This window comes from Cynocephalus volans, chromosome X, assembly GCF_027409185.1.
Source record: "Cynocephalus volans isolate mCynVol1 chromosome X, mCynVol1.pri, whole genome shotgun sequence".
NCBI lineage: Eukaryota > Metazoa > Chordata > Mammalia > Dermoptera > Cynocephalidae > Cynocephalus > Cynocephalus volans.
This window is the reverse complement of record NC_084478.1, coordinates 17,454,656-17,598,834: the sequence shown is the minus strand read 5'-3', so window position 1 is coordinate 17,598,834 and position 144,179 is coordinate 17,454,656. Positions and strand designations below refer to the sequence as shown.

At 41.0% G+C, this 144,179-nt stretch overlaps 2 protein-coding genes, 1 non-coding gene and 1 pseudogene across 6 annotated transcripts; 2 read left to right on the top strand and 2 right to left on the bottom strand.

Moving 5' to 3' along the window:
• Positions 1-9,164: 9,164 nt before the first annotated feature.
• On the bottom strand, positions 9,165-18,415 carry TCEANC (transcription elongation factor A N-terminal and central domain containing). 4 transcript variants are annotated; one of them, XM_063083808.1, is made up of 3 exons: positions 18,384-18,415; positions 16,427-16,552; positions 9,165-11,656 (listed from the first exon to the last, which is right to left on the bottom strand). In XM_063083808.1, the coding sequence occupies exon 3, from the start codon at positions 11,646-11,648 to the stop codon at positions 10,590-10,592; it is 1,059 nt and encodes a 352-aa protein (XP_062939878.1). In that variant the 5' UTR covers positions 11,649-11,656; positions 16,427-16,552; positions 18,384-18,415; the 3' UTR covers positions 9,165-10,589. The 4 variants fall into 4 exon arrangements, with proteins under 4 accessions (XP_062939878.1, XP_062939876.1, XP_062939879.1 ...); XM_063083806.1 differs by having other exon boundaries at positions 18,339-18,411; XM_063083809.1 differs by lacking the exon at positions 18,384-18,415 and adding an exon at positions 18,330-18,370.
• A 19,817-nt stretch (positions 18,416-38,232) lies between these two features.
• On the bottom strand, positions 38,233-100,315 carry EGFL6 (EGF like domain multiple 6). The gene is made up of 13 exons (XM_063084487.1): positions 100,242-100,315; positions 81,068-81,180; positions 75,897-75,989; positions 71,135-71,254; positions 68,223-68,342; positions 65,635-65,769; positions 63,566-63,688; positions 59,513-59,839; positions 58,483-58,563; positions 52,834-52,836; positions 46,359-46,460; positions 43,027-43,292; positions 38,233-38,343 (listed from the first exon to the last, which is right to left on the bottom strand). The coding sequence occupies exons 1-13, from the start codon at positions 100,313-100,315 to the stop codon at positions 38,233-38,235; spliced, it is 1,668 nt and encodes a 555-aa protein (XP_062940557.1).
• TRNAI-UAU (transfer RNA isoleucine (anticodon UAU)) lies at positions 86,161-86,234 on the top strand. Its single transcript has one exon. It is a non-coding gene; the product is annotated as a tRNA-Ile (tRNA).
• Positions 100,316-120,795: 20,480 nt separating the features above from the next.
• LOC134367253 (eukaryotic initiation factor 4A-I-like) lies at positions 120,796-121,859 on the top strand (annotated as a pseudogene).
• The last annotated feature ends 22,320 nt before the right edge of the window (positions 121,860-144,179 follow it).

The window sequence follows — 144,179 nt, the reverse complement described above, 5'->3', positions numbered from 1 at the left end:
GCACACTATTACTAAATCTTCACAACTGATGGAAAAGTGGAAATTGTAATAGTTTCTCCAGCCCATAATTAGATCTAACATATTCTCTTAAAAATAATATATGCATATTGAATAGTCCCGCTCTTTCTCTGCCACACTCTAAACATAGCTTAACTCTGTTAAGTTAATTAAAAATGGCAGAAGGGACAGGCATTAAAATTCAGGATTGAAGCGAGGAATTTGATCTCTTTGCTGATTTGCTGATGAATGTGAGTCTGAACTTAACTTTTAAAGGCAATAGAAGAAAAATCGCATATACATCATAGTTACGATTATGTAAAAAGTACATTTGTGTATGTGTGTTTGTGCATATAAAGTTTCTAAACAAAAGAACGGAAAGGAACAAAGAAAAATCAAAACAGTTGAATTATTATAGCAATAGGATTCTGGGTAATTTATAAATTTTGAATCACATGTTATAATGGTCTTTCGAGCAATAAGTGGAAATTTTTTAATGAAGCAATTTTAAGCAACTTTTAAAAGTACTGTACCTTCGGTAATGGGCCACAATAATCAACCACATTGTCTATTGACAAAATAAAATAAAATTTAAAAAATAAAAAATAAAAGTATTGTACTCATGGAATGGGCTAAGTGTGAAATTCCCTAGCCTAGAGACATAATGGAATTGTATGAGAAATGGACAACTTTTCAATAAGCCATACAATTCAAATAATTTTATGACATATATTTTATCCAATAATTTTATACCACAGGATATATGTGTTTGGGAGGAGATGTACAGGGGAGGAAAAACTGATCTAACTTGCTAAGAATTCCTAACTTTAGTCCCTAGTAAACGCAATGGTTCTAGTGATGAAATTTGATTGAACTCTTCTTTGCCAAATAAATTAAGAAACTAGGGGAAACATCCTTACTTCCCTTTTCTTAAAGAAAAAAAAAAATTCTGTGACCTTTATCTTGTAGATGAGAGGGTATTTTGCTTCTTGAGTTTAAAAAAACAACTCATGTTAAAGAAACCAGACACAAAAGACCACCTATTGCATAATTCTATTTCTATGAAATGTCCAGGATAGGCAAATCCATAGAGACAGAAAGTAGATTAGTGGTTGCTGGGGACTGGGAGGAGGGGGGAATAGGGAGTGACTGCTAATTGGTACCAGATTTCTTCTTGGGGTAATGAAAAGATTCTGGAATTAGATAATGGTGATGGTTGCACAACTTTGTGAATACACTAAAAACAACTGAATTGTAACAAAAAATAAGTAAATGCACATAAACTTAAAAAAAAAACCTCGTTAAGTTGCAAATAGTGTTTATATATATGACTTGAGGAAAATTATTTTCAAAAAGCCACTCCTGGAATTACTGACATATAGCCAAGTATAGTCTGTAATGCATTCTACTGGATAACTAAGTCAACAACAATAAAATCACCAAACGCTTTAGTAACCTCTTTCAACCATATTCCTTAGCAAATACTTGCAGGATCTTCTGGCAAGTAAAACAATGAGCAAATAGAACTTTATTTTTTATATCCTTTTCTTTATTTATCGCTGTGACAATGCTATTGAACACCAAAATGGAGAATAACACGCAAGCAAGGGAAAGATTAAAAGACAATTGGAGAATTAGCTTCATAGGAGTATTGGAGTTTGAGCGTACATGGCCTAAGACTACAGTATATGTGATGCTTCCTCAAAGATGGAGAAGAAAAGCTCCAAAATATTCCGGGAAAAAAATATTCGCTTTTCCTATTCTCCATCCTTTCCACTCAAATTGTTTTGCCTATCATAAACTATAATTACTCCCTCTAAACTTGTTTTTAATCCTTTACATAACTGTATGTATGTATTGATATGTCCTATTCCTGGCTCTTCCGGTTTTCTTAAGTGCATTCATTCAACAAATATTTGTGGAGGGTTTTCTGTGTACCAGGAATGACTCTAGGAGCTGGGAATAAACTGAGAAACAGAAAGACAAAATTCCCAGGCCCCGTGAGTTTACAATTTAGTGAAAGGAGACAGATGACAAACAATATAAATAAGCAAGACACTGCATTTAAATGGTAAATAAGCTCTATGGAAAAAAAAAAAAAATGTAGGAAATGGCCAGGGCAAACCTCGCTGCCTAAGATGCCATTTGAGCTAGGGATTGAGGGAGGTAAGGTAAGTCATTAGGAATTGGGGAAAGAGCATTCCAGGCAGAGGCAACTGCCAGTCAAAGGCTCTGTGGCAGGAGTGTGCCTGGCACAAAGAGCAATAAGGCGGCCAGTGTGACTGACAGCAGTCCATAGCAAGGGGGGAGGGAGCATGGGAGGAGCTCGGAAAGGTAACAGGGGGCCAGATTAGTGAGGCTTTGAAGGCCATTGTAAGAATGCCTCCTTTTTCTTGGAGAAAGGAGCCAGCAGGGAATTTTGAGCAGAGGGGCGACATGATCTGATTGGCATATTTCCCAGGATCACACTGGCTGTTGTGCTGGAAATATACTTAGGGGACAAGAGAGGAAGTCAGTCATCCACTTGGCAGGTTGTATGTGTTTGACAATTAGTTATCCAGGTGACAATCCGCCATTCAGGTGAGGATGAGGCTGGCTTAGAATCAGGACAGTGGCGGAGAACATAACATGTGGTCAGATTCTGGGTATTTTGTTAACAGTGTTAATGAGGTATAATTTACATACAATAAAATTCACTAGTTTTAAGTGCACAATTCAGTGATTTTTAAACAAATAACAGAGTTGTCCATCCATTATAATAATCCAATTCTAGAGCATTTCTATCACCCCATTAGGATCCCATGTGTCCATCTGTAGTAACTCCCCTTTCCCACTACTAGCCCCAGGTAACCATAAATCTACTTTGTCTCTATGGATTTTCCAATTCTGGACATTTCATATAAATGGAGTCATATAATATGTGATCTTTTGTGACTGGCTTCTTTTAATTAGCAAGAGTTTCCAAAGTTCATCTATGCTATAGCATGTATCAGAACTTTGTTCCTTTTTATTACTGAATAATATTTATTTGAATTGATATACCATGTTTTGTTTATCCATTCACCAGTTAATGGACATCTGGGTTTTTTCCACTTTTTGGCTAAATAATCCTGCTATGAATGCTCACATATGAGTAGTCTTTGTGTGATGTAAGTTTTCATTTCTCTTGTATACATATCAAGGTGTGGAATTGCAGGATTTTATGGTAAATTTATGCTTAACTTCTTAAGAAACTGCCAAACAGTTTTCCAAAGTGGCTGCACCATTTTACATTCCCACAAGCAGTGTACAAAGATTCTAATTTCTCCACATCCTGAGCAACACTTGTTATTTTCCATTGTTTTTATTTTTTATTTTTTATTATAGTCACCCTTGTGGGTGTGAAGTGTTATCTCATGGTGGTTTTGATTTGCATTTCCTTAAGGGCTAATGGTGTTGAGCATTTTCCCATGTGCTTATTGACCACTCCTGGATCTTCTTTGGTGAAGTGTCTATTCAAATCTTTTGCCCATTTTTAAGTTGGATTTCTGGATATCTATTTGAAATAGAGCCAGTAGGATTAGCTGGTTGATTGGAAGTGTGATGTGAGAGAAAGAGAGGAGTCAATGATGGATCCAAGGTTTTCAGCTCAAGTTACCCGAGTACAGAGTTGCCATTAAGTGGAGAAGCAGATGTTGGAGATGACCGGAAGCTTAATTTTAAACATGGTAAGATTGAGATGCTTATTAGACATCCAAGTAGAGTTGTCAAGTTGGCTGTTAATGTACAAGTCTGGAATTCAGAGGAGAGATGCGAGCCTGAAGACAAACAGGAAGTCATCAGCATATAGATGGTATAGAAAACCAGGGACCTAGAGATCACCACAGGAACACGTGTACATACAGGAGGGGTCCAAGGACTACATTCTGGGACTCTCCAAAGTTAAAAGGTCAGGAGAGTAAAGAGGAACCAGCAAATAATACTGAGACACGGTAGCCAGTGAGAGGGAAAACCAGGGAGAGTGTAACCTACTGCAAGCCACACGAAAAAGTGTTCTTAATGAAGAGGGAAGCGAGTACGTCAAATGCTGCTGATAGGTTTCAGGGCTGAGAATTGTCCCCTGAATATAGCAACCTGGAGGGTGGAGGTCTTGGTGACACGGACAAGTGGAAAGATCAGTGTCAGCATTTCATCCAAAGGTACAAGCAGGAAGGCAGAATTCATAGGCCCAATCGCTGTGGACAGGACAGCATTTCACCAACGTTAATATGCACAGGAGGTAGATGTGGTGCTGATAACACCAAGGTCAAGGGTTCGGATCCCTGTATTGGCCAGCTGCCTAAAAAACAGCTCAGGAATCATCACTGAGGACTTTGTAAAAATGGGAAAACGGAGATTGGGATTTGATAAGTCTGGGATGAGGCCCGTGTTTCTGTATCTGCTTCTGTATTTCTGATGCTGATGCCGCTGACCTGAGGGCCTCACTATGAGGCGTGAGGGTGGAGGGCTGATTTCATTGTCCTGCAGTTATGACAAGTTTCTTTTCCGAGCACAGATCCAATGGGGAATGTAAACATCAACTGCTCGGGGTTGATTCCAGAGGATTTTCTATTTACCAGGGGCTTAATATCATCGATAGTTTAGCTCCCCTCTGTGGCTTGAGAAGCAGGGAAGCAACATAAGGAGTGATGATTTGGGATCCTGCTTAGCCCTGTGAGCTGCGCGAAAGTAGGAGGGGTGTTCCATGCAGAAACCAAATGCCAGGGCCCAGCAAACTGCCCGACAATTCCAATGCCTTGGGAGGAGACTCACTCTTTATCTGCCTGTGATCTGGCTGAGGCACCTCCTGAAAGCCCCTTTGAGGAAGACTGCCATCATTTCTCCATTACATGTATGAGTAAATTGGAACACTAAAGGTTCAGAATGACTCACTGAGATAAATATCCAATAGAGACCTTGTCTCCAATTCCCTCCCTCGGTTCATCTGATTTTTTTGTGAGAGCTTTGTTGAGATATAATTCACACACCATACAATTCGCCCACTTAAAGTATACAATTCAGTGTTGTTTAGCATATTCATAGATTTGTGCATCTATCACCACAATCGATTTTAGAACATCTTTATCACTCCCAAAAAGAATCCCCCGTGTTTTTTAGCCATCATCTTGTTTTTAAATGATTATAGAAATCCACTAAATTGTCTGGATGTTTTCTGCTCAGCAATTTGTGAGATTTCACAAAGCTGGGGGGCAAAAATCCATCTGTTGTACGAAAACAAAACTGCAGAAATGGAAATCCTCAGTCTGAAAAGACACTAAAGACAAGAAAAGGTAAGATGGCCTGGTGGACTCATCAATACCAAAGCGGTCCACTTAAACCTTCCAGACCTTTTCTATTAGACATGGGTGAACATTGACTTCAGCTTTTCCCATCGGAGGTGCACGGTAATCATAGACCTTGAGGAAGAGCCACGTGGGACTGGACAAGTGCCTGGCTCTGCTGTGGCTGCAGAAGGAAAACTGAAACAGGTTTTGCCGGCCCATGTCTTCAGTCGTTCACGGATAGGCACATTAGGTAGAATCCAGATGCCTCAGGGCCCCAATGGCACCCTTGGAAATTTCATAAATTTTTTGTTTCAGTACACAAAGGTGAATTTAGTGAATTATGATACCATTCTGATGATTTAAAAGCAGCTGCTGGGGAGCTATCTATGGCCATGTTTATATACATTTCAAACGTGAATATATTCCAGAAATAAAAAGTAAAGAAGTTTTTGAATGGGTGGTATTTTAGCTGGCTTATTGATTAGATCTGTAAATTTTCCATGACTGTTTTGGATTTTTAAAAAATATTTGTCATCATTTGAAAAAGATTAATGACTAACTGGAACCTACTCCTATTTGTATCTCATTTACATTTTATAACAAAGCAAGAATATGTCCAACAAATTTATTTTAACTCTATTTTTTTGACTGTCCATCCTGTAGGGCACTTATAATAATTTAACAAAAGATGCAAAATAGCGTGGCTATTTTTTCATAATTGATTGTTATTTCCCTAGGTCTTACAGACAGAAAATGAAGATAGAAAGGCCCTATATTTTATTTATAAATAAAAATACTTAATTTATGGTATTTACATAAATACAAATATTTATATAAATATAACTATTTATATAAATGTTTTATTTATTCATGGTATTTCATATACCATTTAGGCAATGGTATTTGAAAGTGCATTTATATACTTATAGTCTTCAAATTCATTAAAAAAAATGTAAATGTCCCTTAAAAAGCTATGTTTTTATATTTTAAAAGTTAACTATTTTAATCATCACTCACTTTTCAGTCAACCAGATAAACCACATGGATGCCACAAGAAGCTTTGTGAAGGTTCCCCTGTGTCAGGGGAGCCAGCAACCCATGCCAGGTGGTCCCACCCAATCTCCCCATCATTGGGAAGAGTACATAGCACTGGGCCAGAGTAGAGTCCATGGACTACATACTCCTGTCATTGAAAGAAAAAAAAAATTAAAAAATAGCTGTACCTTGCCTGGAATTAATGGGAAGCCTGATGTTATTTCTGGAAGCAAACTGATATGACAAGCAAACCAACCAACCAACTCCCCCCCAAAACAAACCCACCTGCTTTATTATAAGATAGTCCTGGCTTTGTCTCTGTGTAAGTGAATTAATCTCTCTCAGCCTCAGTTGGGCAAGTGAATTAATCTCTCTCAGCCTCAGTTACCTTGCCTCTAAAATGCTGTGTGACAGGACAGTTTTGAAGATTAAATGAGATGCTGTAGATAAAGTGCCAGGAATCTAGCAAATAATGTGCTGGAACATACTTCCCCCTTCCTCTGCCTGGCCATCTTCCTTTCGAGATTTACCCTAAGGATCATGGCTTCTATGAAGCCCTCCCTGATCCTTCCATACTGGGCTACTCGATCCCCCAGGGTCCTCTGCACCCCTGCCTCTCTAAGTTGGTGTCTCTCATAGTTCTTAAAATGTAAAATGGTTGCTGGCTACATCACATCCTGCTTCCCCTACATTTTGTGGGTCTTGAGGGTTGGGACAAAGTCTTAATCATCTCTTTGCCCCCAGCGCCTGGCAAAGGGTAAAGCAATGTGCAATTGTTACTGCAGAGCGTTTCTGACAATGCACGCATGGCAACATCTCTGGAAACTGAACTTTAAATAATAATGCAAATGGGATTATATGAGTTTGTCGTCAGTTCTCCCTTGCCATTGTGGGGCTCTTCTGAAAGCAAGAAGGCGCCTTTTAGAATCTAGGTACTTACAGTAAGTACCTCTGACAGATATAAATATACCCATTTTGGTAAAATATTTTGCATTTACTGGGAAGTTGTAAATAACAAGGCAATCTGACCTAGAAGATGAAGGCCTAGCCCTTGCAAAGGCAGTGGGGCACTGCCAGCTGTCAGCTTCCCGACTGGCATTTAGAAATGGTAATAGGGAATAAAAGGAGCCTCTCAGCACAGGAAGTGTTCAGGGCAGAGACAGAGCTGCAATTGTGTCCAACTTTTTATCTAAAAAAAGTAACACAGACAAAGGGAGAGTGATATGGGAAAACCTATCAAGACAGCCCACCTACATTCAGGTATAACAACTGTTCATGCCCTATGCAGTGACTCCTGGTAACCACTGCAACCAGGGTATAGGGTACACTTCTGCTGAATTCCTGCACTGTTTGTTATTTTTTATTACAGGCCACAGGTAGAGAATTTTGGGTTGAGTGTATTTTATGAAACATCCATTTGCAAAATTGTCAAGAACTTGGTCAACTGTAAAGATGCATAGTCTCTGAGTACTTTTGTTTGAAGCCAGTATGTGACATTTGGCCCAATGCAATGGACACCTAGCTCAAGTCCCTCCATCCATCCTTGCTTCCCTCCCCATCTATATCAACAGACTGCCAGAGAGATCTTTCCAGGGCATTCAAATCTCCAGTACAAACTCCCTAGCTTCAGTGGCTTCCTATCGTGCTTAAAAATAAAAAGAATAAAAAAACCCAAGTCCTTATCACGACTGACAAGGTCCCTCATGAACCCAGTGGCCTCTTGAACTTCATCCCTCACCCTCTTGCCCTCACTGTCTGCACCTCAGCTGCAGCAGACTGCTGCTGTACCTTGACAATACCAGGAACCCTCCCGCCTTGGGGCCTCTGTGCTTGCTATTTCTGTAAAAGGGATTTCAAATTTGTATCTTTACCTCACAAGCAATTTAAAAAAAAAATCCCCCTTTTTTTTTTAGGGAATAAGACATAGAATGTGAAAGAACTTTTATCTATACTTAGAAAATGTAATGCTGTCTTATCAACCAAAAGAAAAAACCCAGATTACTGTTTTACTAACTCTAGCTGCAAAACTCACTGACAAAAGTTGATACAAAATGAGGAAGACCACACAGATTTCTATATCTTGGAGGGAAAGGGTATTTCCATTTCAAGTGCTTTTATTTGCCTGCAAGTTTAGTTTGCAAAATTCCAGAATTAAGTAAAAACTACACACACACACAAAAGCTCCAAAATGCAAACACAAACACAGACTTGAACTAGTCAAACTTGGTTTTCATGTGCTGGGCTCTTTCATAATCACTGAATAGTTTTTAAAACCATACTGAGTCATATGAAACCACATTTTGTGAAACTAGGTTTTAGATGACTTTGCAAGTTACTCTTTAAAGAATTAACATGTTGTGTCACAATAAAGCAGCCCTGGGAAGCCGCAGGGAGAAAAGATATTAAAACAGAATTCACACTGATGGCCTCAAGCCAGTTTCTTCAAACTCATTTGAAAACACGAATGTGTTTTAGTTTTAGGCACCTGTTGGGGAACTTGTGTTATGAGGTGGAAAAAATATACACATTGTTAGGCCTTCAGGGCTCCAACAAAGGAAGTTAGCAGAAAAGTGCTGGTGAAAAAGTACAAATATAGGTTTGTAGATAACTCAGAAGCTTTTTAAAACTATAAAAATAACAAACATTCTATGACTTTTTTAAAGAAAAAAATCAGCTGTATCCACATAGAAGGCTTGTTGTGTTTTTTTAAAAAAATTTTTATTGAATCATAATTGATTATACATATTTTTGGGGTTCAACGTTGACATATGTTGATCAAATCAATATTACTAGCATATATATTGTTACAAATCATACTTATTTTTTATGCCCCTTGTTCAGTCTCTCCCTATCCCCCTCTCCCCCCCCCCGATAACCCTAGATTTCTTCTCTCCTTCTGAAAGAATAATGGTTACTCTGTTGATTTGTTGCCTAAATGATCTGTCCAATGCTGAGAGGTGTATTCAGGTCCCCCAATATTATCATAGAGCAGATAGATGCTTCTTCTGTCACTCTGAAATGGGCTTTATGGAGAAAGACATCCTCTTCTTTTCTTTGGTCTCTGCTGGTGACTCTCCTTGTGTCAATGCATTCCAGTGGCTGGACTGAATTTGAACTTCAGATCTAACACACATGCCCTTGAGAATATGAAGACTCCTAACATCAGAAACTAGAAGTCATCGTTAAAGAGTTTATATATCCTGAAGAACTCATGCAAAGATAAAAAAATATATACACGACTCCTTCAACTAAGCAAGAGGACTATAAAAATTTTAACTGTGGGATGAGCTATAGGGTAACTTTCATGGTTTAAGGGAGATCTGTAAGGTAAGAAAAAGGAGGAGAAAATAATGAAGTTCTAGTCATCTTACATTAGTGCCTAAAGACACTATTAATTTAGTCCTTTATCTCCAGGAATACATTTCTCAATATTGAGCCAGTCTCAGACTGTGAATTGGGGAAGAAAATCTGGGATCAGTTTGAGTCGGGCTTGGGCACAGTCAGGCACCTCTGTGGATCAGTTTCCTCATCTGTAAAGTGCACAGAATAACACTTTTCTTAGAGCTATAAAATGATCAAATGACAGTCTATTTATGAGTAGTTCTCAACTCTGACTGCATCTTAAAATAACTTCAGGAATGAAAAAAGAAATGTTGAGGACTGGCCAGGTAGCTCAGTTGGTTAGAGCATGGTGTTGTAACACCAAGGTCAAATGTTCAGATCCCAGTACTGGCCAGCTGCCAAGAAAAGAAAGAAAGAAAAAAAGAAATGTTGAGGCCTAGCAGGTTCAGACTGAATTGTTCTAGGGTGGGCCCTCAGCACCAGTAGAGTTTCAAAGCTCCCCAGTGACTCTAATATGCAGCTACTGCTGAGAACCACAGGCCTATTGCTGAAGCAGCGCTTCTCAAATTATCCTGGAGCATCACCTGGGGATCCTAACAAAATGCAGATTCAGAAGCATGGGGACCGAGTCTGCTTTTCTAACAGGCTCCCAGGTTAGGCTGAGCTGCTGTCAACCACATTCTGCACATAGCAAGGTGCTAAACAGCCACAAAGCACAATGCAAATAGTCATCCACTCTCTCCCCAAACTATAACTTTTAGTGATGGTGGCATGAGCTTCAGCAAATGACTTTCTTTCCTTCTTCTTAGGACTGTTTTAAGAATAGTGTGTCTAAGGTTTTAAAAACAAACACAAAAGAGATGTAGAAACAAAAGGTATCACTTGGGTTATCTGTTAAGAGAACACTTACAATTACAAGCACACCCATTTGTTATGGTACCACTGCTCCCCACACTCATTACAAATCACATAGGTCATCATTTGTTCATCTGGGTTTGAATTCCGCACCCAGCTTGGAAGGAAAAGTGTTCCTCTGGCAATTACAGTGACCTTGCAATTGTATTTGTCACAGCGTCTGCATTTTATTTTATTTGTCTGTGTGCCATCAATCTCTTGGGGAAGGTAATGTTCCTGGATACAAGATTCTGTGTAGGAAGCTCTCAACTGCTTCAGATCCTTGTTTGCCATCTCCATGACAGTCATTTGGGCAAATTCTCTTGGAGACATAGTTCCAGAAAGCAAGTTTTGTCGTAAGTGAGAATTTCTGGGGTTCTTCAAATTGGCAACTTTGCTTCTGATACATGTTTTATATTTTTTGATGTTCTTTGAATAAAGGGTAAAAACGTGCTCTTCTATTTCTCTTGCAAAGTTTTGCCATGAATCGGCTTTTGGCTGATCTGTGGAAGAACTAGTTAAAGCTGTGTAAAGAAGCTCTGTGCATTTGGTTCTCACAGGCATTGTGGGATCCAGCAACTCACTTGATCTCTTGCCAGTGGATTTAGGGTCATCACCCTTGAAATGCTCTTCCTTAGGATCCACTTGAATAGTGCTATTTTCGGGCACAGTCAGTTTGGTGGGTTTGGCAACATCTTGGGGTGATAGCAGAGAATTAGAACTGCAGACGCCCACTATCTCTTCCTGACTTGGATCATGAGAAAGTCCTGAATTTTCTTCTTTATTATCACCCATAGGCAATAATTTAGAGCTGTCCCTTGCTTTGAAGTGAGTATCCTTATAAAGAGCTTTCCACTTTGAGAGCAAACACTTGGCTTTCTTTTTCAAAGCCACTGAGGGGCAGTTTTTGAGGACACTGTACACGGCTCTGACCACATCTGTCTCCTGGAGATGCTCCTTAGTCACATAAATCATTTCTAGTTCAGTAAGGTGGTTGCCAAGATCCTCAAAATTCCTTTGAGACATTAGTTGCTTAATAAGGGAAGTTCTGGCAGCTATCTGGTTCTTGTCAGACATCCTTACAGCTGCAAAGATAAAGAGGTTTCAGTTTCTCGAGCTTGCCTTTGTTAGCTACAGTTTCCAGATAGTAAAACAGCACTTCCTGCCAATGTCTTCTCAAGGAGTTATGTAATATAAATGGGTTGGACACGTTAGAAAATGGAATCTGCAACGTGGCATGGTTTAGTTTCAAGAGTTTTATTTTCAGCAGTTTTAAAAAAGTGGCATTGCAAAGAGTTTCTGCATAACATCTGCTTAAAAGAGGCTTGCTGGAGAATCTGCTCTAACTTTCTCTACCCCCTATTTTACAAATCAATGATCTTTCTAGATCCAGATGACTCAATTCATTTGGGTGGAATTTGGTGATGATGTCAGCATTAACATGGTAATGTTGAGCAATGCTGAACTAATTTTTCCCCACACTCAGCTACACAACTTGCTGATTTTATAATCTGTAAAGTGGTACTTTTCTGAAAAATAAAAAAACAAGAAACAGGACAAAAAGGGAATGCTAATGTCTCAAGCAATCTACAGAAACTGAGACAGCACAGGTTGGAAAGTAGTCGGATCTAGGCCTGGAGGGCCCCAAAAGTCAACAGGTCACACTGTGCTGACATCTGAGTCTTCTGAACAACAGGGTGAAGGTGCAGACTCAACGATGAAGACGATTTACGATTCTGAACTAACTGGTCCCTACAGAGTTTGGTTTCATTAACTTTTTTTTTTAAGTGTAAAAAATTGCTTGATGATTTTGTCTGTGTGGATCTCATTCCGGGAAGACAAATGTTTACTTTATCTAACCAGTCTATTTTTCTCTCCACATAATGTACACAACCTTGCCTACATAATACCCTTGGATCTATATTTGTCTGTCTGGTCTAACTGTGAATATAGGTGTCTTGACGGCAGGGATCCTGTCTTTTCAAAAATCCATGGACTCCATTTTATAGCACTTGATATTAAATAATCATCACTGAACATACACATGCTAACAAAACTGAAGCAATTACAGACAGAATACAATCTTCCTAGAAACCATCTGACAAGTGCCATAAAATGTAATGTCCTTTTTGTCAGTAATTCTACTTCTATAAATTTACTTTAAGGAAATAAGAGATGTGGAAGCTGTATCTTTAAGAATTTTCTTCAAAGTTAGAAGAAACCAGAAGGCCTCCAAACAGGAGAATGGCTAAAACAAAACAAAACAAAACATGGCACACTCCTAGGATGATACAATAATATAACCATTTAAAATCATGTTTTTAGAAAATATTTAATGACATGGGAAAATAGTCAAAAAATGGTAGGTGAAAAAAATCAGGATGTAAAACTATACTATTCATAATAGCCAAAGGAAGAAATAGCCCAAATGTCCATCAACTCATGAATGGAAAAATAAAATGCTGTAGTATATCCATACAATACAATATTATTCAGCCATAAAAAGGAATGAAGTACTGACACCTGCTGCAATGTGGCTAAACCTTGAGGACATTATGCTAAGTAAAGAAGCCAGAAACAAAAAACCACATATTGTAAGATTTCATTTCTATGAAATGTCTGGAATAGGACAAACTATAGAGACAGCAAATAGATTAGTGGTTGGCTAGGCAGGGCTGGGGGAGAAGGGCAATGGGGGTGAAGAGAAAGGGGGAGTGGCTGATAATGGGTGCAGGGTTTTTCTTGGGGGGTGGTGGCAAAAACCTACAGTTGATTGTGGAGAGAGGTCGCACAACTGTGAATATACTAAAAGTCACTGAATTGTGTATTTTAAATAGGTAAATTGTACGGTATGTGAATTACATTTGAATAAAGCTATTATTTAAAATGTAGAGTCTGATCCAAATTTTATTTAGAGATTACATGTGAAAAGGCTGAAGAGAGATACACAAAATTGTAAAGAGTAGTATTTCCGAGTGGCAAGATTTTAGGTGATTTTTACTTGTTCTTTCACTTTTTTCTGTATTTTCTGTGATGAGCATGTATTGTTTTCATAATCAGAAAAGTTATTAGTCTAATATAATTTCATGATAAACTATATACATTTAAGATATAAACCTACTGAAAAATGGTAGGGGAAATGGATCAATCAACTTCTCCCTACCCTCTGGAATGAGAATATTGTCACTTAAAGGTGGCTACATCAACCTGTCACAGTTTCCTCAGAAGTCGATCGCTGACTCTCACACAGTTGCATTTCCCCTCGAACTCTATCCCGAAATACAAACAGTTAAGTGCCCTTGGCCACTGGTGTTTTCCTGCTGGGACAGCTCAAAGACAAAGATTCCGAGTCTTGCATTTTTACCACCAGAGGGAGTTAGAACACAGAAAACCTGGGCAGTCATTTTCAGTTTTGTTTTTAGTCCGTCTAACAGTCACTCAGTGGGCCATCAATTCAGGATCTTAATTCAGGATCTTACGGTAATTTTCCTAATTATTGAGAGCCAGTATTTAAAGATAATTCTTTGTCCTTTTAAAATCCACTTTTAAAGACTGAAAACAGTAAAAGAGGTCTTCCTAAGAATCAAAGCCTCAATAAACAAAGAACAGGCAAGATAGCACAGAAGAATAAAAAATATACACCCTTGATTGCTGAACATTTCTCTCAGAATTGTCTGTTTCAGATCTTGTGGAAGTGAAGTGGTCATGTCACAATGTTAAGTTATCAAGTAGCTCAACACCCCTGAGCCCTCCCCAAGAGCTGGAAAGTTTCCTAACAAAGAAACACTCATTCTGCTTGCATTCCACTTGTGTATGCATTCCTAACTGAAAAAAATCAGGACTGAGGTTTGCCAGATGTTCAGAAAGGTGGTTAATAAGAGATAGGCCTAGCGTGCCCATGAGGAGGTAAAGCAATGTTTGACTCAGGTCAGAATTTCTCAACTGCGGCCCAGAGTTTCAAGGCGATTCTGAAGGAGAATTCTATAGCTGCAGGGTGAAAGCAGCAGCTTGTCTTAGCAGCAAATCTTTTTCTTCACTCCTGTAAATCTATAGAAGTGAATGCGTTCATGTGTAAAAAACCAAAAAGTACTTGCTCTTCATTTCATATGTTCTTTTATGTACCTCGCCTTCATATTGATTTTTAAATTCTTAATCATGGGAAAATATACAAAACATAAAATGTACCATTTTAACCATTTTTAAGTGTAGAGTTCTGTAGTGTTAAGTATATTCACATTGTCACGCATCCATCTCCAGAACTCTTTTCGTCTTACAAAACTGAAACCTTGTACCCACTAAACAATAACTCCCCATTCCCCGCCCTGGCACCCACCATTCTTCTTTCCACCTTTATGGATAGGACTATTCTAGGGACCGCATATAAGTGGAATCATACAGTATCTGTCCTTTTGTGACTGGCTTATTTCACTTAGCTTAATGTCCTCAAGATTCATTCATGTTGCAGCATGTGACAGAATTTCCTTCCTTCTTAAGGCTGAATAATATTCCATTGTATGGACATAGCACATTTTGTTTATCCATTCACCTCTTGATGGATACTTGGGTCGCTTCTACCTTTCGGCTACTGTGAATAATGCTGCTATGAATATGGGTGTACATATATCTCTTTGAGACCCTGCTTTCAATTCTTTTGAGTATACACCCAGAAGTGGAATTGCTGGATCATATGGTAATTTTAATTTTTTGAAGAATCACCACACTGTTTTCCTCTCTCCTCCATATTTTTAACAGCATTGAAATCCTGCCGAACTTTCTATTACTGCTGTGGGACAATCGAGTGGCTATGAAGCATTTATTGCCCTAGGAGGGTACAATGTGGAAGCCACTAGGATACAAAATTTTGAGAATTGCAATAAAAAGACAAAGCAAGTTGTGAGCTCAGTTTAGAGTCTACACGGTTCATTCAACAAACATTTATTATGTATCTAGCTCATCCTAGATGCTGAGTCTAAAGAGAGAGTCTCTGCCTTGAAGGAGCTGGTGGCCTAGTGGAAGGAATACTGACAAAACTGGACAACTATAACACACTTGGTGTCTCCACAAGGCTAGACAGTGGCTGCTAGGGGAAACACACAGGACGGTACCAAACTCTATCTGGGCTCTCCATCATCTGGCCAGCTGCGACTGCTTCTCCACTGCCTTCATTGGATTCACAGCACTTCGTTAGAGATCATCCTCTAGTACAGATCTCAGTAAGATATTCCCTCCTTTTCCTGTTTAAAGACCTTCAGAAGTTTCCCTCTGCTCTCAGGATGGAGCCCAAGCTCCTTGGCCTGGTGATGAAAAGTGTCCCCTCCATGCCTCCACTTAGACTACTCTCAACCACAGATGGGCACTGCCCATTTCACAGCTCTGTGACTTTGCTCCAGCAGCTCTGGGGGCCTGGCCTATCTTTCACCACTGGGGGTTTTCAACCCTCTCTGCATATTAGAATCATCTGGGAGAAATTTAATAAAAACCAAAAATAAACAATGCCAAGACCTCACCCCAGATAAAATGAATTAGAATCTCTGAAGGTAGAGCCTGGGTATTTGTTCAGCTCTCCAGACGATTCTGAGTGTACCACACACAGGCACAACCCTCACCCCCCGCAGAAGGACCTCCCAGTTAGGCTGCCATCATCCCCAAAGACAGCTCTGTCCTGCTCCTGGACTTAATGCACAGAACCTCTCTGGCTTTGGATTTTGCTAGAGAGTCCCATTACATCAGAAAATATTAAAAACATCTGCTGTGTACAACTCACTCAATACCCTGCTCTACAAATTACAACTGGTGACTGTAATGTTTTAAGTGTCATGACGCACACAATTTCCGATACTCAGCTCCTCACTTACCTCTCAAAAGTGGAGGGCAAGGTACATTGAGCAACTCTACGTGCCCTGCACACTCATGTCATTTCAGTCCTCACAAGATCCCCGGGATGCCGGTAAGGCTTATCTCCCTCCTACAGGTGAGGAAACCTGTTAAAAACATCAAATAATTTGCACATTGTGTTTTTTCATGGTGTTCATCACATTTTAAAACACTTTTTATTGTCTGCCTTTCCCACAAGACCATAAGAACAATGTCTATTTTATTCACTTATACTCACCTGGCCAACACCTGGCCAGTGCTTACTATTGCTCAACAAGTTTTGTTGTTGTTGTTGTTAAATGAGTGAAAAGCATCCACAATGCTCTCTCTCCTCTCTGCTTGTGAGCTTCATTTCTTTTCACTGCTGCAGACCAGCTTGCTTGATTCATCCCACCTAAGCCCAGTGCCCCTTGGCTTCTTCTCTGGGAAACCGAGCCCATCTCAATTTTAGTTCAAAAAAACATTTGGAACATTCTACTTCCAAAAAACAAAACAAAACAAAAACACATGGTGCCCACTGTGGGTCTGAGGAGTCAATCCATTTAAATAAGGAGGTCAAGAATTTACAGTTCCCAGAAATGAGGGGTGTTGAGCAAGCTGCGTAAGTTTCTTGACCATTTTGTGCCTCAATTTCCTCATCTACAAAATGGGAGAAATTCAACCTCCTAGGATTAATATGAGAATCAGATGAGATAGTCTTTACAAAAGTGCCTAACTATGCCTGTGACACAGTAAGCCTGACTGACCATTATGTGTGTCTACAATAAAAAGGTCTAAAACTATCTACCATCTAGGCATTGTTGTAGAGCAGGGGGTCTGCAAACCTTTTCTGTAAAAGATCAGACAGTAAATATTTGAGGCTTTGCAACCATACAATTTCTGTATGGACTTCTCAACTCTGCTGCTCTTATAGCAGGAACAGCAGCAGACATAGAAAATACAGAAATGAATGGGTGTGACTTTGTTCCAATACAGCTTGTTTACAAAAACAGGCAGGCTGGATTTGGTTGCAGGCCATAGCTTGTTGACCTCTTTCTAGAGCATTGCTGTCCAATGGAAATATAATGTAACCCATAAATACAACTTAAAATTTTCTAGTAGCCACGCTAAAAAATGAAAATAGGTGAAATTAATTACAATACATTTTATTTTACCCATTGTATCCAAAATACTGTCATTTCAACATGCAATTGATACAAACAGATTGAGATATTTTACACTCTCTTTTTTTGTGAAAATTCTCCAAAATTCAGTTTTACACGTACAGCACATCTCAGTTCGGACTAGCCACATTTTAAGTGCTCAAGCCTTCTGTAACCAGTGGCTGCCATATTGGACAGCACGGAAATAATGCTTAGATACACACACATATATACTCTAGCTTCTGAATACATATAAAAAATAGTTCAGAGAGTGCCAGCAAGAGTAGGCTCTGAACATTTGCTGACCGAATGCACACGAAAGCTTGGAAACAGTAATATTACAGTACGGGCAAGGTGCACCCATCTGCACTAAAATTGCCTAAATCGTGAGAAGCACAAGGAAAGATCACAGTGAAAATTTCCAGAAGCTGGCAACAAGTCAGCAGCAGTAACCTAGATCTGTTTAGATCTTTAGATCTCTTTAAAATCGAAAGTGAAATTTTTACTTTCTAGCGCTAAGCCCCCCACACCCCTCCAGCTTCACAGGGGGTGAAGCGATGGCGAATGAACAGCCACTCAAGACTGCGCTACGGCCCTTTCCCATAACGCTGATCCCTAGTAAAGGTGCAGCGAGGGGAAGGGGCCAGCTCAGCCCAGCCGAGCTCGGGTTCGGGTTCCAAGGGGTGGGGTCGAGCAACGAGCAAAGCACACAAGCAGCAGCAGCCCCGAGGGTTCTGCCCACCCCTGCAACCTCGGCTGGAGGAGAGGAGGGGGCCGGGGCACTTCAGAGGCCTACCCGGCCCCAGGCGCAGCGGACAGCCTCGGCAGGCGGGGCTTGGCTTCCACCGGAAACAGGGGCTCGCCCTTCCGCTGGCCGGAGGCCTGGGAGAATCTTGAACGGCGCAGGCGCAGCCTCGGAACCCCGCGGGGCCTGCGCGTCCGGAGAAAACTTCTGGTCCCCACGCAGGACGACGAAAGTTCAACCAATCCGAGTCCACGGACTAGAGAAGACCGGCCTGGGAACCAGCGCATGCGTGCTAGGGAAATGGCGCCTGCGCAGAGCCATCTGCAGCCGGGGCGGGAGGGGGGGGCCGCCTCTGCGCAGCTCCGTGGAGGAGGCGCTCCGTCCCTGCCTGGGCCTGGATTGAAACGAACGCTACTCATGTTTTTTTCTTTTTTCTTTTTTTTTAAGCGAAGTTAGTTGAACTACTTACTACAACTTACCCTTTCAGCTTACAGTCAAGACAGTGCTCAGCTAGAGGTTGATATAACCGAGGACATAAATGTGAACCATCTGTTTAAGTAATGAGCTCAACAAGCAGTAATTACACCCTAGCATGCATCAGTTGATATGAGAGTAGTAAACATTCATTAAATGAGCAAAGAGTGACTCATGTCAAATCCAGTTTTAGCAAAGAGACCTGCTCAGTGAGTTTAGCAAGAACTCCCCACCCTCAATATCTGATCACTTTCCAAGTCTCACTGGGCTCCTCATCCTCCACCATCCCCCGGGGTGATGTCTAATAGCCCTGGCCTGCTTTCAGCAAGAATCCTGCTAGTTCAGTTTAGCCAGAGTCCCCCTTTCCCCTGATATTTCCTCTTAGTAATTTTCCATCCACTGGCCTCAACTTGCTCCTTGGTTATAAATTCCCACTTATCCATGTGGTATTTGGAGTTGAGCCCAATCCCTCTCCCTCACTGCCAGACCCTGTTGCAGTGGTCTCTATATTTATTGCAGTGATCCTGAATAACAAGTCATCTTTGCTGTGTTTTAATATGTCAGTAAGTAATTTTTTAATAAGATATAATCCTTAAGAAATATCACATTATGGTTTATAAGAACAAACATTTTAGCCCTGTAATAGTTTAAAGGCTAGAGAGAAAGAGAAAAGCAACCCCTGCCAGCTCTGAGCTGGCTGGGCACTCACAACTGGTCCTTGGTGTTCTCCTATGGAACATAAATAATTTCCCAGAACATCAACATCAGGTAAGGCCACTCTGGCTGTGATGGATCAAGATAAAAACAAGACTTTTTTGTAATCATGTTGGAATACTGACAAAAACATAAACATTGTCTAAACCACAAAAGTGACCAAATATCCCCTACCCTGGCCAATATGAGTCACTGGTCTTGTCTTCCCTCCTTCTAGGTAGAATTTATTACATTACTCAATCATAGAACCACTCTGCTTTCTGATATCATCCAATCTGGTGTATTGGATTGGATACTATGCTTCCTTGACCTTTCCCCAAATTACCTTAGAGTAGGGGATCAGCAGAGCTGGCTACATTCTCTAGTTCAACCATCGCTGTGGTTTTATTGGACCCTTGCAAGCAAAGAATGTGCACAAATGAGAAGTCCAGAAATAGGTTAATTGGTTACAGCTCCATCTTTGCCTTATTTAGATATGGTCTGATGAGTTGGCAACCTGTGATTGGCTGAGACTCAGCTGTTTATTATACTCCTAAGTTAAGTTTATAAATTGTTTACATACTAAGTTAGGTTGCAGTTCATTAGGTAGAAACTCAAAAGTACAGAGACAGCCTAAGACTGATGGCCTCCTGCTTATTTAATTTAACATGCGTTAATGATATTTCTCTTCTTTTCCTGTTGTTACTTTTTTTGTTCATTTTCTCCCTTCTAGGTACTAACCAGGCCCAACCCTGCTTAGCTTTCGAGATTAGATGAAATTAGGCGCATTCAGGGTGGTGTGGTCATAGGTTTTTGTTCATTTTGTGAATACTCTTGGCCGCCTTTGGAAACACCTATTTAAAAATATGGAGCACTACAGTCCTCCAGAACAACAATCTCTAGTTTTAAGCAGTTATCTAGGAAGGAATATTTCCTTTGTGATTAGGTTTGTAACATTCAATTCTTAAAATATTTGATATTTGTCAGATATTTTAAGTACAATGTTTAAGTACAATTGTACTTAAACTATGGAAAACTCAACCTGAAGCAGATAGCTTAGAAACTAGAAATTACTTCAAAACTCTGTTAGTATGGCCTTGAGGGATATTATAACCAATTTCTCATAAACTCTGTTCCGAAGAAAAAAATAGAAATTAGTGAAAAGTCTAAAAAGACAAAAACAAAGAACCCCCTAGGCTTTCCTCTGGTGCAAAGGATAAAAAACATTATTTCATCTAAGAGGCAAGCTATAATTACTGTGTTGTCCATCCTTGTTTGCTACAGTAGCCACATACGGCTATTTACATTTAGATAAAAAATTTAAAATTAAGTTCTTCAGTTGCACTAGCCAAATGTCAAGTTCTCAATAGCCAACTGTGGCTAGTGGGTACCATACTGGATAGCACAGATACAGAACCTGTCTATTGCTGCAGAAAGTTCTGTTGAGCAGCACTGGCTGAGTTCATCTGGCATGAATCTACAATAGGGCTGGCAATTTGATACTAAAAAGGCTGCTGAGAAGTCGGGCAATTTTTAACCAGAATATCTATAAAGGTACTCACTTCTATGAGAATGTATCATACATAGTTTTGAGGACTTTGTTCTAAAGTTATCTTTTAGCTGCTTTGATTCTCTGGAATACTCTTTGATAAATTTCCTTTAATGAGCGGAAACCCCTTTTCAATCCTTATTAAGTCTCAGAGTTGCAACATAGATATTCTGGGCTCACACAGACAACCTTTTCCTGCAAATTCCCAAGGAACAGAGGCAAAATCTTTTATGGGTCCTCTCCAGAGGCTAATGTTACACAGCTCAGGAAACAGTTACAGATGTTTTTCATGGAATGTGGTCAGAGAAACTGCATTTTTCTGAGTTCTAAGGTGCTGACTGATGTTCATTTCCTGATAAAGCACCAGGACCAGACACTGGGCTTAACTGGGAATGTTCTTATAAGCCACAGAACATAACGCATTGGATAAAAACAATAAATAGTTCCCTTCAAATTTCAGGAGTTACAAAATGTCAGGAAGTATAACAAAAAGGTATAGATTATAGAAACAGAAACCTTATGTTTAAGTTCTGCAATGTATACCTCAGACTCATGCAGGTTAAATGACAGAAAAGTTCATGAAAAAATAGAATTAAAAGATAATATGAATCTTTCCACAAACTTTTTGAGGACCGTTGTAATATCTCAGTTGAAAATTCCCAGAGGGCCACAGAAGAGTTAGTTCCTGCATGGGTCAGGCAGTGGCTCGCTGGTGCATTATAGATTGACTAAGCGAGTGGTTCTCAGCCAGGGGTGGGGGAAATGTATTGGAAGTTCCTGGGGGAGCTTCTGTCAAACACATCAGCCAGCCTTTCTCCAAGCTGGACAGGAGGGAGGTAGGGTGGGGAGGGAGACTGTACTTATGGTTTAAAAACATTTTTCCCCCTAAGTTAAAGATTCTTCACTTTTTAAAACTTCATAAGAACTTCCTTCATTGGTATAATATTTAATTGCCATGGATAGATGCTTGAATTGTGTTTTTATTTCTTTTTTATTGAGGAAAAACTTGCATACAGTAAAGTACACAAATCTTAAGGTTACAGCTTGATAAAATTATATATATATGATCATTACCTAGATCAAGATATAAAACACTTCCCTTAGTGGGCTCTCTTCTGCCCCTCCCACCACCACAGACAACTTCTCTCTGACCTCTATCTCTATAGATTAGTTTTATCTATTTGAACTTCATGAAAATGGACTCATATGTACTTATTTGTATCTAGCTTCTTTCACTCAATATTATGTCTATGGATTTCACCCCTGTTGTGGTTTTTCATTGTGTGTAGTATTGGATTGTATGCAGCCAACACAATCTATCCATCATACTGTTGATAGACATTTGGGTTATTTTCATATTTGAACTATTACAAATAAATTTTTATCCTGTCTTTGGGTGGACATAAGCTCTCATTTCTCTTGATTATATACCCAGGAGTGGAATTGTTGGGCCATAGGGTAGGTGTATGTTAGTTTTAGTCAACACCACCAAACAATTTTCCAAAGTGGTTGTTCCAATTGCCCCTCCCATCAGCAATGTATGAGAGTTCTAGTTGCTTCACATCCTCACCGACACTTGGGTTGTCAGTCAGTCCTTTTAATTTTAGCTATTCTGGGGAAACGTACCTAGGTCAGTGGTTCTCAGCCTTTGCTACGTATTAGAACTACAGTGAACTTTTAAACCTCCCAGTGGCTAGGCTGTACCTCAGGCCAATTAAATCAGAATCTCTTGGGTTAGGACCCAGGCATCAGTAGACTTTAAAGCTCCTCAGGTGTTCCAAATGGTCATCCAAGAGTGAAAACCACTGCCTTAAGTTATTCTGACACTGACCTTATCTTTGCCTCAGTATTATTTCCTTTTCTTTTGCTTATAACAGAATACCAGAAATTGGGTAATGTGTAAAGAAATAAAATTTATTTCTTACAGTTTTGGAGGCTGGGAAGTCCATGGTCCAGGGGAATCATCTGTTCAGCACCTTCTTCTTGGTGGGGGCTCTGTACAGAGTCCCATGGCAACACAGGGTATCACATGGTGAGAATGGCAAGAGTACTTTCATGTGCTCTCCTTATAAAGCCAGCAGTCCTGCCCATGACAGCCTATTAAACCATCAACCCATTTCTTCATGAATGGATTAATCCATTCACAAGAACAAATTCCTCGAGATCCAATCACCTCTTAAAGACTCCACCTTCCACCACCATATTAGGGATTAAGTTCCAACATGAGCTTGGGGGAACATTCAAACCATAGCAACTCCCAAATTTTTCTCCCAAAACCACTGATTTAAAATATCCTTAATAGTGTAAACGAAATGCATTAATCCTTTAGAGAACTTAAATGAAACACATATTCTTATATGTGAATTCCATTTTTCTTTCTTGATACGTGAGGCAGGATAAACTCAGAGTCCCTCCCCTCCTTTGGATACTTAGCAAGAAAGCAAGAAGCTACTTTAGCAGGTCTAAATGAGCCCAATAGAAAAACTCACTAATATCAGCCTTGGTATGCTACTTACCCTTGCTGAGCTCTGGAAGCTTCCCCTGTCTAATATAAAGCCTCTTTCTCAACCAGAAGCTCCTGTCCCAACTTGTGTAAATACTGTATATATGAACTGAAACAGGGGTATGTGTCCTCAGCTGGAGAACTTTCCATGAGTCCAGCTGCACGTGATTTGAATTAGCGTGCTTCTCTATGGGATAATGATGACAGATCTGAGGACTGGGTGTGAGATCTTGGTTCCCAACCTACAAGTTTCCTAACAAACTTCAACTAAACTGCCTTGTTGTTAGTGGTGTGTGTGGCCCTCTCACATTATGTCACATTACAATTTACAATCAGAAACTAAGGCAACATCTGACAAAGGATTAATATCCAGAATATACAAGGAACTCAAACAACTGTACAACAACAAAAAAACAAGTAACCCAATTAAAAAATGGGCAAAGGAGCTAAATAGGCATTTCTCAAAGGAAGATATACGAACGGCCAACAGACACATGAAAAAATGCTCAACATCACTCAGCATCCAGTAAATGCAAATCAAAACCACACTGAGATACCATCTCACCCCAGTTAGGATGGCTAATATCCAAAAGTCTGTGAATGATAAATGCTGGCAAGGTTGAGGAGAAAAAGGAACTCTCATACACTGTTGGTGGGACTGCAAAATGTGCAGCCTCTATGGAAAATGGTATGGAGGTTCCTCAAACAATTGCAGATAGATCTACCATACGACCCAGCTATCCCACTGTTGGGAATATACCCAGAGGAATGGAAATCATCAAGTCGAAGGTATACCTGTTCCCCAATGTTCATCGCAGCACTCTTTACAATAGCCAAGAGTTGGAACCAGCCCAAATGTCCATCATCGGATGAGTGGATACGGAAAATGTGGTACATCTACACAATGGAATACTACTCTGCTATAAAAAATAATGAAATACTGCCATTTGCAACAACATGGATAGACCTAGAGAGAATTACATTAAGTGAAACAAGTCAGGCTCAGAAAGAGAAATATCACATGTTCTCACTTATTCATGGGAGCTAAAAATAAATAAATAAATACACAAATAAACTGGGGGGGAGGGAAGAAGACACAATCACAATTCCTTGAAGTCGATGCAACAAGCAAACAGAAAGGAGGTTGTTGGGAGGGAGCGGGGAGAGGAAGGAGGGAGGGAGGTTTCAGTAATGGGCCACAATAATCAACCCCATTGTATAGTGACAAAATTAAATTAAATTAAAAAAAAAAGAAACTAAGGCAAAGAGAAACTAAGTAGCCAGCATTTGATCCTAGACAATCTATTTCCCAATAACACTACAGACTGTACAGTGGTTGTTGTTTTATGGATTACTTAATTTTTTCATCATGTGGCCTCTGCATTTTGCCAAATTTTATCAACAAACATTTTACTTTTATAAGCAAATTTTGAAAGATTTTTAATGATGTAAAAAATGAGAGTCATTGGTATAATTGGAATTATGCTACTATATTCTTAAAAAAAACTTGATAGCTTTGATTTGTTACAAGCAGAAAATAGTTTGCAATGTTTTACTTATTCGTTGATCATATAAATTTTGAAAATCTGACTTGGAGTTTCATCCACTGCATTTCCCTGCATTTTCTCTCACGTTTTCATCATCGTTGCATTTCCCTGATGACTAATGATGTTGAGCATCTTTTCATGTACCTATTGGTCATTTGTATATGTTCTTTGGAGAAATGTCTATTCAGAGCCTTTGGTATTAGAGCCCTCTGTGTGCTGATGTCCAAATGATGCCTCTTTTGTTCTTTTTGTGGGCTCACTTTTGGGATTTTTTTTGGAGAACCTTCCCTTTGCCGGGGGCCCCTACTCACCCATTCTCTGGTTCAGCATGGTGGTTGACCAACAGGTCCTGCTTTTGGTGGCACGTCCCACACAGCCTTTTTTGGTTGGGTCACCTCACCTGCAGGCAGTCCTCTTGGGCAAGGTCCTTCCAAGACAATCTAAGCCCTGCTACTTGCTTGATATGCACTTACCTCACAGGAAAAACCCAGCTGCTCTGCCCGCACCGAGCCCCAGAAGCAGAGGCTGCTCCCTCTGCAGTTGCCATCCTAGGGGGTTTAGGCAGCTCTAGCTTGCTTCTTGCCTATTGAGATTTTTGGGAGAGTCAGGCACCATTCTGAAGGGAAACATGTGCCCCTTCAGGACAGGGACAGCTGTCAGTCTCTAAGAGTGGTTCTCTCAAAGTCCCCCTCCACTTGCCTTCAGGGAGAGGGCAGGTAGGAAACTTACAGAACTGTAACAACCCTCTTCCACTCTTGCCTTCTGTAATAAGCTGAAGAGGGGTGAGGGGGCACAGGTGGCAGAAGTAGTTTTGGGCTCACCACGTGGTAAGCCCTAAGTAGATGGTCTAGCATCTCTCCTTAGAACCCGTGGACACTTAACATTGTGCTCAGCCTCGGGGCTTTGGACGAATCAGGAAAAGTCTCATTGAACGTCCTCTTGCACCCAGAGTAATCTTTAGGTCATCTCCATATCTCTTGTTCTCCTTTTCTACACCATTTGTCCGTTTGGGTCATTTCTCTAGAATATGAGCTATTCTAGCATAGATTCACGGCCACAGATTTAGCAGAGGAATGAGGAAGGACCAGCAAGTCTGGCTTCCATCACCTCTTGGTGCATATAAGTGAAAATTCAGAGGCAGTGCAACATCATTTTAACTATTTTGTTACTAGGGATTCTTCAAATTTCCATTTAATCAGAAAAATACAGCAAAAATAGAAAAATAAATGGGACAAGGGGATGTCAACTCTACTCCAAGACCGCCTCCTGCCTCCTCAGCTGCCTTTTCCACTACTGTTAAGAAATCCCAGCAGAGGCCCAGCACCGGGGGCTTTGTCGTGTCAGAGTGGCTCGTGACCAGGAAGAGTACAGTCTGCCAGTGGTCCTGATATGTGGACTGCCCCAGGAAATGCCTCACTTCATTTTGGTTCTTGGATTTTTATAATAATTAGGGAGGTCGTTTTGTAACAGCAGTTCATCAGAATGGCAAGACATGGCACTGAACTACAAAGCACTGGTCTGTGCTGCTTTCTTATCTTTTGTTCTTGCACTGGGTTAGCCTCATGGCTCATTCTCACAGACTGACACTGTACACACCACCTGCAGTCCTCCTTCCATGATATGACCTGGGCGTGCTGCCAGGAGGGCCCATTCATCAAAAATGACATTATAAAGGATAGCCATGTTCTCTTCTGGGTCTTCAGTGGGAGACGCATTTGGCCAAAAGGTAGTGTTCTGATTTATGCTGCCCAAGAGAAGCATTTTTCCATTTTAGCCTCATTTTTTCCCCTAACAGCTGAACACACTATAGTTGCTACATCAACTGGTGCATATAATGGTGTTTATATTAACTGTTCTTCATTTCAAACCTGACCCAAATCCCACCGAGGTTTCTGGTTACTAAAGAGAATGAAGGTGTCAATTCCTTTGTCGTGACAAGAGTAAATCATTTAGACTGGTACATTGGCTGGGATAATTCTGTGAATTCAAGCCCAGCTTTTGCATAAGGGGGTTCCCATGGTGGGCTTGGGAGGGGGGATTTGGACTACCCAGCTTTCAACCCATCTTCCAGTCAATCAGATGCTGTTTTTCGCTAGCCAGAGACAGCTACCTGATCCAACCTGGGCTGATTGCATACTCTTCCCTGGAATGTGAATTTTGAGTAGAGGAACATGGAGACTAAACATGGCAAGAGATCATTTGGTGATGCTAGTGTCCTTATCAAGCCATTCCTGCAGCGGCTCCCTCTCTATATTTCTGCTTCTAGCTCTGCAGCCCATTCCCAGGGCTGGCTGGGATTTCCATCCACCTGCACACTCCTGCTATCCTTACTGTAACTTCCCTTTGCTGTAAGTTAGCCAGGGTCTGTTTCTCTTTCTTGCTACCAGCAAATGCTAACTACAAAACCCGTCCTAACGAGGCTGTGTGATTTAAGTGACATCAGAAGAGAATTCCCAACCTTACCGTGGTGCTGGAATTCCCGTCTTACTAGTTCCTTTGTATTAAGGCATTGGGAGCCGCTATTGTAAAAGAGCAGGTATTACTTAGGAAAGGTTACACTCAAAGCCCTGTGCCTGAGTTATCTCATAAGGGTAGTTTCCCTTCATTTGTCAGAGACTGGAGGAATGGGACATTGGACAAGTAAACATTGATAAGGGTGAAATGGGAGGGAATGAAAAATCTGTAAGACTGGATTCTTCAAGCTGTCAAGGGTGACTGAATTGGAAGGTTCTGGGTACTCAGAGAGAAGCATGAGTCCACAAGACACCAGGGAGGGGAAGAAATGAAGCGAAGAGGTTGCAGGAGAGGCCGAAGAAGACAGCTCTGTGCTGTTTGCCTGGCAACAGCCACACACATGCACACAAGGGGGCACTGCTGGAACTCTGAGAGTGGATTTAAGAAAATGAACGATGTAGTGGGAAGTGTTTCAAGTTCAGCAGGAGCTGCGTGACTGTAGCTTGGACTCATCTTAGGAGGAAAAAGACTTCTAAAAGGAGCAATGCGGATAGAAAAGTGGGACGTAGAAATTTTTATCACTGTCCAGAAAGACCAATAGATGTGGGGCAGGTGAAGGTTCCAGATTCCTGAACAGCAGGAATATTTCCTTGTGCCTCAGCCCCTGGGCCTGTCGAACTACCTCTCAAGATTCCAGTACCTTTCACCTCCAGCATCCTGCTGATGTCCAGGGTCCATTGATAGCTGGATGGCAGGCCAGGGGACATCCCTAACATAAGAGTTATTGGTGGCTGGATTATATGGGAGTCTGGATTATACACAACCTACCTGGCATTGAGAGGTGAATTCACTCTAGGTGTCCCAAGTCATTTGTACAATGTCATATGGGTGAGGTTCATCTTAAAGGAGGACAATACTTTTACTTTTGAAATCAATTCTTATTGAAGTATAACATATATAGAAAAGTCAGTGCACAAATAATTGCACTGTTCAATAATTTTCACAAAGCAAACATGCCCATTCATTAAGCATCAAGAAACAGAGTTACTAGCCCCACAGGAGTTTCTCCCTTGTGTTTGCTTCCAGCACCCCGCTGTCCCGCAAGGGTAAATACAGCCTCAACTTCTCCACCATAGATTAGTTTTGCCTGATTTTGAAACTTACATAAATGAAAGCATACAGTATGCACTTTCTGGCTTCTTTTGATCAATGATGTATTTTTGAAATTCATGTGTGTTGTTGTGAGTAGCATTAGGTTGCTCATTCTCATTTCTTTATAGTGCTCCATTGAATAAATACACAATTTATTTATCCATTCTACTCACAATGGACACTATGGATATTTGGCTTGTTCCACTGGGATTATTACAAATAGCGCTACTATGCATTTCTATAAGTACTATACCTACCAGTAGAATTCTGGGCTGGTATACTGTTTTTGGTCATAAATGACACATAACCATAAATTGACAATACCAAGTCTCTTGGGTGATTTTTTGTACCTGAAAAAGGCAATTCCAAGTGAGTTTTGAGCAGCATTGTCAGTGAAATAAATATACAGGCTCTCAAAGAAATTACTGAGAAGAAAAGGATAATTAGCTCTTGCCTAATTACATTTAATCCAGCACTCTGCATGCTGTGGAAAGTGGCAGAGAGGGAAAACCATAACAAATAAGCAAACAGAACAACAACGTAGAAAAGAAAAGCAATTTATATGAAGCTCCCAAATTGATTAAAGGCAAACACAGGATAATTTTTTTTTTTGTCAAAAATATGCATATGTAACCTATCTTCAGCCCACTTAGGGAAAGTCCTTCCTGGCCCCAGACCAGATTCTCCCCACCACACTGTACTACTGCTTTCTAAGACACAAGTCTATTTATAAATCATCTTACAGAATTTTTTTCACATGTGTATTAATGCTAAAACTTTAATGAAGTGTAGATATGATGTTTTAAAACATAAGAATTTCCAAAAGCTCATAAATAAGTACTGCAATCTACAACCCCATTCTCTACATAAAAAAAGAACTCTTATTTGTTCACACGTACAAATATCCTGAGGTCTATGATATTTTCTCATTCTCTGACCAGGCAGAATGAAGCTGCACCCACACAACACCAGGACCACAAAACACCAGGATGACACTTTGAGAGCGCCAAATCCTAACCACTAGACCACCAGGGATAGGATGACACTTTGAATGGAAACAGAACATGGTTATTTGGCATTTGCAGTCACAGTCTGACTGAGTTAAAGAAAAGAAAGGCTGAATTCATTTACACTGGTGCATTAGTCCGTTTTGTGTTGCTATAACAGTAATACCTGAGACTGGGTAATTTATAAGGAAAAGAGGTTTATTTGGCTTACGATTCTGGGACAGCTGTATCTGGCACGGGCCTCAGGCTGCTTCTACTCATGGCGGAAAGTGGCAGGCAGCCAGCGGGTACAAGCAGATCACATGGCGACAGGAAGCAAGAGAGAGAGAGGAGGTGCCAGGGTCTTTTAAACCACCAGCTCTCATGGGAACTAATAGAGCAAGAACTCACTCATTAATTCCCCCACCTAGGGAGAACATTAATCCATTCATGAGGGATCCACCCCCATGACTCAATCAGTTCCCAACACTGCCACATTGGAGATCAAATTTCCACATGAGTTTTGGAGGGGACACCACATCCAAACTCCATCAATTGGCTTTTTAGATGTTGATCTAGTCTAAGTCTTCTTGACATTTTTGGAGGATCTCAGACTTGTCAAAGGAGTTTTTAAAAATCTCACTTAAGGGCCGGCCCCATGGCTCACTTGGGAGAGTGCGGCGCTCATAGCACCGAGGCTGCGGGTTGGAATCCTATATAGGGATGGCTGGTGCACTCACTGGCTGAGCGTGGTGCAGACAACACCATGCCGAGGGTTGCGATCCCCTTATCAGTCAAAGTAAATCAATCAATCAATCAATCAATCAATTAATTAAATAAATAAAACTCACTTAAAACCAATGTACTGAGCTAAATTCACCGACATTCAACAAAAGCCAGTTTTTAAAATAGAACCATGTGCCTATCCATTACCCCTGCCCTGTTGATTCTTGGGGAGAAACTATTGGTGCTTTGGACTGTCAGTCAATAGCTTTCTACCTTCCACAAGAACTGCATTTACTCAAAATGATACTAAATAGTCATTATCCAATTCACCCTGCTGGATTTCCAAAACACTTTAAATGTTCTGAAAGGCAAGACTATTTCACTAACAACAACAACAAAAATGACCACTTTTCTAGGAGAGTATTGAATTATAACAAATTCTAAAACTTTGATAGTTCTCCTTCAAAGTATGGAATGATTTCACTCCATGCTTGTTTATTTGCAGAAAGTAAATCACCTAACTGAAGTCTTGTGGTCTGCTTGGAACAGGATTTAAATAGAAGTCCTGAAAAAGTAAGTTCCAGAAAGCAGTAGGTCCCTTCACTCAGAGAAGGTGAGCTGGGCCTGTATCAAGGGTTATTTCTAATGTCATGGACTTGTAAGGAGCCAACATTCCTACCCAGTCTTTCTAATTGTCATCCCCTCCTCTAATTGATTCCAGAAAGCTAAGAGTCTGATGTTGGGAGGTGATTCTCCATGGGTCTCTTGTGTTTCTGTCCATCTTCTGCACAAAGGCATTGACAATTTTTGTTCTGTACTGTCTTTACAAAGATGAATGTATAGTGAACATCCTGGGAAAATAAGAAAGTGTCTTTCTTCTGGAGTGCAGATTTGGTTCCTGACCAAGATAATAAAGGTATTGTTTTCTTTCAGGGAAAAGTTTGGGAAGGTTTGCTATCAGCCCTCTTTTAAGATTGGGGGTGTCCTAAATCAGGGTTCTGCAGCTGTGGAACAAACTCACTGTGTGCACTGCATCCACTGGACCCACCTCTCCATTGCCCCAGCCTCTGTGAAACTGGAGGGTGGGGATGAGGGGAACTGGTGTGAGCAGGAACCCCCTGTTGCCTGGTGTCCTGTGAGTAATAAAGTCCTTTGTCTTTTACTTAGGACTCTTGTGTTTTCTACCAATATCTATGAAACTGTGACAGGCCAACTTGTTAGCTTGTAATTCAAGTAAAATATTAGACCTTTCACACTCTCAACATCTGAAGACATCTCCAGATAAAAATATGCCATAGTCATCTCACAAGTGTTCTGTCCCTCCAAGAAAAGAGAAGAGTATGAAAACTGCAAGATCCTTCAGGCCAGGCTGGGGGTCAGTGCAGTCTTAGGGAGGCATCAAGTGCCCGAGCAGAAGGGGTCTAGGGGTTGCCCAAGTCCCAACTACCATCTAACAAGAGAGGTATGGGATACACCCTCCACGTGGGTTTTGAAGTCTCCTGAGGTCTGTAAGGGAGGCACAGGAGAGCCTAGAGCTGATGGTGGGCATCCAAAGGGCCCCACATGCTGAGCAGAGGCTCTACAGGTTGGGTCAGGAAGACAGAGGTGCATGCAGAAGAGCCAAGGCTGGGCTTCAGAACACTGGTGGTGACACAAGGATAAAAAGCCATTAGTCACAGAAGCTGAAATACAAATAGCCAATGGGCATGGCAAGATGCTCAATCCCATCGGTAGCCAGAGGGGAGCACGGGAAAACAACGAGGAGACAGCACTTTCCCCAATTAGATGGTCTAAATGGTTTGCCAATATGACGTGTTGGCAGGAGGTGAGAAAATATGCACTCTCAGAAAGGCCGAAGAATTAGTGTAGGAGGAGTAAGAAGAGGAGAAAGCCAGACAGACCAGAGTGGGATGTCGGAGTTTAAGAGTTCAGAGGTGATGATCAAGTCCAAGGGGTGGCCATGGCCCAGTGACTGAGGAGGAGGTGATGGGAAGTGGAATAGAGGAGGTCAAAGAACTGCAAGGTGAGGGGGTTCTGAGTCTGCAGGCCTGCACCAGGGACGGAGGGCTTGCAATTCTGATGCGTTTCCAGGAGACGCTGTTGCTGCTTGTCAGAGACCACGTTTGGGGAACCATGGCCCGAAAGAAAAGTCATTTTTCCCCAAGGGAAATTTGGACACAGAGACATGCACACAGGGAGAACACCATGTGGAGATGATGGCAGACATTGGGGTGGGGCTTCTGCAGGCCAAGGGACGCCAAAGATCGCCAGCAAACCGCTGGAAACTAGGGGAAGAGCATGGGACGGATCTTCCTCACGGCTTTCAGAAGGAACTAGCACCTCGATCTTGGATTTCTGACCTCCAGAACGGCCAGAGGCCTGAAGTAAATGAGGACATGCCGTTTTAAAGCTTGGAGCTCAGCACAAAGCAGTGAGGTTTAGTTAGGAGGACTGGCTGGAATTCAAAGGCTATCGGAAAGTATCGCAAGTAGGACTGAAGATTTTAGAATGTGGTGTGAGGAAAATGTGTCACAGTGATTACAAATAATTGTATTTTCCCCTTTGGTCTGGAGAGGAGATAGCACGAGAGAGCCATATGCGTCAGGGATGCCTCTCAGCACACAGCCTCGTCAATTCGACCTTCTCTGGCCATTGAAAACAGAATCCCAAACTATACCAAATTGTACCGCCCCTGCAGAAATTGCAAGCTCTTCGTGAAACATACACTTTCTATTGTGTTCTCACTTGCTTCTGAGACTCTAAAGAGCAAAATTATTGGCATTCTTCAGGACTAGCTGGGACTTAAATTGTTGAGTTGGAGGCTTCTTCAGTGGTTGTCTGTAGGATTTCATGATGAAACTTACAAAGCTCCTGGGCGCTGTAAGGCTTGAGGATTGATTTCCCAGGGCTGCTGTACCAAAGTACCACAAACTTGGTGGCTTAAAACAATAGGAACGTATTCTGTCACAGACGGAGGCTGGAGGTCTGAAATGAAGGTGTTGGCAGGGTTGGCTCTGAGGGAGATTCTGTTCCTGGCCTTTCTTTTAGCATCTGGACCCAGGTGTTCCTGGGCTTGTGGCAGCTTAACTCTGATCTCTGCCTCCCTCTTCACGTGCTTTTTCATATGGCCTTCTCCCGTGTCTGTGTGTGACAAATCCCCCTCTCCTTTCTCTTAAAGGGACACAAGTGACTGGATTTAGGACTCACTCTAAATCCAAGATGATCTCTTCTGGAGATCCTTAATCATAGCTGCAAATGCCCTATTTCCAAATAAGGTTATATTCACAGGTACCAGGGTGAGGACTTGAATGTGTCTTTTTTGGGGGGACACTATTCAACCCACTACAAGTACCCTGCAAGGAAGAGGCAGTAAGCCATGGGACACGAAACACGGATTGGGAATTAGAGCCACTAATTTGAATCCCAGCTCTGCAGATGATTTAACTTTCCAAGCTGCATCTTTTTCCATCTGGGCCACGAAGATAATGATGCTGCGCCCCCAGGTTTTTGTATGATTAAGGAGAGGAGGTGAGGCATATACCTAGTACGGTGCCAGAGACATAACAGGGGCCCCAAAACTGGTAGCTAGCCTAACTGCTTTTAAGCCAAAGTGTGGGGCAGCCAGGGTGTGGTCTTCTCCCTGGTCCTCACGCGGAGCTACTGTATTCTGACTTGACACGGCTGCTATGTGGGCATTTCCAGTGGGTTTTGCGACGCTACACCTTGGTGTTACCTGGATTAAGGGTTGGGACTCCTTCCCATTCTCATGCTGCCCTTCCCCTTGTGCCTCAGGGATGGAGCTGACCTCTCTCCTGCCCTGTCCCCAGCCACAGAGACTAAACCTGGTGCTGATCTAGACTCAAGTCTGGAGATGGTCACGTGATAAATGAACATGTGCTCCAAACACTGGTAAAAAGATACAGGTCAGTGTCAGTGTGCTAAAGCTCAAATCCTCAGTTTTGGACTACTTTCTATTCTTTCAGGATAGTATTTTATCTATCCTGATATTTTATTTTAGCCTGATAGATAAAATACTAAAGGATCCAGTCAACAGTTTAACCTATGTAGTTATATCTCAGGGTGGATGGAAAGAGTGAGGGATTTGTGGCTAATATACTGAGAGGATCGTCAATGGGATTTTGCCAGCATTATCAGCTCTGTGGCCCTGGACACATGACTTAAGCTTTCTGTGCTTCGGTTTCTCCACCCATGTACAGGAATAATTTATAGGACCTTCCCCATCTGTTATGTGGCTTACATGGTTGATGAAGGCAAAAAGCACTCAGGCCAAGGCCTAGCACATAGCGAGGGCTCGCCGTGTGCTGGTGGATGCTGCTGTTAATATGGCTGTTACAATTATTATCCCCCAGGGTGTCAAGACCGTAGTTCTACATCTTTGGAGAGAGTGTTTGCTCACTTTGGCTTTGAAAAGTCAGACCAAAAGAAAATCCAGGTTTGGTGTTTTCTCAAATGCCTTTCTCATGATTCATTATTTTCAGGCTGAGCATCTTCAGAATTGGTAACTGGGCTTTCTAGATTAGCTTTCAGGTAGAGGTGATTGGCTATGGTAAATACGATAATTTGTGGAATCTGGGGCTGAAGTGACTAGGGAAGTAGAAATTATAATCAGTAGATATTTTCTTTGTTCTAGGATGGTAAAAGAGCAGCATGTACTTTTTAAAACTTGGCTTTTGTTTGGGCTTTAGAATGCTTAAACTTCAACTATTATTCCTTTCAATAGAAATAAGAACACAGAAAACAACAAAACAGTCACTAACATCAAAAGTAACCATTATCAAATTAGCTTCAGATCCCATTAAAAAGCAATAAAGAAAGGACATGCGACAAATGTGGCTGAAGTTCAGTCCCTCATCCATCCCTTCTCATGTGGTCAACACGTTATGTAAATGTCAGGGTTTTTTAGAGTTAATATGTCACTATTATTATTAAGGACCTCCAGACCTCACTTCTACTTCTCAGACTTGATGTATATAATTCTTTTATGTTTTTAACCATGTGTGTATGTATCCATAAGCAATAAATGTTCATGTGCTTTAAAAACAAAACAAAACAAAACTGTGAGGTGAGGATATTGGATGGGCATTTGCATAGATACCACCACACTGGTTGATGACAATGGCTAGGAAGGACAAAGGGCTGTGGAGAGATTTAACTGCACCTCCAAGGAACAGTGGCTTTTACAGTGAAGTAGAGAAATAAGAGATTGTGAACAAGAGTGGAGCAAGGGTGAATGCCTCCAGTCTAGACCTTGCTATGTGTGGAGTGTGGAAAGATGAGCAGCTTTCATTTGATAAGGCTGCAGGGGGAGAGAGCCCAGTTTTGGCCAAGCTTGAGAGATGGAGGAAGAGATCTTTGGCATGAATTAAGATGGAAGGGGGTTGTTTACCAGGCAATGAAGTCTGTGTGATGGGGGCTAGTGTCAGGACCAGGGAGCCCATAAGAGGGTGGGGAGGAGAGAGGGGGAGAAGATGGGTGACAAGAGGGGTTCACATGTTGGGTGGTGGCCAGGAACAGTAGCTCTGGGAGTCATGGCTGAATTATCTGACCTTAGGTTCCACAAAGGAATCCAAGTATGGTTTAGAACTGGTGCAGGGTAGAGCTCCATGACAATATAGGCTGTTGATTGGAATTCCAAACAATATGTTGGTACTTAAGGGTCCAAGAAGTTGTCCCCAAGACTATGGTCTTGTGGTGGAAATGGTGAAGGCAGTTCCCAGGAGTCAGGAAGAGTGATAAACTGGGTTTGGATTGTGCTTTGTTTGAAATCCTAGATAGGCCAAGAGAGGGCTTATTTTTCTCTCACTTAATAAACCGTCCAGCAGTGACGAGTCTGGGACAGGGGTAGAGACTTCCCAACATCATCAGGGACCCAGGCTTCCTCCAGCTACGCACTTCTCCATAGGGTGTGGGCCTTGCCCTCATGACCCCAAGGTGGCTCGTGGAGCATCTGCCTTTACAATCGCACTGCAGGTGGGAGGAAGGGGGAAGAGGAATGGCAAAAGGGGGCTTCCAGCCGTAAGCTCCCTTTAACGAGCCTTTCTGGAAGCCCCACCAATGACTTCAGCTTATACTCAGTGGCCTCCCCATCTGTAAGAGGCTGAGAAATGCACGTTGCCCATCCCCCTTAAAAATATATTTATATGGGGTTATACTAGTAAGAAAAAAGGTGAGAATGGATATTGGGTAAGCAACTGGAAGTCTCTGCTGCAGATTTTAGATAAACGTGAAATATGACTATTCAATACAACTTAACTCAGTTTTGTGCATTGATTTTCTATCATTACATAGTGTGATGCTCAGGCCTCCTTATTTCACTTCTGGTTCAACATTTCTTCCTTTAACCTGAATCACTGGGGCACTGTCCTTCTTTGTAAGTTCCCCCTCCATCTGCCTTGATTCTAAGCCACAATTATGCTCTCAAATGTCCTTGGTCACTGAAGAGACAGGGTTCTTCTCCAAGTTCTACCACAGTATTAGAGATCACCTGTATCATTTAGCTTCTGTTGTGTAAAAAAACACCCCAGAATTTAGTGGCTCGAAACAACCATTTTATCATCTCTTAGGATTCTGTGGGCTGATTTGCCTTAGCTGGGCAGTTCTTTACAGGGTGTCACCAGAAACACCATTTTGGGGGTGTCTATAACTAGCAGTTATCTTAACAGTACAGTTACAGTCTTGTGTGGATTTTGCATGCCGGAATTCCCTCACACTAAAGAAAACAATGTGTCCCCCCCAATGTTGAGGAAGGATTTCTATGCGTCTCAGTATAAAGAAACCTTCAAGAGTGAGGTTATAAATTTTAAAGATTAGTAAGTGGATCACTTTCCCTTGTTCCTTCCTCTCCCATGGCTCAATGTTTAATTGCTTGAGGTGACAGCATGGAATCTTCTGTTTGGGGAGCTGTCTTGGACCTGTTTCTGACCCAGAATCTTAAACAGAATATAATGTTGTCCTCAAGGAACACACCCGGGATTTGTTACCACACAATGCTCTTCTTGAATTTGTAAGGAAAGAGAAACAGAAAAGAAGGCATCAGTCTTTTTTTGAGTCCTGTTACCTGCTAATTTAGTTTTAGGTAGTTTTCTGAGGCCTTGAGTTCAACAATATAAGCTAATTTGTATTGCAGTTATGAGGGCTAATAAAGCAGTCATCCTTTCTCGTAATAGAAAATAATTTTTTAAAGAATATAAAATATTTTCATAGAGAAAAGAATAAAACTACGTTTTTCAGAAAAGCCAATAATCATATACATAAGTAAATGGAGAATCAACAACATATATTCTTAGAAAAATTTAAATCATGACACATGGTGATTATTTGGATGTTATTATTACACAGAATTTATGTATATAAGCTTGGCTATGAAAGATCAGGCTAAGCCACTTAGGCAAAAGTCTATCTGTTTTGTCACAGTCTCCAAAAAGTGCCATAAAAGTCAGTTAAACATTTCTCTGTGCTTTTTTTTTGGGGGGGGGGGGTATTCTAGAAACGTTATATAGAGAAGTTCATAAACTCATGTAGACAAATCAGATATATTGGGGAAGGGAGAAGAACCAGCATGTCCACATTTTATAATATAATGTGAAAAAAATCAGAAACGAATGAGAAGACACAGAGGTACTATATTTAAAGCAAATACTGGCATGTCTTATACAAGAAAGGCATCTTACAATTTCTGTTGGTACATTATAATTTTTCAGCGTGTATTTCTAAAACGGGGCGAGGGTCCTATGATGTAATATCAAAAAACAGAACACTGACATAAAAAGCCAAATACCAAGGTATAAAAGACAATTCAACCATCTGCAGATAAAAGACCATCTGGACATAAGCCTGAAACAAGCAAGACGCTGTCCACTGCAATTTCACCAGCTTTGCCCTTGCCACGTTCTGCTTCAAAAATGACCTAGTAATGCAAAGGAAAAAAAAATTACTTCACAATATTCAAAACAATGACATAATCAAACTGTTGAATAACTGTTAACGAGGACTAAACTCATATGTCACTACTGCACAGAAACAGGCTTTGACATTGAATATATACTAATACCCAGATGCCAGGTGTCTACACTGAGACAGTTCTGTTCAGAGAAAACAGGGTCACAACAACATCTACAGGATTCTGAAAAGCCCTGTAAAGCTGAGAAGTGTAAGGTTTAAAAGGAAATTTTGGAATTCCCACTTAAAGAAAAGAAAAGCAAAACCACACACACACACACAAAAATGGTTTTCCTTATTAAAAACCAGGTTAGAAGAAATTTAATATTCTCCATGAAAAATCTAATGCAAAACTATATAGTTGAAGAGAATTAGTTTGATATATTCAGATTTTGGTAGTTTCTAAAAGAATAGTTATTTTTCTTAAAATATTGGTTTATGTATTTGGAAATTATATGGGATGTCATTGTTTTCGCGCATTGAAAATGTTTTATAATATGCTCTAATCATTTTTATCTAAGAAATTTATTAATAATCAAAAGGGAAATCAGCTTCTTTATATTTTCACAATTTCCTATGTATAGAGAACAGAGGATGAGTTCTAAAATAATTATCTTCAAATTGGATGCAAAATGACAGAGGACCCATTTAATAAAATTAAGGATATACAGTGACTATTTTATACTCATCCAAACATATTTTTAAATAAATATGATTAAAATGAATGCTTGCTAAATGAATGTTTATATGCTTTTTTCAATATTAAAACAAAGAGTTCGTGTTAATTTTATAATCAGAAAAAAACACCAAAAGTATTTTAAAAATTCAATAGTTATGAAAATAATAATAGCTACAATTTATGGAGCACCTATTCAATACCATTCACTGTAAGGAGAAGTATGTTCCTCAAAACTCCCACAAGTCTCCCATAAAGAGGTGATTAGGCCTAATATGTTCTATAATTCTCAATATCAGAAACAAGCAGATTTAGAGGACAGTAAAATGATTCTGATTCAAAGATGATTAAGGTTGCCCTGGAACAAACATTTAGGAGAGGAAAGAATATGAGTATTTAATTTGAACTGTGTTATTTTTCTTTAAAATGACTCACAAATATATTCTATCAAAGTGGGATTCAACAATAGCCTATGCATACTGTGGTTATTTAAAATACGTATTCTGTGGAAATTAAAATGCAAAATATGAATGTACTCATGTTACTGTGGTGTGATTACAATAAAGTAATTTCCCTTTGTCTTTTCTAAACTTTTTAAAAATAAATTCAAACTTATAGCAACTTGGCATTTTAAAGAAATACCTTTTAAGAACCATGTTCATAACAGTGTCACCATGAAACTATTTCCCATCCCCAACAGCATCTCTTTTTTTGCTTTATAAATAATCACAGAATAGTTTTAAAGGCTACAGAGGATGAAGTGACTTTAGGCTTGCTGTCATCACTGTATCCAGCTTTCCCTGGCTCTCCAAAGAGGAGAGAGGAAACAAGAGCCTGTGACTGCCCACTGCCTGGGATGCTCTCTTTTGCTCTCTAGCTGGGTACATTTTCTTGAGAACTGTTGGAGACAAGGTTTTACTAAGCAGCAAGTGATAGCACAACTGGGTATAGAAGTCTCTCCATCCTCTAGTCTCTTCTCAGCAGGGAACTGCTTTCAGGAAGTTGTTCCTTTTGGATAATTTTTAAAAAGTGGAGGTGAGGCCAAATGCCGACCCCTCCCAGCAGCTGCACTGGGTGGGACAATGAGGGTCGGTATATTTACATGTTGAGATATGGTAGCTTTTCCATCACTGAAATCCCTGAATAATACCCCCTGGATAACTAAAAATAAATGTCAGCATAATTAATTGACATACTAATTTGTATTTGTTTTTAACTGTATTTTCACCTACCCTGGTCCAAAAAATTAGGCAGGCTTTTAATATTCTCTTTTATCAAGGAGATTTGCGATATAACAATCAGAAGCAGACTTTTCTGGAAGACAATCCCCTTCCTGATGTTTGTTCCCCACAAGCTTAACCTCCCTGAGAAGATCATGCTAGAAGGTGAATGGCTAAGAGGAAAAGCAGTGAGGGGGAAAAGTGAGATTCTCCAGGACTAGCTAGCTGCACTACTGCCTGTCCGAAGCAGAGCCCTGGGCAGGAAATAGTTGCCTGACGTTCCTATTGAGGCTGGATTCTCAACACGACTCTGGCCTTAGTAAAGTTTTCTGTGTCCTGGCCTGGCATGGAAGTTGAAGAGACAAATGACTTTAAGGGCCACATAGGTGCAGAAAATGTGGGTACCCATGGCCTCCATGAGGTGAAGATGTGCTGTTCCCCCCTTAATGTCTGTGCAACTTTGAGCCTTTCAGAAGCTCAGGCTTCTCTAAGGAGGGGGCCCCTCTCCCAACCCTGTGTGAGCAAATAGCTGAGACTGAATTTCTCCCCAGCTTGATGGGATGGGGCTTTGGATTCAGATATAATTTGATTTAAAGAAATCAATGGGACTTATGTTGTATGCCCAAGTTTATGAAGAGTCACATCTGCTACAAATATCCACAGCCAATATGACATTGCTAAACTGGAATACATGCTTTAGTCTGAATTATTCAGCCTCTCCATCCTCCAATATCCACCATCAAGGTTTCTCCTAGAACTGAAAAATTCAGGACATAGGCACCTGGGTCTGAGTATCCCTTGTAACATAGCATTGTTGTGTTATAACGTGATTACCAGCCAGGTTCTTTGGGGACATGTTTTCAAAAATGTGCATTTTTAAAAAATCACTGATTTTATGGTATACCCTCTCCCCAAGTTACCATGTTATATAAAAAATACTCCCCAACATACAAACTCAGCATGGAAGTAATTATAAATGCTGAGCAGAGGCATATTTCAATTCTCTAACAGAGGATGTCATCCGTATATAGCATGGCTCAGTGCCACAGTCCCCAAACCATGCTGCAAACACAGCAATGTAAACATGTGGATTGGATTTGTATTGATTCAAATGTGCTGCAATGAGAATAAACTCAAATTAATTTGTACGTCAGTCCGAAACAAGCACTGGCTGCTTTTACCACAGAGGGGAAGAGTAGTTAGGACATTCATTAACTAGGGCCCCAAATATACTTTTATTTATTGTCATGTCTTATGATATATTTTAAATAAGATGTTATTTTTTAATTAAAGCATAACAAATGAAAAGATGCTAAATTTAGTGTCTGATACTAAGGACTAGGCTTTCTAGTCTGACAACTGCTAGCTACCAAGAAATAAGATTTTACTCACATTAATCATCATCTTTCACAAGCAAAGTATAAGTGGAATTCCACTTCATCGATCTACTAACTGTTCTTCCTTTTATCATCTGTTCATGTGGCTCCTTCTAGCTTTCACCCTATCTTTTTCCTTCCCACCTTGACCAAACTTTTCCCAAAGGTCCACAGTGGCAGCCTTCAGGCTCTAATTCCTTCCCTCCTCATCTCTCTATAGTTTGGCCTTTGGCTCTTTCTCTCCAAAGAAACAACTCCTGCAAAGATCTCTAGCCACCTCCTGATGGTCAAACTCAATAGACTCTTTGTAATTTTTATCTTATTTGTTTTTTCTCAGTGTTTCATCCCATTGACCAACTTCCTCTTCAAACTCTGTTTTATTTTCCTTTGTTAAACCTACTGTGCAGTAAAGGATTAACTCAGCAAGCCTGGATTGTCCAAACCCTGCATATTCCAAAAAAAAAAAAAAACGTTTGGCCCTTGACTGGTTCCTGGGAGATAACCCCTAAGCCCTTGGAATAACCTACCTGATTAAGAATGTCTTTGTTTACCTGAGGCCTTAGGTCATGTCAGATAGTTTATGCTAACAATGTGATTTATGGTAGAGGCCTTGGGTCACACAGTATCATCTTGACCTTTGTAGAGACTAGAATCTGGATAGTTAAGGTCAGCCTTGCATGCAGTCACATGAGCAGGCTGACACCCAACAAAAACCTGGGATACCAAGGCTTGGTTGAACTTCCCTGATGGGCAATACTTATGAGTGTTGTTACACATGGTTGCTGGGAGAATTAAGAGCTGCCCAAAAGACTACCGGGAGAGGAAAACTGCAAGCTTGTGTCTGGTCTCTCCTGGATTCTACCCTATGTGCATTTTCTCTTTGCTGATTTTAATCTATATAAACTGTAATTGTGACTATAACAGCTTTTCTGAGTTTTGCGAGCCTTTCTAGGGAATCACTGAACGTGACTGTGATCTTGGGGACCCCTGACAACAGCCACTGTCTCAGTTCAGTTAAAAAAAATCACATTTTAGCTGCCATTCATTGTGCTAGGTTCTGGGTGTAGAACGAGTGAGCAAGACATTCTTTTACATATTAAGTAATGTATAGCCTGGTTTGGGAGGAAGTTGGTGAGAGAAGCCGGACACACAAACAGGTCATTTCCACAGAACATGATATGCATGAGCCTGACAAGTATTGTCATTAGTTGTGCTGATTAATCACCTTCCCCATGTTGCCAGAATGAAAGCTTGTTAAAGTGTAGGGAAAAAGTCTTATTCATGCTTGTATCCCCAGTGCCTAGGTACTTCAGTGTTTTGTTCATTATATCATTGAAAAAGAATGTAAATCTCTAGTTTAATCATTTCTTCCCACTTACACTTTTGGTAGTATCAGTCCCTTGATACAACTGAATTTTCCCAGTCTTCCACCTTTCATCTTCACTTCTGGTCTCCTCCCATGCCAGGGCATTGTTACTGTTTTTCACAAACACTCGAAGTTTCCCTACTTTGTCTCCAGCCAGCCGGTAATCAAAGAGCAAACAGAAGTTGCTCTGGGGCTGCAGGTTGGGGAGATGAAGTTTCAATCGGCCAGTGTCCTTCTTGTGGCCTGCCAAGGCCGGAACTGCCATATAATAGCCAACAGCTTGAAGAGAAGAAAAAAAATGTACAGTTAATGAGGCCACTGTAAAGGATTTGGCTATAACGTATAGAACGGCTATTAGAAAATGAACAATAGTTTCCTATAGGGAAAGCTGAAGTCCTTTTCATTTCAAACAGAAGAACAAAATTTTCATGGCAAAATAGATTTTAGGGATTACACAGTTGAAATCCTTTGTTATATAGAGAAAGAAATTGAGGGTCAGAGAAACTGAGGAAGTTGTCCACATTCAAAAAGCTTGAATTAAAACCATTTATCTAATTTTTAATTTATTTTCTTTTATTTTATTAATATTATTTTTTTACATTCTAGGATGCTGTTGCAGAGCAGTTGGGAGGGAGGGGGAGAGCGGAAAGGGGAAGGAAATGGGATGGAAGAAGGAGGAAGGAGGAGGAGTGGGATTGAGGCCTGTGGCACCCCCCACATTTTAATTTTCTAATTTTTTAATTTTTTAATTTTTCTAATTTTTCAATTATAAAAAATTTTAGCTAAAATATTTTAGCACTGCAGATAACTTGCAACCAATGGAGAACTTGTGTTCCAGAACTTCATTTCCACCTTGGTTATTTGAACCTTGGAATGCATTTCCCCACAGAGTCAATGCCCAGCACCTTCGGTGGGTCCACAGTGTGGTGTTTATTCCACAACCCACCTAATAGCATTTGTCCTAATAGCTTAGGAGAGCTCATATATCTCTCCAAGTTATGATTTAGGATGACAGAACACATCTTCTTCTACTCCTGTGAATCTCTAACTATCTTTTAACTTGTAGTAATGGACTTTTGCTCATCTTCAATCTTCTGGCTGTGGCTTTGATGGACTTGGGCAAAAACTTTAACCAGCTGGGGTCTGAAGAACTCGATAAGGAGGAGGAATTCCTATAGAAGCCAGGAGAAAGACACCGAGGATAAGGTGGAGTCTTCTGCTACTGAAATTCCCAGGGACACTTGCAGGACTCAGGCTGACACTGCTTTAGTTTACACTGGGCCCAGAGACTGTCCAGTCTTCTTCCCCAGCTAGTAGGGTCTCCAGATCCAGCAAATAAAAATATAGGATGCCCAATGGAGTTTTAATTTCAGATAAACAACATGTCTGAGCCATTAAAAAAGCATTCATTGCTTACCTGAAATTTAGGCACCTGTTCTGGAGGACACACCTGGGATCCTGCTGCCCTGTGCTGCCTCAGAAAGTTGCTCTCTACAACTGGGCCACTCTGGCTGGAGCAGCTCTGCCTCAAGTGGCCCCAAGTGTGGTTCCTGCTGCAGCTCTGGAGAGCACAAGCCGGAAACTTTGGCAGTGTCCGTGTGCCGTTAAGTCTGCAGGCTGGTAAAATGAAAGAGCAGTGGAGACGTGGCATTCTCCACTCAGATTTCAGAGGTTGCATGGAAAAGCCTGGGGGCCCAGGCAGAGACTTGATGCAGGGGCGGAGCCACCATAGAGGCCATCTACTAGAGCAATGCTGAGCAGAAATGTGGGGTTGGAGGCCCCACAGAGTGCCCCCACCAGAGCAATGTCTAGTAGAGTCATGGGAGTGGGGCTGCTGCCAGGATGCCAGAACTGCAGGGCCACTGTCTGTTCCACCATTGTATCTTGGAAGTAGATAAACTTGTTTTTGATTTTTTACAGGTTCACAGCTGGAAATACCCCAGTGTTGGGGGCTGTTTGGGTCACAGGGGGTGGATCCCTCACAAATAAATTAATGCCCTCCCTGGGAGGTGGGGTTAGTGAGTGAGTTCTCGCTCTATTAGTTCTCACAAGAGCTGGTTGTTTAACGGACTCTGGCACCTTCCCTCCCTCTCTTGTTTCCTCTCTCCATGTGATCTGCTTGTACCTGCCAACTGCCTGCCATTTTCTGCCATGAGTAGAAGCAGCTTGAGGCCCACACCAGATGCTGCTGTCTCAGAATCGTGAGCCAAACAAACCTCTTTTTTTTTTTTTATAAATTACCCAGTCTTAGGTATTCTGTTATAACAACACAAAAACAAACTAATATAGAACCCTATACTTTATCTGGTAACCCTACAAGCTATGCTCTCTCTTCTGTGACCCACTGAGGCAGGTTTCCCCTTCTCTCCCAGCTAAAGCCCCCTTTGAGCTGTCCTTGCACTTTTATCCCTTTAATAATGCTGAGTCATCCCATGTTTCTCTTTGATATTTAACTCTGTAGGGAAAGACAAGCCCACCTAGAGATACGGTGGAGGCACAGGAAGGAATTAGTTTAGAGGAAGGATCTTTTAACTGAAGTCTGAGCCTGTACATCCCTATATAAATAATTTGATTGGTAAGGAACTGGAGTCCTTGAAGGTGTAACAGTTGTCCCTAGTTATATAGTGAGACTTCAGGAGACAGAGATTCAATATGTGCTCCAAATGGGATATGCAAGCCAAATACTCTACTCAAGGGGAAAGCTAGGGCCCATCAATAGTAGGCAGTGGAAAAGACAGGAAATCTGCAGCTCAGCTGAAGTTTAGAAAAATCCAAGTCCAGGTGGCCAGAAAGAAATCCTCAAGCAACAGACAGGAAAGCTCAGTCTAGGAGTTCAGGTCATTGACTTGATGCTCTTTATGGTTTTCATGCTTTGAAGGTTGACTCTACTAAAGAGTTTAGGTTTAGGTGAAGATAATATCTCCTTCCAAGACTTATTCCCCCCACAAAAACCCAACAAAACAGAACAAAACAAAACAAACATTATAGAGCACCATAGCTGGTAAGCTGGAAAAAAGGAACAATTTCTTTCTGCCTTTTCCCCACCACTCCCAAACTTTATATGAATCCCAACATCTCTCTCTCTCAGCAGCAGGAGAGTGAACACAGAAGAGGTTTGCTGGAGCATCCTTTGTGGCGGAAGATATGTGGGAGAAGGATTAACAAGGAGAATGTATGCTGGACCGAGTTAGTCATCCATCAGGGAGACTCTCCCATCAGGGGAGACCTTGGAAGGTCTAGAGATTTCCAAAGATGACAAACAAGCCTGACCCAATAACCCTCCATTATTGGTGAGCTTCTTTTCCTTTACCATACTGTAGAATATAAAATAGTCAAATCTAATACCATTATCTCGATCAGCAGGATTCCAGTCAAAATCATCTTCTTTATCTTGTTTCCAGTCACAGACCCCATAGTCAAAGCTGCAGTCAACTGAGATATTTAAATCTGCCAAAAAACAAAATAAAAAAAGAGTGCATTTCATAACCATTAAGAGCATTAGAAATGTGTCTATCATTTGGAGCTCTGGTAAGCAATGCCACGTTTTCAGTTGCATAGAGTACAGGTTATGGCAACTAAAATGCCCTTAGGTATCCCTAAGATACCCTGTTTCAAGTTAAATCTGTGAAGTCATTCTGGATAAATTCTGTTGTGATCTTAAACACCAAAAACAAAAAAACCCTATTTTTAAAAAGATAAGTAATGGGCAAGATACCCGTGAGCAAAGTGAAACAGAGAATACTACATAAGCAATTGTTCAGAAAATTCAGACCAGAAAATAAAATCTCCTCTACCCAAACAAACTAGTGAAGATCTTGCCTGAACTTTCTAGATGATTTGTGGAATTTTATGTTTCATGTAGTCCATGGCTTACCAACATTCATTTTTCACATAAGTGTATTAATCATGTTTTTTATTTGCTGTATTTTATGTTTTAACATCTCAGGGGGCCTTACAGACCCAGAGAGAGATGGCCCCTTCCAGGACCAGCTAATTCCTAAAGATAGTAAACAACTTACTTGGAAACATACCTTTCCAGATAACCACCTCCTTTATCTAACTCTCATAAATCAAGCCAATATTTTTCCTGCCCTAAATCAACACAGAGCCAGGCACCAGGCAGCTAGGAACAGCCTCTATATCCCAAAGCCCAGTTGAATTTTTCAAAATATCCAATTCTAAGCAGTTTCTCCTGCCCCAATAAAAGATCTTTCCCAGGGTTTTCCCTAACTCCTGCTTCTGCCTCCTGACCCAAACCTGATGCTTGGCCTGTAGCCCTGAGTGGCATGGCATAGTTCCTTCTCTCGGGAAATGTAAGTAATAAATCCTTCTTTCAATGGCATTGACCTTTCCGTGTCAGCACTCAGTCACCTCCATAAATTAAAATGTTGTGAGTACAAATGAGACTGTAAGTGATAAACCTTTCTTTTCTCTACTTCACGATTCCAACATTCCAGTTAGAAATTTGCCACCAGTATGTAGGATCAAATAAGCTGGCACACTGCCAGTTTCTAGATTGTTTCTGGGTTCATTATGGTAGAATGACTTCCTTGTTTAGATGTGTCAGAGAAATAGAACAGTTGAGTCAGCTAATCTAAGTTTTGAACCAGTGCCTCTGGTTACTTTTATATAGATAGGGGCCAGCAAACGAACATCCTGGCCCAGTGTCTGTCTTTGTAAAGTTTTATTGAAGCATACCACATCCATTCCTTTACATATTGTTTTTGGCTGCCTTTGAGCTACGATGGCAGGGCTGAGTAGTTGCAACAGAGACTGTATGGCTCACGAAGCCTAAAATATTTACTAGATCCTTTACAGAAAATAGTTTGCCGATCCCAACAAATACCACTGGGAAAGAGAGAGAACACTGAGGTACTTTTGATTTGTAACTAAGGCTCTGATTTGGGGGGTTCATCCATTTATGCTGAGGAGTAAAGACATGGCAGAGACAGGGAATAAGCTAAAAACAGAAGTGGCAGTCACTGATTTTTGATTTATTTCACTTTGCCAAATATTTTCACATACATTATGCCATTTGATTTGATTGTCAAAGAAAGTCTATCATCAGACCCATTTTTAAGAAAGTAAAACTGAGGCTCATAAGTGATTTGTCCAAGTTCCGCAGGCACTGAGTACTGGAATTGGGCCAGAATCCCAGCTAAGGCTGAGATCCAGGCTGTCCGTCCTGCACACATCCTAAGCAGCACAGACACACTGCCCCTTTCCTCACTTTCCTTCCTTCTTACCCCCTATTTTTCCCTATGCCAGCAAAGATATTTTATTTCTAGTCCCAGTTTTAAAACTGAAAGATGCCAAGTAATATTTGCTTCCAGTCTTCAATATTCTTTAATGAGTGCTATTACTAGTTTGAGAAGTTGGTGTTACCATCCCACAAATAGTGGAACATTAACTTTTCAGTTGGTTCATAATTGTGGTGGCACGTTTGTCCCAAACTCACCCCTCTTCCTCAACATTTGGGAGACAGAGCATGTAAACTGGGACAAGGGAAGAGTCTATAGCAAACTACTCCATAAAAAGATAAAACTCAAGGCTTTCCTCTCATGAGCACACTATTTCATTTGTATAGTGCTTTGTGGTTTGCAAAGTGCTTTCAAATACATTCTCTGATTTAATCCACACCAGCCTTGTAGCTGATGCTGATGGTACCCCACCAATACCTGTCAGACTTACATTCCCTTGCAGGCAAACAGCTTTCTACTGCAACCCCCAACAATTCTCTGTATGTGGGTGTTCTCTGGCTGAGGCATTCTTGGCCCAAGCCAGGAAGGCTAGAATGCTGGGGAGTTATTTAATCAGGGAGAGCCCTCAACCACTGTTGGACAGGAGCTGGTGGACAGATACTGCTGTTTCCTTGCCTTTGGGTAGGACCATTAAGTGCTGGAATTGAACATGGACTGAAGTCAGACTGGAATCCAGGTTCTCTCCAGTCTTGCAGAGAGTCCAAGTGGGATGGAGGTCCAGTTGCCACAGTGGTGCCTTCCCTGCTTTCATGACAGGCTAGGAATGCCAGGGAATTAGCAACCTCCTGGGAGCAGCCTTCAATCAACGTCAGATGGGAGATGGTGTAAATATACTCCTGCTCCCTTGCCCCTCCAGTAAGATAATTCTGAGCTATGCGTTCTACACTGGCTCTCAGAGTTCCCCAATGGGGTTGAGCTGCAGTTGCCCACAATGGAAACTTACTTGATAATGCATTTTTTTTTTTTTTTTTGTCTTTTTCGTGACCGGCACTCAGCCAGTGAGCACACCAGCCATTCCTATATAGGATCCGAACCCGTGGCGGGAGCGTCACTGCGCTCCCAGCTCCGCACTCTCCCGAGTGAGCCACGGGCTCGACCCGATAATGCATTTTTATTGCTGTCTCCTCTCCCCTGTCTCACTTCCCCACTCCCCAACAACTGTTTCCTGGGATCGCCTCCCACACAAACCACTTGCGTGCAAATTCCTGTCTCAGAGTCTGTTTCTAGGGAACCCAGCCTAAGACAGCACCTAAGAGGACAGTATTGCTCTTATCCCAATTATATGCATGAAAGCAAAGAGGCAGTGCAAGTCTAAGTGACTTGCCCAAGTCAAACAGCAAGTGGAAGAGGTGGGGTGCACACCTGAATCTTCTGATTGGGATCCAGCTCTCCAGGACACCTTACTCAAGGACCATTGGAATCACAGGGTCATGTGCTTATGTGCAAAATTTTAAACTTTCTGTATTTCATTAAGCATCTTGGAAGAAAAAGCAAAATAAGAAATGTGGCAGTTTGGTGATCCAAAGAGAACTCAAATAATTCATTAATGTTACTTAGCACATGTAAAGCAGAGATGGGGAGGAACTTGTGAGCACCTGGAGCATGTAATTTATCCCCTGTGCTATGAAACATTCTCTTCCTAGCCAGGAAAATAGGCAATAAGATGTTTAATGCAGAGAAATAAAAAAAAAAAACACTTAAGAGAAATGTGAAGGAAAACAAGATGCCTAGAGGAGCTGGGTCATGTGTTACTAGCCTTTGAAGAGTTTTTAGCAGAAGCTTCTCAGGTCAAATTTGGAGGATTGAACTAGAGGGACACTTTCTTCATAGTGGAGATTGTCCTACAAACCAAAGGGATAGAACTGGTGAATGTGATCACAAAAGGGAATCAAATTAGCACAAGTCTGGTACATGTATAGTGGTAAGTAAAGGAAAGTTTGAAAAGGCAAGAGAAGATCAAAGGCAGTCATACCTACACCAAGTGAAAGGTAAGTAGGGGAGGTTTTCAAGATGGCGGTGGCTGCGGAGGCTGGCGCGGAGTAGCTGAGGTGGAAAAGGTGGCCACTGGGCCTCAGGCAGCCGGGAAACTTGTGGACCTTCCTCTGGCCATCTCTTAAGGGAGGGCTGCTGCTGCTGGCCGGTCGTGGGGGGGGACTGCCACTTTGCCCCCGGCAGGAGAGGCTGCCTCATTTACAGGCAACAGCTTTGAAGTGTGGAGCAGGAAAAGAACTGTTTCTTAGCTGCAAAAGCGAGTCTCGAAACAGGGAACACGGCGCCAGGGCTGCTGTGGATGCAGACAGGACCCCGGAGGCCGGGGCCGCGCTGAAGGCGGCCAGCTGCCCTATTCAGGATTCGAGGTTTCAGGCTGGCATTAAAGAAGATTCCTGGGAGCGCCCGAGCTGCACCACGACTGAACAGCCCGAGGCGGCAGCGGCCGAGAACTGGGAAAGGCGGCAAACCAGAGACAGAGCGAGCGCCCGACCTGGCACAGCACTGTGAGTGACCCCTGGCACAGCTCTGTTCGGGGGGTGGATACCCACGCGGCTCCCGCCTGCACCACCAGGCCACTCACCGCCCCGGTGCTGCCTCCATTTTCCCAGGAGCGGGCAGCTCCGCCCTGCTCGGCCATCACTGAGCCCTCCCACTTGCTTGGACTGGCTCGGGGCTTTCCGGAGCCTGCAGACCGGCCTCCGCTCCCACTCCCTCCGCGGTTCTCTGGCAGGGCTGGTGGCAGGGGGCGTCCCCGGCCAGTGTCGGGAGGGCAAGGAAGTACGGGCGGGCCGACTGTCACTCCACCACACCCTGGACTCCAGCCCCAGGTAAACTCCCTGTTACTGGGAGGCAGATACCATCTCTGCGGCCACCAGTTTGGAAAAAAGCCTAATGAATTTCTGGTTGGGAATAGTGTGGTAGGAGAGTTCCCAGGTCCGATTGAACCTAACGGAGACCAGGCTGCAGGTGGGCGCTTGACTCGGTTTATACTGGGGGGATACAAAGGTGAACAAGACCCGAGAAAGATCTACATAGTGCTACAAAGGCACCCAGAGAGACCGGTCGTCTGTGCCTAGCAGAAACCTGGTAGACTTCCTGGGCGAGGCGGTGCCGAGCAGGGTCTTGAAGGCCCAGCTGATAGACAAGGGGTGCAGAAGACACGCCCCAGCCCAGCACAGTGCGCACAGAGTGGGGAGACGTGCGGCCAGGGAGGCGGAGACTCGACAGAAACCACACACCTGGTGGGGTCGCCACTGCACGATCTAACAGCCTGGGCCAGAGCACACGGAACAGGGAGAAGTCCTGCACAGGAAGTGAAAGCTCAACAGAGATCACACACCCTGTGGTACGTGATCCACCAGCCCAGCAGAGTCCAAGCTGACTAGAAAGGTGGCTCCCCGGAGAAGCCCAAGACCCGAGGCAACCACACACACAAGGCACTAGAGGCCAACTGAGCAGTCACGGAGGGAGCCATACGAAATTGGCAACCACAGCAACATCCTAGTTAGTCATTAGTCTCAAACCGGTGGACTGTGAAACCCCCTGCCACAATGAATAAACACCAAAAAAAAGATACCAGAAATACAAAAAATCAAGAAAGTACACCACCAAAAGTTAATAAATCTCAAACTCTAGATCCTATAGAACAAGAAGCCCTTGAAATAACTGATAAGGAATTTCGAGTGATAATTCTAAGGAAACTGAATGAGATACAAGAAAACTCAGCTAGACATCATGATGAAATGAGGAAAAGTATACAGGATCTGAAAGAGGAAATGTACAAGGAAATCAATGTCCTGAAAAAAAATGTAGCAGAACTTGCTGAACTGAAGAAGTTATTCAACGAAATAAAAAACACAACGGAGAGTTTAACCAGCAGGCTTGTCGAAGTTGAAGAGAGAACCTCTGAACTTGAAGATGGGCTGTTTGAAATAACACAAGCAGACAAAAAGAAAGAAAAAAGAATCAAGGACATTGAAGAAAATCTGAGAGAGATATCAGACAACCATAAGCGATCAAATATCCGAGTCATGGGTATTCCAGAAGGGGAGGAAAATGGAGATTCCATTGAAAACATATTCAATAAAATAGTGGCAGAAAACTTCCCAGGTATAGGAAAAATCACAGATCTTCAGATCCAGGAAGCTCAACGATCTCCAAATGTATTCAACCCAAAAAGGTCTTCTCCAAGACATGTCATAGTCAAATTGGCAAAACTCAGAGACAAAGAGAGAATCTTAAAAGCTGCAAGAGAGAAGCGTCAAATCACCTATAAGGGAGCCCCAATCAGGTTAACATCAGACTTTTCATCACAAACCCTAAAAGCTAGAAAGGAATGGGATGATATTTTCAAAATACTAAAAGACAAAGATTGCCAGCCAAGAATACTCTACCCTGCAAGGCTATCCTTCCGAAATGAGGGGCAAATAGTATATTTCTCAGACAAACAAAAACTGCGGGAGTTCACTACCACACGACCACCCTTACAAGAAATCCTCAAGGGAGTACTGGGTTTGGTTCCTGAAAAATAACTACCACTGCCATAAAAACCCAAGAAAAATCTAAACCCGCTAGTATAATAAAAATGGCATTCATGAAGAGAAAACAAGCTAACAAAAACACTATCTACAACCTAAGGAACCAACAAACACAGAAAACAAACAGTAAATCAGAAAGCAAGGAACAAAAGACACCTAAGACAACCAAACAACCAATAAAATGCTAGGAATAAATCAACACCTTTCAATAACAACTCTTAATGTAAAAGGCTTAAATTCCCCAATTAAAAGACACAGACTGGCTGACTGGATCAAAAAGCAGGACCCAACTATATGCTGCCTACAAGAGACCCACCTCACCCATAAAGATTCACACAGACTAAGAGTGAAAGGATGGAAAAAGATTTACCATGCAAACAGAAAAGAAAAACGAGCTGGAGTAGCTATTCTTATATCTGACAAAATAGACTTTAAACTAAAAACCATAAAAAGAGACAATGAGGGACACTACTTAATGATAAAAGGACTGATCCATCAAGAAGACATAACAATCATAAATATGTATGCACCCAATGTTGGAGCAGCCAGATTTATAAAACAAACTCTATTAGACCTAAAGAAGGAAATAGACACTAATACCATAATAGCAGGGGACCTGAACACCCCACTGTCAATATTAGACAGATCATCTAGGCAAAGAATCAGTAGAGAAACACAAGATCTAAACAAGACTCTAGTCCATTTGGAATTGGCAGATATCTACAGAACATTCCACCCAACAACCTCAGAATATTCATTTTTCTCATCAGCACATGGATCATTCTCCAGAATAGATCACATATTAGGTCACAAATCAAGTCTCAATAAATTCAAAAAAATTGGAATTATCCCATGTATCTTCTCAGACCACAATGGATTAAAACTAGAAATTAATAACAAACGAAACTCTGGAAAGTATACAAACACATGGAAATTAAACAGCATTCTACTTAATGACATATGGGTCCAAGAAGAAATCAAGCAGGAAATCAAAAAATTTATTGAAACTAATGAAAACAATGATACATCATACCAAAACCTGTGGGATACTGCAAAAGCAGTATTGAGGGGAAAATTTATTGCATTAAACGCTCACTTCAGAAGAATAGAAAGATGGCAAGTGAACAACCTAACACTTCACCTTAAAGAACTAGAAAAACAAGAACAATCCAAACCTAAAGTTAGCAGACGGAAAGAAATCATTAAGATCAGAGCAGAACTGAATGAAATTGAAAACCAAAAAACAATTCAAAAGATCAACGAATCAAAAAGTTGGTTTTTTGAAAAGATAAATAAAATTGACAAACCACTAGCATGGCTAACAAAAAAAAGAAGAGAGAAGACTCAAATAACAAAAATTAGAAATGAAAAAGGTGATATTACAACTGATTCATCTGAAATACAAGGAATCATTCGAGACTACTATAAACAACTATACGCCAACAAATTTGAAAATCTGGAGGAAATGGATAAATTTCTGGACACACACAAGCTCCCAAAACTGAACCGTGAAGACGTAGAAAATTTGAACAGACCAATAACAATAAAGGAGATTGAAGCTGTTATCAGAAGGCTCCCAACAAAGAAAAGCCCAGGACCAGATGGATTCACAGCAGAATTTTACCAAACATTCAAACAGGAATTGACACCGATTCTTTACAAACTATTCCAAAAGATTGAAACGGACGCAAATCTCCCAAACTCATTCTATGAAGCAAACATCATCCTGATACCAAAACCAGGTAAAGATATAACCAAAAAAGAAAACTACAGGCCAATATCCTTGATGAATATAGATGCAAAAATCCTCACTAAAATACTAGCAAACAGAATACAGCAACACATACGTAAAATTATTCATCACGATCAAGTGGGATTCATCCCAGGGATGCAAGGTTGGTTCAACATACGCAAATCAATAAATGTGATACACCATACTAATAAACTCAAACACAAGGACCATATGATCATATCTATAGATGCTGAAAAAGCATTTGATAAAGTTCAGCACTCATTCATGACAAAGACCCTCTATAAGTTAGGTATAGAGGGAAAGTATCTCAACATAATTAAAGCCATATATGACAAACCCACAGCCAATATCATCCTGAATGGGGAAAAGTTGAAAGCTTTTCCTTTAAGAACAGGAACTAGACAAGGATGCCCACTCTCACCACTTCTATTCAACATAGTGTTGGAAGTACTAGCCAGAGCCATCAGAGAAGAGAAGGAAATAAAGGGCATCCAGATTGGAAAAGAAGAAGTCAAACTGTCACTGTTTGCAGATGACATGATCCTATATATCGAACAGCCTAAAACCTCTACAAAAAAACTGTTGGAATTGATAAATGATTTCAGCACAGTAGCAGGATACAAAATCAACACACAAAAATCAGTAACATTTCTTTTCTCCAATAGTGAACATGCAGAAAGAGAAATCAAGAAAGCCTGCCCATTTACAATAGCCACCAAAAAAATAAAATACTTAGGAATTGAGTTAACCAAGGAGGTGAAAAATCTCTATAATGAGAACTACAAACCACTGCTGAGAGAAATTAGAGAGGATACAAGAAGATGGAAAGATATCCCATGCTCTTGGATTGGAAGAATCAACATAGTGAAAATGTCCATACTACCCAAAGTGATATACAAATTCAATGCAATCCCCATCAAAATTCCAAAGACATTTTTCTCAGAAATGGAAAAAACTATCCAGACATTTATATGGAACAATAAAAGACCACGCATAGCCAAAGGAATGCTGAGCAAAAAAAATAAAGCTGGAGGCATAACACTACCTGACTTTAAGCTATACTACAAAGCTATAATAACCAAAACAGTATGGTACTGGCATAAAAACAGACACACTGACCAATGGAATAGAATAGAGAATCCAGAAATCAACCCACACACTTACTGTCAGCTGATCTTCGACAAAGGCACCAAGCCTATCCACTGGCGAAGGGACTGCCTATTCAGCAAATGGTGCTGGGATAACTGGATATACATATGCAGGAGAATGAAACTAGATCCATACCTCTCGCCGTATACTAAAATCAACTCAAAATGGATTAAGGATTTAAATATACACCCTGAAACAATAAAACTTCTTAAAGAAAACATAGGAGAAACACTTCAGGAAATAGGACTGGGCACAGACTTCATGAATACGACCCCAAAAGCACGGGCAACCAAAGGAAAAATAAACAAATGGGATTATATCAAACTAAAAAGCTTCTGCACAGCAAAAGAAACAATTAAAAGAGTTAAAAGACAACCAACAGAGTGGGAGAAAATATTTGCAAAATATATATCTGACAAAGGATTAATATCCAGAATATATAAGGAACTCAAACAACTGTACAAGAAGAAAACAAGCAACCCAATTAAAAAATGGGCAAAAGAGCTAAATAGGCATTTCTCTAAGGAAGATATCCAAATGGCCAACAGACATATGAAAAAATGCTCAACATCACTCAGCATCCGGGAAATGCAAATCAAAACCACATTGAGATACCATCTAACTCCAGTTAGGATGGCTAAAATCCAAAAGACTGTGAACGATAAATGCTGGTGAGGCTGCGGAGAAAAAGGAACTCTCATACATTGTTGGTGGGACTGCAAAATGGTGCAGCCTCTATGGAAAATGGTATGGAGGTTCCTCAAACAATTGCAGATAGATCTACCATACGACCCAGCTATCCCACTGTTGGGAATATACCCAGAGGAATGGAAATCATCAAGTCGAAGGTATACCTGTTTCCCAATGTTTATCGCAGCACTCTTTACAATAGCCAAGAGTTGGAACCAGCCCAAATGCCCATCATCAGATGAGTGGATACGGAAAATGTGGTACATCTACACAATGGAATACTACTCAGCTATAAAAACGAATGAAATACTGCCATTTGCAACAACATGGATGGACCTTGAGAGAATTATATTAAGTGAAACAAGTCAGGCACAGAAAGAGAAATACCACATGTTCTCACTTATTGGTGGGAGCTAAAAATTAATATATAAATTCACACACACACACACACACACACACACACACACACACACACAAACCGGGGGGGGGGGAAGAAGATATAACAACCACAATTATTTGAAGTTGATACGACAAGCAAACAGAAAGGACATTGTTGGGGGGGAGGGGGGGAGGGAGAAGGGAGGGAGGTTTTGGTGATGGGGAGCAATAATCAGCCACAATGTATATTGACAAAATAAAATTAAAAAAAAAAAAAAAAAAGAAAGGTAAGTAGGCTTTTCCCTGAGGTCTGTTTAGAAAAGCCACATATAATTTGTAATTATAATTAGGGATCATGTCCAAGAAAGTCCAGATTATGAGGGTTTGATAGATTGATCCCCAAAATGGTCTTGATTTTTATCCCTCTCTGTATCTACATTCTTTGCAATATACTTCTCAGCTCCTTCCCCAACTTTTAAATCTCAGCTGGCCTTGAGACTTGCCTTGGGTAATAGAATATGGCAGAAATGACGTTGTGCCAGTTTTGGGCCTAGACCTTAAAGGTCTTCTGTGCCTTCTCCTGGAACCCTGCCACTGTCCCATGAGAAGAAGCTTGGACTAGCCTCTTGGAGGATGGGAGATCACATGGAGCAGAGCAGAGTCTAACTGTCCCAACTGAGGCCCCAGGCCTGTGAGAGAACACAGCTCAGATCGGCAAAGTCACCAAGCAGACCCACAACTGACTACAGACATGAGGCTGAGCCCACCCAGCCCAGCTCAGATCAGCAGAACTGCCCAGCCAATATACAGACTCATAAGCAGATCATGTCCAAGAAAGTCCAGATTATGAGGGTTTGATAGATTGATCCCCAAAATGGTCTTGATTTTTATCCCTCTCTGTATCTACATTCTTTGCAATATACTTCTCAGCTCCTTCCCCAACTTTTAAATCTCAGCTGGCCTTGAGACTTGCCTTGGGTAATAGAATATGGCAGAAATGACGTTGTGCCAGTTTTGGGCCTAGACCTTAAAGGTCTTCTGTGCCTTCTCCTGGAACCCTGCCACTGTCCCATGAGAAGAAGCTTGGACTAGCCTCTTGGAGGATGGGAGATCACATGGAGCAGAGCAGAGTCTAACTGTCCCAACTGAGGCCCCAGGCCTGTGAGAGAACACAGCTCAGATCGGCAAAGTCACCAAGCAGACCCACAACTGACTACAGACATGAGGCTGAGCCCACCCAGCCCAGCTCAGATCAGCAGAACTGCCCAGCCAATATACAGACTCATAAGCAGAACTAAATATCTAGTGCCGTAGGCCACTGAGAGTTTGCAGTTTGTTATGCAGCATTCTTGTGGCAATAGGTAACTGATACAGGTAGTTTGGGCCAGGTTTTAGTACACTGTGATTTTTCAGGTTGTGGGCCCTCAGGCGTTGGAGTCGATGCAAATGAGTAATTTTCTCCCAGCTTCACACATAGTCTGCCTCAACCCTTGAAGAAAATAGCCTTACTATATTGTAATCATTGGTACCAATCACACAAGCACTTACTATTTTAATATTGGCACTGTGTGCCATGACCCAATGATTTTTCCACTGGGGGTTTATGAATAAAGAAGTGATTCATAAACAATCATCTCATCCTATGAAGACACGAAAATGACATGGGACAACGTGAAAAGAGTATATACGTGAGAGCAGGCATTATTTACCTTTGTGTTCCAATCTGGAAGTTAGTGCTTTCCTTTGGACCAGAACCAGACCAAATTCACCTGCTTCATTCACCTTAGGGGCTAATGAAGAACACTTGATTAGTTAAGAAAAAAACCTAAAAGCTTACGTGCTCTGAAAGTATGAATCAAATGACCGAAGAAAGACGGTTTTATCATACATTCTAGTTACAGAGCAGTGTTTCCCTAACATTTCCAAATCATTCACAATTCACATTGGTTCTCGTTTCCTCAACTGGAATATCTTTTTGCAGAGGTTCCCTTAGGTGAACTAAGCCTCTATGCTACTGATATGTCCCTTCTAACCAGGTTTGGGAAATGCACTTTCCTGAGATTTTCCAGTCTCTATGAAGGCAGATAATGTCACTGGTATGCTAGCTCTTGGATGCGTGGGCCTGAGTCTACTTTTCCTTTGGTTAAATCCAACTGGCATTTGAAGATATGATCACCAGTCATAGAGCCAAGAACAGACAAGGCAAAACAGAGAGGGAACAAAAAATGCCCAACAAAAGCGAAATGGAAACTTTCAGTGTGGGATCTTTCTGCACAGCAACCACTGAAAGGGGGATAGGGCGGTTATGTAGCTCCTGCAGGAAACCGAAGCTCCACTATAGAATTCCCCTCCCCCACCAGTTGTCTATCTTAGCTTTTAAAATCATAACCACACAACTGTGGTTTCCTTTTCATAGAGTGGACCTGTACAAAGTGCTTTCAAGAAGTAAAAAGGTAGAGCGTGGCAGACCCATGGGGTGAGGGTCCCTCTGCTGTGGGTGGTGGGTCACATAGGAACCCCCCACCCCAGGTAAGGGAACAGACTTCCCCTCGTTTCCCAGAACAGCATATTTGATTTGGCATCTATGGAAGGTAGACTTTACAGAAAACCTGCTTCTTAGGACCTAAGGCCAAACCCATTCTACCTAAGGTGTGAAACTGTCTTTCCCTCTTTCATTTGCCAGGAGAAATGGCAATTCATCTTTCACCAAATGTGTAAAGCAACAACGGTGACACTCACCAAACACATCTCCTCGAAGGCGTTGCTCCTGTTCCACGTCGTTCTTCAGGGTTTTCTCTTCTCTCTCCTCTTCCTCAAGCTCCTCTTTCATTGTCTCTTCATTCTCTGTTTTTTCTTCATTAGAGTTCCCGCCTTTGGAAACACTCTTTTCATCGTCGAAGGGCTGCAAGTCAACCTTAGGGGTGCGAGTCCCAGTGGGTCCTGGGGTGACATTTTTAATTTTGACCTTCTTTTTCATGCTGTTTTTGTGAGCCAGCAACTTCTTGATTCTGTCTTTGATGGTACCACGTGCTCTGAGGACCTCCTTCACGGAATTTTCAGGGATAACTAAAATGATTAACAGGCGAGAAATTCCAAATTGGCTGATAATTAGATCACTCAGAAAAAATGGAGCAATTTAAAAGTGATAAAGTGTAGTAAGTGAATGCTTCGAGTGAACCCATCCGAGCCTCTACCATTTGATACTTTAGGAGGAATTACATTTGTACTGTTTTAAGCAGTTCCGATGTTATGGTAGTTATCTTAACTACCTTTTGTTAGAAGACGCTTTTGTTTTGCTTCAGAGACTACTTAGGTAGGGAAATACCTGCGACTACCCGGTTGGGCTACAGATCCCAAAGTGATGGATTTTCCAGCATCCTCTAATAATTCTGCTTTCATGCTGGTATTCCCCAAACTGGTGGTGTCCAGGAAGCTGTATAGATTTGTTCAAATTTGATGTTCAAAAATTACAACTTTAGCATTAGGTTATAAACCATATAAATTGCCAATAGTAGGCCATTTGTGACCTACGGACATGGTGATTCATGGTTCAATGTACACATACCTAATTTTCCTTCCCCTTTCTTTCTCCCCTTTGGATTTCTTCACCTTAGCTAACCACTATCTAAAGCTTAATGATTTTATTCATTGAATATTTTTTAGAGAGGCTTCTATATTTACTCTTTTAATTCATTTCCTATTTCTCATTGTACAATTCAATTGCTTTTAAAAATACACCACTAGACTGAGTCCTCCTATCCCCTTTGACCCTTGGGGGAGAACGTTAGTATTACTTAATTCTGCTACTTGTGTGTAGTTTAGAGAAAAAGGAAATAAGGGCGTAGACGTCAATTTTGATGTCTAAGAAGAATACTATAAAAATAAATTGGATTGGGATTATATTAGAATATTTTTCTTGACAATGTTTTAATCTCTTCTGCTTCGTTCCTTCACCATCATTTGGCTGATCTGGTCTGTACTAAAGTAGTAGAAAAATAAACAAGGAGGAGTCCATGATATTTTGGGTAATCAAAATTGGAAAGAAAAATGCTTTTAATTAGCACATTGCTTTTATTTTGAAATCAGTCTAAGCCTGGTATGACAAAAGAGCAACATTTCTCTTTTAAAGAAATATTCTCGTTATTTATCATTGTGACAGCCTGTATTTATAGGTATGGAACCAACTAGTATTAATACAAGTAATGCATCATTACTCATTTTCCTGACCTTCAGATGGCCTATTTCAGCTCCCTTGCCAAAGGTTGCATGCTAAGTTTTGATTGTAATGTACTGATCATATATAGACCTTCCTCTGGAGGCCTCGTTATGTAATTCTGTCCACAGTCCCCTGAATCTTTTCCCAGTGCCCAGCATGAAAAATTAATAGGAAACATCCATTCCATGTAAATTTCCTTTACGCAATCAGTAACATAAAACTAAGGACCTTTAATAAATAACAAAAGAGGGTTTCAACCCACACCAAGCAAACCTAAACATCTGCTTTCAGTTTGTGCTTTGAAGTTTCAAATTTTCCCATTGAAAAGAAAAAAAAAATCATAACCTTTGTACTGTCAACAATTTCAGTCCCTTAAAAGAGGAAACGGGGCAAGGATAAAAATGCAGTCTGAAGATATGCATATGATAACTAGATTTGGTTTTATCTAGATATTGTTTCAAATCTGACATAACTGATGATTGTTTTCTCTGAAAAATTTCTTAATTATTGCATCGTCTTTTTGAGAATATAAAGAAGTAGGAGGATGTTGCAGTAGGAGGGTCTTAGGCACTTTGGGAAACTCAGACATAAAAATATGGAATTCCAAAGTTTTCAGGTTCACAGGCCAGTCTTTTGTTGATGAAGTTGACAATTTCTCTTGGGAGGGATTTGAGATTTCTCTAAATATCTGCTTTGCTCTATATAAATTGAATTAAGCCATCAGCATATTTTGAATGACTAAAGAAGCTGCTTTTCAATGGGAACGACTGTTGAATTTTGGTAAAGAAGCCTTTGCTACTATTACTCCTACTACTAAGGTATGCTTATTGAGCATTTAAAATAGTCTAGGCTGGAGCCAAACTGCCTAGATGAACATTTATTTATTCCATATGGATTATTTCACTTAATCATCAAAAAAATATTAAAAGCTAGATACTATTATCCCCATTTTGCAGATGTGGAAACTGAGGCACTGAAAGTTAAATAATTTGTTCTCAGTCCACGGGTAAGTAGGCTAGGGAGCCAGGAATCAAGCTCAGGTAATCTGGTTCCAGAAATCGTGCGCCTGGTTACTCAATGGCATAGTTTTCTCTCCTAAATTGACTGTTACTGCCCAAATTACCCAAATTATCTAAGTTTTGATTTTATCAAGATGAGCTATAGCTGCTGTCAAATCAAGACTAAATTATTCATCAGTGTATTATTAATACTCAAATATATTAGAATAGTAGAAAAAATACATATCTACATTTAGGGTGTTTCTTCCTTTGGGCACAGATGATGTATACGAATAATCCACTAACTCTTCTCCCATATTGCAAGGTAGAGTCTGAACCTTTCAAAACAGTGGACCCATAATAAAAGTTACTACATCAGTGCTCTGCATTATATAACAGCAATTCATGTGCATGCGAATGTATTTTGCAATGAGACATTTTATAATGGTGAATGCTAATTGGACACAATTATCTCATTTTTGTTTTTATGAGTTTTCTATGCACATAAGGGTGGATTTTTGGCCATCCTTTAAGCAACGGGTGTTAAGAACTTAAGATCGATTTCCAACAGAAACATGGCTGTTTCTTTTACAGAGAATTAAAGCAAAATGGAAAGGGCTGAAGAAGTAATATAGTGAATGACCCAAAGATAGTTTTCTCCTTTAAATAAACATTCTAGTGAAAGACGAAGGAAATAATTAAGCTGCAGAATGGATAATAACAAATGAGTAATTTTCAGATATCAAATAGAACAGTGTGATGAGTTTGAGGTTTCAAAGAATAAAGATTTTGTTTTACCCCAAAATATACTTAAAGTTGGGTAGTTAAAGAAAAACAGAAGTTTCCTGACATACAAAATGTTTGTGTTCATGTGGGATTTATGATTTCAAAGCACTGGGTTACAATATTTTCTCCACAGGCTGCAAACAACTACCCAATTGCATACTTAAAGATGTTGCCTTCCTTTGGACATTAATAACACACTATGGTTTTAAGGGATCAAATAATGAGGAAGGAAGAGGATTCCAGGTTACTCTGGCAGTTCTTCCTCATCTCTTTGAGAGGCCCTGTAGAGGAGACTGAATAAATCAGCTTTCCATACTGGATGAGTGCTCGAAGGACCTTTGTTTTGGTTGTGCATTCTGGGAAAAGTACTGATTCTCATGGTTAAAAACCTCTGTGGTTTTAAGCCACTGACATTTTAGGATTGTTTGTTATTGTGCCATAACCCAGCCTACCCCGACAGATATATTTGCTCAGTGTCTTTTGTCCTTCATCTTATTTTCAGTATTTGAAAGTATGCTGTGACCAGAAAAATATTAAGTACCTTGCTGTTCTTTAAGCTTAGTGCCTACAACTTCAGTGAATATTGGAGATGTGGTCCAATTAGCAAAGACAAGGCAGAGGCAGAGTTAAGTTCAAACACTGCATGCATACACACACACACACACACACACACACACACAGAGGGAGAGAGAGCAAGAGAGATTAATTGAGAGAGGAATGAAGGGAGGAAGGAGATACAAAGAGAATGCTTTACTGGGAACAGCTAAGATGCCATGACCGAATGCTACTTACCAGAACACTGAAGTCCATTGCCTTTATATCCCTGCTTGCATGTACACTTGAAGGATCCTTGGGTATTGAGGCAATTGGCATGGAGGCTGCACATAGGGGTAGTCACAGCACATTCATTTATATCTAAAAATGTGAACATTCCAGTGAACAACTTTGTGGTAACAAGGCTTGCTGAAAGACCACCCCTTACACTTGAGCAACTCCAGGGCCAACCACTCAACACCCCCAATGAACCAAGTGTTGCCTGAGAACTGAGAGGTGTTCAAGACTCGAGGCACATTGGCCGAGAGCCCTGCCTTTGCCTGATGCTCGGTATTTAAGGAGTGCGCCTGCAGCTCACCTCCCCCACAGCAATTTCATCTCCTGCTTATCAATGCTACCAAAATCTGTAAGATGTTTAGTTTTTTTCCATTTTTCATCTGTCTAATTGAGAACTAAATAACAATATCGGAACATAAATTCTATATTTGGAAGGGCTTGAAACTCCTAAAGAATGGAAGACAAGTTTGGCTAGAAACCATTGACATCATCTGAACTTGTAGGCAGGGGCATTTTGTTCAAAATCCATAGGAAAGAGGGCTGGGCTGGTCTGAGCCTGTCTGCTGGATTTACAGGAGGAAAATTTGCTGAATTCCACCCAAGCGAGAGGTTCATGTGTCCTATTCTCCATGCCATGTTCTATATATGCATTTGTAGACATATGCACACAAAATAGCCTTTTGTTTTTAATTTAGCCACAAACAGAGCTCAGAAGGAACCTGTGGCTGGCTGGCTACCTAAGTTGGTTAGAGTGTGGTGTTGTAACACCGAAGTCAAGGGTTTGGATCCTTATACTGGCCAGCCACCAAAAAACTGGGGTGGCCGGTTAGCTCACTTGGTTAGAGCTGGTGCTGATAACCCTAATTGCTTTTAAAATCTCGAAGATCTGTTTCCTTTTGAAGCTCTCCATGTGAATTACTAGCCTGTCCTGTGGAATCTCCCCTTAGGTATCAGGGAAAATAATTATACTCTGTAATACAGCATCATTGGATTACAGAGCTGGATGGGTCTGCAGAAGGGTGTGCAGTCCAAACCTATGAGAAACATGGATTTTTATGAGCCTGTCTAGGATGGTCTTTGTGTTTGAGAAGATTTGACAAAAGAACTGTGGGGGCTTCACAAGATGGTTCAAAACCCAGCAATTGAGTGTTGCCCCAACATGATTACTTAAGATGTGTCCTGGAAAGCCCTGAGTGTAGGGTTGAAAGAAATCCTATTTTTCCCCAGCGGTTAACTTTCCATGTCATGCACACACCTGTGTTACACATGTTAAGTGAATAAGAATCTACAGGGAGCCTGTGTCCCTTCGCTACTGGACACACCCCACCCTACATTATATCAAGGGTGATAGGCATGCATCCAAGGGCTCCCCAAATACCCCACCTCACTTTCTCATTGAAACTTGGAATCCCTTCACTAGAGGATAAATATTTTATTGCACACAGAATAGGCCCATAGCTGACTAGTATCAAAATCTTATCAGAGAGTGATTTTGGTGACTGTGAAAGGGAATATTTTATTTGGAGCTTGAACTATGAAAGAGCTAAAAGAAGAGAGAGAAAAGAGCACATGCCTTCTTCATCTCCTCCACACATTTTTCTAAAGCCACCCCTGATGGAAAGTCTTAGGAGCAGACCACTGAGCTCAAGATTAGACAGGCCTTGTTATACTTCCTTTCACCAAATATAAATACTGCATCACTGTTCCCAGTTTTAGATGAGTTATCTGGAGATACATCAAAAACATACAAAACCAAAACCACATTTTTAAAAAGTCCCACAAAAATCATCTCAAGATATATGCTTCCAGCAGTTATATTCCTTATTTTAAATCTTTATTGACCTGGCTTCATAATTGATGTCATTGGAGTTCCCTAAATGCCAGAAACTTAAAAAATATAACCTTTACTCCGTTGTTAAGCTGGTCAGTACAGTAGACTGTTCAACTGATAGACTAAATTGACATCAAAATACTGTATCTGTGGGGAAAGTCAACAGGTTTGGTGAAAAGAGGAAAAAAGGAAACCTTACCTACACAATCATATCGGCCGCTGACATATTTCAGTTCGAAACCAACATGACATTTGCAGTAATAGCTTCCAAATGTGTTCACGCATCTTCTATTGTAGGGGCAGACGGCTTTACCAGAGGCACATTCATCAACATCTAGGGTGTAGAACCAGAAGGTGCCGGTGACACTCTGCACGTATGCGCGCACTCCCGCACGCATGCTCAATACTCACGCATTCCCGCACGTTTCACGTCCCGCGCATGCGCATGTGCAGGGTTTTTTTGGGGCTGGGTGTGCTGATTATCTCTTGCCAACACCATCTCCTCCAGGAAGTGTTCTAGATCCTTTCCAGGCACACGCACAGCTCTTAATGTATTTATATGACTTTTTACCTATTTTTTTTAGAGGCATCACCTCGCATTATTGTCACTACTTATATTCACATCTTCCCTCGTTCTTGTGGGGCAGAAAGCGTGTGGCTGGCACTTGGTACCTGTACATTACATGTGTGCTGAGTGAATATATATTTCTCCCAGCTATGTATATTGTATAACATATATTTTTTGAAAATAGATTGAGATAGCTACACTTTATGCAAACCAAATACACAGATATTTAAAGTTTGCATTTTGCAAAAGAATTATTTCATTAGCAAGCTCCTCCAAGGCTCCTGCAGTATTGACTCAAATCACAGAAACATGGTTGCACAGGAATGCAACAATGCATAAATGGAGTCAGGTGTAATTATATAACGATGCCATTTTAGCCAACAAGAGGTGTGCTCCTTTTCTACCAGTGACAGTCGTGTTACAGAGGGGCCGACAGCTAAGATGACCAACCCAGTAGGTGTGACGTTGTTTTTTTGGGCCTGTGGTTAAACATGCAAGTTGGTGCTGGCTTATTGTTCCCCTTGCATTCTTAAAATAATAAATAAGTGTTGGAGTGACCAAATATTATTTTTCAGTGACCCCTTTCATGCACATCATCTTTCCCTTCCAATAAAAATGGCACCCAACAAATCAAAGAGGTAGGTGGAAATTTGGATCCAGTTTCGGTAAGAATTAGCCTCGTCATATAAATCTTATTATACTAAAGAGTACTAAACCCTATAAGCCTAATTAAATCTTTGGCTACTCTCAAAGGGCAGAGACAGAATTTTAATTTACATGTGTGCTTTAAAAAAGTGTTTAACTGATTTAGGACCTACTTGGCTGAGCATTCTAAATGCAGTTTATCAAGTTATATACGTGTAGGATAAATAAACACTCAGCACCTTGACTACTGCAGTGAAGAAGTAAGATTATGAAATCATACTTATATTCACTCATTTAAATCAAAGAAGATTAAGAACTCTTTCAATATTCTCATTTGGTTTGGCATCCCTTATTAATGCTATGTGCTCACTTGCTCTAAATATTATGTACGTATATTTGGTACAATATAATTAAGAGTTATGAGTATGCACAATTTGGTGGTTGAACGTAATTCAAATCCACAAAGGAACCAAAGCACGAAGTGAATAAAGTCTGCTTTAGTCACTGAGGGTGCCCTGTGGGTGCCCTACCCATAGTCCCTCAGCACTCAAAATTTGTATACCTGCCAAAGGCTGCTTGCTGCACTGTGACATTCTGCTCTAATCCCCACCTGGGTCAGGCTAGGAGTGCTGGGGGTCATGCCCCGAAGCAGCCCCCCAATCACTGAAGGGAAGGAGTTGGTGGGGAAATACCCAGCACCCTTGCTCCAAAAAGAAAATTCATAGGCAGCTTCCCCCAGTCTCCTAGATGTCTCACAGCTCATTTAACCTGCTCGTTGAATTCCCTTGGCACTGGTGCCTTCCCTTCCCAGAGTCACTTCCCTGCTCCTCAGCCAGAGTTTCCTGGGATCACTTCCCACATCAACTACTTGCTCAGGGTCAGCTTCTGTGAAATGCAAAACTAAGACACAAAATAAGAAAGAGCAAGAGACCACAGTTCTAAGGCATGGATTTGACTAAATTCAGAGTTACAAATGAAGGCCTAATATGGTCCTTTAATTAATGTTATGATTTAATCTGCTCATTTTCTCCCATCAGAATTAATTACGTAATACTTAGTTCATACAATTTAGTTTTAAAGACAATGGGAAACTGGTTACATGCTAACTTAACCAAGGTAAAAGGTGTATGCTACTTTCAATAATGTTACATCTAAAAAAATAAGTAAATCTATTTTTTTCCCAAGGAAAATATTAGCTAGAACCCAGAATGAAGCCCAATGGCCCTTAGGATCTTACTCATTAAATGACAGCATACAAGTAGTAGAGTTTCTATTGGATGGTAATTGAAGTAAAATGTGCAGGGTAAACATACTAAAATAAAATTATGTTTATCCATTTTCCACTATGGCATTAGGCAATCCAAAATAATAGAGAAATGTTCTTTCTAGCATCCCAAAGTATGTCTAGAGCATATGTGGCTAGAAATGTCATCTCAGAAATGAAGATAAATCTGTACCTTTTGGAGTTTGCAATGTCTAGTCAACAAGCCAATTGTGATGAACGCAAAAGGAGAAATTCAGTAAAGGGGGACTCGGGGGAGGAGGAGAAGGGGAGGTGATTCCTGATGTTCTACCTAGACAGACTCTTCCATTTGGGGCCAGGCGGAGTCCCAAGGATGGACACAGACACCGTGGCCCTTCCTCTGTGTCTTCACAGCCGTACTGGCAGTTTGTCATGGCACATGTCCTAGAATCTGAAAAAGTAGACAAGGGTTAGCCTTTCCCTCCTGAGATGATAGAAAGTGCTTATTAAGAAACTATCTTCAAATTCTGGGACATTAAATGTAACACATGGAATGGTGTGATAGGACAAGTTTCATTGCCAGAGTCCCAAATGGAGACCCAAAAGGAATCTGGGCAGGGGTGGTGTCTTGGTGGCCCCTGGGCTGAATCCCATTCATGGTCTGTTTTGTTGGCCAACACGTTGAATTTGACTGTCTTTATGTACGGCATGCACCCCTCAGACTGCATCTTTCGCTCCTCTGTATGTGTTCCAGTCACACCTTTACGTCACCTGGCTGGCTGCCATAGGTTGAAATGTGACCTCTGATGTGGATTCCCAATCTGTGTAATTAGGGTTAAAAAATTTTATTTTAGAGATCTCTCCATGCATATCTAGCATCAATGAGAGTCACTCAAGTCACAAGACTTGGTCTTTTAGGTGACTATATTAAAACATGTGGCAGATACAGCTAATTAGCTTCCTGAAAGCCATTCTGAACCCCTTTTCTCTTGCTGAAAAGCCAGATATTTCTTTTTGTTTTTTGTTTCTTATTCCCCTAGCTTCCCTTGCAACATTGAGTGGCCATGTGACCCAGTGTGGCCAGAGATAAAAAGATAAGGCCACTGGAGAATGTGAGGCTTCTGGAAAAGATGTTGCTGCACCATCAAAAGACTAGCATGAAAGTGGCGTTGGTTCATTGCACCACCCCTAGCCCCTTGGTTTTACCTGCCTTCAATGTGTGTGTGATAGCTACAGCTGGGCAGCCATTGTCACTAGGAGGCCATGAGCGTGAGAAGAAAATCAATACTCGGAGGACGGCAGAGACTGAGTCCTTGTTGAGCTCCTCTGGAACTGCTTGCCTCTAACTTTTTTAGTAAATGAAGTTGTTTAGTTGGATTTTTTTGTCACTTGTTGCTAAACATAACTTACCACACAAAAATGCATTTTCTTAGCAGGGGTCCAGGATGTGTGGCTCGTAAGTGCGTGGGACCTAAAAAAGACTCATATGGTTCAAGCCCTATGTCCACAACAGGGGAGCATGGTGAAAAATGGAATTAAAAGATAATACAAATCTTTCCTGAACTTTTGGAAAAACCCTCCTACCTCCTTCATCCACCCACCTCCATAACATGCCAATCACCTAGCTGGACAAAAGAGACTGCAAGGGGCCAGATAGAATAAAATCAGCATCCAGGAGAGAGGTTTAGGGCTACCTGAACACTTCAAGCTATGAACAGGGAGGAACAGGTAACCCCTAGGTATATAGAAATAGAAACAGTGTACAGGGCTAGAGACCCAAGGTAGTGTAATGAACACCTGCTGATGGTTATATTACTTGTTTATTCTTTCTTTTCTCTTCAGCCGTCTTCTTTTAATCTTCAAATTAACCTAAATCTATCTTTCCATTTGGGAAAAGATATCTTTTTTGGCACTGACTGGGCTTTCATGGAATGTTTTAGAACCATCCATTAGCATATATCTTTTTAAAAATGTTAAGTGATTACTATAAAAGCCTGGATCGTGGTCTCCTCTGAGGAAGGGTGGGGAGAAGAGGTTCTGGCAAAGTTCTCTTTGGTGGTGGTTACAAGGGTGCTTGCCTTGTAAGAATTCGTTAAGCTATGCATTTGTTTCCATGTGCATTTCTGTTTAATTTATAATAATAAGGATTTTTTTTAAAGACCCTATGAATGCCTGCTTTATCTCTTAGGCTTGCTTGCTAATGGAGGATCTAAATGACTGGTGGCATTGGGGCTCTTTGTCAAGGAGGGACAGGACAAGGAGGAGCCGGGGGAGCAGTGAACCGTGCACTAGGCAAGACTTTATAACCTTGGGAAAGCCTGAGATGGGCTGGGGAGTCTGTGCAACTCTGCAACCATAGGAAGCTGGCTGAAGGCACAGGCTCTGAGTTTGCTGGGGGCTGCAGGGTGGAGGAAAAAGAGATGGGGAGAGAGGCGAGGGGTTGCGGGGGCAGGTGCAGGGAAGACAGGCAGGAAGGGTGAGTTTGCCTTTCAGCTGCAACATAAAACCTGAAAAGCCTCCCCTCTCAATAAATGAATGGATATAGACTCTTACCCTCCCACAGGATATGGGTTTTTCCTTATCACAGAAGGGCTTTTCTTTTCAGGAATGTGAGTGCAAATGTATTTCCAATGGGAGTCACTAATCTTTGGGAGTGGGGCAAGGGGCGTGAGAAAGGTAGTTGGTGGGAAGAATTGATGTCCGGAGACAGAGTTTAAATTTATCACCTCCCTAAAACAATATGCTTATTTTGTTTAACATGCTTATTTTCATGCAGAAACCCAACTCAACCCTGTATACATAGAGATACAGAATTAATTTTTCTCCCTAGATTTTTTTTTCCACCTAAAGTAAGTGTCCAGAATAGGCAAATGCATAGAGACAGAAAGCAGATTAGCGGTTGCCAGGGGCAGTGAGGACGGGGAGCGGGTAGTGACTGATGGGTACAGTTTCCTTTTGGGGTGATGAAGATGCTCTGGAACTTGAGTGTGGTGATGGTGGTACAGCACTGTGACTGTATTAAATGCCACTGAATTGTATATGTTGAAATGGTGAATTTCATGTTGTGTGTATTTTATTATAATTTTTTTTAAAAAGTAAGTGCCTAAAGATGTTTTAGCCCGGGGCACTGTTAGAAATTTTTGTTGTTGTTTTTTATCACTCAAGTCAGCTTTTTTTCCAGCATCAAATGGCAAAGCCAAGCCTCAAATGTTGACCTAGAGCAGGCCGGCTGCTGAAACTTACTTGTGCACGTGGCGTCTGGCATGAGCGTGTGGCCACTGAGGCAAAAGCACTTGTAGCTGCCGTGTGTATTCACACATCTGTGTTGGCATGGCCGGGGTTTCACTCCACACTCATTCACATCTGTGGGGGCAGTTAGAAAATGGAGACAGGTTAACCGGACCAGAAAGCATCCAGATGGGGAATACTAGACCCCAATCTTGAGAAGGATAACTGGGTTGGCTTCTCTGCACCCCACCACTTACTCGCCTCATCTCCGGCCATAAAATTGCATTTGGAAGGCTTGGTGAGGATGTGGAGCAAATGGAATGACCAAACACCATTGGAGGGAACATAAATTGGTACAAACACTTTGGAAAACTGTTTGGCAGAATCTACTAAAGCTAGATATAGACACACCCATGACCTAGCAATTCTAGTTCTTGGTATACACCCAACAGAAACATGGATTTGGGCTCACCGAAAAAATGCATACTAAAGTGACCATAATAGCACTATTCTTAATAGCCCCAAACTGGAATTAATCCAAATACCTCCCAAAAGAAGGATGGGTAAATGAGTTGTATATTCATGTGATGGAATACTATACGGCAATGAGACAAAAAACTACAGCTACAGGCAACAATGAGTGAATCTCATCGACAGGATATTGAGTGGAAGCAGCTGGATACAAATAAGTACATACTATATGACTCCATTTATATAAAGTTCAAAAACAGGCACAACTAATCTGAGAGATAAGAGGTCAAGATATGGTTGTCTGGTTGGGGGTGGAAGTGACTGGAAAGGGCATGAGGAGTCTTCTGGGTGGCTGTAAAGTTTCGGTGTTTGATGTGGATACTGGTTACATGGGTGTTTGAAAATTCATTGAGTTGTACATTTTTGATATGTGCACAATTCTGTGTGTATATTACTTGGATAAAAATTAGAAATATACAGTTTAGATATTTCTGCCTTTAATACTATCCCAAGCAGCCTATGACAGATGCCGAAAGCACAGCCTCCTTTCAGTGCTTAGTATATGGGGTGGTCCTGCACTGACCAAATTGCCTTGGCTCACGTCCTTCTAGAGGGAGCCCTGTCAGGCAGCCATTGGTAGTGAGTTTGGAGGACAATATTTAATCTCATGTATAGATGTTCACAGGATGTCATTAAATGATAAAAGAAGGTTACAAAAGTATGTGTACAGATCGATCCCAAATTTGTAAAAAATAAAAATGAATAGAAAAGAAAAAAGCCTGGGAGGTTATGCTGTAAATCAAGGGTGACTTTCTTCTCTGTGTTTTTCACTGTTTTCTTAAATAATAATAATAAAAAAAAACATTAAGAATACATAATATTTTTATTAAAATAAAAAATGACAGAAGGAAAATAAACCTTTAAAAGGGATCGTGGGCAGAGGATCTTGCCTTTGGAAATTTGGTCATGTGGAGGCCTCATATCTTAACTCCACCAAGGAAGACATAGAGAGGAGAAAACAGCCAAATTCCATGTAAGACAAAAATCCAGCATGGCAACAGGCAAAGCGGTCCTTGGAAATAAAGAAGTGGCTGTTTTCACCTCTGAAAAGATCCTTATGTGGAGATTTTCCAATGCCCTAGCTGGACGTGTGAGCTTCCTTTTCCACTGCCTACCTCCTCTCCCCTCCCCATCTCCCTCACAGACCATCAGCACTTCGAAAGGGGGAGAAATGCTGATGTGACGTAATGGGAAACCCAGGAATATCCTATCACTTGGCACTAACTCAGAGGTGACTCACTCATCTCTTGGAAGGAGCATTTTTGGGAATGACATCAGTTGAGGGCTGAGGCCGGTGGCCATTAACAGCTCTATGTGGTCTTGGATCATGCTGCCATGGGGCAGGGGGGCTGGTGGGGAGACAGACAGCCCTGAACATCAGCCAACTGGACCACTCCATTGACGTTCATATTTTACTGGGACTTGAATTCTAGCATGAAATTCTAGCATGAAAAAGAGATTTGTATTCCAAATCTCTTGAGAATGTATCTTGGTACAGAATCCAAAACACATGGAAAAGCAGGTTTTCTGGTGTAAAGCCTCTGGTAAGGGATACAGCGGAGTTATTACATATGGGAGCATGATTCTTGGCGTACCTCTCTCAAGCAGTTGGATGCAGTTCTAAGAAGCACCTTTGGGGCTCTGGCCTCTATGCTGGTGGTAGGACATAGAGATTCAGAGATTCCTCTCTGAGGCTACAGGACTGGCAGCTATTTCGGGGTATGTGGCTAACCTCTGGGCTTGGCAGCAAGGGTTGGGAATGGTAGAGTTGAGTGGGAGCCTGCCCTTCTCCAAAACTCCACTCTCCCTTTTTCTAGAACCCAGCAGCCTTTCGATTTGCTGCTGTTTGCTCAACTTCATTATAGGACTGGGGACACTTTCTTAATTATTTCAGGTTTCTTTATACCAGGTTTCTCAACGTCGGCACTGTTGACATTTTGGCCTAGATCATTCTTTGCTTTGGGGACTGTCCTGTGCAGAGTAGGATGTTTAGCAGCATTCCTGGCCTCTACCCACTAGATGCCCATAGTACCCCTTATCCGGTTGTGACAACTGAAAGTGTCTCCAGGCACTGCCAAGTGTCCTCTAGAGAACAAAATTACCCCAGTCGAAAATCACTGATCTATAGCAAAGACCAGAGCCCTTGCTCCGATAAGATATTTTTATTCACCATAATGTTTAGAGCAGGGTTTCTCAATCTTGGTGCTATTGACATTTAGGTCTGATCATTCTTTGTTGTGGGGGCTGTCCTGTGCTCTGTAGGATGTTTAGAGCACCCCTGGGTTCTACCCACTAGAAGCCAGTAGCACACACCCTCCAAATGTTCAGACATTGCCAAATGTCCACTGGGGTAAGGTTCCCAGATTTCGCAAACTAAAATACAGGTGACCAGTTAAATTCAAATTTCGAATAAATGACTAATTTTTTCTTAGTATATGTATGGCCCATATGATATTTGGAACATACATATACTATAAAATTATTTGTTATTTATCTGAAACTTAAATTTAACTGGGCACCTGTATTCTCTCTGGTAACTCTTCCTGGAGACACAATCACTCAGGTTTGAGAACCATTGTTCTAGATACTATAAATAAACTTTTAAGTGTCTTCAGATAAACATCCTAGGACAAAAGTCATAAATTGTCGTTCCAATTAAAAACTGGGCAAAGGAGCTGAATAGACATTTTTCAAAGGAAGACATACAAATGGCCAACAGGTACATGAAAAAATGCTCAACATCACTAGTCATCAGGGAAATGCAAATTAAAGCCACACTGAGATACCACCTCACCCCAGTTAGACTGGCTAGAATCAAAAAGACGGTGAATAACAAATGCTGGCGAGGGTGTAAAGAGAAGGAACACTCCTACACTGTTGGTGGGACTGTAAATTAGTACAACCACTATGGAAAACAGTATGGAGGTTTCTCAATCAACTACAGATAGATCTTCCCTACGATCCAGCAATTCCACTTCTGGGTATATACCCAGAGGAATGGAAATCATCATGTCAAAGAGATACCCGCACTCCCATGTTTATTGCAGCTCTGTTTACGGTAGCCAAGATATGGAACCAACCTAAATGTCCATCAATGGATGATTGGATAAGGAAACTGTGGTATATACACACCATGGAATACTACTCTACCATAAAAAAGAATGAAATACTCCCATTTGCAACAACATTTGGATGAGCCTGGAGAAACTTATGTTGAGTGAAATAAGCAAAGCACAGAAGGATAAATATCACATGTACTCACTCATATGTGGGAGCTAAGAGAGAAAGAAGGAAGGAAAGAAAGACCACAGTAGCGCGTTGGACTTACAGAGGGAGAGAACATTCCTTGGGCTACAAAGTGAAGTGGGGGGGGGAGGGAGAGGGGAAGTTGGGGATAATTGGGTGGGGGACACGGGTACAAATGCAATTTGTGGTAATGGGTATACAGCCAGTATGAATCTAGCCCCCACATCATGAGCACGAGGGGTAATAATCAGGTTTGTATCTCATGAATATTCACAACCCCCCAATATATATATATATATATATATATATATCAATTACAATACAAAAATGCACATCATTCAATTTCTGACAATTTCATTTTTAGATATTTATCCTCCAAAAATACTCACTCAAAAGTGCAAAAATATGTGTAGAGTGATGTTTGATTTAGCATTGTTTGTGATGGCAAAAAAATAGGAGACAACATAAATAATAATGGTTAAATAGAGCATTTTTAGCATACATGATAAAAGTATTCACACCAGGAACTAAGATGCAGCCTTAAAACGTATGAGGAAGCTCTGTATGTGCTGATATGTAAAGATGCCTGCGAGAAATATTTATGTTTGTATTATCATGGAAAAGAGCTTCAAGGATCTAGGGCAAACTTAACTATGGTTATAAGAAAGATTAGTGGTGGAGACTCACTTTTTAATTTATTTCCTTTTGTATTGTTGGGTTTTTAAAATTAAAATGTACATAATTTAGGTAGTTTAGAAAAACACAATAAAATTACTTGCTTAAAGAAAAAGAAAGGCTTTTTACTGGGCATCTTGACAAAAACATCAAAATTTCTACATTTTTCAAGGAGAAGCAATTGAAAAATCTCATACCGAAATCACCTTCATTTGAAGATTCTACTTTAAAAAAAAAAACCTAAGAAATCCTGCACACCATATTGTGTCACAAACCTCGCTGCAAGGATCAAGTTTGTAGTATGACCCTGGGCTGTGGTACTGACCTTGACTGCAAGTTTTCCCGGTGTATCCTGGAAAGCATCTACATTTGTTGGGTCCCACACACTCACCAAACTTGCATCCAGGTTCGCACGTAGCTGTGGGAGGAAAAGATATCTTGATAGAAGAACAGGAGTAGTTAGGACAGTGAAATGCATTCATGTCAAACTTAGTGGCCCTCTGTATGGCACAGTACTCGTGGGGACGTGTAGAGTTCCTCTCTAGTTTGTTTTCAACTTTTGGATGAATGAGATCACCCCCTACAGCCCACATCCAACACATGCAAGTTTATTGTGACTGCACAGCACTACCACACCTTCAGTGTTATTCAAAGAAATATAAAGCCTCCCAGACCACAGTCAGCCAGTTTTTCATGTAAACACAAAACATTTAATAAAAGAGGAATGATGTTTGAACTGGAAGAGACTCCAGAGCAACCCTGGAGCAAGTGCCAAGGTCCCTCCTCTTTTTTCTGTTTCTTGCCTCTTTCTTTCTCCTCCATATTTTCTCTCCTATTTTTCTTTTGAATGATCAATATCTTTTTAATGATGTGCATTATCAGTCAAACTGAACAACTCACAGATTGGTGGTGGGAGGTGATACATCCAGCCCTAAGGATAGGAACAAAAGCATCACGATGATGATGATGATGATGGTGGAGGCATGAGAAAGCATGACGAAAGCAGGATTTGTTTTTCAGGTTTATTCACTTCTGAATTCCTACACTTGACACAAAGCAGGCACTTGATAAATATGTGTTCAATGAATAAAGTGGTGGCAGAAACAACAGGGATAGGATGTTGTAACTGACCGAGTCAGGGGCAAGAAAAAATAGTCAAAGATGATGGACAGTTTCAGTCCAGCTCACAGGGAGGAGATAAGGAGAAAAAGCAATATACAGAAAAAAAAAAAAGGAAAATGGGAAAACCCTAAGTGAAAGGGAGAGGAAGAAAAAATAACGAATGAGAGAGAAAGGAGGCACGTAGGGTATCCAGGGTTCTCAGCAGTTTCTGGATCTAGTAGGAGCTCGGGAAATAGCCACAGTGTGAAAGAATGACTCAGCAATTGTCCAGGAATGCTGCTTACTTCTCTGCCCATCAATTCCCCTGGTTCACAGTAGGTCCACCTCTCAGCAAGCCTGTTCCTAAAGATCCCAACACCTTTCTCTTCAAGCCCAGACCCTAGTTTTTGTTAATACCACCGTTCCTTTCCCAGTTACCTGGACTCAAAAAATCTCAGCCATCTCTATAGTTTTTTTGTCCCCAAACCCACCTGTTACAATGTCGTATCCCTGTTTCTACCACCAATTTATTCATTGAACAAATATTTATCTAGCTAATGGGAACTGCCTTGCTCACAGATACCTGGGAGATGACACAGAACCCTTCCCTCACCCTGCTTTTCCCTCCGCAGCCTGTGACTGGTGCCTCACTGATGCAGGGGTCTAACGGCCTAGTTCCGAGTTTCTTGGAAGGACAAACTGTGTGGTGCAATTAATACCCTAGAGGTCCTTGTGAGATGAGGTGGAAGCTTGACTTCTCCTGAAACCACATTTCCGCCTAGCTTCTTCCCCTGATTTCTCATTCCCTTACAGATTTCTCCTAAGAGCACCCCTCAATAGAATATTTGTACAAGAATTCCCTTTTCAGGCTCCGCTCCTAGGAAACCTGATGTCAGATGCAACTTGAAGCTGATACTCCAAAAGCATAGCTCTGATCATGCCACTCCTTGCCCGGAAGTCATCACACAGTCTTCGATGTCTCCTGAACACAGGACAGGTATCATTGCCAAGTTAACCCACCATGATCTGGCCTCCACCTTCTTTTCCAGTCTTAGTTTACATATTCCCTAGACATAGGCAACTCTATGGCCAAACTAGATTGCCTGCTGTTCTCTGGACCTATCTTTTGCTTTCTGCCTCTTCCCATTCACTGTTTCCCCTCCCTCCTTCTGTGGTACCCCTCCCCCACCCTCCAGTGCTTAATACCCTCCCCATCCTTCAAGGACCACCTTGCATGGCTCCTTCTTCTAGAAGCCTTCACAGATTTCTCCAGCCACATATGAACTTCTGCTCAACTTTGAGAACTCCACAGAACACGGACAGCCTCTCCTGTGCAATTGATGCCTCCATCTTACTAAATAATTAGCATATATTTGGCTTCTGTCCTTGACTTCTACCTACTACTTGGTTCTGAGTGTCTTCAGGACAGGGGCTTAAACATTCATTGTTGTTTCTCCTGCAGTGTTTAATATAGTGCTAGGAACATGTCAGCTATTAAAATATTTTTGAATAATGAATAAAGTAATAGATGTACAACTTTTAACAGGGAAACATTTTATGGTCCTGAACAAATCATAGGGAAAAAATGCTTCCACCACAAAGTTTTTCCACTTTTACAGGCAAAAGACATAGAATTTATTTTCCAGCATCTATTTTGTTATGGATATGTACTTGGAGATGCAGTCTTAAATTCAGACATTAGAAAAATAAATCTTTTATTTTCTTAAGCCCTGAAGACCTCTGAATGTTCCCTGGAAACCAATTTGCAATGTGGTCCAGACAGAAAAGCCCAGAATAAATGCCAAATAGAACATAGGAGAAATGGTGAATAATATCTCTGCTATAAGGTCAAAGTTTCAGAAAGATGTTTTCAATTTACAGTAACTTTGGATCTGTGACTTGAACAGCCCATCTATAGCAAAGAGAAATTCAGTTTGTGTCTAAAATGGCCTGAGATTGAAGCGTGCTTTAGGCAAAGTAAATTCACTTGTTCAGTTCTCCCCCAAACTCTTCCATCTGCAACTTTTAATTAGGGATTTGTTCATGGACAATTCTTTATTGCATTTCTCTAAAGTGACATCCATTTTAAGGCTAATTATATCAAGTTGATGAGACTGTATCCTGGGAGCAGATTTAGATAGGGCAGAGGCCAAGGGCTAGAAATCTCCAGCATGCATGGAGGCAGAGCCTCCACTGGAATGAAGGGCGATTAAATAGATGGAGAGAAAGGCCTGGGTGGGCTGGGATCTCAGAGCCTGGGGTCTGGCTCTGCTTATTTGGGCAGGTTGACTTGTGTCCTTATTACCACACAGCCCACACTCAGGCTTAGGAACCAGAAACCCAGCAATCAGGGACTGACTACCCTGTTATTTGGTGCTTCAAGGAACATATGACTTTACTGTCAAGAAGGACCATGCAAATTGGATAAAATATAATACAGATTTTAGATATAAAGATCATTGCAATTTAAAACCTGAACATTTGACTGGAGCAGTAGGGGTGCTGACAATCTTTTCAGCTTGCAAAACTTGCATAGTGAGCATTTTGCTTGAACTCTCTGCACTTGTTCTTTTAACATCTTGCTTTAAATTCTTTCTTGCCCATGGTATCATAAAGTCCACAAAAACATTGAGAATGTGATTGGCTGCATGTACCATGGACCAAATGCTCTGATCCAGTTACAGAATAGCGTTTCCAGAAAGCCCAAGCTTTTCCTCATTTATTTGCCAGCAACATGCTGGGTCTTACAAGTTTTATGGCAGCAGGGGCTGAGGTTTGTGCGAATGTAAGAGAGATTCCAAGTCATGTGTCTCACGTGATTTTTGCCCCTTTCCACCTGACTGACTTCAAATAAAAATGTGTTATGTTGTGTCTAGAAAGAGAATAAAGCCACACTCAATCCCCCCGTCACCTGGAAGTCCGTGATGAAAGTTATTAGTCCTTTCTGAACCAGTGGTAATTTATGAGGTACTTTCTTTGTGTGCCAAGTGATGAGCTCACCCTTTAATGCTTACACTCCTTACCCTCTGAGGGAGGTATTACTCCCCCTATATTGCGGAGGAAGAAACAGAGCCTAAGAGAGCTTACCTACCTTGTCCAAGGTCACATACATCAGTCTAGTTCTCAGTGCCCTTGATCATGACACTATAAATCCAATCAGGATGAGGATCCACCCTTTTTACTGACACAGGTACCAGGGGGATGTTCTAACTTTCTTTATCAAAGTGGGCAATGGTGATCTTCATTTTTTCAACAGTCTTCGTGCTCTCACCATCTCATCACAAGGAAACTGTGATGGCAGAAGGTTTTGCATAATATGGAACCTGTGGGTACAGTATCAATGTCTTCCACTGTTTCATGGATTTCAGATATTATCCAGTTCTTCCCTCACCTATGATCAGTCCACATATTTTTGAACCAGCTAAAGAGGAAGAGGCTGGGGCAGGGACAGACCAGCCAAAAGAAGGTAGCATTGTCATTTCTAAAAATAGCTGACATATTAGTGCTTTTATGGGACATACAGGAGTGTTACTATCCCATTTAACAGATAAGGGACTGAGGTTCAGGTATATGCCACCTGCTGGGGGCACAGGGACAGTGAGACCAGATTCCACACTGAAAGAATGCACTCCTGGCCAGAGGGTCAGCTAGGAGGAATGCAGATTTGATTCCTCTACACCACAAGTGTTGGTCCTTATGCAAAGTCATATAAAACCCTAAACAAGGCAAAACTCTATGCTTATCTCTGCTGTCCTCAACCATTTTGAAATTGTCAGAGGCTTCTGTTGGGGTTCCTAACACATGGTCTGAGAAACATTGTCCAAGGCAAATTATGGTTCCTTAGTTTACAATATGTACAAAAGAATAGGAAAAATATTCAAAATCTTTGCATATATGCATGTGTCCCTTGAAATCATTTAGAAATTGACATTGCAAACTTTAAAAATGTGAGTAACAAATCTATAAGGTAAAAGACTTAATTTTTATGTCTGAAACCTACTGATTGGGTTATTAATAATTAAAAAGTATATTTCATTAGAAATCAGCTGGAAAAAACGATAATTAGAAAGAGGAATTTATTGGCCTGTTTTTGCCCATCCCAGTTTCTCCAGATTAAAAAAAAAAAAAAAACAACCTAGTCATACTCACTAAGATAGTCACAGCAATAATTGACAAAACAGTCTCCTAAAATAAATCATGTCTAGTGTGATGGCATCAGCCACATTTTGTCTGGGAAGAGATCTCCTAGCAACCCAGACCTTTGGTATTGGTGGTTATCCATGTTCTGACCCTGGGGAGTTCACTGGCAATTTTGTGACAGCTTATGGTGTCACAGATAAAAACCTAAGGACCTTGACCCAAGTGCAGGTTGGTCTGAGTTTTTACAAAAATTACCTTCACAGACTCCCTGGCTGTTCTTTCTCCAGCCGTAGCAGCAGGCCAGTTTAGTTCCATACTGACAGACCCCAGGCTGGCGTGCCAACACCAACAACCCATGATCCCTTGGACTGCGGATGAAGAATCACACATTAGTATTGAGAAAACAGAAAGGGCAAGAGACTTCCCTACTACTAAAGGAACTGAAGAGATGTCAATTACCAGGTTAATTTCAACAAACCTGCCATAAGTGATAGATTAGATTTTGAAATCCTGAATTTGGGTCTGCCAGTCTCCACTACCATCCCTTGCTAGCCTTCCCCAATAATTCATTTCATCCATTTCCTTCTTCCCTAGGGCTAAAAAAATTGGGTTATATCATTTATAAAAGTAGAGCACATAAAAGTGGTCAAAAATATGATTTTGAACCTTGTGGAGTGTCACTTTTCAAATCTGCTCTGTATAAGCACAGTAGCTATCCAGTTCTATGTCTGTCTCAGTGCTGAGTGTGGCAGTGTGACTCCCTGGCCCTGTTGCTTTGTCCCAGACAAGAACTCTGCACATTTACCCTATTGGCCACCTGAGAACCATTGAACAGACTGGACTCACCACACACTGCAGAAGGTTAAGAGCTGGAAGGGCCCCACAGATCCTTCAGCAAAGCCCTCCCATGTTATAATAGGAGGAAACTCCAGCCCACTGGAGTGGAGTCACATCCCCAGCAGAGCCAGGTGTCAGGATTCCAGCCCAGGGCTCATTCTCATTCCACGTGGCCTCCTGGAAACACAATTTGCTAAACTCTTTCACTGTAGAGCAGGGATCGGCAATGTTTTTTGTACAGGGCCAGATGGTAAATATTTTAGGCTTTGTGGACCATAAGGTCTCTGCCCAGTGCAAAAACAGCCATAGGCAATAGTAAACAGATGGGAGTGACTATGTTCCAATAAAGCTTTATTTATGGACACTGGAATTAGAATTTCATATACTTTTCATGTGTCATGACGTAGTATTCTTCTTTTGATTCATCATCAATTATTTAAAAATGTAAAAACTGTTCTTAGCTCATGGGCTGTGTAAAAAGAAGGGTCACCCAGCCTTGGCCTGTGGGCTGTAGCTCATCAACCCTGACCTAGAGGCCTGAGTGAGTCCTCCACCCCCCAAGTGTCCCTGGGTAGTATGGCCATGGATGAAGGTCGCTGCATGTCTACCTCTACCTCCTGGTGTTGGACAGGTTGCTACTAAACTTTGGAAGAAAAGACTTTCATGGTATATTTTGTGAAGGGCTGTGATTGTTTCCTCATGCATATTAAATACACTGTAAAAATGTTTCCTGAGCCTCTGACAGACAAGGTATGCACATTTTACATGTGCTTTCTGCTGCAGGACTGAATTTTACTCAAGTTAATAACATCTCAGTCAAGGTCGGAAAGTTAAACAACATTGTAGGTTTCCCTCGCTGTCTGTCTCTCCCACAAACTTTGTTACTCAGTTATATAACAATATGGTCCATTACATTTTATTAACTGAGAACACCAAATGCAAGGATGATTTTATTATTTGGTTTTTCTTGAAGGGGACATTTTCTCATCTTTTAATAGAATTAGTTTTAGGGATCCATAAGTCATTCACTCAACCATTTTTAGAACAGGGTTTCTCAACCTCTGCATGATGATAGTTTGGGCCAGATCATTCTTTGTTGTTGGGGTCTGTCCCATGCACTGTAGAACATTTAGCAGCTATCTATAGATGCCAGTTGTGACAATCAAAAATGTCTCCAAGCACCTTGGGGCCCCGCTCAGGGACCTGGGCTATGGAGGTGGGGACTGGACCCCCCCACAGCCAGGCACACCACCAGCACCAAGGAGCATGCCAAAAACATCACCTCCATGTGGGTGGCCCACCACAGCCACCACAGTAAGCATGGCTGCCACGAAAGTGGCTAGATGTCACAACCCCCACACAGATGGTCTGCCAGCCACTGGAGTGCATTAACACAAGGAGAGTCACCAGCTGAGATAAAGAGAAGAGGATGTCTTTCTCCACAAAGCCCATTCCAGAATGACAGAAAAGGCATCTGCTCTATGATAATATTGGGGGACCTGATCACACCTCTCAGCATTGAACAGATCATCCAGGCAACAAATCAACAGAGTAACCATTGCTCTTTCAGAAGGAGAGAAGAAATCTAGGGTAATTAGAGGGGGGAGGGGAGAGAAAAGGGGATGGGGAGAGATTGGACAAGGGGCATAAAGAATAAGTACAATTTGTAACAGTACACATACTAGTAATATTGATTTGATCAACATATGTCAACATTGAATCCCCAAAATCTGTATAATCAATTATGATTCAATAATTTAAAAAAATGTCTCCAGACCTTGCCAAATATCCCCTGGAAGGCAAAACTGACTTCTGTTAAGTACCACTACTTTAAAGCGACACATTATTGAGCACTCGCTATGTTCCAAGCACTGTCTTAGGCACACAGAGTACAGTGATGGAAAAGACCTGGTCTTTGCTGTCTCAAGTTCACAGTCCATCGTAAACAGATGTGTTACAGTACAGGACAGCATGGGAAGTATCATTGTCATGCTCTGAGAAAGCGTTTTGACTGAGGAATAATGCAGCTATATGTCATAATCTAATCTGTAACTACTAACAATTCTACAAGGGATATCACAATCCTGACCCAGTGTGCATATAACTAACAATTCCCAAAGCAGCCATGAACTACCAGACATAAAGTGTGCTGAGTAATTAAATGCTAGTCCAAACACCATGATGTCTTTAAGAATATTTTATTCTAGAATTTTTAATTGAGATATGATGCACGTAACATAAAATTCACCATTCTAAAGTGTACACTTCACTAGTTTTTAATATTTTCACTATGTTATGCACTCATCTCTACTATTTAATTCCAGAATATTCCCATTACCCCAAAGAGAAACCCCATAGGTATTAACAGTTAATCTCAATTCTCCCTTCCCTCCATCCCCTGGCAACAACAAATCTACTTTTTGTCTCTGGATTTGCCTGTTTTGGACATTTCATATAAACAGAATCCTGCCTTTTGTGTCTGGCTTTAACTTAGCATGTTTTCAAGGTTCATACATGTTGCAGTATGTAACAGTACTTCATTCCTTTTTATTGCTGAATAATAGTCCATGGTATGGATAGACCACATTTTGTTTATCCTTTCATCAGTTGATGGACATTTGGGTTATTTCCACCTTTTGGCCATTATGAATAATGTTGCTATGAGTGTTAGTGCACAAACAAGTTTTTGTGTGCACATGTTTTCATTTCTCTTGGGTATATACCTTGGAGTGGAATTGCTGGGTCATATGGTACAATGGACTGAATGTTTGTGTCCCCCAAAATTCATATATTGAAACCCTAGTCCTAATGTTATGGTATTTGGAGGTAGCATTTTTCCTCTGCTCTCACACAACAACAATCAACACAGAAAACTTCTGTGATGAAACGTGTGTTTTTTTCCCCACATACCAAGCAAATAATTCTGCAGCAAACACTATGGGTGCCTTCTAATTCTATTCAATTCTGACATTATCTCCCTGGAGATAGCATTGGATCTCACAGATTGAGGGGTCCATCCCACAAGACTAGGCCCCACTTGCAATGCTGATTGCAACCCCCAGGTTATTTTGCCCATGCTTCTGACTGACCGGCTATAAATCAGGATTCCCACTACTCCCTCCTTGGGTTTGATTAATTTGCTAGAGTGGCTTACAGAACTCAGAGAAACACTTATTTACCTTTACTGGTTTATTATAAAGGATATTACAAAGGACACAGATGAAGGGATGCATAGGGTGAGGGATGGGGGAAGGAGTACAGAGCTTCCGAGCCCTCCCCGGGTGCATCACCCTCCAGGAACCGCCATGTGTTTAGCTATCTTGTGTTACTTTGCCTCCCATGGATTTGTCACCCCTTTTCCCCTGGGTGACGGAACTGCCAAAGATTACTCAAAGCCCATCTTTTTTGAGTAGTGAGAAGCCCTAGAAAGGGGTTAATATCCCAGGACCCTCAAGCGTGAGGCATCCTTCCATTTAGGAAATTAACTACGAATTGAGGTCCTCTTCCTGCATTTATTCTCCAGACCAAGAAGTTACAGGAAGAGACATAGGTGGGGTTTTGCTAAGTACAGTTTAACAAGTTTTTACAATAGAAGCTGGTAACATTCAGTAAAAAAAAGTCAGATGACATTCTGTTAGGCAATTAAGTGATCCACTAACAAAAGCTTGATTTAGCAAACATTCCTTTTCCCTCCAGCAGCTTTTTAGTAACTTTACATATGAATTAGCAACTTGTCTGTCTTTGAGCCAGCAATCTTGCTGTGTTGCAAATCTTTATCTTACACCAGAGACTTTATAGCCTGAGGAAAATTTCCTGTCCTTTGCAAGGTCAATACTTGAAACTGCAAGGCTTTGGAAAACCAGGCCCTGTGAGGTACATTTGCTTTATGAATCCTCTACAATCTTGAAGCTCTCCAAACTCAGTTCTTTTGAGTTTTTATGGAAGCTTCATTATGTAGCCATGATTGATTAAATCATTGGCCATTAATAATCAACTTAATCTTCAGCCCATTTCCCCTCCTATGAAGTTGGAGGGTGAGACTGAAAGTTCCAACCCACTAATTCTGACTGGGTCTTTCTGGTGACCAGCCCACATCTTGAAGTTACCTAGGAACTGCCAGCCATCAGTCAACTCATTAGTATACATAAAAAACACTTATCACTTTGGAGATTCCAAAGATTTTAGGAGTTGCATGCCAGGAGACAGGGAAGAAGACCAAATATATATTTCATGATATCACAGGAGGTAATTAGGTCATGAGAATGGAGCTTTCATGAATGAGATTAGTGCCCTTATAAGAACAGGCCAGAGAGCTGAAGAAGTCAGCAGTCTGCAACCTCAAAGAGGGCCCTCACCAGAACATAACCATGCTGGCACCCTGATCATGAACTTCCAGCCTCCAGAACTAAATAAATATTTGTTGCTTAAAAGCCACCCAGTCTATGGTAATTTGTTATAGCAGTCTGAACTAAGGCATATGGTAACTCTATCTTTAACTTTTTGAGGACAGTGGCCAGTTAGCTCAGTTGGTTAGAGCATGGTGTTATAACACCAAGGTCAAGGGTTCAAGTCCCTGTATTGGCCAGCCACCAAAAACAACAACAACAACGATAACAACAACACTTTTAGAGGAACTACCAGCCTGTTTTCCAAGATGGTGGCATCATTTCACATTCCCACCAGCAATGTATGAGTTCCAATTTCTCCACAGCCTCACCCAGCACTAGTTATTGTTCATTTTTTAAAAATTGTAGCCATCCTAGTGAGTGAGAAATGATATCTTGTGGTTTTGATTTACATTTCCCTGATGGTTAGTAATATTGGATATCTTTCATGTCTTTATAGGCCATTTGTGTATCTTCTTCGGAGAAATGTCTAATCAGGTCCTTTGTCAATTTTTTAATTGGGTTATTTGTCTTGATGTTCTTAAAATTTGAGAACAAGATTGACATTAGTTGGTAAAAACAACTATCACCACACTGTGGTGAACAAGGTGATGTTACTTTTTCTCACCCTGCAAAAAACCCTTCATGTAGATAATTTCTTAACCATACACATCTATAACAAGCCTTGACAAAGTGCTCCAATCTGTTTCTGCCTCTTCCTTTAAAAACATGAAGCTGATGTTTGGGGAGCAGAATGAAGGGAGGAACTAACTTTGGGAAAGAGGAGGAAGATGTCACAGGGGAGGTGACACTTGAGTTGGATTTAAAAAGAAAATCCAATAAACAGGAAAGCTGCATAGGAGAAAATTCTGCCTATGGGAATTTAATTTGATATTTTGTAAGGAATGTGGGATTCACTTAATTAAATTTCAATTTAGTGACAAAATCCTAGAGGTGACCTGTCAACTTCTTGACTGCAAATTGCAAGCAACATGCTGTCCAACTCCACTAGGGAGAGCCTTGCCTATTCCCTGATGCCAAAAACCCCAATACAATCTTCAATAGGGCATTATTATGTATTGAGCACAGTGTAGGTACTGGAGCTACAGTCTACTATAGAAGCTTAAAGCGAAAAAACGTAATCTGATCTAAGGGGTCGAGATGTTCTCTTTGAAGATGCAGGCTTTAAATGAGACTTCAGATGAACAGAGGTCAACTACACGGAGTGAGAGAAAGAATATTACAGGCAGAGGGAACAGAATGAGTGCAGACTATGAGGAAAGAGACGCCATGCTTGTGCTTGAAGAATTTATAGAAGACCAGCGGATTGGAGCAAAGGGTGGGAGATGAGCCTCAAGAGGTGGGCAGAGGCTATATCACAGACGGTCTTGTGAGTCAAGTTAGGGCTATGGGATTTTATACCCTAATGGCAACAGAATAGCACGGAAGGGTTTTAACTAGAAAGGTTATTCGATAAGATATTCCTTTAGAAAAACATTATCATGGCAGCAGTCTGGAAAATGGACTGGAGGGAGGCAGAATGAAAGCAAGGAAACCAGTTGGCTCAGAAGACAGATTCTAGTTGCTTGGACTGGAACAGTAGCAGTGGAGATGGGGAGAAATGGATTGAATCAAGGTGGAACAGAAAGACTTGGTAATGGAGTACAGTCATTCATTCATTCAATAAGTATTTACGAAGCACCTACAATGTATCAGGCACTGTATTAGTTTCCAGAAGTTCATCAGCAACAAGAAGAAAATAAGATCTCTGCCCTCGTGGAGCTTATATTCTAGTCAATTGGATGTGGAGTGTAAGAGCAATGCACTATCAGGTAGATGGCAGTGCCATATTTCTGGAATGAGAAATACGGATGGAGGAACATATCAGGTAATAGAGTAAATTATGAGTTCTCTTTGGCACATGCTGATTCTGAGTGCTCATTAGATGGGCAACCTAATATTGAATTGTGGAGATATTGAATTGGAAGTTGGGTATTTGGGCCAAAAGTCCAGGAACCAGGACTGGACTTGGGCATCATCTGCAGGTGAACGTTTACTGAATCTGTGGGAGTGGACATAATAAAAGAAGAGACGGAGGCTTAGGACAGAGCACTAAGGAAACCAGCATGTTAGAGGTGGGCCAAGGAGGAGGAAGGTCCAGAAAGAGACCCAGGCAATGCTCAGAGGAACACCAGGTTAGTACATTGTCAGGACAGCCGAATGAGGAGAGTGTTTCTAGAAAGAGAGTAGGATCAACTCCGGATGTTGAGAGGCTGTATAACTTGGTGGTTAAGACTATGGTCTCCTTCTACCGTATATTAACTCTGTGACTTGCAGCAAATTACTTCACCTTTCTCTGCCTCAGTTATCTTATTTCTAAAATGGAGATAACAAAAGTATTTACCTTAAGGATATTTGTGATAATGAAACGATTTAATATATGTAAAGGGCTTTGAACAGTGATTTACACAGTAAATGCTCCCTAATTGATTGTTTTTCTTTGTACTAGGGGTAGGATTAATGTTATTAGATGTGTGGACCTTTAGGAGAGTCATGTTTCCCATATAAGAGCCTGCCTTACTCTCCCTGCCATGCCCAGTCACTCCTGGGAGCAGCCTGTGGGAGTTGTGGCTTCACTTAGAAGTTGTGATAGGTTTCCAAGAGTAGTTGTGGCCCTCAGTCAGTCACACTCCCTACAGTTGGAGGTCTGCAAGGCACAGTCTCATGGCTGCCACAGTGACTTTATTTAATTTAACTTTATGTTAAAAATTTCATTTATTTTATGTTTTATATTTATTTTATATTTTATATTATATTTATTTTATTTTATTTGTATTTGTATTTATTTATATTTATCCATGTTATCATTTTTTTTATGTTTGTTGGGACCAATTTTCACTGTAAGGAGAGATTATCATAGAATTTCACCTTAAGGAAAGTGACCTTAGATATTATCAAGTTCCAAACTATCATTTTACACATGAAGAAACTAAGGCCAAGAAAGACTAAGTATTTCACTAGTATCAGAAGCCAGAGGGGAACATATTTCATCAAACTATTCATCCATCCATCTATCCATTTGTCTACCCAAAATTTATTAGGAAATTACACGTCAGGTACTATACTAGGCTCTGGTTCTATAGGGGGTGTCTCGGAACAGCCTCTGCTCACAAAGAATTTATAGTCTAGGGGTGAAGATGGATACGTAAACAGATAGTTATGCTTCAACATATGAATCCTACCAAAGGAATAAGTTCTCAGGAGCTAGGGGAAGGTTCAGGAGTTATAAGGTTGGGATGGGTGGATGAGGGGTTTTCTGTAGGAAATGGGGCCCAGTATGAATTCTGGTGACTGGTATAACTTACCCAGGTGAAGTTGGAGGAGGTCGTATGGGGAAGGTGTTCCAGGCAGAGAAAATAGCCTGTACCAAGGTTGGGGCCACTAAGAACATGGGGAGTTGGTAGCCTGCAAATGTGAGTACAGATAGTAGTATGTGTTTGGAGCAGGGAAGTGGGAGGAGAAGCAGAGGGAATTGTGGGATGGAGAAGGGGTGGAGAGATAAGCAGGGGCCAGAAAGAAAATGCCTGTGTCTATGCGCAACATTTTGTCCATCCTGAAGGCTCCAGAGAGTTATAGAAAGATTTCAAGCAGTTGGAAATATCAAGGATTTTGCAATACACAAAACAACCTCCATAGAAGTAGGATAAGCTCCCTAAGCTCTAACAAGATTTCTGAAACAGTTAGATGTGAAATCACACAAAAACAAATTGAAATGTGTTGAAACATGATATTTTTTAAAAGTCTAATTCGAAACCAGCCCAGGGTCCACAACAGGTGGCCAAACCTATTTCATATGTACTGGTCAAAGTCAATGACTTTGGATTGCAAGGAATACTGCCTGGGGTCAACTAACAGGAGAAAGTTACCAGAAGATGAAATTCATATACCATTAGCACATTACCACAACCCTCCAGAGAAATTCTCTTTTTCTCAAGCTTTATTGCTTTCACATGTCTGCTTTCAGGTAAAAAGGTGAAACAAAGAAATCTGAGGTGTATTAATTTCTTCCAACTCATCATTTTTGATATTATGCAAAGTGTTTTATAAAACTCTCCAAAATGTTAATGACTAACACTTGGGCCATCAAAAAGTTATCGATACAGTAAGATTTCTTATCCACTGTAAGGAATTCCTTCCCCAGTCACAAATGCATCTTAGTATTTACAGTTCAGTTGAAAGATATCAGAAATTTGTCATCAGATCTCGTCTTCCTTTCTTTTGTTTAAGAAATGGAAACTAGAGGGCCAACCCCGTGGTGCACTCAGGAGAGTGCGGCGCTAGAAGCGCAGCGACGCTCCTGCCGCGGGTTCGGATCCTATATCGGAATGGCCGGTGCGCTCACTGGCTGAGCGCGGTGCGGGCGACACCAAGCCAAGGGTTGATCAGTCACGAAAAAGACAAAAAAAAAAAAAAAAAAAAGAAATGGAAGCTAGAGATGTTTAAGAATCAACTCAGTTCATGACTGAGAACTAGAAAATGGTTTCTGATATTTAGACAACTACACAAATCAGAAAACATCAGTTCAGCCTCTAGCTGCTCTGTGGATGCAGCAACATGTTCCGTGCATACTTCCTGAAGGAGACCAAGCTGCTTGAAACAACACTGTAGGAAAAACCATCAGAGAAACATGTGAGTCCATAAATGAGCCACATGCTTTTCAATTAATGGGTGTGAGGCCCATGTATTCACCCAGTTCTCAGAGATAGCTTCAAAGGGCCAGCCACAACTGGGATTTTACTGGTTTAATCATCAAATTCTACATCTGGTCATGAAAATGGAAAAATAGTCAAAAGAGGAAAAATCATTAGTAGATAGAATTGCTAATACTTAACTTACTGATTTGTAGATGCCAATGGAAATTAATTTATCACACCAAGAATCTAGTTCTGCATTCTATGCTTGCCACTTCCTTTAAAATGAAGATATGCAGCTATTTTAAATTATGGATGAAAAATTAATTATTAAAATATTTATGTTCAAGTTGAAACAATATGATCCAGAGGAAGAAATAAGCCCAGCACAGGCAAGCATGATATTGACGATGATAGCAGAACATGCCATCCTGTAAAAATTTTTAAAAACTACTACAAAAAAAAAAAAAAGCTTTAACTTTTATTTTCTACACAGTTCTGGAATGACGTTCCAAGTTAATCTCAGCAAATGATCTGGGTTGCTTTCCCAGCATCCTCTCCTTCTCCCTGCCCTTTGCTGTAATTCCATGCCTACTCACTAGTAACTTCCCATCACTTATTCAGTAACTCTTTTACTTTCATACCTGTTTGAATATTCTGGATAAGGGATATAACCTATTAGGCTAAACCACATGAAATCACCATTGTTGTAAGTTAAAAATGACCAAAAGTCTGTGCTTTCATATATTGTAATTTAACGACTGTGTGAGAGGATAAGCATTCACCAAATCCATTTCTATGTCTCCTGGGCACAAAACACTACATTTCCCAGCTGCCTGCCAGTTAGGTGGGGTCATATGACTGGTTTTGGCCAATGGAATGTGGGTGGATGGGGTTGCGGGCCACCTCCAGGCCTGGCTCACAAAGCCTCCTGTGCAATCTTTGATGTACTCCTCTAAATAAAACCCATTGAATAAAAAGGAGTTTTCTGACCTGCAGGAAGATGACCACCCAAGACAGATGCAGGCTGGCCCTATATGAAGGCATATGGCAGAGTTTCTCAAGCATGCTTTGTACTGTGAGGCAGGCAAAGAAATAAACTTTTACTGTGTTCAATCACTGAGATTTTGAGATGGTTTGACACAGTAGCCTATCCTGACCAACACAGTATTTCAAGAGCCATTTCTTTTCCTAAAGTCTAGCACCCATTGTTTTTTCCTTATATGCAGATCCACTTATACAAAAAAAACTTACAAAGCTATCAATATGAAATACACTTAGTTTCATATTTGTGAGGGAGGCATGTATTTTTTTAAATGTATAAAATTGGACCAGTGCATTCTGGAATATTAAAGAAGAATGGGTAAGGCATCGTATCAACCATCGGAATTTAAAGGATATCTGATTATAAATGAGCTTTTATGCACTTGGCTGGATTGACCCAGCCGCATGGAACCAGTTTTATCGTTTTATCAAACTGGGGTAACTGGTAAAAAGAAATGTATCAACCTAGAAAGAGGATAACTGATCTTGGACTGAATCAATCTCACCAACATCCTCTGCCACCTTGGGAGGTCTGGATGGGCTGGTGGCTGGCTTTCTCTCTCTCTCTCTCTCTCTCTCTCTCTCTCTCTCTCTCTCTCTCTCTCTCTCTCATCCCTTCCTAAAGAGTCTTGAGGCAGAGAAGTGTCCGTGTAGGTGAGCGAGTCTCCGTGGAGAGGAGGCCCTAAGCTTTGGGAGTCTGAGCTAAATGCTGAATTGTCCAGAGTTCCTTTAATGCATTATACAGCTTGCTGTCTACATTGATCAAATTAATCAGAAAATCGCCGTCTCCACAGCTGAAGTTAATTTAAAAACTTTCCAGGGATTGTGTAAGTAGTGTAGTATTTCTTCATAGGATTCCTTATTTTCTGCACAAATATACTGTGCCAGAATTTTTAGTATGCTTGTTTATGGTCAGGTTCCAGGAAACTTCATGAGATTCTCCAAGACAAATTGAGAAGTTAAACTTCTTTTGCTGATGTTTAAACACATCTAAATATTGCCATGCAATTGAAATAAAAGTTTTCCTAAATAGGGATAACAAGGTCCAGTCATGAGGGGTTTTTTGTGGTGTTGTTTTTGATTTTTGTTTTGTTTTGTTTTATTGCAGCTCCCAGCATGACGAGTTCATTGTACCTAACCAGTTAAAATTAATTCTGGGTTCCTACCTGTCTTCAAGAAACAGAGTCTAAGCCCAACAGACCCAGGAATACCTCAAGATATCTCATCTTCCTGGGTGGGTAGGGGTTTAAGAGCCCAGTAAAAACCTGGCCCAGGCTATCAAGCTCTCCTGTACCAGTGTGTGTTGATGTGTATTCAAATTTCCCTGAGTGCAAGTGGTTTATTTAAGAGGTGAAGGGAACATCGATGGGGAAGTGGGTAAGTGAGACGAGGAAGGAAAGGCAGTCAACAAAGCAAGTGTGATTAAGACAGCTACATTTATTCTCCATCTCATTCACTCATCCATTCATTTATTCATAGTGAGCGTGGGAGAGAATAATACAAGATGAGGTTAGAGAAGTAGGCAAAAGGCTAGATCCAGCAGGGCCTTTTATGCCGTTTTAAGTAGAGTGGATTTTCTTTTTTTAATTTTTTATTTTATTTTTAAAGTTTTATTATTTTTATTATTTATTGAATTTTATTCTTCATCTGATGGAAAGTCACTGAAAGGTTTTAAGAAGAGGGCTGACATGGTCTCATTTAAATTTTAAGAGGAATACTTTGGGGCGTGGAATGGAGGGGGCAAAAGAACAAGAGAAGGAAAGCTATTGTGCTGGCTCAGGTGGGAGATGATGGTGGTGCAGCTGGCTGGTGGCAGGTGGGGGGAGAGAAGGAGGTGGACTTGAGACGTGGTTTGTAATGGGTCTTAGTGCCAGATTGAATACAAGTGGGGAGGAAGAGCGTCCCTTGTCAGGAATGATGACCAGGTTTTTGGCTTGAGCCTGGTTGGATGCTGTTTGTTTTGGGATAGGGAGGAGTAGGAAGGTGGAAGGAAGCAAGTTCTGGAGAGATGAACAAGAGTTCAGTCTTGGATGTCCTATACTCAATGAGACATCCCCATGAATAGGTAAAAAAATGCAACAGAAAGAGGTTGGGGCTTGAGATTAACATTTTGAAGTTATCTACATATAGATGACATTGATAGTGCTAGGACTAAAAAGATCACCTGAAGAGAGTGTAGATAAGGAAGAAGAAAATAGGGTCAAAGACTGATCTCCAATCCAGCACTTTGAATCCCATAGAAGAAGGGAGGCTGGTAAAGGAGGCTGAGAAGGAGTAACCAGTGTGAGAGAAGGCAAACCAGAACGTGTGGTGTGCTGGTTTTAAAATGTGTCCACAAATTCTTTGACGCTCCTCCTTTCGAAAAGTGAAGCTTAATTCCACTCCCTTTTTGTGGGGCTGTACTTAGTGACCAGCTTCTAACTAAGAGAACACTATGGCAGTGATGGGGGTAACTTCTGAGATTAGGACACAGAAGGCATTGCAGCTTCCTCCTATTCTCTCTCAAATGTGTCACGATGGGGGAAGTCAGCTGACATGTTCTTAGGACACTCTTTTTTTTTTTGCCGCTGGCCAGTGCGGGAATCTGAACCCGTGACCTTGGTGTTACTTGGTGTTATAAGGCTGCGCTCTAACCAGCTGAGCTAAGCCACCAGCCCATGTTCTTAGGACACTCAAGCAGCCCTATGGAGAGGTCAACATGGAGAGGAGCTGAGGCCTCCTGCCCATAATCATGTGAGTGCACCATCTTGGAAGCAGATCCTGCAGCCAGAATCAAGGCTTCAGATGACTGTGGAATTGGCCAACAGCTTGACCACAACCTTGAGAAAAACTCCAAGCCCTTTTGCTACGAACCTAAAACTGCTCTTAAAAAAAAAACAGTCTTAAAAAATTCCCCAAGCCCCATCCAGCTAAGCCATGTCTGAATTCCTGATCCACAGAAAATGTGTGGGATAATAAATGTCTGAAGCCACTAAATTTTGAAGTATTCTGTTGCACAGCAATAGATAACTAACATATGTGGTGTCTGGAAACCAAGCAAAGGAACACTGAAGAGCAAGGTGATGATCTTTGTAAAGATATTTGCTTCTTTGGTATTTTGAGTTTTAATTTTGCACTTGTATTCATCAAATCTGAGATGCCATCAATTGTAAGCACACTATTATGTACATTAGGAAAGAAAAAAATGCTGCCAATTAACCCAGCTATGGCTTATTACCTTAAGGATAATTCTGTGCAATTATGTCATAATTCTGTGCATGAATTAGTCATGACTGTGTTGGCTTTAAAGAACGCAGAGCCTGCAATGGCCTGCTTTACTTTCCACTGCTCTCAGAACCAAGTCCAAGCTCCTTGGCCCCTCACAGCCTGGTTCCAGCCTGTCTTCTTTGCCTCGTGGCAGCCACTGGGGTCATGACCCAAGGTGCTAGCCAGTCCACTCCCTGTATCTTGGGCCGATGCCTTCCTTTTGCATTTTTTTTTTTTTGCAGATATGTATTCACCCATCTATTCATTTATTCCTATGCAATACCTACCATGAATTAATTACCAGAAAATTTGCTTTCTTCCCCGTTTTATATCAGGTGGACTCACATTCACTCCATAAGGACAGTTTAAATGTTGTCTGCAATGCACAGAGTCTGCTTCTGGGTGAAAGGGGCAAACTTAGAGAGGAAGGTGGTGGTGCTGGGAGGGTGGAACACCTAGTCTTCGCATGTCCCTTGATCATGCTGGACTGGAGTCGGGCTCAACAGGTGCACTGGTGATAATGTGGGGGAAAGCACTTTGCAACAATGTCAGCTTTTCTGTATTCAATTTTTTTGAGAAAATAAATTCGGAATATTGGAATATCACTGGTCTTAGACCAGAAGACCAAATCAAATGCAATTCATGAGAAATCACTTAACTTCTTTAAGTTTTTCCATTGTTTCTCCATCCCTTTGTCTGTCTAAAACTATTTCTTAAGGTTGTTGAGAAAATTGATTAAAATAACATGAAAAGAGTTGACACGTAGTAGGGCCTCAACAATATTTGCTGAATGCCAATCTGGTTTCTGAAGACTAGATAATATACTTATTCTCATTTTAGTGTTGACATAACCTGATTTATGCCTGTAAATTACATATAAGTAGAACATTAACCTCTTCTAAGCCAATCAAACTAACTATTGAAATAAGCTTGCTCAGAAATGATTTTTATGTTGCAATTAGATGTTTCATGATTACTATTTCCTAGAAACCCTGGCTCTTAAGTTTTGGGAATAAAGAAATGAATGATACACCGACTACTCAAAAATCACTAAAATTATGTTTAAAGATAAAATCTAGCCCATATAAACAAGAACAATAGACTTATAGCTCAGGCTTCCTGTAAGAGGGTGAATAATGTCCTCCCCCCACCCCCCAAAAAAGATGTCCCTGTTCTAATCCCTGGAACCTGTGATTAGTATCTTATATGGCAAAAGGGTCTTTGCAAATGTGATCAAGTTAAGGATCCTGAAATGGAAAGATGACCCTGGATTATCCAGGTGGGCCTGATAACAGGTTCTTTTTAAAGGGAAGAAGACCAGGAAGAGTCAGAGAGATGGTGAGATGACAGAAGAAGAGATTGGAGTGAGACAGACATAAGCCAAGGATTGCTGATGTCTTCTAAAAGCTGGAAGAAATAAGAAAGGATTTCTCCCCTGGACCCTCCAGAAGGAACCAGCCCTGTTAACACCTTAATTTTAGCTCCATAGGATTCATTTTAGACTTCTGACCACCGGAACTGTAAGCAATAAACTTGTGTTGTTTTAAGTCATGAAATTTGTGGTGAATTATTACCGTGGCACTTCCTGTACAGGGCTCTGAGAAGAATCAATTCTCCATGTAGTGTGTGGCCTGCAGTGAGCAGGCCTCGCCATGAGTGCAGCTCCTCAGCAGGAACCCAGTCATTCCTTCATCTCACATTATTTTCACTTGAATTCAATACAGAAAAAATATATGACAGAAATATGTTGTAAGTAGGGAGTTGCTCCAAACTTTAATCTCAAGAATAGCAAAGTTAATAACATATTTATCTTATGTGCTCAAGGCAAAAAGGTCCCAGTGTTAGGACCTGCAACACTCAAGATGGAGTTCAGATCAATAAGTGTTCTAGAACAGCACTGTCCAATAGAGTTACAGCCACAGATGGCATTTTAAATTTTCTAGTAGCCACTTCTTTTTTAATTGAAAGATAATTGATTATATATATTTGTGGGGTACAGAATCAAATGTCAATACAGGTGTGCAATATGTGGTGATTAAATCAGGATGTTTAGTACACTCATGCTTACAAGACATAATCAATCTTTGTGACCCTTAACTAGTTTTTCACCCCCTCTCCCTCTCTCTTTCCCACCTCTAATAACCACAGTTCTGTTCTCTATTTTGAAAGTTTAATGTAGTATTGTGATTGTTTCTTTCTTTTCTTTATTTTAGCTCCCACTTATGAGTGAGGACACATAGTATTTCTCTTTCTGTGCCTGGCTTATTTCACTTAACATAATTTTCTCTAAGTTCATCCATGTTGCTGCAAATGGCAGAATTTCATTCTTTTTTATAGTGGCCACATTTTTTAAAATGTCAAAGAAACAGGTGAGATTAATTTTAGTAACATATTTTATCTAATGCAGTATATCTACAATATTACCATTTCAACATGTAATCAATACAAAATGATTAGTGAGATACTTCCTGTTCTTTTTGTCAGTCTAAGTCTTGAAAATCTGATGCGTATTTTACACTTAACAGCACATCTCAACTGGGACTGGCCACATTTCAGGTACTCAATAGCCATCTGGGACTCCTGGCTACCATATTTGCTGTATGGAATAGAGCAGGTCTAGAGCATTTAAGTACAGACTATCCCTGACTTACGATGGTTTGACTTACAATTTTTGACTTTACAGTGGTGCGAAAGCCACGTGCATTCAGTAGAAACTGTACGTTGGGTACCCATACAACCATTCTGCTTTTCACTTTCAGCACAGTATTCAATAGTTATGTGAGATATTCAACACTATTATAAAGTAGGCTTTGTGTCAGGCAATTTTCCCAACCGTAGGCTAATGTAAGTGTTCTGAACACATTTAAGATAGGTTAGGCTAAGCTATGATGTTCAGTAGGTTAGGTGTATTAACTGCATTTTTGACTTAGGATATTTTCAATTTATGATAGGGTTTATCAGGACATAACCCCATAGTAAGTCAAGGAGCATCTGTAGTCCCAGTACTCAAAGGGCATAAAAAGGTATAAAGCGAGCCAAATTCTGATGCTTAAGAGCAGATAAATGCGTGTAGCTAATGATTTATTCATTTGATGAGTGTTAATTGTCTACTATGCACTAAGCACCATTTAAGAGGCATATAATTTTCTAGGTCATAAAATCATGGTGCAGTGTTTCAATTAAAAACAACAACTGGTGCTTATATTAGAAATCTCTACATAGCAGTCAGTTTTTACTATAAATTGTGAATCCTCAGGAAATAATCAGTAAGCACACTTTTCTGCAATGGGTGCCTTGCTTTCTCTGTACATGTGTTGTCCTTAATGTGGAATCTGGAGCTGATTAAACACGGTTCCTGGGCAGTTCCTGAAGAGCCGACCACTTGACATTTCCAAGCACGTTGAGCAGATAATAAACACACCAGCTCATGAACCTGATACCGTGTAAAGAAACCACGTTTCACATCTTGAAAACTGCAGAGCTGCAGAATCCCGATATGGATTCTCCAGTTTAATATTCTTTGGTTTATTCGGGGGATTTTCGGCTTTTAATTTAATTTGGAGGCACTTTGAAAGTGAAGTTCCTGGAGGTCCATTTGCTGGCTGCTAAAGAACTATTAATCTCATCTCCAAATAGCACTTGGTCTTTCTTAAGTGGGCTTTCTAACAATGCAAGAACCTCCGACGTTCAAGGAAAATGTGATTATGAGCAAATTACATCTGCTTATATTTTTATCATGAAAAGGAAATTGAAACTTGCGATCATACATTCTAAGAACCTGGTTTGAGGTTTGTTCTGTTTGAACTTCAAAATCCCTTAATATCGTGGCTGACTCTGATGAAAGATTTTTTCCTGTAAGTCAAACAAAGATAATCAGGCTCACCTTTAAGAAGCCTGAACCAAACCGAGGCTCTTATCCGCTCTCTCCAAGAATCATTGCTGAAATATCTCTGTAGTGCAGGGGTCTCACTCAGCTGGGGGGCGATTCTGCCTCCCAAATCACCTTTGGAAATAGCCAGAGACATTTTTCGTTGTCACAACTTGGTGGGGGGGGGCGGGGATCAGGGTTGCTGCTGGCATCTAGTGGGTAGAGGCCAGGGATGCTGCTAAACCTCCTACAGTGCACAGAACAACATCCCACCCCAACAAATAATGATCCAGCCTAGCCCAAAAGGTCAATTGGGCAGCAGTGGAGAAACCCTGCTCTAGCAGACACCTAAGGAGAAAGCAAGACATCATAGCCAGAGAACTGGCAAACCTTTTTCAGTGCGTGTCTCCCAAAAGACTGCCCTAGTGCACTGGTGAGGAGTAGGGACTCTGGGCCAGCTGCCTGGGTCTGCACCCTGGCTCCGTCACTAACTGGCTGTGCCTCCTTGGGCAAGTTACTCGACCTCTCTGTGCCTCACTTTTCTCCTCTACGACACAGGGATGATAATAGTGCTTTCCACACAGAGTAGTTATGGGCTTTACATGGGTTAATAGTTCCAAAACGCTTAGAGCAGTGCCAGGTCGACAGTAAGCACTATGTAAGTGTGCATTTACTAAGTGGCTTTGCTGATCTCTGGAAAAATAAGTCTCAGGACTCAGAAAAGCTTATGGGCAGTAAGACAACGTCTTCAGATTCTGCATTGCCATAGCAAGAACGAGCTTTCCAGTCTGTCAACCCTAATCAGAAGGCACTGAGCAGAGGAGCCCAGCATCACGCTGGCTCAGCCCAAGAACAGTAAAGACTTGCTTGCTATGGTCCTCGGTTTCTTTCCCCACTTCCCCAGCAAAACTAGCGACTGACAACCAGTTGGCGCGCTTCGGATAGAGTGGAAAACACGAAACGGCACAAGCACAGAACCCACTGACACTTACACATAGGGCACGCACACACCCGTCCCTCCAGTAGGTGTCTGCAGGCCACCAAGCCCACACGCACCCACGGGCTTGCGCTCTGAGCCTCTCTCCCTGTAACCCGCCGAGCGCGGCGCGGCCAGGTGGGGAGCAGCTGATGCAAAGGGAACTAACTGGGTGCAAAATCCCGCCAAAGGCGCGCGAGGAGGAGAGCCCGTGGGCGCTCCGGGCCTGGCACCTTAGTGAAATCCTGTCTCAGCGCGACAGGCACCCATGCGCACACACCCCCATACACGCGGGGGTGCATGGACGGACAGGGGCCAAAGAGAAGTGTCCCCAAAGTGGGGAGCTCAGGCCCATCGGACCGATCTCCAGCCAGACACTCACCTGGCTGCGTGCCCTAATCCACCTGCCACCCAGGAGAGCAGCAGCGGGAGCGCGAGGCCCCAAGGCCGTGGCATCTTCGCGCGGGGCCGCTCTCCTCCTCCCCCGGCGCCCCTGGGGACCCGGGGTGCAGCGTGGCCGCCGCCTGCTCTCTCCTCGGCCGCTCGGCAGCTCTCAGGTGCGGTCCCTGCGGGCGGGGAGGGGAGGCCGGGCACCGTGGCGGGGGCGCCCTGGCCAGGCGCGCCGCGGCTCCTCGGCGGGTGAGCGACGGAGGGCGGGGCGGGCCGTGCACATCGGGCTGGGACCCGCCTCCAGCGCGACCCGCGCATCCTCCGCGCTCTCTGTTCACGCAGAAGCTTCCCCCAGGCTCAGTTCACTTGGCCTTGTCAGAGTCACCAGCTATGGCCACCTGTTTCAGGCGGGGGATAGGTTTCGTTGATACCTGCGCTGGGGGATTGAAACATGTAGTTGCAAAAGTCAAAGCGGGAACCAAGGACGCAGGTTCACGATGACGCGCTCTCTCACTTCTGTTTAGGTGTTCATACTCCTCCGGGTTTTCTTCCACAAACTGCGAATCATGGGATGCTACAGGTGGAAGGCCACCAAGTCCCGTGCAACCCCTTCATTTGACATGTCATCTCTCACACTCATTTACAACAGCTTACTTACGTGGGACCCCAGATGCTATTGTCATCGGGTAACCAATGCAGAAGCTAATGGCAGAAACTCGGATGCTGTAGGAGTTCAGAGCATTCATATGATACTGGCACATTCTTTATTCTGACAACTTGTTACAGTAGAATGAATGATTGGTCCCTCCCTGTCCTTCTCCCCATATCCACACCCTTTGGCTTCACAGTGGGCAGAGCCTATGACCCCTCACTTCAGCACTGGACTTGGCTGTGTGGCTTGCTTGACCGATGGCATAAGGGCAGAAGTTGCAGTGTGCCAGTTCCAAGCCTATGCCTAAGACTCCTGAGCCTCATGGACGTGAGAGGACCATGCACCAGCTAGTGTGGTGGCCAAAGGAGGATGAGGAACAGGTGGAACACAGCTACCTGGTCTACCTGCAGACCTACTGCGTGAAGCAGAGCTGCTCAGTGCAGTCTTGTGTGTATCAGCCAACCCACAGATACACAAATGAGCTCAGCTAAGGTTGGCAGCACCCGCCAAGCTACTGACGCTTATTGTGACCATCTGTTACACAACAGTAGCTCTCCGACACACACATTACCCGGTGTTAGAAATAAAATAAAGAATAGGGAGAAAGAGGGGGGCTGTCTTGATTTGAAGCTTGGTTCATGGTTTTATGGGCATATGCCTTAATTCTGGCCAATGAAATGTGAGAAGTAGGGATGGGAAAGATTCTTGCTGCAGATTCTTGCTTTCCACCGTAATAGACGTTCATATTGGCACAAGGCATGTTTAATTGGATCTTCTGTCTTATGGTTGTAGGCATCCCCACCAGTTCAGTATCCTTGGTCGGTAACCAGTTAGACCATTGAACTGTTCATAACTAATAGAGACAGGCATTGTCCTAAACACTTTACATACATTATCTGATTGACACCCACATCTCTATAGATGGGGGACCATTAGTTCCCCCAGTTTTGAAGTGCCAAGAAACTGAGAGAGAGGTTAATCAGCTTGCCCAAGTTCATGCAGCTAATACATGTAGAACTGGGACTGTTCATACCATAACTTGTTTTATTTACTGAAAATATTAAAATTGAAAGGAAAGAATATCAGGTATGAACTCTATACCGGCAAATATCTCAAAGAAAATGGAATATAAAATTTATCTTGGTGTGGGTTGCCTCACAAGCAGACCTTGAGGCAAGGGTTTGAGTGGAGGTTTATTCTGGGCGCACAGAGAACAGTGGCAGGGGAGTGAGGGAGTGAGTTGGGGAAGACAGTATCAGGCGTGAATCAAATTACCTTCGTGAGCAACTGGAGCTTCATGCTGTGGGGATCTCCCAAAGCCAGCACTGAACATGCATCTCCAAATGACCTATCCGAAGGGGAGGGAGCAGGGGCACTTATGCACTTTCTCCACTCAGTCACTGCCTGAACGCTTCTGCCAGGGCACTGATCCTGGGGCCTCCGCCTTCTGTGCTGAGGACAAAGTGGGGGCTTAGAGCCAAAGGGAGCCCCCAGGCAAAGGGCTGTAGATACTGACTGTTGAAAGTTCAACTGAAATGTCAGGCCTGAGGGGATATGGGTAGAGTACCGTGTCGGCTGCTTTCTAACATCTGGAAACTAAATTGAATAGAAAATTATGAGTTTTTGCCCGTGCCACTTGTTCCTGAACATTCAGATACAAACCACTCCCTCCTCCAAATAAACCTGTATTCAACAAACTTCTCATTGGACATGATTAGCCTAACCTGTGGGGGCCATCCTGCCTTCCTTGCCCTGACTTATAAATGTCGACTAGCATCTTGCATTCAAGTTTATCTGTTACTTTCTAGCTTTAGTTTCAGCATTTTGATGCTGTTTCTCCTTTCTGTCTTTCAGAACCGATTTTCCCTTCCATAGGCTTTAAGGAGTGGATGAACATTACAACAGGAAACTTCGAGGAGGTCAAACACTCCTCAGCCAACCCACCTATTATTTCCTGGGGGTGGGTGGGGGGAACTGTGGGCAAAGGAGCTGTCAGGTAATATGAGGAACAGAGAGGGAACCTGGAAATGATGTGTTGCCAGGTGAGAAGATGCTGGGTACAAGTTGCCACATGGAGGCAGGTGTTTTTAATAATCCCACTGGTGCTGCTGACTTTGAAGAGGAACCTGGCAACTGCTCTTCAGGGGCTCTACTCCATTCTACAAAGGAAAAACAATCTTTGATCAGAGTGTCATAAAATCGTCCATGCCCTTTACAGAGCTACATTTTTTTCCCCAATCTATTTCCACTTAACCCTCTGCATGGAACAGGTATGATGAGATATTCTTGTGCTTTCCAAATTTATGTACATGAGACACGTGTAAAACTTTTAACACTGACAAAGTGCCTGGCGCTGAGATCCCTAAATTATTGAAATATCAGCACCGAAAGCAGAACATGATCAGAAGAGCTGGGTGAAAGTGTCTAGGCCAGTGTTTTCAAACTTTAATGTCAGTACAGATTACCTGGGGATCTTGTTAAAATACAGATTCTGTCTGTGTAGGTCCAGGGTTCGGCCTGAGAGTCTTGATTACTAAAAAGACCCAAAGTGATGCCCCCACTGCTTGTCTGAGGACCACACTTAAGCTGGCGGGGTCTAGAGATCATTTGGACCAGTAGTTCTCAAGTTCAGTTGCACATTGGATCAACTGGGAAGCTTTGACCGTACTGATGTGTGGGTCCCACCTCCAGAGATTCTAATATCTGGGTTATGGCTTGGGCATGGGGACTTCCAGAAACTCCCCAGGTGATTCTAATGGACAGTCAATGACATGAACCAACACCCACATTTTACAGATGGAAAACCTCAGCACCAGCGTGTGACGTGACTTGCCAGATATGCCACACAGGATGAGTTAATGTCCCTGTGTTTCTACCACATAATCCTCCCCCTCAAACTTCATGTTTTCTTGATCACCGTTCCTACTGAAGACATGGCACCTCAGTAGGAATAGTGATCAAAAATCAAAAATGGCACCTCGTGACTTCTAATCTTCTACGTTAGTTGTAGCTCAGCCCCACATTCTAGAGCTTGATGGGTTTCCCCAGTCTGTTTCTTTCCATTTCTTCTTACTCAGTGAAAGGGGTCAGTGAAGTACGTGGCTCTCAATGCACACACTGCCACACTCTGTGTGGCAGGTGCATCTGAAGGTATACTTTGTTTTTCTTCATCCTGTGCCTGTCAGGAACACTTTTATTATAGAAATCATCATTAACATTCACTGGGCCGATATAAGGGATGCTTACATTGGAGCTCTATGGTACAAAATCCCAATCTTCTTCCATCTTCCTTCCCTTCCTTTCTTCCCCATCCGTCCTTTCCTTGCTCAAACATTTATTGGGCCTTGCGAAATGCCAGGCCCTGTGCTAGGCAGTGGGGGCTACTTGGTGGAAATGGGTCCATCAGGCAGTTCCTGTTTCTTTTTGTTCTGGTGAAGTTGGCTGGATGTCTGACACATGGTTCTCAGAATGTCTGATCTTCTTTAACAATAAGATTCTCACCTTTTGAAACAAAGGCAGAAGGAAACTAAGGCAAGATTAAAAGAGAAAAATATGACACTTTGATTCATTTCCCCCTCAAATTTTGATAGCTCTTAGAACTCTCCTCTTGGTGATTGAGGAAGAGAAAGAAATGGATACTTGCAAAGTGTTTATTATCTGCTAGGCATTGCATAGAGAGTAATTATTTAATCTTGATGACAGCTGTATAAGGTAGGCATCATTACCCCATTTTACAGATGAGCAATGTGAGGTTTAGAGCAGTTAAATATCTTGTCTTAAAGGTTACCTAGCAACATCATGGAAAAAACATGGGTTTTGAAGTCAGACTTCAATGGAAATGAATTTTGCCATCAAATTTCATTCTCCCTACAGGGAGTCATAACCTGGTGATGGTGGGGTATAGTTAATTCACCACCAGCAATAGTGAATAATATTTTATGTGTAAAGGAATATGTTCTAATGAGGAGCAACATGGCTTTTATCTGATTTTTAAGGGAGTCCATAACCTTTTAAATGTTACTACTTAAATAGAAAAATCCCCTTGCCCATGAAGGAAATCTCATTGCCTGATGTTAGCCCCCTTGACTTTTAACCAAATTCATGTTTCCAACTGAAGGCACTCAACCTGCAGGGGCTTTTCTTTCTGTCTTGGGAAAGGGGGAATTACAGATTGAGTCTATCCTGAATACTTCCTTCCTGGTCCAAGTATAAATATCCTTTGCTATTTTCCAGTTCACAACTGAACATAATAATAACTTGGCATGCCCCTGCAAGGCTTGTCTATTTATTTTTCCTACATAAATCCTATGTAATAATTTGTGAGCACTAAACCTGGGCAACTTGTTTAGATAAGCCTTCAGAGTAAAGACTCACTCAAAGTCACTCCAACCTGATTCGGAAGACTTTGGTTGAGAAATATTCTGTGGATTGTAAAACTGGAGCTACATTTGTGATCACTTTTTTAAAAAAGGAATAAAAGTAGAAAAATTTGCTGAAACAAAATTCTTTTCTTTCTTTGTCAAAAAAAATGTATACCTCACTATTTTCTAAAAGTTCTAATATGTGGTTTGTAGGCTTAATCATTCCTTTAACAAACATTAATGTTTCCTTGCCAATCATGTGCTGGACACCATGTTTGGTTGGGATATAAAGATGAATAAGACATAATCCCTTGCTCCAGGTGACAGTAATGCAAACATTTTATTAGAATTAATGACATAAGTGTTAACAGAAATACTTCAGGGTGCTGCGGAAACAAGGTAGGAAGAAGATCAATTCTTTGTGTTCTGTACATGTAAATGTTTGTCTCTGTTTTATCCCCTACTTTTAAGAATCATTTTATAAAATGATTTTTAGATAACAAGATTTTTAGAAAATAGAAGATCTTGAAAATTTTATTCTCTCAGATAATAACTTGGCACAACCATACTGTCCTGACACACAGGAGTCCTGTCACTCTTGAGTGAGGCAGCGTGGTTTGGTAGAAGAGCCTAGGACTGGAAATTAGGAGAATCAGGATTTAGTTCTGGGTTCTACCAACTAATTTCCTCAACTTGAGCAAGCTAGTTCACCTCTTTGGTCCTCACTTTCTACATCTATATATTAAAAGGATTCTGGACCTCCAAGTGTCTTCCTCCAAAGTTCTGTGATTCTCACATTTTCTTTGGCAGAAAGGTAGAAAAAAAAATCAGCTGTGACCCAAATACTCTGTATTTGAAATTGCAAAATTGGATTAATTCCACCAAAGAAGGAATGCTGATCAATGAATGAATGACACCCCCCATTTTATTAAAATTAGTTCCTTCATCTTACTGAAGTGGTAGGCTTATGAGAGTACTTCAAAAGTAGAGTTAAGGGGGCTGGCCTGTGGCTCACTCGGGAGAGTGCGGTGCTGATAACACCAAGGCCCCGGGTTCGGATCCCATATAGGGATGGCCGGTTTGCTCACTGGCTGAGCGTGGTGCTGACAACACCAAGTCAAGGGTTAAGATCCCCTTACCGGTCATCTTTAAAAAAAAAAAAAAAAGAAAGAAAAAGAAAAAGGAAAAAAGTAGAGTTAAAAGATAATATGGGGCTGGCTGGTTAGCTCACTTGGTTAGAGCACGGTGTTGGTAACACCAAGGTCAAGGGTTCAGATACACTTACCCGCCAGACCCCCCCTAAAAAAAAAATACAAATCTTTCTGAGAACTTTTTGAAGTACCCTAGTAGATAGTGGTTTGTACCCTATGACTTACCTGTCCCAGGCCACAGCTGATTGGACCAGGGTGGATACACAAGCCACGTTGGTCCTCTCCAGAATGTGGAATTGGGACACTTAGGACTATAGTCAGTCAGTTGTGGGCACTGGAAACTTGTGACCGGTCAAATCAAAGGCACATCCAAGCTGAAATTAGGGCAGGGGAGTGATGGGGGAGCAGGAGGAGCAAGACCCATGAGTAAGAAGGGAGCAAATGCTCAGGGATGTGGTGGTTGTATTAATTTGCCTTTGTCGCTTATAACAGAATACCCGAAACTGGGTAATTTGTAAAGCAATGATATTTATTGCTTACAGTTTCAAAGGCTGGGAAGTCCACAGTCCAGGGGGTGCATCCGGTGAGGGCTCTGTTGGTGGTGGCTCTACAGTGACTCACATATCACATGGTGAAATGGCTGAGCAAGAGAGAGAGCTTCTCAGTTGCTCTCCTTTTAAAGCCATCAAAACTGCACCCATGACCACCATTAAACCATCAAAGGATTAATCCATTCACTAGGGCATGGTCCTCACAATCCAATCACCTCTTAAAGGCCCAACCTTTCAATTACCATAGTAGGATTTCCTGCCCTCTTAACACTGTCACATGGGGATTAAGTTTCAATGAGCTTTGGGGTGACATTCAATCTACTGCAGTGGTCTTGGCTATATCTGTATCATCTACATCTATATCTCCATTTATATCTATATATGCAGAGATCTATATATCTATAACTCTATCTTCAATTATATCTCTATAACTATATCCATATCTGTTTATATCTATACTTCTCTAGCTATGTATCTATCACTATCACTATATCTATATTTGCATAATTATATCTCTATAACTATAGCTATGTCTCTATATCCCTAACTATATCTCTTTGTGTATCTCTATCACTGTATTTGTATCTATCTACGTGTCTATAATTCTATCTCCATCAATATATGTGTATCACTATACGTATAATTGTATCTCTATCTCTGTATCTATAGTTATTTGTATCCCTATATCGTTATCACTGCGTCTATGACTCTATATCTATAATTACATTTCTTTTGCTATAACTACCTCTGTACATAAATAACTATGTATCTCTCTGTTTCTCTATCACTATATCTATCACTATTACTATCTCCCTTTCTCTATCTCTAGTTAGTTTTATGATTCTTCTGTTCCATTAAGGCCTAGATCTACTTGCTGCCCGCTATCTCTATGACAGGCTCTAAATCTTTTTAATATACTTCTTTTGAACTTGAGCTAATGGGAATGGAATTCTGTTTCCCGCATCCAGAAGAATCCTGACTAAAACACTATTCCATTGTGCCTCCTACCTTTTTGCATAGGCTGGCCAGCCTGCACCTACCGTTCAAGTAAAGGAAGGAAGAGGTCCATTTCCATCAAACACAGAATTTTAAGATGAAAAAATGCTGGAAATCATATGGTCCAGGCTGCCCATTTTACAGATGAGAAAACAGACACAGAGAGGTCCCAGCTCCGGCCTGCACAAGTAGTAAGATATGGAAATAGGGATAAAATGAGGGCACCCGATCAGGGTTTTTCCTGACCCTCCAGTTTGTGTTCATCAGGATAAACAAAATGCACCAAAGAATTAAAAGACATAGTTCCATACATATGGACTTTTATAACCTGTCGCAGAAGATGCTATCAGTGCCTCACCCATATCTTTTTGGCATTCTCTGCTAATTGCCAAGTGCTTACCTTGAACACTTGCAACTCTTGGTCTGAGGGTGTTTTAGTCACTGAAGGCAGCCCTAAACCACTGATGGACAGTGATTTGGTGATTAGGCATCCCAGCCCCCTTGCCCCGTGGTTGGGAGAATTCTGAAACATGTTCTGCACTGGCTCCTGGAGTCCCCCAGTGGGATTGAGCTCCAGGTGCCTGCAGTGGAAACTTGCTTGATAATTCATCCTTATTGGTTTTCTCACCCTCCCCTTCCCCTGTTGTTATTTGCTGGGATCACCTTCCAAATAACCTCCTGGCACTCAGCTCCTCGCCTCTGGAAAAAAACCCAAATGAGACACCTTATATATTCTGGTAGAAATAATTTCTATTAGAACTTTTAATAACATTTTATAGCATATTTGGAGAGAGAGTCCCCCTTTCGATCTGTTTAACTTAAATTCTATTGTATATGTGAGCTCTAAGGTTCCCCACTGCCAATTTGAGAACAGTGGGGTACTTTGCACTTCCTTAGATGAATAACCGGTCATTTCAGCAGGACACATCCATTTGTCCTAGGCTTACTGTAGCTGAGGGGATAAAGCCTGTAAGTCTAATCCTAGCTCGGTGCTTGGCCCTGCACCTTTTGTTTTACTGAACTTGTAAACATGTGGTGTTTTTTGTAAGGTGTGAAAACGAAGAAAATACGTCTTTTAAATTTTGTTCCAGTTCAACAAAGTACACCATAAATTCCCTAAATGACAGATTTATGATGTATGTAAATTCTAGTATTTCCTTCTTTTGTCAAATGCATTGTACTGCTTGGATGCCAGGGACAAGAATTTATGTAACTGTGAGCTTATGGGAGAAACACAATATGATAATAATTATATATTCCCTAGACACAGTTAGGTATCTTTGCCAAACAGAAAAAGAATATTTAATAATTTCTTGGTGTCAAATAACCTTCAGAATATGAAAATAAAACACTCCATGTTTGCTACCCGGTTTTGTTGACATCACTACATTTTAAATGATTGTATGTATTTGGGAACTAACAACACAACATAGGTATGATGAAAATATTTGACTGTGCTTGAAGTTTACACTTAAAAGTTGATTTTGTTTGCACTTTCATTCAACAAAGGTTTACCTAGTGCCTATCGTGTGCTGGGCGCTGTGGGACAGAGAGGGACAGAGCAGGGGATGAGATAAGTTCCTGCTCTAAGACAGCTTCCTTATAATGAGGGAAGACAGACAGTAAACAAGTAAACAAATATATAAGTAATGTAACATACATTTAATTGTAGAAATATTTTTTTAAAAAATTAGTTGAACATTCTGTTACATACTTAGGTCCTTTTCTTAATTTGGCTTCATAATCACAGAAAAACAAAATTGGAGATTTTAGTGAAGTGGCTGCTCCGGGTTTGGTTTTACCCATGTATTTAAACCACATCTGCTTTCTAAAGCATCTTTCAAAGCAACAGTTTTACAAAGATCTTTTTCTAATAGTAAAACATTAACTTAGTCTCTTTTGGATAAATGGGGGGGGGGGCAGTGTTAATGACAGCATGTAAGTTTTGCAAATGTGACATTGGAGCTCATGCAAAACAGCTGTCCAAAGCCTAATAGTGCTGAGTCCTGGATGATCAAGGTAACATTCAACATCAGGAAATGCAGAAAAATATTATAAATGTGAACTTTGGCAATAAAGCAGCATAAGCTATCCTCCTCCTCAAAGGAGGAAAAATGCCTTTATAATAGTTGTGCTGTATTGTTGAGTTTTACTTCCAGTTTGGGGCAGCTAAATTAAGAATCTTCTATTCCCTATTGTTTTTAATGAATTGAACCAGAGACCTGACCCAAACCCACTGGGGGGTGTCACCCGGATGTCAACAATACTGTTGAAGTGCAGCCCAGCTCTGACCTCATCACCCTGAATTTTGCACGATCTATTTTCCTGTAATGAGAGAGTCCTAAGCATGTATTTATGAGATCAAATATAATTGGACTTCTAAGACTCAGAAACCAAGTGATTTATCTAAAACTGGTACTAATTCTTGGTGAAGGTGAATCATTAGATGACGTATTTCTCCACCAGTCTCAGAGGGTCAATGAGAATACTTTTAGGATATAAGACATTTAGGAAGTTTGTGTTGTGATTTGAGTATAAGTGAAAATAGATCAGAGACACCCCCTTCAAAGGAGGTGGGTCAAAGCCTGCCGCCCATGGTATTATGCAACTTTTCTCTTCTGGTGACTTTCCCTTTTTGTCCATCTCAAATTTATTCAAGGCCAACTGAGAACTCTGGTTTCCATTTTTAGTTATGGGTATGAGCAATGATGAATTATAAGACCAGTTTTAAAAAGCAAGCTTCTAAAGAAGTAGATATCATTTTATCTGGTATCTTCCAACTTAATTTTGTTTTGGCTTTCTTTGTGTTATGACAGAAAATCTCAGAGCCAGATGGGACCTTCTGAATGCTCTGGGTCATTTTCATAAATATGGAACTGAGGTTAAATTTCCACCTTTTACTGGCTGTATCACATGGGATGAGTTAGATTTCTGTTTCTCACTTTCTTTGGCTGTGAAATAGAAAGAAGACACTTCCCAGGGTCATTGTGAAGCTAAAGGAGTTAATATACACTCAGTCCTTAGAATGGCGCCTGATACAAACTCCCACTAAGTGTTAGGTGTCGTTGGGGTTGGAATTGTTTTTTATGAGATGTGCCAAGGCCCCACAACTAAAGAGTGGCAAAATTGCAATGGCAAGCAGGGCTTTGGACTCTCAGTCCAGTGATCTTTCCACAATACCGCACTGTGACCCACCTTCAAAACTAACATTGGTTTTGGACTTTGGGGGTCAAATAGAAGTTAATCTCCCAGTTGTATTGCTTATTAGCATACCAAAGAGGTATGCATTTTGGAAGGCCTAATTTTCTGAATGATGACAAATACTAAGTCAGTGTTTATTGCAAGAATTTCACCAATGCTTTCTAATATAAAAATGTTTATTAAAAAGATATGCCCCGTTTAGCCTCCTGTTTTCTATAAATGCTCTAAGGCTTTATTCCACAGCTACGCAAGATCCCCCAAACTCACAACCATGCTAGTGGGAAAACTCAGTCCAAAAAAATGTTTTATTGTATGGTGGTGTAGGGAAACATTCGTGCTTTAATGAAAAGCAATGCATTGTTTAGATCACACCCTCCCTGGTTTTCTGATTCTAGCCTTTCACTATCTTTGAACTATTTTATGACTCTAGAAGTTGTATGTGACTGGTAGCAATGCAAAACTATTTTTATCCATAGACATGTACATCCTGTCCTCTGAAAGTTCGAGTGACTTTCCTCCCCCCTTGTGAAAAAGGCCAGTTTTACCTCAGTTTGCACATTCATTCCAATATTCTTGATCTATAGGAGTATGTGTGTCTGTTCTTTGGTTTCTTTTTTGTACTAGTTATAATAGCTTACTAGTTCCCTCAGTAATGAGTTAAATAAAATCTTTAACATGTGTTCATCTTATATCTTTCTGAACCATGATTTTTCCTTTTGTGAAAATTATTTTTAACAGTGAAAAAATCAGAACTAACTACATACAGTTTAAAGGTTTGAAATATATAATATAAATGTGTACATTTCAAAATATATTTTTTAAACAGTTTTTAAAAAAATTTGTGGGGCACTGATTTATTAACTAAAACATTCCCATTTGCTGTTGCTGTAGTCTATTACTTTTATTAACTAGGATTTCAAAACCATTTTTTGGTCATAATTTATTTCCACTTCAATAAAGTTCTTAAATTTAAACAAAACAAAATATCTCTCCCACCCAATTTTATTCAAATAGAAATAATGAAATTAATTAAAAAATAAATATGTTGGGACCACCCGTGTTGACAGGGGAGGGCTATTAAAAGATTAAATGGCAATGACGGGTAGATTGATTTCTCATCAGAAAGGCTAGAAATGACTAACAATGTGACTAGCAGTTATTCTTACTACATTTTACGTGGACAAAGTCAAGGCAATTTTGTAGGTAATTGAGAACAAGATTACTTTTTTTGGAGGTGGGTGGGAGTGCTTGGTTTGATTATATACGGTGACCAACTCGTCCCATTTTTTTCTGGGACCTTTTGATTTAGTACTGAAAGTCTCCTGTTCTAGGAAACTCCTCAGTCCAGGGCAAACTGGGATGGTTGGTCAATCTAGATTTGACTTACTAAAAATGGCTAACAATACTGAATATAATCATATTAAGTTTTTAATGACATTTGTATTATAGTAGAAAGAGCATAGGCTTTGGAATCTGCCTTCAGCTCAAATTCTGGCCCTGCTTCTTACCAGCTGTGTGGGCTTGGGCAAACTACTTACACTCTCTGATGCTCAGGTTAATGAGCATGACACTACTTGACTCCCAAGATGGTTGTGAGAATTACTGCATGGACTCCAAAGATGTTCATGCCTCAGCAAGTCTGCAGTGCTGTGCCTCAGATGAAGTTTCAGAGAGATACTTCCTTCCCTCCACTCCTTCTGAAGGAGCAAATAACAGTGGTGATGCTGGGGTGGGAAATGCAGGGTGCTGTGAAATGACCAGCACAATAATGAAGATTACAATACACAACCCAACAGCCAACAATAGCAGCAGCTCACATTTATGGAGTACTATGGGCCAGGTACTGATCTAACCCAAATTAACTAATTTAAACTTCATTCCTCATAGCAACTCTAAGAGGTAGATGCTGTTGTTTAACCCCATTTTGCAGATGAGGCACAGAGAGGTTAAGTGACTGGCCCAAGGTCTCACTGTTAATAAATGGCAGAGCCAGAGTTCTGATCATGAGACTGGGTCTGGGTTAAATTGGAGGGGCCTCTGGGGTGTTCAATGGGCAGCTAGAAATACAATTTGTAGGCTCACAAGCGAGGTCAGAGCTAGGGTCCAGGAGGTCCGAGTGGTTTTCACAGAGCAGCCACATCTAAGAGGGCAGGGGAGCAAGACGAGTAGTGAGGGAAACTGAATAGGAAAGATCACGAAAGGAAAAAACATAAAAATAAAAGGAAAAGGAAACTTTCCAGAAAATGGCCGGCCTCCTCAACAAACCCAATGAGATCAAAGACGATAAGAAATCAGCCATCAGGCTTGGCAGGCAGGTTCTTGGGAGCTTCCTAATAGAGTTCCAAGGGTTTGGGCAGTGGAATCTAGCTTATGGGCAGGTTACTGCAGGTCTTTCATTCTGCCCATCCATTAGAACCATCTGGAAAATGTTACCAAAATATGAGTTAGACCCTAGGACTTCTCTGCAGAGATTCTGATTAAATTGGTTGAGATGGATTGCTGGATTCCTGGTGTCAGTGTTTTCCTAAAAGCCCCTGAGGCAATTCCAATGTATGAGTGCATCACTCAGGTAAATAAGGGCAATGGGCAGGAAGGGTCAAGATAAAGATGAAGTACATCCAGGAGTAGGTTTCACGGAGGAGTAAGACAACTTGAAGGACGACAACAGCGCCCACTCATTATGTGCTCTTACTGTGGGCCAAAAACTCTCTAAGCCCTTGGCATACGCTTTTGCATTTAATCACAGTAACGACCTGTGACATAGGGACTATTATCATCCCCATTTCCCTTGTCAGGAAACTGAGGTCTAGAGAGATCCAGAAACTCACTCAAGTCACCTCACTTGTAAGCAGGGAAATCAGGATCAAACCCCAGCTCGCTAAATACCAATTTTATTTTTCAGGTCATCAGAGAGAGGAGCATGTTTATTATGGTCAGGAGGGAAGACATTCCTACCACCAAGTTGCCATTGACTATGACTTGTGTTATTAATTTCTCCTATACAGGTTTACCTTTTTTATCCCAATAGATTACAGTTCTGTGGCTTACCTCCACATTTCCCTCTGCGCCTTCTTCCTTTCATCTGCAAAGCACAGACAGCATCTGTGAATGGATTCAATGGTCTTCAGAGAGGAAAACCCCTCTCCTGGGAGCTCAGTGCTAGTGCTATGAACCCAGCGGGAAGAGCTGGGATCCTAGCAGCAGTGCCAAGGGTTTTTCAGGATTCCCAGTTAGTGCCTGGAGGTCCCACAAAGATGTGAAGCCTTGGTAAAAAGATCTCTTTGGACCAGACTGCATGGTATAATTCAAAGCAGGCAGCCCTTGTGTCAGAGATGCTCTGTGTTTGAAGAGTCTTGAGAAACCCCCCTAAAGCTCTCTCTTGTATAGGCCCTAAAGTAGCTGGTACCAGGTCTGCAATCTTCCTGCATTTGAACCATGGCATAGCAAATAAGAAGGATTATATAAGAAATATTTTAATGGGATACTTTAAGAAAGGACACTCTGTTTCCGAAAACTTGATAGCTTAAAGCAGGAGTAGTGTTATATTTTTAATTTTTATTCTGAAAAATTTCAAACATTTGCCAAGGTAGAGCAGCATAATGAAATCCCATGAACCCATTACCCAGCTCAACTGTTGCTGTCATTCTGTCTTTACCTTACCACACCTGCTTTTTTTTTTTTTTTTTTTTTTTGCTGGAGAATTTTAAAGCAAACATAAGACATTATGTACTTTCACCAGTAGACACTTCAGTATGCATCTTCTAGCAGATAAAGCCTTTAAAATAACAATAATATCAGAGCCAACAAAATTAGTAATCATTCTTAATATCATCTATTGATCTGCATTTAATTTTCCCCAGTTGTCTCAAAAATGACTTTCTTGTTGATTTCCAATCCCAAAAGGTCATCTCTGAGACACATTATAATCAAACTGACAAAGAGAGAATCTTTAAAACAGGAAGAGAAAACTGTCAAGTCACCTATAACAGAGTCCCCATCAGACCAACAGCAGACTTCTCAACAGAAACTCTTCACATCAGAAGAAAATGGGATGATATATTCAAAATACTAAAAGAAAAAAAACTGCTAGCCAAGAATACTATACATAGTAAGGCTACTCGTCAAAAATGAGGGAAAAATAGTGTATTTCCCAGAAAAACAAAAACTGCGGGAGTTCACCACCTCATGATTAGCCTTACAAGAAATCCTCAAGGGAGTCCTGCATCTGGAATTCAAAAAATAATAAACACTACCGTGAATACACAAGAAAGAACAAAACCCACTGGCAGAACAAAAATGCAAATAAGACAGAGAAAGAGACTATATCTTGCCACCTCGAGAAAACCAACAAATACCAAAGACAAACAATAAAAAGGGAAGGAAGAAACAAAAGATATTTAAAACATCCAAACAAAAATTGATGAAATGCCAGGAATAAGAATACCTTTTAATAACAACCGTAAATGTACAGCCCTAAATTCCCCACTCAAAAGATACAGTCTGATTGGATTAAAAAGCTAGAACCAACTATATGCTGCCTTCAAGAGATTCACCTCACCTGTAAATACACACATAGACTAATAGTGAAGGGGTGGAAAAAGATATACCACAGAAATGAAAACCAAAAATGAGCAGGAGTAGATATTCTTATATCAGATAAAATAGACTTTATACCAAAAACCACAAAAAGAGACAACAATGGCTATTATATGATGATAAAGGGATCTATCCAGCAAGAAGACATAACCATCGTAAATATACATGCACTCAACACTGGAGCACCCAGATATATAAAGGAAACACTCGTAGACTTAAAGAAAGAGACGGATCCTAGTTGGGGACCTGAACACCCATCTCTCAGCACTGGACAGATCATCTAGGCAACAAACCAACAGAGAAACACAGGTTTTAAATTATACTTTAGACCAATTGGACCTGGCAGATATCTACAGAACATTTCATCCAACAATTACAGAATATACATTCTTCTCATCAGCACATGGAATATTCTCCAGGATACACCACATACTAGGTCACAAATCAAGTCTCAATAAATTTTTTTAAAAATCAAAATCATTCCAAGTATCTTTTCAGACTATAACAGATGAAAACTAGAAATCCATAGCAAGGAAAACTCTGGGAACTATACAAACACATGGAAATTAAATAACATGCTCCTGAATACCTTATGGGTCCAAGAAGAAATTAAACAGGAAATCAAAAAAATTCTTGAAACTGATGAAAATAAAGATACAGCATACCAAAACCTATGGGATACTGCAAAAAGCAATACTAAGAGGGAAATTTATTGCAATAAATGCCTACATCAAAAGAATAGAAAGATTTCAAATAAACAACCTAATGCTATACCTCAAAGAACTATCCAATCTCAAAATTAGTAGACGGAAAAAAGATAATTAAGATCAGAGCAGAACTAAATGAAATAGAGACCCCAAAACTGTTACAAAAGATCAATGAAACAAAAAGCTGGGGTTTTCTTTTGAAAGCTGGTTTTGAGAAGATAAACAAAAGAGACAAACCATTCAGTAGGCTAACTAAAAAAAAAGAAGAGAGAAGACCCAAATAACAAAAATTAGAGATGAAATCAGAAACATTACAACCAATACTACAGAAATACAAAGAATCATTAGAGACTATTATAAACAATTATATGCCAACAAATTTGAAAACCTGGAGGAAATGGATAAATTTCTGGACACATACAAACTGCTAAGACTGAACCAAGAAGAAACAGAAACCCTGAGCAGACCAATAACAAGCAAAGAGATTGAAGCAGTAATCAGCAATCTTCCAACAAAAAAAGCCCAGGACCAGAAGGCTTTATGGCTGAATTCTATCAAACTTTTAAAGAGGAACTCATACCAATTTTCTTCAAACTATTCCAAAAAATTGAAACAGAGGCCATTCTCCCAAACTCATTCTATGAAGCCAGCATCACCTCATACCAAAACCAAAGATAAAACAACAACAAAAAGAAAATTATAATCCAGCATTCTTGATGAACATAGATGCAAAAATCCTCAACAAAATATTAGCAATCAGAATGCAGCAACACATATACAAAAAAATTATACAGCATGATCAAATGGGACTCATCCCAGGGATGCAAAGATGGTTCAACATGTGTAAGTCAATAAATGTGATACACCACATCAACAAAATCAGGAACAAAAACCATATGATTATCTCAATAGACAGAAAAAGCATTTGACAAAATTCAACATCCCTTCATTATAAAGACTCTCAGCAAATTAGGTATAAAAGGAAAGTATCTCAACAAAATAAAAGCCATATATGACAAATCCACCACCAGTATCATCCTGAATGGGGGAAAGCTGAAAGCTTTTCCTTCAAGAACATGAACAAGACAAGGATGCCCACTCTCACCACTCCTATTTAACATTGTATTGGAGTACTAGCCAGAGTAATCAGGCAAGAGAAAAAATAAAGGGCATCCAGTTTGGAAAAGATGAAATCAAACTGTCCCTGTTTGGAGATGCATGATCCTATATATTAAAAAACCTTGAGACTCTGCCAAACAACTCTTAGAGCTGATTAACAATTTTGGTGATGTTGCAGGATACAAAATCAACATGCAAAAATCAGTAGCATTTTTATACTCCAACAATGAACTAGCAGAATAAGAAATCAAGAAAGCAAGCCCATTTATAATAATCTTAAAAAAAAAAAAAAAACCTAGGAATCAATTTAACCAAGGAGGTGAAAGATCTCTACAACACTACTGAAAGAATTTAAAGAGGATACAAAAAGATGGAAAGACATTCCATGCTCTCAGATAGGAAGAATCAACATTGTGAAAATGTGCATACTACCCAAAGCAATCTGCAGATTCAATGCAATCCTCATCAAAATGTCAAAGACATTCTTCACAGAAATAGAAAAAACAATCCTAAAATTCATATGGATCAATAAAAGACCCCAAATAGCCAAAACAATCCTGCACAAAAAAATAAAGCTGGAGGCATAACACTCCGTGACTTCAAATTGTGCTACAAAGCAACAGTAACCAAAACAGCATGGGACTGGCATAAAAACAGACACTCAGACTAGTGAAAAGAATAGAGAACCCAGAAAACAACCCACTTACTTACAGCCAACTGATCTTTGACAAAGGCAACAAGAATGTTTGCATTGGGGAAAATATTACCTCTTCAATAAATGGAGCTGGGAAAACTGGACATCTATATGTAGAAGAATAAGACTAGACCCGTACCTCTCGCCATATACCAAAATCAACTCAAAATGGATTAAAGACTTAAATATAACACCTGATATTATAAATTTCCTAAAAGAAAACATAGGGGAAACACTTTAGGAAATAAGACTGGGCAAAGACTTTATGAATAAGACCCACAAAAGCACAAGCAACAAAAGAAAAAATAAGTAAATGGGATCCCAAAGTTCATTTATGAAAAAATGAAAGAAATCATGGGACAAACAATACAACACATTGGGAACACCTTATCAGGGGGACATTTTATTGAATGCCAAGAATAAAGTAAATTTTTATAAATATCTTTAATGTGTCAACACTTTCAACAAAACTTTCCCGTTTCTTACATGTTAGAGAATTTGAAATGATGGGAAAACTATTGGCTTTTGTAATGTGTATGTAAATTTTCAAATGGAAAGGTTACAAATACTATCAGAACTATTTTTTGAAATATTTGACTGTATGCCAATAGTTAAGTTTAAGTGTTAATATTGCCTTTCAGAGGACATTTGCCTATGTCTGGATATGTTTTAGGTTGTTATAACTCAAGATGCTACTCCATCTTGTGAGTAGATGCCAGGGTTGTTGCTAAACAGCCTACAGTGTGCAGAACATCCATTTCAAGTATACAGGGTTTATGCATATAAGTTTCCTATGTAACAGGAATTTTCTTTAATGGAATCTGGCATAAGTGTAGGTAGTGAGTATGTACACTTACCATAATAAATATAGTGACTTTAGCATTTTGTACATTAAATGCCACTCTAGCCTTTTTATAGTTTGTTAAATGTCACGAACCTTTTCTTAGTCGACTGTAGATGTATGGATGTATGATGATATTTAATAAATTTTGGGGGGAAAAAAAAGCTCCCGCACAACAAAGGAATCAGTTAATGGAGTGAAAAGACAACCTACAGAATGGGAGAAAATATTTGCGAACCATGCATCTAACAAGGGGCCAATATCCAGAATATACAAGGAACTCAAACAACTAAATAGTAGAAAAACCAGTAATCTGATTAAAAAATGGGCAAAGGAGCTGAATAGGCTTTCTCAATGGAAGATATACAAATGGCCAACAGACACACACAAAAATGCTCAGCATCACTAAACATCAGGGAAATGCAAATCAAAACCACTTTAAGATATTACCTCACCCCAGTCAGACTGGCTATTATCAAGAAGACAGAGAATAACAAATGCTGGTGAGGATGTGTTGAAAGAGGAACCCTCCTACACTGCTGGTGGGACTATAAATTAGTACAGCCATTATGGAGGACAATATGGAGTTTCCTCAAACAACTACAGATAGAACTGCCATATGATCTGACAATTGCACTGCTGAGTATATACCCTAAGGAATGGAGGTCTTCATGTTGAAGGGACACCTATACTCCCATGTTTATTGCAGCTCTGTTTACAGTAGCCAAGAGTTGGAAGCAACCTAAATGTCCATTGATGGATGACTGGATAAGGAAAATATGGTATATATACACAATGGAATACTACTGTGCCATTAAAAAGGATGAAATACTGCCATTTGCAGCAGCATGGATAAAGTTAGAGATAATTCTGTTAAGTGAAATAAGCCAGGCACAGAAGGAGAAATACTGCATGTCCTCACTCATAAGTGGGAGCTAAAAAAATAAAGAAATAAATAAAAAAAAGAAAGATACAACAATCATAATAATTTGTTGAACTTTCAAAAGGAGAGAACAGAACTGTATTAGTCCATTTTGTGTTGCTATAACAGAATTACCTGAGATTGGGTAATTTATAAAGAACAGAGGTCTATTTGGCTTACGATTCTGGGACAGCTGCATCTGGCATGGGCCTCAGGCTGCTTCTACTCATGGCAGAAAGTGGCAGGAAGCCAGCGGGTATGAGCAGATCACATGGTGACAGGAAGCAAGAGAGAGGGGGGAGGTGCCAAGGTCTATTAAACAACCAGCTCTTGCAGGAACTAATAGAGTGAGATCTCACTCAGGATCCCCACCCCAGCCATATTTGCTGGCCCCTGCTATAGAAAGAAGAGCAGTTACTCCACCCACTTACATTTATACACTTTTTATTTCTCCTATTGCACATTTCTATATCCTTGCAGGCCAGCCTTGAGGTGGGATCTGAAAACTCCATTTTGTCCTCAATCACAACGAGTGTTTCTTTCTTGGAGGAAGAGTTGGTAGAGACCTAAACTTTCCTTGGAGATTAAACTGTGGGACCAAATTGGCCACCGTTTTGTGGAATTTTAAAATAAAAAATAAAATTGCAAGCTGAAGGAAAATATTTTCAAAAGTTTAATGAAGCCATTACAAATCTACACATTTTTTCCAACTTGAACCAGAACATGAAAATATTCTGGACTAGTTTTTAAAGATCATGTCTGCAAGTTAGGATTTCCGATCCAGAGACAATGGCCCAAATGGGATGGAACCCAAAGGTGTCATTAAGAGTAACTGCAATAAGATTGTTGATAGCTTTGATGACATGAACCTCTTGAAGTGCTTCCTCCATGGCATCCATGCCTGTGGTTTTGAGAAGCCCTCTGCCATCCAGAAGTGAGTCATTCTTCCTTGTGTCGAGGGTTATGAAGTGATCACTCAAGCCCAATCTAGGACTGGGAAAGTGGCCACATTTGCAGTATCAATTTTGCAGCAGATTGAATTGGATCTAAAGGCCACCCAAGTCTTGGTCCTGGCACCCACTAGAGAATTGGCTCAGCAGATACAGAAAGTGGTCATGGCATTAGGAGATTACATGGGTGCCTCCTGCCATGCCTGCACTGGGAGCACCAACGTATATGCTGAGGTGCAGAGGCTGCAGATGGAACATATCATCGTGAGTACCCCTGGCTGGGTGTTTGATATGCTTCGGAGATACCTGTGTCCCAAATACATCGACGTGTTTGTACTGGATGAAGCTGATGAAATGTTAAGCCATGGATTCAGCACCAGATCTATGACATATTCCAAAAGCTCAACAGCAACACATAGGTGGTTTTGTTGTCAGCTACAATGCCTTCCGATATGCTTGTGGTGACCAAGAGGTTCATGAGGGATCCCATTCGGATTCTTGTAAAGAAGGAAGAGCTGACCCTGGAGGGTATCTGCCAATTCTACATCAATGTAGAATGATAGGAGTGGAAGCTGGACACACTGTGTGATTTGTATGGAATCTTGACCATCATCCAAGCAGTCATCTTCATCAACACCCGAAGGAAGGTCAATTGGCTTACTGAGAAGATGCATGCCTGAGACTTCTCTGTCTCTACCATGCATGGAGATATGGACCAAGAGGAACAAGATGGGATCATGAGGGAGTTCTGTTCTGGTTCTAGCAGGGTATTGATTACCACTGACCTGCTGGCCAGAGGTGTTGATGTGCAGCAGGTTTCTTTAGTCATCAACTATGACCTTCCCACCAATGGGGAAAACTATATCTAGTTTTGGCCATAAGGGTGCGGCTATTAACATAGTGGCAGTAAAAGACAGGAGGACTCTTTGAGATGCTGAGACCTTCTACGATGCCTCCATTGAGGAAATGTGCCTCAGTGTTGCTGACCTCATCTAAGAGGGGCTGTCCTGCTACCTAGCCCTAGCCAGGGTTCAATCCTGGGGGGCTGAGGAGCAGCAGGTGGGGTAGAGAGGGGAGCCAATGAGCCAAGGGATAGACATTTCATCATTTCTTTTTCCTTTTTTTCTTCATTGAATAAATATCACTTTTTGAGGCAAAAAAAATTTCTGGAAATTGAAACTTAACTGAAGAAGCATGTCATTTGATCCGAGTTTTGGGAGAAAGAAGAAGATATGGGAAGTATCAAAAACATTTAACATTTACCTGTGGAAAGCCCTCAAAGACAGAACACAGTAGTTGATCCAAAGTGAAAGTTTGAAACATTTAAATGACTCAAACATTTTGGGCGTTAGGGCCTCATTAGGATCATAGGCAATGTTTTATTTTTAGTCAAAATACCTTTTGCACTGTACATCCAGAATAGATGACTGTCATTTTAGTAAACACTTTATCCTTAGTGCATAAGAAAAAAGGAAAGTTATGTTAATATGACTCTTAGTGATACAATGAGTTGCATATGACGCACAAAAAAATACAATTACAGGTTTTGAAAATGTCAGCCTCTGGTTTTATAAATGTTGATGTTCAAAATCAATCAGTTAAGCAGCTGAAAGCAGTTTATAGGGGTCATTGGGATTTACATTGCCAGAAAGAATATATGTTTGGAGAAAAACATAGTGGCAAGGTTATATTTCTAGACTTTAGGGAGTTTTAGGGAGTTTGGCATTACTGAGACAGGACTGCTGTTTTAAATAAAGTATTGGTTTTGACAGAAGCCCATATTTTATATGTTGTAAAAATGCTATTTTGAATTTAGAGCTATAAGTTGAGAATTTTTTCTGCATTTTTCTTCTGAATAAACATGGGAGAGATCATTTCACCCTAAAGCCCAAGAGATAATAATGGTTCTAAGAAGGCTATATCAAAGTGCCCTGTTCATTCCTAGAATTGGAGTCCAGAGACTGTAATACCTAGGTATGGAGAGCCTGGACTCACCAGAAAAATGCAAGCTTTAGAGTTCTGGCAGTAGGAATTGAGGGAAAAGTGTCAAAGGAGAAAAAAAAAACAAGATTTGATAACAAAATAGGTATTAATGATAAGAGAACAACAGTCAAAGATGATTCTAAAGTTTCATTTGATAACCTCCCACTGACAGAAAGCAAGTATAGAAAAGGTGTCCCATACGTAGGAAAAATATAAAGAGTTCAGTCTTCTACAGGATCGGGTATAAATTAGAGAAACTTATTCAAAGAGCTATGCCCTGTGTACATCTGGAGGCATGGAACTGGGGTTCAGATAAGAAATTGGGACTGATCCATATCAAAATGTAGTTATCCACGGTCAAAGAGCATTCTTTGAATGGTAAAATGAATAAAAATTATTTTATTTCTTAGAAGTTTATGGGAAGAGAGCCTGGATTATCATTTAAAAACAAAAAAGATTGGGATTTATTAATTAGCAGTAATATATACTCTGAAGTTATTATAATGGTGTTGAAAATATTAAACAGAATGATAACCTTTGGCAGTCTAGAATCTCATTGGCAAGAAATCTCTTTGAGGAAAAGTGGCATTTATTTCAAAGAGTGAAAGGTAGCTCTGGCACTTGATATAGACATGGTCCCTCTGACTAGAGATATAGTGTATCCTAGTGACTCTGGGCAGACCCTGTGGAACACTGAGCCATCCCCTAGCTGTGTCTTAAGAATCTGCCTTCATTCATTCAGGCCTTAGCAAACACTGTGAAGTTTGTGGGCTATGATGGTAGAGAACCAAGTGAAGGTCTCCAGGCATAATTAGAGAGTTGTGAAGAGTGAAGTTGAGAGAAGCTAGTTCTCCCTGTTGTCAGGTCAGTGTTTTATGTGTTGTCAGTATTTTCTTCACTTAAAAGAAAATGCGAACTCCTCCATAGCCTATGAAACCTTTTGTGACCTAGTTCTGACATCACCCCCTACTATTCTGCCCCTCACTCATTCTGTGCAGGCTGCACTGGTCTTTCCCTGTTCATACTGATCCTCAGAATACTTTCTGTTGCTCTTCCCCTTGTCCAGATCACTCTCCACAATTTTATGTAGTTCCCACAATTCCTTTTCTTTCCAACAATTCCATGTGACTCCTATAAGAATTATGGGAGCCTAAGGGTATTGTAGGAGATTTAGGGAATTGTGGGAGAGACAGAGAATTGTAGGACACAACAGGAATCATGGGAAAGTCACAGAATTGTAGGAAGAATGAAGAATTGGGGGAAGCAAGGAATTGTGGGAAACAATGGAGAATTGTGAGAAATAATAAAGAATTTTGAGAGAGAATGTAGAATTGCAAGGAAGGAGGGGGAATTGTGAGGTAGAATGCAGATTTGCAGAAAATAGAGTATTGTGTGATAGAACAGAGCACAGTAGGAAATGAACAATGAATTGTGGGAAAGAAGAAAATTGTGGGACTCAAATGTAATTGTGGGAAAGCTTGGAATTGTGGGAAAAAATGGAGAATTGTGGGAGTCACATGGCATTGTGGGAGATATAGGGAATTGTGGGAGCCATGGGGAATTGTGGAATACAATAGGAATTATGGGAATGGCAATGAATTGTGGGAAGAAATAGAGAATTGTGGGAGCCATGTGGAGTTGTGGGAGATACAGAGAATTGTGGGAGATAGTAGGAATTATGCAAATGGCAAGGACTTGTGGGAGGAAATGTAGAATTGTGGGCACATCATTTAATTGTGAGAGAGAATGGAGAATTTGTGGGAACCATGTGGAATTGCAGGAAATGTGGGAGAGATTAAGAATTGTGGGATACAATAGGAATTATGGGAAAGTGAAGGATTTGTGGGAGAGAATGGAGGGTTGTGGGAGCCAATGGGATTGTGGGAGAGAAAGGGAGTTATGGGAGCGACAGAACTGCAGGAAAGAATGTATAGAATCGTCCCCTTATTTGCAGGGGATGTTTCTAGATCCCCCATGTATGCCTGAAACCAGAGTGTAGCAAACACTCTATTTACTATCTCTTATTCCTATACCTATGATAAAGTTTAATTTATGAATTAGGCACAGTAAGAGATTAATAATAATAACTAATAATAATAAAATAGAACAATTATATATATACTCTAATAAAAGTTATAAGAATGTGGTCTCTCTCAGATATTTTATTGTATTGTACTCACTCTTCTTATGATGTGAGACATAAAACACCTATGTGATGAGAGGAAGTGAGGTGAATGACGTAGGCATTGTGATGTAGTGTTAGGCTTCATTTTGCATTGACCTTCTGATGATACGTCAGAAGGAGGATTGTCTGCTTAGGTGGTTCTGGATCACCGAACCATGACGATGTTGATGGTCGGATGTCAGGATCTGATGATGTCAATGGTTGGGGATCCTCAATAGTTGAAGATTTTTTTGCCAAAAGGTTTTGAAAAAACACGGTAATCAGAAGTTTTTGTCTTTTTCTTTTTAACTCATCATAGCGTTGCTGCAGAGGTTGTAATCCTTCAGTGATCCTATGGGTAACTTTAATGCTGCATTCCATCTGAGAATCTTATTTCATAATTTTATCCTTTGATGTCTGCAATTTGAAACACTCTGCAAATTTCAGTAATGTCCACATTGCTGGTTCTGCAAGCAAGCACAAATTTCACCTTCTTCACAGTTTCACGGATAGAAGATTCATTCTTACTGTAGATCTTAGCAACCTCAGCATACGATGTTTTCCCTTTCCTTATTAAGTTGAGAACTTTCACCCTTTAACTTAAAGGAAGTACTTTACAGCTTCTCTTTGGCATATCCGAATTGCCAGCATCACTACTCTTGCACTTTGGGGCCATTATGAAGTAAAACAAGGATTACTTGAATACAAGCACTGTGACACCGTGACAGTCGATCTGATAACCAAGATGCTACTAAGTGACTAATGGGTGGGTGGCATAGACAGTGTGGATATGCTGGACAAAGGGATAATTCATGTCCTGGAGAGGATTGAATGGGATGGTGCGAGATTTCATCATACTACTCCGAACTGCATGCAATTAAAAACCAAAAACTGTGAAGTTTATTGGGAGCCAAATGTGAGAATTGACCTGGGAAACACCATCTGACACAGAGTCAGAGAAGTGCTCCGAAGTTTACTCTGAATAACAAGCAGAACTACCCACAATTTAAAACATACGAATAGTTTATTTCTGGAACTTTCCATTTAATATTTTCAGACCATGGTTGACCTTGGGTAACTGAAACCATGGAAAGTGAAACCGCGGATAAGGGGGAACTACTGTAGAACTGTGTGGGAGAAGAGAGAATTGCAGGAGAGATGGGAAATTGTTGGAGAGAAGGAATTGTGTGAGAGACTGGGGATTGTGGAAGAGAATGGACAATTGTGAGAGAACCGGAACTGTGGATGCTTTGAGAAATACAAAAGGAGCACAGATGAAAAAAAAAGATGGGGAACTGTAGGTTTCGAAAGGGGACTCATATTTGTAATTGTAAATTCAGTTTGTAACTCCAAGAAAGCTGCTTATTTTTACTCTCTGAGAAACCCTGGGTCTGTCTGACAGCAGCAGTTCACATCACATTACCCTGGACTGGCAACGTCACAGGCACTACCTCCCAGGTGTTAGTGCCAAGGTTTAGGATTGTTATTCCAGACTGCCTCCATTCTCTCCCCACAGGGCTTTCTCTGCCACAGTGCAAAAAGTTAGACATTGTGGCTCCATGGCTCGTACCTTTGCTGTAGCTATCAATCTATCCTTAGGAGCCCTAGAAATGAGGTCTTACTTAAGCAAATGCAAGACAACCATTTCTCATGCCATTTTTGGTTGTCAGTCCAGAAAGAAAAGAAAAAAAAAAAGCAACATATATGCTTTTTCTGAGTGACATTTTCCTTCTTTTATACTTTATTTTCCATTGAACATTAGGAAATTTTTTCATTCATCGAGAAATGAGCCGTTTATCATTTTCATGAATAAATGTGATGAGAATGCTAGTTACAACTTGGAAGTATTATGCATATAAATCACTGGCTTTGGAATGGAAAAAAAAAAAAAATCTTTGCTCACCTCTGGCCGAAAGTTGAGGGTTTAATATTGCTGCATTTAGACATCAGTAATTTAGCCCTTCATTTCATAAGTGTTTATAATTATAACCAGGGTGATCTCTTGGATCTAATTCAGGACTCTTTCACCCCTTGGTCTATAATACTTTCCATATGCTTGTTTAGAAATGTTGTTCCTCTCTCTTTTCTCCCCTTAAAAAGACATCAGCTTTTAAAGACATTTAGGGACATGTTACTTTTTAAATGGGAAGCACATTGTAATGTTACACATAGTTGATTTCTCCTTGAGGTTACTTTTGTGCCTATACACATATGTGGACTCTCTAAAGACTAAGTTATCTTTAACGGAAAGCTAACAATCATTGGGGACAAAATTGGTTACATTAATCCCGCTTCCCAGGAGCAAGTGAGTGAAGGCACAAAGTGAGAATTAGATTTTACATTATTGCAAAAGACTGGCGTTGGGGGAGGATAAATGGTTGTTGGTAAGTCCAGTTGATCAGGAGTGTCACCACCCAATTTTGATCACAGCAAGCCAAGCATAAGATTGAATCAAGTAAGTAAAGCTGGATGTCCAACCAATCCAAAGAGAATCACATTTTCATTGTTTGGTTGCTTGTCATGAGCTAATCCATTTTTTTGGTTGTTATTTACAAACTTGTAAAAAATATATCCTCAGGACAAAATTCAAAAGTTTCTAAGTTATGTGAGTGAAAAGTCATCCTCCCTTTTACCCCTGTCCCCTAGTCACTCAATATCCCTTCCTGGAGGCAATATTGTTACCAGTTTCCTATGCAGAGATAATTTATTTTCAAAAGTAAACATGGATCTTGAGTTCAAATCATTTTCCACTAATACTACTCAATATTTGATGTAGTAAAATTCCATTCCAATAAAATAATTTGCAATGAACTGAAGTGATGTATTTGTGTAGCTCACACACACAAGTGTAAAGAGTTTAAGTAGTAAAACAGACAGTGGGTATATTGAAGCGGTAAACACCTGGATTATTGTTGAGTTAGTGACTTCTGTACTGGCAGAAACTTTTTCTGGTCATTTTCAATTTATATGTTGCTTTACTTCAAAAATCCTGCAACTTTAACCCTCTCAACTTCAGTGCAACTTAGAAAGGCAAAATCCGGAATGTCCCAAATTATGCTCTCTAGAGAGAGACAAAAGAAAGACATGCCTATTTTAACAGGAGATGATGGCCAGCATTTTGCAGATTGTGTCAAAGAAGGAGAGAGGAAATTTTCTGGAATTTCTTAAATCTGTGCTGTAACAATTGGGGATAGCAGAATCTAAATCTTAACACAATTGACAAAGGCTGTGCACCATCAGACCTCAATGCAAGTAGGACCACAAGAGAAGGAGAGAGTGAGGACGGTTGGTGGGAGCATTCTAGACTGTTGTGCAGACCAAGGAAGGTTTGGCAAATGGACTCTCATGACTTAATCACTCTTAAGTTCCCACCTCTCAACACTGTTGCATTGGGGATTAAGTTTTTAACACCTGAACTTCGGGGGACACACTCAAACCATAGCACCCTCCTGTTTAAGAATGCCCGTTTTCTCCTGAGGTCAACTTGGGAGTTGATGTCCCAAACAGTCCATCTCCAGCCTTGTCTTGGTCAATCTCTATTTGGTTAAGTTAACAATTTAGAAATCTGTGTGTAGTTCATTTCCCAAGGGTAGATTTGATTATTCTGAACCAACTTTTCTGCTGTCATTATGGTATTGTTAGTAAAGCAACTCCTTCAATTGTTAAGAGAATTGGACTGGTGAACTTTAACTGGCAATCTAAATCAAGTTTCTTATGTTCAAGAAGAAGCAGATCAAGTTAACAAACGCTCTGTGCAACACAGCTCCTGATAAGGCCTGCATCTTTGGGTGTGTAAACATTGCCTAGGCACCTGGATGGCAAAAGGCCTGGGCCAAAATATGATTGAGCAGCAGCAAGCTAATGAAGGAATAGTAAAAAGAGACGCTGAGGCCAAAAATGTATATGAGAAAAATAGCAGACTCCAGTGGTGAGAGAAAACTCCCAACTCTTCTAAATCTCATGGATCTGCCCTTACAAGGGCTCAGTGTGATAGAACAGCAGTGCTTCAACAAAATCCCTTTAAGCAGAGGAATAGGAATGCTCTATTTGCATGTGTTTGGACAAGGCTTTGTCTCCTATTTCATGGTTTGTTCTTCTAGTTTGTATGAGAAGCAGAGATTAGAAAGCTCAGCACATCCGTGGGAATGGACTACAATGCCTGCCTGTGAAATTAAACCCAGGGAGAGATAGGAGCTGTTTCTTCAATGTGGTGTGCTAGCTGGACCCACACAGCTCCCCTGATATCTGTAGCGGTGAAACTCAGAACCGAGTTATCAAAACACTGGAAATGTTTCTTAGCTCTCAGCACTTTCAGCAAAGTTTCAATAAACGATACTCCAATCTTTCTACATCCAAGGCCATTTTGGAAGAGCTCTAAACTAGTGCAGGAAAAGAGGTTTCTGAAATGTGTGGTCTTCTGTTTATTCACTTAAAATTTATTTAGTTTAAAAATTTGTATTCGTTTAAATTTTTAATTTACTTTTGGATAGATAAAATACAAAAAGTACAAAAGCATATGCCATGAAAAGTACTGTACCTTCTCTCTCCAATGACAATATGGAACTTTACCTGAGCCCTGAGCGCCTGGAGGACAGCAAAAAGCTCAGAAATCCTCCTGCCCTGTTGTGTTCTGGAAATGGCTTATTGCAAAGACCCACCTTCCCCTTGTGACTTACATAAGACTTGTGAATCACTCCTTTGTTTGCCCAGGACAAGGCCAGACACAGACTCTCCAAATTCTCATTCTTTGCATTAAAAATGACTAGTTGAACTCTTTTGTTTCCACCTATCAATCAGGACAAAAATGTTGCTAACCGCTTGGTTCAGCTTCTCTCCTTCCCCTGGGGCTCTGGATCACTGGCCCAGCCTCAGCCAGAGCCAGTGAGCAGACCTCCTGAGAACAGGATGGCCTCGGGGTAAAACCTTCTCTGATCTACTGTCTGCCACTCCCGGTAAATCCCACTTCCCCACCCCTGTTCTTTCTAGTCTTATTTATTCCCTCCTGTAAAAGAAAAATCCATTTTGCCTAAACCTTGAGAGGCTTGCAGATCTTATGGGCGAGGTGTTCTCTCTATAGCAATAATTCCTTGCAGTAATCATACTCAGCTGCAATTACTGAACCTGGGTTTGTTTTTCTTCTGACACTAGTCTCCCAATTCTCCTCCCTGGAGACAACCACTGTTACCATTTTCTTACAAACCCTTACTAGTCTTTGTATTTATAAAAACATTGTTTCTTAATTGTCATTTTACAACATAGTTTGCAGATTATTCCCAATTGTGTTCAAAGGTTGTAAAGTCTGTGGCATTTATGGGTGCACTGTCAATTACTCACAGTCCCCAATTAATGGACATTTGGGTTGTTGCACAAAATATGATAAATTTTGCATACATTTATTTTGCACATGTTTATATCCATAAGAGAAATATCTAGTTGGAGAATCCCTGGGTCAGAGTGCACAGGCAATTTTAATTGTGGTTGATACTGCTGAATTGGGCCCCAGTCCAGCCTTATTGGATCAGAATTTGTATTTTAACAAAGCCCCGGGCGATTTGTATGTACATTCAAATTTGAGAAGCTGCTGCTAGAGCAGTGGTTCTTACTCCTGGCCACATATTTTAATCTCCTGGGGAGCTTTAAAAAATCCTGATGCCCAGGCCATGGCCCAGACCAATGAAATCAGAATCTCTGGGAGTGAAACTGAGGCATCACGATGTTTTAAAGATCCATAGGTGATTACAATGTGCAGACAAGGCAATTTTACCTTAGAAGTTGGCAGTTATACATGATCTGTTTTATTATTACGTGCCTCTTTTTAAAAATGAAAAAGTGCAATGTAGGAAGAAAACGGTTACTTAAAGGTTCCAGTGAGAAGTGTTCTGGCTAGCTACATGATTATGTGAGGCTCGATGAAACGAGTTTGGCATCATACTGACTCAGTGACTGCATTCGTACAGAGTCCTTTATATTTTGATATACAGTATCTGATTTAAATTTTCTTTCACAAACACTGCTGGAGTACTAACTTTGTACAAGGTTCCATGCTTGGTACTTGATGGATCTTGGACCGACCGGTGCCACTGTGCACACAATAAGCACAAAATAGCTGCCTGCCTTGTCTTCCACTCCGGCACCAAACCCCTCCCCTCTTCCCTTTACGAGAAGCCTTGTGACTTAAACAGAGACCCTTTTGCTTCTGCAAGGGTACAATTCTCCACCCTGGTTGCACAGCTTCCATATTAGCATAATGCCTCTCCTTGATGGTATCAGCCAGCCCTTGGCACCCTATATAAGCTCTACCACCCCCACACCTGGTGCTGTCCCCCATTTTGAGGGCAGCCCCGGGCTGCCCATCACTTTGAGTGCAGCCTGGCAGATTCTTTTCCTTTAATAAAGCTTGATCAGTACCTGGCATCTCAGCTCACTTTTCTTTCAGTACTGAGGACATTAGGGCTGAGATATGCCTTGTTTGTGCCATCAGAAGGCCTCCAGTTTAGTGTATTTCATAACATGGGTATGACCAGCCATAGGCATATTGGAATTTCAATACTATGGGCTGATGGGGATGGGGTGGAAATTGGGCCTGTTGCACTCTAGAAAGAAAGCCAGCAGTCCAACTTACAGTGTGCAGAGTACCCTGGTGAATGGGACTTGATTAAGGCACCAATAATGACTGGAAGTGGGGAGGCAATGAAGAAAAGCCTAGAATCGCTGTCATGGGTATTGTGCATCATACATTGTTGCTTGACTGAGGGACAAGCAAAGTCAGGTTGACAGTAGTGCCTGGTTTTCTTAGTGGATTTTCAGGGTAGAGCAGGGCTCACACCAGCAGCACAGCGAGCAGGGATGGGGTGCAGTTTCCAGGAGAAGGGGGACTAATGATAACAAAACCTTGTGTCGGGTCTGGTCAAATAAGCATATACCAGGAGGGGATCTGGAGAGCTGAGCCAAGTGACATAAAGTAGACAACATGTCTGGGGAAGTCCATAGGCTTGTGGCTATTTGAGGACATTTTGGGCTCCCACTTCCTATAGACAGAAAAGAAAAAAAACCATGATTATGGGCAGAAAGGCTAATTCTTCACCTTTCTTTTGTTTGGGAAGAGGCTTCCAAAGAATCTCCCCCATCCCATATCAGAATTGGCTCAGAGATTGGGCATAGCCAAGGATGTTACTGAAAGGTCTTGGCATCTGAGGCCAATGGAGGGAGGGCTTGGAAAGCCAGGCCTGACAATACGAGGCTACTTCAAAAAGTTCGTGGAAAAATGGAATTAAAATATGATATGAATCCTTCCATGAACTTTTTAAAGACCCCTCGTACATTTGTATAAAATAGATTCGATTGTCACATAAGCTTCTCTCTATAACATTACTTAAAAAATAAAGAGGCCAGTTAGCTCAGTTGGTTAGAGCATGGTGCTGATAGCACCAAGGTCCAGGGTTCGATTCCTTTACTGGCCGGCCAACCCCTGACCCCCAAAAGAAAAGGTAAAGATACCCAAATCTTCTAATTTCCAGGGAGAAATTGCTATTTGTAGGTTTTCTTTCATTATTTTCAGTGCGTCAGACTATAGTAACTCAGAAATACAGACAGCAAATGTGTCTCTGCCAATTTTTGTATCATATGACCACAAACACTAATCTCCTTGTTTTCCTCTACGGGGCTAGGGAAGTGATCAATGGAAATCAAGCTGGTTGTGAACTTGGTTGGATGTTGCCCATGACCACTGGTCTGGAGATTTCCTACCATTACCCTGTCCTCCGTGTGAGAGACACAAACTTTCAGTGACCTCATCATGGGAAGCATGAAAGTCTTGTTATTCTCTTCCCTCCCTTTTATCCCAGGCCCCACTGTCTAGTTCAGGGTTTGGAGATCTCTTTCTGCCATGTACCATTGCATTAGTCCCTTGTGGCAGACGGTGTTTAGGAGGGGCCCCGATAATCCCTGCTTCTAGGTATTCATGCCCTTGTGTAACACCCCCCCCCCTTGACTGCAGTTGAGACCTATGACTTGCTTCTACCAATAGAATGGGCGATGAGATGTCACTTCTGGCTGGGAATAGATTACGTAAGATTGTAACATCTGCCTTGCTGGCAAACTCTCTCCCTTGCTAGCCAAATGAGATTTAATGGGCTGGAGGGAGAGAGTATAGTATGTAATGGCTATATGCTCTGACAGAGTAGATATAGTATTACTATTTTTAAAAATGAGAGGTGAATAGGGAGACTGTTTATATATATTTTTAATGTTTCAAAATAATCATATTGGTGGTACTAATAGTACTGTTATTCTGTGACCATTTGGTGTATAATATGAAATAAAATAAATGATATGGTTTGGGATGTTCTAATTCTATCATTTCCTATGTCTTGGAGAACCAGGGTTCTTTTTTTTCCCCTTGTTTATTTATTTATTTATTTTTAATTGATGCTTAATGGATGATACATAGTTTCAGGGTACGATGTTGACTACCATCACCTGTGTACAGCACGTATTGATCAAATCAATATTATTAGCATGTTCATTATTACAAATTGTGATTATTCTTAATGCCCCTTACCTAATCTCTCCACGCTCCCTTTTCCTAACTGCCCCCCACCCCCACCTCGCTACCACTAGTAACCATAGATTTGGAGAACCAGGATTCTTGGTGTGGAAGAAAGGAGATATAAACGTAATAGAGAAGTGCTTAAATAAAAGCTCTGCATTCTTACATTTGAATTGGAAGTATCATTATGAACTCATGAGACTCTGTGTGTGTGTGTGTGTGTGTGTGTGTGTGTGTGTGTGTGTGTGTGTGTGTGTGTGTGTGTGTGTTTCCCTCTGCTACCCCCAGCCTTGGGCCACTGAAATAGTCTGGAAATGATGCCTGACTCAGTGGCAATGAGCGTCCCCAGTGGCCAGTCTGGTCTTGAAATATGAGGGTACTTCAAAAAGCTCATGGAAAAATAGAATTAAAAAATAGTACGAATCTTTCCATGAAGTTTTTGAAGTACCCTCATATAATTTCCCAAGGAAAATATCCCTAGGGCTTCTTGGATAAATAACTGATTCCAAGCCTGGTCCAGGAAATGTTCAAGATGAGCCTAGAACATCTTATAACACCAGATAGCAAAGACACTCTCAAAGGCAATTAGGATCATGTCAAAAGACTCAGAAACCAACTTGATAAGACCCCCTACTAGTCAAATATGGTACGGTTTGAGTTCTAATAATAATTGAAATGGGTTGAAGTCCATCAAGTATGTTTCAATCCATGAGTTCATAATATTTAAAATAATGATGATGGTGATGATGACAACTGGTCACCTTTAGAGAAAGATGGCGAGCAAATTTGTTGTCTTGAAAAATGATGAATAAAGGAAATGAATCAAACGTTTATTTCACCTTTCCTCTCTGAACTGTACCACTGGGTAACAAATAGTAGATAAGGAAAGTGTCTTTCTATAAAAGTATTCCAACTAATAAGTGAAAAAGAAAAGATACAATTAGAAAATAACTATTTTTTGGGCCGACCCCGTGGTTCACTCGGGTGAGTGCGGCGCTGGGAGCGCAGAGGCCGCAGGTTCGGATCCTATATAGGGATGGCCGGTGCGCTCACTGGCTGAGTGCCGTGCGGACGACACCAAGCCAAGGGTTACGATCCCCTTACCAGTCACAAAAACAAGAAAAAAAAGAAAATAACTATTTTTGCAACCCCCAATGAGTGCATAGATACAGACATTAAACATCAATATCTGGTAACATCATCAAAAGAGAGACAATGATATGTTATGAACCTCCTGATAGGAAAACACAGCACCATCCTGTTGTCTTGCCAAAATGATCTGACCCGCATCTGATAAGTCCCTTGATCTAGCTGCCAACTTGCATGAAATACAGAGGAACATATTGAACTCCACCAAGAGTGTTGCATTAGCTATCTACAGCTGCATAACATATTACCCCCTAAATATAGCAGTTTGAAATGACAATTCATATCACTGTCCTCACAGATTCTGTTGGTCAGGAATTCAGGAGAGGTTTAGCAGGGTGGTTCTGGCACAGGGTCTCCCATGAGGTCACAATCAAGCTGTCAGCTGTGGATGGAGTCACCTGAAGTCTTGACTGGCACTGGCGGAGCTGCTTCCTCCTCCATGCACATGGCTGGCAATTTGCTGTTGGTGGTTGGTGGAAGGCCTCAGTTTCTCCCCCATGCACATCTCCCTGGGCTGCCTGGTTGTCCTTGTGACATGGTAGCTGGCTTTCCTTGGTGAATAGTCCAAGAGAGAAAAATAAAGGAAGTACAATGTCTTTATGATAAAGCCTCAGAAATGACACACTATCACTTTAGCTGAATTCTGTTGGTTACATGGACCAACCCTGACACCACTTTGGAGGGAACAACACAAGTGCCATAGACGAATAACAGGAGGTGAGGAGCATTGGCAGCCATTTGGAAATCTGGAAATGACAAGAATAAATCAGCAAACCCCACCCTATGAAAACTCTACCGTTCAAATAGTCTAGGTTCTTCATCAGATAAGTTGTAAGGAAAAGAAAGGGATGGGCAGGGAAACTGAAGACAGAAAGACTTTAGAAGACATATCAAATTAGAAAATATGGACAAGACTATATGTAGTATCTAGGGACACATATTTGGGTAACAAAACTATTTTAAAATGTGAAGAAATGACTGCTAGAAAAGCTGAGTGATGGTTACTTATGGGGAGAGAGAGGAAAGAGACGTGGTTTGGGACTGGGCACATGGAAGGGCTTCTGGGGTGCCAGGCGAAAGTTATTCTTGACCTGGTGATGGTTGCAAAGGTGCTTAACTTAGAATACTTCATCAAGGCGTGTATTTGCATTATGTGGTTTCCTGGATCTATGTCTTACTTTACAATGAAAGTACTTTAAAAAATTAAAAATCCTAACCCTGAGGGACAAGGCTAAATCCTCCTAAGGTGCAGAAGTCACAGTTCCTTTAAATACTATAAATTAAGGCCAGAGCACAGGTGTTCTCTATGATATTTTTCAAAAGTACAAAATGAAATGAAATAAATGCGTGCCAACATATTTACAACTCTTCTGTGATATTTTTCTCCCACCACTCTTCAAGGTAGTAAACGTAGGAATTTTAAATGACTTCTCATGAACTATGTCAGCATAAACACTCTCCCTTTCTCCAAAACCAGGTTATTTCTTTGAAATGGGAAAAGGATATTGAATGTGATGGAATGTCCTTTCCCCCATCTTTCATGAAAGGAATTTTTATTGCAAGTAGCACCAGAATCCCAGGTCTGCCTTTTGAATGAAAGAATGAAATCCAGCTCTTTCCACCTCCTCTGTCAACAGGGTTTAGCTCTTCCAAATATTAACAGAGACAACTTTCCAGCAAAAGACATAGGCACTCAGATTTCCTTATAACCCCCCCAGAGGAAGAACAAAATACACCACCCCAAGTAATATCTGAGTTGGGCAGCTAAAACAGAAAATTGAATAAAATAAAAATTCATCTTTTTCTTAAGGGAAAATTGTTTTGCAATGGAAATCAGTATTATTTCTACTGGTGGGGGACTGAGTGAATTGCCCTCATGGGGTATCTTTGAGTTTTCCACAAGCCATTACAAGTTGGGCACTGCTGGTTTGGGGTTCCTGCTCATCCTCCACATAGCCAATCCCCTCGTCAGCTGATTTCTCTTGTGCACTTATCTCCCTGCTGTGTCCACTCTTGTTTCCAGGAATAATGTTTGAATAACTGGGTAGCAAGAAGGGGCTGGGCCAGATTGTAAAGTAGAAGAAATTTCTGGAGTTTTTTCTTGCATCTATCAGGAGAGATCCAAGCCTATGTTACCTCCACAACTACCCGAGGACCTTGCTTTCTGTTTAACCGGATAAAAATATATTGATCTCATGCTATTTGCCTAAGAATTGCTTTTTGAAACTTTCAGGATTGGACATTTCCATTGGCCTTATTAGAAGAAAAAAATTTATCAGGGTCATCGATGAGGTCCTATTCATCTCTTTTACACTGTCCTCTTTGCTAGGACCAGGGGAGAAGAGAACTCCCTAAGAATCAGGTTGTGCTTTATGGATGCTGAGTCTTGTTACTGCCTTTACTTCTCTCTTTACGTCAGCTGCTTGAAAGCTCAGAACCAAATATGTGGCCATGTATGCATTTGAGCAGTTCCCTCGTCCACTGCTTCTTATTTTTCTTTGCCCAATTTCCTCACTTACCTTTTAATGTAATCTTATCTTGTATGTTTAACCACTGTTCTAATTGTTACATTTAAAAGTACATTTGTAACGATTGGCACATTTGATACAAATACAAATTTGATAAAAAGCACAAATGTGGCAACCAACGTAATGATTGATAAGTTTGTAGCAATTGACGAGCTTAAAAAGTATGCAACATATTTGGTTTAAGTCCATTTTTGGAAGAGAATTTGGTATAAATGAATGAAAACACAGATAGATACTATTGTTTCCTAGAGGTACTGATGAGATACTTGGTAATTTAAGAAGAAGATGGCTGATGTTGGTGTGGGAAGTGGGGTCCAATACTCATTTGCATTTATTTTAGCCAGTGGCTTTCCAAATGGTTTTCATCTAGGGACTCACAAGAGAGAATTGCTTGGGGAAACTGAGGCATCTTAATGCCTTTAAAATCTGGAGAAACTCAGATCTGTTTGCTCAGCTGCATCCAAACTGATGATCCTTTCCAGATTTCCAGGACTCTTCCTGATGTCTAGTATCTTTTTGGTATTAATGGGAGCCCAGAAACAAACAAAAAACTTTCCATTTTTGCATACACACACACACATGCATATACATATTTATGTTGAATAAATTGTATTTTAAGAAAAATGACATTTAAAAAGGAGCCATTTCTCTTTGTCAATTCCTCTATTCTTTCTCCTTACTTCTGACTATGCCCTGACAATGGTGGTTTAAAAATGGGAGAATGGCCATTCTAGGAATATGTGCTTTGAATCTGGACTTATTTTCTACTCCACTTTAGTGAGATCCTTTATAATATGCTATAAAATGAGGCCCAATTTTCCTCAGCTTATAAAATCACCAGAAGTATTCAAAGCTGCCTTTACAATTCTGGAAACCACACCATCTGAGACCCAGAGGAATGGCCTATGCCTCACATATGGGAAGGTTGTTAAAACCCCATCTCACTCCATTCCAGAAATCCTGCTTTCATTTGTGTCAAATGTGTCCTGGTGGAAATACCATGAGTGAGGCTGGTTGGGGGATGCTGAGACCCAGTGAGCCTGTCGGTATCGAAGGCAGAGGTGGGGTCTGCTGGAAATAATAGAACTTGAAAACGATGATCTCACATGACAGGGTTTTCCTGCTTAGTCATTCCTAGTCACCTTCCATTCCATTCAGAGAAATGGCTTTAATAAGCAAGTCCTCCTTGGGGGTTTTGAAAAATGACCAGAAAGAAGGCTCTAGGGACATATTTAGAGAAGAGAAAAGAGCACAAAACACCACTCACTCTTAGACCAGTGCTGCACAATAGAGCATTCTGTGATGGTGGAAATGTGCTTTATCTGTGCTGTCTAATATGGTAGCCACTAACCATATGTGGCTATTGAGCGCTGAAAATGTGACTAGTGCCACAGAGGAACTGAATATTTAATTTTATTTCATTTTAATTGCTTTAAATTTAAGTCACTACCTGAGGGTAGTGGCTACTGTCTTGGACAGTGAAGCCTTAGACATTTCATGAGGTTATGGAGTATGATTTGGCTTGCAGATATGCGAAATGCTAGGCCTGCTCAGTAAGTATTTCTTAGCTACTTTCTATGTGTCTAAGGCTGTGGTCCCTAAGGATTTGCATCACTCAAAATAAGTATGTCTGTGCTCCAGCTTGTCCATCTCTGTCATTCTTTCTATAGGTACTTCCTCAGCAAACAAACTTGTTTTCTTTCTTCCCAGCTTGCTTCTTCCACAGACAGCCAGAAAATAGGGCAGCCTGCCAGTGCTCTACCCCATGGCTTAACTCAGAGAGGATGAGAGATAGTCCCTTGGGGAGGATTTGCTGAGACAGATCTCGCCAGCATGAGGGCAGGGGCAGTCTGCCTTAACACGACTCAGCTTACCTTCTCCAAACAAAAGGCCAGGTGAATTTAAATTACTTACAGATGGGGAATGTAGGTCAATGGAAAAGTGAGGTCCTGAACAAATAGTGAGCTTGACAACAGCTACTTTGACTTTAACTCCAGCCAGGGCTGTGTGACTGTTGAACATCAAATACAGGACCATAAATCTGGGTTTGCTCACTAAGTCACTTAAATTCCCTGCAAGTGGTAACTCTGGCAGTCTTATGCCCAACTAGGAGCTTGGCCCAGAATACAAGCTGTGTTAAACCATTGTGACCATATTTCACAGCCCTGGCTTACATCACAGTTATGGCCCCCAAATCCCAAGATTAGATGGTGGCAGCTAAAACCTAAATTCACTGTGCATGAAAAAGAAGAATGTGTGTGTCTATCAGTACAGTGATTTATTAAAAATATGGCTTAAGTGGTTACTATACACCAGGCCCTAAGCTGGGAGCTGGAGACACAGAAAGGCAGGAGAAAAACCTTCAAGTTTCTCATGGTCCAGTAGAAGTAGCAGAAAAGACCAAAATATTGCAACAGACTAAGACTGTCATAACAGAGTAAATGGGATACTGTGATTGCAGAGCCTGGATTCAGCCTCTGACTTCACCTTCCTAGAGGAGGTGGCATGAAAGCTGGACCTAAAGTAGAATAGGAATTTGTCAGGTGGGCAAGGGTATTTTGGGAAGAGCCATTTGTCAAAAGAGGCAGGAGAAGCTTGGTGTATTTGGAGTGGGTGGAGTGGTATATTCTAACCTTCAGTATGAAAGTGTGCTTATTGTAATGACTCAGAACCACACAGAACTGTCTAAAGCAGAAAGTCAAAAGAATCCTTTTGCCCCCAATTTCATGACCCAGAGACAACTGTTAGACTGTATATATAGCTTTAAGAAATAGTGCTTTGCCCATAGTAACTGCTCAATAAAGTTAGTTCCATATGTGTTGACGGTGTGTGTGCATATGGACCCATATGTATGCAACAGCCACAAAGTCCAGATCGGTCTCCCTCATTCTCCCCCAAACATGAATTCTCCATGTTCTCCTGGGCATCTCTTTCCATTCCCATGCCTGGGAGTCATTAGTGCAAGGCTTGACAGCTGGTTCAAGGTCTTTGTCTTGGGGATGCAGTATTAGACAAAGAGCGTTCTGGCCACTGGGTGCCATGGTTCTGCTGGGAGGTTGGTTTTAGAACCTGCACTCAAGAATTCCGTCCCCCGTAAGGATATGTCCCATTTGAACCTTGGAGGGACTCCCCCTGTTAAGGCTGCACTGGGAGCCAAGCTGCCAGTTTAAATCTACTTTGCTTCCATTAGCCTAGTCCCTCGCTACTCAATGTATGGTTCATGGACCAGCAGCATCAGCATGTCCTGGGAGCTTCTTAGGAATGTGGAATCTCAGCCCGCACTGAATCCGAGTCTGCATGCTAATGAGCTCCCCAGGAGATCTGATGAGCTCCCCAGGCGATCTGGGTGGACGTTCCACTTTGAGAAGTTCTGGCCCAGTCAATGCAATCTGTTTCTGAGAGAGAAACCCTAGTGTTGGACCTTGACTTCAGCTCATCCAGCCCTTCCCTTTCTCCCTCACTTGCTCAGGCTTTTGAAATCCCCCAAAAGAGAAAATGATCAATTTCTGGAGGGGCTGTTGTGATGCTGGCTTCATGCTTTAGCTAGGAGCCCTTCGTTCTCTTCCAGACCCTCCCTACACCCCAGTTCTCCTTGGAATAGCCACTCTGAGCCTTGAGTACTGATAGCCCAGCTTGGTGGCTTCTGACCTCTGCTTCTACCTCACCCCTTTAGTTATGCAGAAAGATGGCACAGGACAGCCATTGAGTATATCATCCACGGAGCTTGCTTGCCATGTTTCGAATCCCAACCTGCTGTCGTTGGGCAAGTTACATCATCTCTTTGTGCCTCATATGTAAAAATGGAGATACTGATAGTACCTGCCTTGTGAGGTTGTTGCAAGGAGGATTAAGTGAGTTAATAATTATAAAGTGCATACTAAGCATAATACACGGGAGCTCTTTGTGGCAGAGACTGCTAGCTGAACACCAAAATTCACATTTTCTTCTCCCTGGGCACATAGTGAAACTTTAAATTGGGCACGTGGCTAAATTTTCCAGCTTTCCTTGCAGTTAGATGTGGCCATAAGAGTGAATTGGTGCTATGGGAATGGGGACAGAAGTGATGAGCATCACTTCCAGGGTTGGCCCACATCTCCCATGTATGTTTCTCCATGGTCTTCTGATTGGCTTGAATGGAGACCACCACTGAGGTGGTCTTGAAAGGTACATACTGAAAATAGCAGAAGCTGCATTAGCTGTTCACCCATTCTGAACTATGATAGGAGGAAGAACTACATTTTTTGTGTGTGTTTGAAACATTATGCCTTCTTGGGTCAATTGGCACAGCAGGTGTCCTGCCCTAATACACCATTATTGTCTGCCCTTATTGGCTCTCCTGCCTCCCCTGTCCTCCTGAACCTTCCCTTGGATTTCAGCTGCCCCCGACCCTCATGTGGCTACCTTTATTGTTCATAGTATACTTTAGGGCCATCAAACTTCTGTAAAGGGGCAAATAGTAAACATTTTCGGCTTTGTGGGCTAGACAGTCTTCTTGTAATTACTCAACTCTACCACTGTAGCGTGAAATCAGCCATAGATATTATGTAAATGAATGGGCATGGCTGTGTGCCAATAAAACTTTATTCACCAAAACAGGAAGCAGGTCATATTTGGCCTGAGGGTCATACTTTGTTGACTTCGGCTCCAGGTCCAGTTTTGTTTGAAGCGGGTAGCACCGCAGAGAATCATATTTGATTTGATTGATGGTCTTTAGAACTGCCTTGATAATCATATGTGTATTTTTTTTCCAGAATCCAGAAAAGTTGTACTCTCAGTCCAGGTTGGTGTAGCCCAAAGAGAGGTTGTGAATCTGTGCCATAGTCTCATCTTGCTTTACTGAGCCAGATGATCAAACAGTCTAGTCTACTTGCCACCGTGATTATTTCACTTTTTCTCTATTATCAACTTGCTGTTGCTACCCCCTCACTATTCTAGATTGTTTTCTTGTCAACATGGTTAAAGTGGGAACTATGTTTCTCAGAAGACACTTCCCTTTATGGTTGTAGGTTAGAGTTGGTCCAAAGAGGAACTCGTGTGAGATTTGAAGGGCATAAACAAAGCAGCAGCCCTTGCCCTTGAAAGGCCTTTGAGGCCAGAGAGGTTGATAGACATGGAGGTGTCTAGCAGCTTCCAGCTTATCCTTCCTCTACGTCACTTGTATCAAGCTTTTCTTCCTAACTCCTGGCTGCTGACCATCAACAGCCCAGGTCCACTACCAGGTGCTGGTCTACAGACTGAGAGGAGTGGTAACTACCAGAGGCAGCCACTTCCCTTAGACCTCACTGTGGTCCCTGTGCATTCTAGGCACTTTTAGCTGGGTGATCTTGGCTTCTCAGGTTCCCTAGTTAGTGCCTCCTTTGCTGCTTCTCAAACTCCTCCTTTGGACCTTCACTTATCCAGCCAACCCTTCCTTCCCCACCATAATTATGTAACATTTAATTTCTCTAATAAATCCATCATCCCCCAAATTCTTAGTGGTTCTGCATCCATGAATGAATGAACCCTAATACACCACAAAGAGTCACAAGGTCTGGTAGGAAATGTAAATGGAACATGTGGTGTACTAGTCCATTTTATGTTGCTTATAATAGAATACCTGAAATTGGATAATGTATAGAAAAGAGGTTTATTTCTTACAGTTTTGGAGGCTGGGAAGTCCATGGTTCAGGGAGCACACTGATGAGGGCCTTCTTCTTGGTGGTGACTCGCTACAGCAGTGCAGGGTGTCACATGATGAGAGAATGGCATGAGCAAGAGAGAGCTAACCTGCTCATTTACTCTCCTTATAAAGCCATCAGAACCAAGCCCATTACTCCATGAATGGATCAGTCCATTGCACAGTCCTCACAATCTAATCATCTCTTAAAGGCCCCACCTTTCAAATACTATACTCAGATTTCCCACCCTCTTAACAGTGTTATAATGGGGATCAAGTTTCCAGTACATGAACTTTTGGGAGACACACTTGACACATAGCACATGGGTTAAGAGAAGATTCTGGATTAGATCAGCAATCACTAGTGTTTTGGTTTCACTTGCTTACCTCTCTGGATTATGTCCCCTTGATTGTCCTATCCATTAGTCCTGAGTTTTAATTGATTCCTGTCCTGCAATCTTCAGGTGTTTACTTCTTGTTTCTTTTCTACCTTATATCTTACTGGCTCCTGAATTTGTTTGCACAGATGCACGTCCACACTGGTATCTAAATCCTAACTTGTGTTATTGTTGTAAGCTGTCCATCTCTACCATCTCTAAGACTTCCCATGACAATATGACCCATGGAGAACAATTCCAGAGACTCTTAATGGATTTATTGTTTTTCTGATTGTATTTACATAGACAGGCTGGTTATAGGCCCTACCCACAGGATAACACAAGGGGAACGAATTATTTTTCTTGCTACTACTTAGATCTCCACTGACTATTTTGGGTACTTGGGTAGTTTCCTTCTCAGAGAATCAAGGGCTTCAATGAAAGCCTCAATGAAGCCAGGTTCATACATACTTTCCCAGCATTCTGTTTCTCTAAGTGGCAAGAAGATGCAAAAAAGCTGGATAGGAATACACTAAGAACAATCCATATCTACCACTTTGCTTGTGTATAAAATGTATAGATGTATGTGCATTTTAATTATAAAAGGAAAGATCTTTAAAAAATAAAATAATATGTACACTACCAGCCTACCCTAAGACACTGGGAAATGTAGTTCCTAGCTTAACCAAATTGGCAAGAGAACAATGCACTGTGGGGTAGGTGGGACTGAGGGAGTGGACATGGGATGGCTACAACTACAGAAGAGAAAAGTAAAACACTCACA

Coding starts and splice junctions, on each gene's coding strand:
- EGFL6 (XM_063084487.1), bottom strand. CDS start 100,315: ATGCCACGGCCTTGGGGCCTCGCGCTCCCGCTGCTGCTCTCCTGGGTG. Junction 71,255..75,896: donor CGGGAAAACTTGCAGTCAAG/GTCAGTACCACA, acceptor CTGCCCCCACAG/ATGTGAATGAGTGTGGAGTG. Junction 58,564..59,512: donor CCTTCGAGGAGATGTGTTTG/GTGAGTGTCACC, acceptor GTTCTTCATTAG/CCCCTAAGGTGAATGAAGCA.
- TCEANC (XM_063083808.1), bottom strand. CDS start 11,648: ATGTCTGACAAGAACCAGATAGCTGCCAGAACTTCCCTTATTAAGCAA.